We start from the raw sequence: 144,179 nt of genomic DNA, 5'->3' as shown, positions 1-144,179 counted from the left end.
ATAGAGTTTTCTTTATTTTCATGACTATTGCAATTGTAGATTCACACTGAATGCATCAAAACTATGAATTAACACATGTGGAATTATATATGGAATTATATACATAACAAAAAAGTGTGAAACAACTGAAAATATGTCATATTCTAGGTTCTTCAAAGTAGCCACCTTTTGCTTTGATTACTGGTTTTGCACACTCTTGGCATTCTCTTGATGAGCTTCAAGAGGTAGTCACCTGAAATGGTCTTCCAACAGTCTTGAAGGAGTTCCCAGAGAGATGCTTAGCACTTGTTGGCCCTTTTGCCTTCTGTCCACGGTCCAGCTCACCCCTAAACCATCTCGATTGTGTTCAGGTCTGGTGACTGTGGAGGCCAGGTCATCTGGCGCAGCACCCCATCACTCTACTTCTTGGTCAAATAGCCCTTGATGCCTTCAATGCCTACATTTCACTTGCTAATAATGTCCGTTATGCCTCCGGTGACATGCTTGATTAATGTGAACAAAACCTGGAGATTTTGGAGAGAAAATTGGGTATAAATTACTCATAGTTCATTTGATTTTGACATGAACAGAGGTAGATCTCTATACTAATGCATTCGCTGTACAAAATGATGCGTCTTCCATCACTACTTTTCTTGGCAACGAGGTACATGTTTTTATTGCTATTACATAATGAATCTTGTGTTTTCAATCAATCAGTCAATCACCTTTATTTATATAGTGCTTCAAACAAAATACATTGCGTCAAAGCACTGAACAACATTCATTTGGAAAACAGTGTCTCAATAATGCAAAATGATAGTTAAAGGCAGTTCATCATTGAATTCAGTGATGTCATATCTGTTCAGTTAAATAGTGTCTGTGCATTTATTTGCAATCAAGTCAATATTATCGCTGTAGATGAAGTGACCCCAACTAAGCAAGCCAGAGGCGACAGCGGCAAGGAACCAAAACTCCATCGGTGACAGAATGGAGAAAAAAACCTTGGGAGAAACCAGGCTCAGTTGGACGGCCAGTTCTCCTCTGACCAGACGAAACCAGTAGTTCAATTCCAGGCTGCAGCAAAGTCAGATTGTGCAGAAGAATCATCTGTTTCCTGTGGTCTTGTCCTGGTGGTCCTCTGAGACAAGGTCTTTACAGGGGATCTGTATCTGGGGCTCTAGTTGTCGTGGTCTCCGCTGTCTTTCTGGGCAGTAGAGGTCCTTTCTAGGTGCTGATCCACCAACTGGCCTGGATATGTACTGGATCCGGGCGACTGCAGTGACCCTCTGATCTGGATACAGACTGGATCTGGTGGCCACGGTGACCTCGGAACAAGAGAGAAACAGACAATTATTAGCGTAGATGCCATTCTTCTAATGATGTAGCAAGTACATAGGGTGTTATGTGAAGTGTTTCCGGTTCCGGTTTACCTAATTAATGCAGCCTAAAAATCCTTTAACGGATTTGGATATTAAAAGCGTATTAGCATGTTATGTGTATGCCAGGTTAAAGAGATGGGTCTTTAATCTAGATTTAAACTGCAAGAGTGTGTCTGCCTCCCGAACAATGTTAGGTAGGTTATTCCAGAGTTTAGGCGCCAAATAGGAAAAGGATCTGCCACCCGCAGTTGATTTGATATTCTAGGTATTATCAAATTGCCCGAGTTTTGAGAACGTAGCGGACGTAGAGGAGTATAATGTAAAAGGAGCTCATTCAAATACTGAGGTGCTAAACCATTCAGGGCTTTATAACAGATATGGGGACTTGTGACTTGGTGACTTGGACTCGAGTCGACTCGAGTCGCTATTTTTAGGACTTGAGACTTGACTCGGACTTGGAAGTTAAAGACTCGGGACTTGACTTGACTTGAGAGACGATGACTTGAATGACTTGAGTGTTAATCACACCATGTTTTCAGTTTAAATATAAAATATATTAATTATTTTTAAAAATAAAGGTGAATACTCCGCTGGAGCGCAGGCTGAGAATAGCGTCGTGACTGGATCAGGACACTATCATCAGTCATGTCCTCTCTACCTTACGCACACCACGCCCACTTAGATCAGATATCACATCACATCAACATGTCAGCCTGAGGGTTACCGATGGTCATCGCTTTTGTCTTCAACAATTCGCGCCTAAAAACGCGTAGAAAACGCTGGGTGCGCCGCTTTCTGCTTCTTTCCAAAGCGCTCGGGCAGTTGCGCCCCTGAGGCGTCTGCCGTTGCTAAGCAACCATGACGAGCTCTCTCCGTGACGTGCTCTCTCTCCATGGAGACGCGGAAATTTCAGCAAAGGATAAAAGGATTTGCAGCTCTAAAAATCGCTTGCAGTAGCTCTGCTACTAAATTTATTTCAAAATGGCAATCCATATACAGCTATGATCAGCTGTTCCTTCATCTTGGCTGAGCTTTCAACGTTGTTACGGGAAAGGATGAAGCTGATTGGTTAGTTCTTGTCACATGACCTGCGGTGCGCTTGCGGCATTCTGAAAAGTTTATATGTTTTTAACTCGATGCGGTGCGGACGCGCCTGGAAAAAACGAGCGCGCCGCACCGCGTCCGCGTCGCGACCGCGTTGCTTCCATTATGAGCGCGCATACCGCGCGCCTACATTGGAAATAACGAACTTGCGCGCGCAAAAGACGTGCTATGTGACACCCCTTACGATCCGCTAGCAGGCCGTCAAAAAAACGTGTTCCAAAAAACGCTAGGGCTGGGCTAAGGGGGCTTAAGCCTCGAATATTTTGTTACCTTGTCTTTCTCATAGAGCAAAACAATTAATCAGAAAAACAAATGTGAATAAGACTACAGCTGCCGCGATTACCTAATCAAGTGCATATTACAGTTATATATATATATATATACAGTGGGGCTCGAAAGTTTGGGAGTATCTTGCACCTTTTCTAGTATCTTGGACAGAAAAGGAAGATTCGAGCTTAAAGATTTTTCTGAAGAACGCTGCTCAGTTTAACTGTTCAGAACAAACGAGGGACTCATGCACAACCATCACAAAACAGAAAGACAGTCGAGGATCATCAGGTAACAGAACACAGTATTAAGAACCAAGGGTTCCCAAACTTTTGAGTGGGGTTATTTTAATAATTTCAGCATTTTTTTTTTGTCTTGTGGACTAAATGTTAATATCTTTTATGTACAATATCTTACTCAGGACAGTACTAAATAAAATACAACATGCATTTAGTATTATCTCTCTTATTTTTTGAAAATTACTCGCATTTTCACAGATTCTGCAAAGGGTGCCCGAACTTTCGAGAAATGTAACAAAGTTTAATGTTGTATGTAAACTGTGTTTGAGAGAGAGAGGTGTTCAGAGAGGAGTCTGTTGGATGTTAAGCTGTTATTTGTTTTATGGACTCAATGTTGAAAATGTAAAACATTTCAAACACTGTTGGCAGAAATGAAAAATAAATAATTTTATGAAGTTACAATTTTGTTTGATTCCATGATGTATGTTACTGAACATGAGTATTTACAATGCAAATCCAAATTATTTTAATTTACTGACAGTTACTTATATCTTGTCTTTTAACTTTATTAAAATCAGATTCTGCAGGTAAAATTACAATAATAAGGTGACTTGACTTGGACTTGACTTGACCTACTACAGGACTCGACTTGACTTGACTTGCCCAAGAAAAAAATACTTGGGACTTACTTGAGACTTGAAGGTTAAGACTTGAGACTTACTTGAGACTTGCACATGTGTGACTTGGTCCCATCTCTGCTTTATAAGTAATAAGCAATATTTTAAAATCTATACGATGTCTGATAGGGAGCCAGTACAGTGTGGACAGGACCGGGCTAATATGGCCATACTTCCTGGTTCTAGTTAGAACTCTTGCTGCTGCATTTTGGACTAGTTGTAGTTTGTTTACTAAGCGTGCAGAACAACCACCCAATAAAGCATTACAATAGTCTAACCTTGCGTCATAAATGCATGGATTAACATTTCTACATTTGATATTGAGAGCATAGGCCATAATTTAGATATATTTTTGAGATGGAAAAATGCAGTTTTACAAATGCTAGAAATGTAGAAAGGAAAGATTGCGATCAAGTAGCACACCACAGTTCCTAACTGATGACGAAGAATTGACAGAGCAACCATCAAGTCTTAGACAGTGTTCTAGGTTATTACAAGCTGAGTTTTTAGGCCCTATAATTAACACCTCTGTTTTTTTCTGAATTTAGCAATAAGAAATTACTCGTCATCCAATTTTTTATTTCGACTATGCATTCCATTAGTTTTTCAAATTGGTGTGTTTCACCGGGCTGCGAGGAAATATAGAGCTGAGTATCATCAGCATAACAGTGAAAGCTAACACCATGTTTCCTGATGATATCTCCCAAGGGTAACATATAAAGCGTGAAGAGTAGCGGCCCTAGTACTGAGCCTTGAGGTACTCCATACTGCACTTGTGATCGATATGATACATCTTCATTCACTGCTATGAACTGATGGCGGTCATACTGTATAAGTACGATTTAAACCATGATAATGCACTTCCACTGATGCCAACAAAGTGTTCAAGTCTATGCAAAAGAATGCTGTGGTTAATTGTGTCAAACGCAGCACTAAGATCCAATAAAACTAATAGAGAGATACACCCACAATCAGATGATAAGAGCAGATCATTTGTAACTCTAAGGAGAGCAGTCTCAGTACTATGATACGGTCTAAATCCTGACTGGAAATCCTCACATATACCATTTTTCTCTAAGAAGGAATATAATTGTGAGGATACCACCTTTTCTAGTATCTTGGACAGAAAAGGAAGATTCGAGATTGGTCTATAACTAACAAGTTCTTTGGGGTCAAGTTGTGCTTTTTTATGAGAGGCTTAATAACAGCCAGTTTGAAGGTTTTGGGGACATATCCTAATGACAATGAGGAATTAATAATAGTCAGAAGAGGACCTATGACTTCTGGAAGCACCTCTTTTAGGAGGTTAGATGGTATAGGGTCTAACATACATGTTGTTGGTTTAGATGATTTAACAAGTTTATACAATTATTCCTCTCCTATAGTAGAGAATGAGTGGAACTGTTCCTCAGGGGGTCTATAGTGCACTGTCTGATGTGATACTGTAGCTGACGGCTGAATGCTTGCAATTTTATCTCTAATAGTATCGATTTTAGAAGTAAAGTAGTTCATAAAGTCATTACTGTTGTGGTGTTGGGAAATGTCAACACTTGTTGAGGCTTTATTTTTCGTTAATTTAGCCACTGTATTGAATAAATACCTGGGGTTATGTTTGTTTTCTTCTAAAAGAGAAGAAAAGTAATCAGATCTAGCAGTTTTTAATGCTTTTCTGTAGGATATGCTACTTTCCCGCCAAGCAATACGAAATACCTCTGGTTTTGTTTTCCTCCAGCTGCGCTCCATTTTTCGGGCTGCTCTCTTTAGGGTGCAAGTATGCTCATTATACCATGGTGTCAAACTATGGTATAATGAGTATGGTTTTCAGGGTAGATTGTTTATGTAGGCCATAAATACCCAAACTTATCTGCAGAAATATTTGAGCAGCGCTCATGATCATGAAATATTGGAGACTGGATGGTTGTAAAACTTTTGGATTTAAAGACACACATACAATTATTATACACTCCATTTATTTGATATATATATATATATATATATATATATATATATATATATATATATATATATATATATATATATATATATATATATATATGCACTCACCTAAAGGATTATTAGGAAAAACTGTTCAGTTTCTCATTAATGCAATTGTCTAATCAACCAATCACATGGCAGTGGCTTCAATGCACTTAGGGGTGTGGTCCTGGTCAAGACAATCTCCTGAACTCCAAACTGAATGTTAGAATGGGAAAGAAAGTTGGCTACTTCCAGCAGGATAATGCACCATGTCACAAAGCTCAAATAATTTCAAATTGGTTTCTTGAACATGACAATGAGTTCACTGTACTAAAATGGCCCCCACAGTCACCAGATCTCAACCCAATAGAGCATATTTTGGGATGTGGTGGAACGGGAGCTCCATGCCCTGGATGTGTATCCCACAAATCTCCATCAACTGCAAGATGCTATCCTATCAATATGGGCCAACATTTCTATTACAAAAACGCAATGGTGACTGTTGAAAGTAAAATCCGAATTCCCAAAATTTTGGGGGATTCAGAATTATTATTATTTTTTTTTCAAAAAGAGGCCATGTCCGGGAAAAAGAGTAAATATGGTCACTCTAACGTCATGGCAATGTACAACACAATGTACATAACGCGAGAAAATCCATAGCACGCCAATGCATGTAACTAATGTAAATCAAGCAAGCTTATATGCATTGGCCACAAATTGTTGGCAAAATAACACATTAGCGGATCAGAGGGAATAATATGGATGTTTTTTTTTTTTGTTTGTTTTTTTCTCTCATTGTTTGAATAGTCAGCCTACAAAAATCAACCTACAAATGTCTCACTTACAGTTATCCACGTTAGGCAGGGACAGGAGAAAGTATTTTAACATTAGAAAACGTTTACATTTAGGAATGCGTATACAGAACTGAAACAACTGATTCTACAATGCATTTATTTTAAAAGACAACACCATTATGAAGTCAAGAAGAGTTCAGGCTATGCCTTCTATCCCTCCCTCTGTTTGTCTACCTCCCTTGTGTTTAATATCACTCCATCACTGTGGGCATATATCACCAGTCCAGTCAGGCCATGAGCTGTGATGCGCAGCTCTCCTCATCAGGGCATGAATTTCTGGAGCTGGATTTAATCAAGTCTCAATATCATCATAGCACTGAATGTGATGTTCAGTTTGGTTGTGTTTTACACCTGGCACATGCTACAGTATCAATGTGATGTGAAGCAGATTCTATCCTGATGAATTAATTCCATGGTACATCTTTTGTAGACTGCTGCCTCCATTCACGTCATGCACATCTGTCATAATATAAAACAATAAACATCAGTCAGAAGAAATACCCTATATTTGCAGTCAATTTTTGTCAGTTCCCATGAGCTCCAGTCAGATGGATGTTTTATTGGTTGTGGGAAGCCTTTAGGGAATATTTAACAAACAGTCATAAAAATTACCAATAAACATGCTTGACTAGTCTCCCAATGGGCCAGTGCCATTCCTGGCATGAGGGGAAATACTTGAGGGGACTATGTTGTAAAGCTTTTCTGATTTCAAAACAAGAGGAGAAAATAAAACATCTGAAATAATACTTTATGACCACGCTTTCATTTTTAGATGGATGGTCGGAGACATTATTCGCCTAGCTGTAGGATAATATAAAGTGTCAATTTTACTGTTTGTTCCGGGCTCATTTTGAGCATGTTACACAGACTGCCGGTGCCACTGTTCCATGCCCTCCCCTGAAATAATTTGCAAGTCAGTAATGTTTTGACACACCATGCCCTCTGTCTCAATTTGTTGCTGTTGTAGCCAACATTTGCGTTTCTGCTTTAGCTGTCAGAATTTATTATCTGCCATGCTAAAAATATTACAGAGTTGTCCTGAGAACAGGTGTCAGAGGGGCAGAGAATGGCCAAGAAGAAAGAAAGAAAAATAAATAAATAAATGAAAGCCTGGCACGGCACCAACTAACCAGGCAAAATTAATAACCTCATTCCCAAAGTACCCCTATATTTTATTCAACTGAAAGGAAGCAAGGGCTCAATAAAGAACTCTCTGTCCACAGGCTTGCTACTTACCTTGATGTAAATCAAGTTTTCGGGATTATTTGAAGGCGAGACAGAATTCTCAATGTACTGAAATAAACATCATATGGGCTCAATGGAAAAAAGTGCCTCTATCTACATTTTTACTAAATTCCAAATATATATATATATATATATATATATATATATATATATATATATATATATATATATATATATATATATATATATATATTAATTTTCCATAAAGATTATAATGGTTACTGATCAATAAAGATGTTTTGCTCAATTCCTTGCAATAATACTATGTTATGACCTCAAAACACATTTATCAAAGTGCATGATTTGTAAACTAAAACATTTTTATGTTTATGCATGACATAATCAGATTTGATTTTTTCTGAAGTACAGAAAAATGTTTCTGAAATATGTAAGCTTACTAGGTAGCTCACCTGGTACAAATTGCACTTGCTATGCAGAGTGCTTGGGTATGAGTTCCATGAAACAAACTAGAAACAAACTAAATTGGAAGGGATGCATTAGCAAATGCTTTCTCATCTCACATTTCCTTTTGTTAAAATTGTTGGTTAGTGATAGCGTAGGGTTTCATTTATTATTTTGAGATGCGATAGACCATTTAAGGGATAGTTCACTAAAAAAATTTAATTTTATGTTTATCTGCTTACCCTCAGGGCATCCAAGATGTAGGTGGCTTTGTTTCTTCAGTGGAACAGAAACAGAGATTTAGAAAACAAACCGTTGCACTCTGTTAGTCATACAATGCAAGAGGGTGGGAATCACATCTAAAACATACAATAAAACTAATAGAAATAAAATATAAACCCTGTGGCTCGTGACTATTCTATGATGTGTAAACACACAAAATGATCGGTCTCTGCAAGAAACAGAACAGTATGTATATGTTTTTTTTTTTTTTTGTTTTTTTTTTTTTTTTACCTCTAATACACTGCAATACACAAACTGTCTGAAATTTATGATCGCCTCCTCACAACACAGCCTGCACGTGAGGTGTCTTCTTAATGGTTTACGGCAGAGTGCAGATTTATAAGTGCATTACCATCACTTATCTCTCAAATTGACAATTGACACCATCTACAAATCTCAATTAGGAGTGTCAGTGTTCCACTTGAGAGATAGGTGGCGGTAATGCACTTATAAGCCTGCCATAAAATCTTGTATTATTGATGTTTGTTTTTGGTGTTTTTACTGCGTTTGAGCTCTGTCACTATATTCTTTTTCTATATTTTTTATCTTAAAAATAAATTTTATAAACCATCGTTTCTGTTTTCTATAACGTGTGAATATATCCTCTATCTTATTCTACAACAAAAACAATCAGAGCGCCTCATTATCACTAGATTTATTTTGATCTCCCGGGTCTGCTATTAGCTTATAGCCCATTAGCATAAGCAGCGTGGTTGCTGCTAACTGCGCTTGCATTGCTAATACTCTACTCACACTGTTACTATCCCCTTCTTTGGTCATTCAAGGGGGAGTAACAAATGTTGTAAAAATAAATAAATGTGAGAAAACTCCTTTCCGTCTATCCCAGCTCTAAATTCTTCTCATCTTTTATATCCAGACGGCTGCATAACACCTTTTGATTTACACTTTGTAAAAAAAAGAAAACTGAAGAAAAAGTATGCTTACTAAAAGGTTTCTTTTATTAAAAAAAAATTAAAAAAGTTTATCCAAATATGTTTATTAAGCAACAAATATCAACAAACAAACCAAACAATTTTAAATAACCAGATCATCAGGAGAGGGCCAGGCCAAAATAAAAAACAAAACAAGGGCTTCCTAAAGTTTAAACCCAGATAATTTACCTAATAAAAGAAAATAAAAATAAAGACAGTCGTCGTACCTCTCTCCCTTACTAGCAAAAAATAAACAGGAGAAAAGTTTAGGGATGGATATTCCAAATAAATTGGTGCCCGTCTCCCTGCACGGTTTAAACATTTAAATTCACACAGTCTAAATGGTTGTTGTACTCAGACAACAGGTTTCACCACAGAATATAAGTTCTCTTTTCAACAGCAGTTCACACAACAATGTTTGGGATAGCTGGAGAGGGATTCCTGTCAATCACGGTCTCTTTGCTGCTTTAGGGGCCGTTCATGCGTGGAAAAGGCTAGGCGCGCCGTTTTCTCCTTCTTTCCAAAGCGCTCAGGTGTCTGCCTTTGCTAAGCAACCATGACGTGCTCTCTCCATGAAGACGCGGATATTTCAGCAAAGGATAAATGGATTTGCAGCTCTAAAAATCGCTTGCAGCAGCTCTGCTTCTAAATTTTTTTCAAATTGGCAATCCATATACAACTATGATCAGTAGTTCCTCCATCTTAGCTGAGCTTTCAATGTTGTTACGGGAAAGGATGAAGCTGATTGGTTAGTTCTTGTCACATGACCCGCGGAGCGCTTGTGGCATTCTGAAAAGTTGAGATGTTTTTAACTCGATGCGGTGCGGGATGTAACAACACACATTACCATTGCATTACTCACTGTTACTTGCTTTAATGTTGGATGGATGTCTACCTTTGATTGCAGCTCAAGCTGGAGGCAGTGGAGAAGCAGATTCGTGACCTGGAGGTGAGCCAGGCCCAGCTGAGAGAGCGGAGATCCGCACTGGAATCCTCCCAGGCTGACGCTCACAAGTCCGGGCTAAGTATACAGTGCGCTGCTAACAGTCCCACCACGTCTTCTCCGTGTGTTTCTCTGCATAGGCCCGGTGCACCCAGGACGTGATCTTCCCAGATGTCTTTCACTCCGGGACACCACGGACCCTGGGTACATCCACAGTGGAGGACACGAGCCAGGCCTCGGGGGACGACTTCTCCCCCTCCGGTCTTCGAGATCTACACCCGGAACCGCTTCGCTCCCCTCCACGAGATGGGATGCAACGCTGTGATCATCGGAGAGACTCTATCGTCTGATGTCCGTGCTACGTTTAGCGGAAGGTAAAGTGCACACTCATTGTTTCCCTTGTGCTGGTGTTCTCGAGGTTTCTGAGCAGATACCCACGATCCTGAAGGCCCACGAGAGCCCCAGAGCAGTCGTGCATCATGTCGGGGTTAACGACACCATGCTGTGGCAGACAGAGATGCTGAAGAGGGACTTCAGGAGCCTGATCAAGACGATTCGCAACACGACGCCCGCGGCAATGGTCATCATGTCAGGACCACTGCTCATGTATCGATGAGGACACGAAAGGTTCAGTAGACTTGTTGCTTTAAATGAATGGTTGTATTCATGGTGCAAAGAACAGAACTGTTATTTGTTAATAATTGGAATCTTTTCTGGGAGCGTCCTAGGCTGTTTCGCGCTAATGGCCTGCACCCTAGCAGAGTCGGAGCGGAGTTGCTCTCTAACAACATCTCCAGGACACTTTGCTCCATGTAAGTAAGCCAATTCTCAACGTTTCTTTATTTCCGTTTTGTCGCCCGTCTATGGCGTCATATAAACTTTGACCCCTCTAGTTTATCTAACTTCCTGCGGAACCGCCAAATATAAAGGTGAACAGAAGCAAAGAGGAGACGAAGAAGAAAAAGTAGTAGCTAGCCTTGATTGAGACTATTATATTTTATATTCGTATTTAAACCTCAATCAATAACTTAGTTATGGATCATGATTATGCTTTGCCTGCACGTTCTGTGAAGTGCAAACGTAAGGGTGAAATAAATGACCCGAGATGGTTTAGGGATGAGAAGCAACAAGAGACGGGTAAATATTGGAGTTGCATTTCCAAGATAGAGAGAGCTTCGTGACAAGCTGAAACTACAGAGAGATGCCGAACTCGCTTGCATTCTGAAAAACAGGTTTGTATCCATTCAGCTAACTGTATCTATCCGTATATTTTGTGAAACAATGATGTCTTGTGTAAAACGCAGACGGACTAGCTCTAATGTACAGTATAGTATAATGCAAATCTACATTTGTTCTATATCTAGCTGGATAAAGTAGCTTCAAATATAGTTCACTATCTTGTTCAATATCATAGTAAAAACGTAATTATAATTATTAACAAAAGGCTACCGTGTTTTTTTTTTTTTTTTTACATATATTACTACTAGCTAGATGGAGTATTGATTTGATAGGGGTCTCATAATTCATATATCTCTCCGTTTGAAAAGATGTTTTATGTTATTATTTTGATTGAGTGACCCCTGGTGGCCAAAAATCCCCTACTGTACGTTTAAAAAAAAAAAAGTGAAGTAAAAAATTTTTAAGTTTGGGCTCATAAATATTAGATCACTCACACCCTGTCACAGTGTCCAAGAGGGTCTGGCTGCAGACTTGCACTTGCACTCTCAGACTTGCATTCTCAGACTTGCACTCTCAGACACTTGCACTTCCGTTAGTGACGTCACTTCCAGTCTTTATTTTTTATTTTTTTACGTTTTGTTTGAATTTCCCAACATTTTATAACAGTAGCCAGGTGGCGAAGACAAGAAAAAAATAAACTAAATTACAATGTCACTTGCAATCGCTACTTTCACTCTCTGCTACCTGTGACACTTGCAATCGACACAAATCGTGCTTGTTGCCAATGGAGACAAGAAGCTGTGGTGGTGAATAAACACATAAGCATTTTTCCATATAGAATAAACTGTCTACAACTCGTTTATATCACTGTCTTTGTCCATTAAGCTACATTATGTGTTTTATTTATAATGATTTTCTATAGGAGGAAAACGTTTAATGTACAATTTAACGCACTGCGTTCTGTACTCGTCTGCCTGCCTTTACGGAGCTGATCCTTTTAAAATCACTTAATGCATTTCATAATGCACGTTCATATTTGCTGGTCTGTATATACTTTGAGTCAACAACAAGACATATAGGCTATGCATATTTGCTGGTCTGTATATACTTTGAGTCGACAACAAGACATATAGGCTATGCCTACTGAATTGTCTTTATTATCTTAGTCTGTTATTAGGCCACATTAAGTGCTCGCATTGTGTTCATAGCCATCTGCTTGCCTTATTGTACATTAAATAATAACTATATATTTGGTCTTTTAATTGAACTTAACGTATCCTAATACATTATGCCATATTAGGTGTTTGTTTTTTTTCTACAGGAGGAAAACGCTTAACGAAAAACTTTGTGTATAGTAGTAGGCCTACTAATTTAGTTTTAATCGTTTAGTCAATCACCACCACAGCTTCTTGTCTCCATTGGCAACATGCACGATTTGTGTTGATTGGAAGAGACGTCACAGGTAACAGAGAGTGCAAGTAGAGATTGCAAGCTACATTTTAATTTTGTTTATTTTTTCTTGTCTTGCCACCTGGCTACTGTTGTAAAATGTTGAGAGATTCAAAACATAAACGTATAAATAAATAGAAAAAATAAATATAAAAAAAAATAAATAAAGACTGCAAGTGATGTCGTTAGCGGAAGCACAAGTGTCGTAGAGTGCAAGTCTGAGAATGCAAGTAGCGATTGCAAGTGACATTGTAATTTAGTTTCTTTTTTCTTGTCTTCACCACCTGGCTACTGTTGTAAAATGTTGAAAGATTCAAACAAAAAGTTATCAATAAATAGAAAAAAAATAATAATAATAAAGACTGCAAGTGACGTCGCTAGCGGAAGCACAAGTTTCTGGGAGTGCAAGCCTGAGAATGCAAGTCTGAGAGTGCAAGTGCAAGTCTGCAGCCAGACCCTTCTCACCCTGGGTTTCAACTAGGTGTCCTCCGTTCCCACGGTGTCTGTCATCTTATCACTTTCTGTTCCCTTATTTGGTCACCTTCCTCCTTGTTTTAGTTAATTGATTGTTCCCCACCTGTCTCCAGTTTCCCCATTATCCTTCTGTGTATTTATACCCGGTCTGTCTGAGTCTGTGTCACGGAGTCCTTGTCTTATGTGTGATACTTTCCAGAGTCTGTGCTTCCCGTGTGTTCTTGTTTTGTTTTTATGTTTATTGGATTTTCTGTTTTTTGACCCTGCCTGGACTGTTTACCCTTTTGGATTGCCCTTAAATAAACCTCTTACCTGCATTTGGATCTCACCCGTGTTTCTTGTATCACAGAACGTGACAAAAGGACTCCGTCACGCAGAGATCCAGCGGTATGTCGGTTAACGCTTCTTCCCCAGCCACCGAGCAGGAGAGAAGCGATCGGTTTGAGGGAACCCACCTGGTCGTGTTTCGCGGGAACAGGGGAGGTCGCCGAGGAGGAGGTGGGCGAGAGGAAGCTCAGCATCATTCTCCACCATGGCCCCCCTTCGACTCGGGGCTCACGTGGGAGGGACCAGAGCCACTGTCTCACCAGGGCAGAAGAAGAAGGCCAGCAACACTGCCCATGATGGCCGCAGGTCCAGCGCCACAGCACAAGATGGCCGCCAACCCAGCGCCGCTGAGGTGCATGGCTGCCAACCCCGCACCACGAGGCAAGTTGGAAGCCAGCCTCACACCACAGTGCAAGATGGCTGCCAGCTCAGCACCAACGCCCAAGATGGCCGCTGACACCTTTCTCGATTACTTCGAGATGTTATCTAAGATCTTAGAGATTCCCAAGACGGTTCATGTCATGGCTGCTGAGCCAGCACCTCAGCACAAGATGGCCGCCAGCCCAGCGCCACAGCACAAGATGGCCACCAGCTCAGAGCCACAGCACAAGATGGCTGCCAGCTCAGAGCCACAGCACAAGATGGCAACCAGTCCAGCGCCACAGCACAAGATGGCCACCAGCTCAGAGCCACAGCACAAGATGGCCGCCAGCTCAGAGCCACAGCACAAGATGGCCACCAGTCCAGCGCCACAGCACAAGATGGCCACCAGCTTAGAGCCACAGCACAAGATGGCCGCCAGCCCAGTGCCACAGCACAAGATGGCCGACTCAACGCCTGAGTCTCCAGACAAGGTGCCACCGACTCGCCATCATAGAGGGCGGAGGAGGAGGAGACAGGCGTCTACCGTTCCTTAAAGCCCGGAGAATGTTCCCGAGCGGGTCGCTGCCATCCAGGAGGACGTACCAGAGGTGCCCGAGGCCTTTCCTGATGCGGTGCCCGATGCCGCTCCTGATGCTGTTCCGGAGGCCGAGGCGGTGCCCGATGCTGTTCCGGAGGCCAAGGCAGTGCACAATGCCAAGGCAGTGTCCGTTGCTGTTCTGGAAGCCGAGGCGGTGCCCGATGCTGTTCCGGAGGCCGAGGCAGTGCCCAATGCTGTTACGGAGGCCGAGGTGGTGCCCCATGCCGAGGCAGTGTCCGTTGCTGTTCTGGAGGCCGAGGCGGTGCCCGATGCCGAGTCAGTGTCCGTTGCTGTTCCTTAGGCCGAGGCGGTGCCCGATGCTGTTCCGGAGGCCGATGTGGTGCCCGATGCTGTTCAGGAGGCCGAAGTGGTGCCCGATGCCGAGGCAGTGTCCATTGCTGTTCTGGAGGCCGAGGCGGTGCCCGATGCTTTTCCAGAGGTTGAGGCGGTGCCCGAGGCCGTTCCTGAGGCCGTTCCAGAGGCGGTGCCCGAGGCCGTTCCAGAGGCGGTGCCCGAAGCCGAGGCGTCTCACGTCTCCACAGGCAGTCCAAAGTCAAGTCAGGTGCCCATTGACTTTCCAGAGTTGAGTCAGTTCCCAGTTGACCCTCTTGAGCCGAGTCAGGTGTTCATGGACCCTCCTGAGTCAGGGTTAGTTACCGTTGACCATCCAGAGTCAGGGCTAGTTCCTGTTGTCCTTCCAGAGTCAAGTCAGGTTCCAGTTGACCCTCCAGAGTCGAGTCAGGTTCCAGTTGACCCTCCAGAGTCGAGTCAGGTCCCAATGAACTCTCCAGAGTCGAGTCAGGTCCCAGTGAACTCTCCAGAGTCGAGTTAGGTGTTCGCGGACCCTTCAGACTCAGGGCTAGTCACCGATGACCTTCCAGACTCAGGGCTAGTCACGATGACTTTCCAGAGTCAGGGCTAGGTACCATGGACTTTCCGGAGACAAGGCTGGTCACAGTTGACCTTTCAGAGTCAAGTCAAGTCACTGGTGATCTTCAAGGACTGTGTCAAGTCACCAATGATCTTCGTGAACCGAGTCATCTTCTGGAGTCCAGTAAGAACACCAGAGGATTACCTCCCCCTAAGCCTCCACCTGTCCTCCTCCCTCCTGGTCTCCTTGTGTTGTGTTACATTCTGGTACCTGTTCCCCATGTTTTTCTTTTCTGGCCCTCAGTCCCTCCCCCTTATCCTCCACCTGACCGCCTCCCTACTGGTCTCTGTTTTGTGTTTATCGTGGAGCGTCTGGGAGCCGCTCCGTAGAGGGGGGGTACTGTCACAGTGTCTGGGTTGTGTTGCCTGGGTTTCCACTAGGTGTCCTCCGTTCCCACGGTGTCTGTCACCTTATCACTTCCTGTCCCCTTATTTGGTCACCTTCCTCCTTGTTTTAGTCAATTGATTGTTCCCCACCTGTCTCCAGTTTCCCCATTATCCTTCTGTGTATTTATACCCGGTCTGTCTGAGTCTGTGTCACGGAGTCCTTGTCTTATGTGTGATACCTTCCAGAGTCTGCGCTTCCCATGTGTTCTTGTTTTGTTTTTATGTTTATTGGATTTTCTGTTTTTTGACCCTGCCTGGACTGTTTACCCTTTTGGATTGCCCTTAAATAAACCTCTTACCTGCATTTGGATCTCTCCCGTGTTTCTTGTATCACCGAATGTGACACACCCAAAGCAGTTATTGTAAATTAAATGATCACAGATAATAGTTTTGATTTACTCTGCTTGACTAAAACCTGGCTAAAACCAAATTATTATATTGGTCTAAATTAGTCTACTCCACCAAACTACTGTTTTAAGCATGAGCCTAGTCAGACGGGTCGTGGCGGAGGTGTTGCGACAATATATAGTGATATTCTCAATGTTACCCTGAAAACAGGATACAGGTTTAACTCTTTTGAAATACTTCTGCTTAATGTTACACTGTCAGACATGCAAAAGAAATCTAATGTATCTCTTGCTCTGGCTACTGTGTAAAGACCACTAGGGCCATATACAGAATTCTTACAATAATTTGTAGATTTCTTCTCCAACCTTCTGGTTACAGTTGATAAATTGCTAATCATGGGAGATTTTAATATTCATGTTGATAATACAAATTATGCATTAGGCATTTACTGACCTAATAAACTCTTTTGGAGTCAAGCAAATAGTCACCGGGCCCACCCATCATTTTAATCATACACTAGATGTAATTATATCGCATGGAATCGATCTTACTGATATAGATATCGTACCTCAAAGTGATGATGTTACCGACCATTTCCTTGTCGTGCATGTTGCATGCAACTATATGTCTCAGTGGTACCATCTGGGCAGAACTATTGTTCCAGCCACCAAAGACAGATTCGCAAATAGCCTGCCTGACCTATCTCAATTGCTATTTATACCCAAAAATACACATGAACCAGACGAAATGACTGGCAACATGAGCACTATTTTCTCTAATACATTATAAGCTTTTGCCCACATCAAATTGAAAAAAGGTTGGAGAAAGACGTACTGTGCCATGGTATAACAGTAATACTCACTCTCTCGAGAAAGAAACTTGTAGTCTTGAACACAAAAGGAGAAAAACTAACTCGGAAGTTTTTAGAATTGCATGGAAAATGGTATGTCCAGCTATAGTCAGGCTCTAAAAACTACTAGGGGAGAGCATATCCACAAACTCATAGAAAATAACCAAAACAATCAATAAAAAGTTTTTATTTAGCACAGTGGCTAAATTAATATATAAACAAACGTCACCTGATTCAAATATTCCTTCAACGTTTAATAGTAATGACTTTATGAATTTCTTCACTGATAAAATAGATAACATTAGAAATACAATATTGAATGTAGATTTTACAGCGTTTAACACTTCAGTTTCATCCATCGCACCCAAAGATAAACTGTAAACTGTACTTTATTTGTAAATAATAAACACAGGAAGAGCTAAATAAACTTATCACTGGATCTAAACCAACAACATGTTTAATAGATCCTGTACCCACTAAATTACTGAAAGAGTTGTTACCTCTAGCCGAAGAACCGCTTCTGAATATTATTAACTCTTCGTTATCTTTAGGTCACATTCCAAAACCATTTAAGCTGGCGGTAATTAAGCGTCTTAAGAAACAACAACGAGATCCTAGTGAACTGGCAAATTATAGGTATATTTCAAATCTTCCATTTATGTCTAAAATCTTTGAAAAAGTTGTGTCTGCTCAATTGAGCTCCTTACTGCAAAAAAAATTATGTATGAAGAATTTCAGTCAGGTTTCAGGCCCCACCATAGCACAGAAACTGCACTTGTTAAAATTACAAATTACCTGTTTCTTGTGTCAGATCAAGGCTGCATCTCATTGATCGTTTACTTGATCTTAGTGCTGCGTTCGACACCATAGATCATGACATACTCATATATTACAAACCTAAACAGGTATTCAAGGGCAGGCTCTAAGATGGTTTAGATCCTACCTGTCCGATCGCTACCATTTGTTTATCTAAATGGGGAGTCATCTCATTTATCACCAGTAAAATATGGAGTGCCACAAGGATCCGTCCTAGATTTCCTACATGTATTCATACACAATATACATGTTGCCCCTTGGTAATATTATTAGAAAATATGGGATTTGTTTCCACTGTTATGCTGATGATACTCAGCTATATATCTCAACGAGACCAGATGAAACTTCTAAATTATCTAAGCTAATGGAGTGTGTTAAAAATGTAAAAGATTGGATGACCAATAATTTTCTCCTATTAAATTTGGATAAGACAGATATATTAATTATTGGACCAAAAAACAGTTTGCAACTGGACGGATGCACTCTACACTTCCTCTACAGTGAAAAATATGGGTGTTATATTAGACGGCAACTTGTCTTTTGGAAATCATATTTCCCATGTTACAAAAACTGCATTCTTCTATCTTAGAATTGCCAAGCTACGAAACATGTTACCTGTTTCTGATGCAGAAAATCTAGTCCAGGATAGCAAAGTCCACTAAAGGGGGTAGAGCTTTTTCACATTTGGCTCCCAAACTCTGGAATAGACTTCCTGATAATGTTCGGGGGTCCGACAAACACTCTCTCTGTTTAAATCTAGATTAAAAACGCATCTCTTTCACCAAGCATGTCTCTATTTGTTTCTATGTGTTATCACAGGATTTACATCCCATGGTAACTAGGATTTACACAAGCTCCAGTCTGAATCCAGAACACCTGAGAAGAGATGATGCTGACCCCTCAGAGGACCCCAGATTATGCTACCTTGAATCAACAAACATAACTAACAAATATTGCTACAAGTGTGACTGCATCATATAATAATTTGCTGTTGATAATGTTCATCGTCTGGTTGACCAAGTCTTGTATTCATTTTTCAGAAAAATCCTGTCATGCGCGCACAAACTGACAGTCACCACTTATAAGCTACTACTAAATATTGTAGAAACGTAATTTTCTGTAAAGTTGCTTTGTAATGATTTGTATTGTAAAAAGTGCTATAAAAAATAAACTTGAATTGAATAAAGCAAGAAGACACCGCTCAGTAAGCAAGAAGAAATGATCACCGCATGATGCATGCTGGTTAGAAAAGTGTCAGAGTTACGTCTGCCTTGCTCTGATGTCATGCTGATGTGTGCCAAAAAACTCATGCAACAGCAAGGCGGCTGTGTCGGATTGAGCAGTCGAGCACAGTCGCTCTCCACCGACTGCGCTATTCAAAAACATGATACATTTTCTTTTTATTCTAAGAATTAGATTACCCATTTATTTATTTATATTTACATGCAAACTAAACAAAAACAAGTTGAGAATTAGGATGTGCGTTTATTCTTATTTTATTTTTTTCCCTTAATTAGAATTCTTCCTTGTAATTTTCACTTTATTCTATTGTATTTTTTTGTGAATTTATAAATCAATCCATAAAAAATATACATGCACATATACAGTATTGTTCAAAATAATAGCAGTACAATGTGACTAACCAGAATAATCAAGGTTTTTAGTATATTTTTTATTGCTACGTGGCAAACAAGTTACCAGTAGGTTTAGTAGATTGTCAGAAAACAAACAAGACCCAGCATTCATGATATGCACGCTCTTAAGGCTGTGCAATTGGGCAATTAGTTGAAAGGGGTGTGTTCAAAAAAATAGCAGTGTCTACCTTTGACTGTACAAACTCAAAACTATTTTGTACAAACATTTTTTTTTTTTTCTGGGATTTAGCAATCCTGTGAATCACTAAACTAATATTTAGTTGTATGACCACAGTTTTTTAAAACTGCTTGACATCTGTGTGGCATGGAGGCAGCCAACTTGTGGCACCTCTCAGCTGTTATTCCACTCCATGATTCTTTAACAACATTCCACAATTCATTCACATTTCTTGGTTTTGCTTCAGAAACAGCATTGTTGATATCACCCCACAAGTTCTCAATTGGATTAAGGTCTGGAGATTGGGCTGGCCACTCCATAACATTAATTTTGTTGGTTTGGAACCAAGACTTTGCCCGTTTACTAGTGTGTCTTGGGTCATTGTCTTGTTGAAACAACCATTTCAAGGGCATGTCCTCTTCAGCATAGGGCAACATGACCTCTTCAAGTATTTTAACATATGCAAACTGATCCATGATCCCTGGTATGCGATAAATAGGCCCAACACCATAGTAGGAGAAACATGCCCATATCATGATGCTTGCACCTCCATGCTTCACTGTTGTGTTTGTCTTTGTCTTTGTGACAGTTGCAAGATTGAAAAAATGGAAGGTTATGCTTGCTTACTAAAATAAGTTGTATGCCAATATCCATCAGTGCCGACTCGACATGCCTGCAACAACCCTTAACATTCAAAAACTGTCCAACAATTTGTTTGACAGGTCACATAACAAGATGAGAGGCTTGTTTCAAAAGGAGGGAAAGTTTGATTTATGTCAGAGGGCATAAGACACGAAAAGTTAGGTTACCTATGGTTATTATATATATAGCATGACCATCTTTGTTATTTCTTCAAAATTTGTCACAGATCATAATCTTTAGATTTATTATTTTAGTTGATGCCTTTATGTAAAAATGTGGAACACAACACAATCACTTCATTCTTAAGAGACTGTAACTAGAAGAGTATATAAATAAATGTAAACTACAGCAAGTGCATGACAAAGCAACACTAAAGCAGTTATGGATAAGGGGCAAAAGTGTGTTAAGTTACTGCATTTCTTGAAAACAAGATTTTAAAGAGAAGTTTCACCACTGAAATAAATAAAGTGTGAGAGGAACGTTCCATCCCATCATAATGACATCATTATGTGTGGGGTGTACATTCAGTGGCCGTACACAACCAACAATGCTTTGAAATTGATGCAGGCAGTTACTGGTTGTGGCTGAATGAGCCCCCTTTAAGCTGCTGTGATGATAATTCACAATGTTTCTAGATTATTGTGTAGAGTGATACGATGCATTTTAAATGATTTCTAAAAGCTTCATTGGTCAAAAAATGAACTTTTCAGTGTGAATGAGTACTAGTCAGGTTAATCATTATTATACTAAACAGATTGTAAGAGAAGACTCATTGCTATAAAAGGAGGGAAGAAGCACTTCCAATCATTGTGTTCTTGTTACCAATGGTTACCTCCGAAGAAACACATGCAGCCATCATCACTTTGCATCAAAATGTCCTTACATGCAAGGACATTTCTGCAAAGAATATTGTTCCTGAAAAAAAACAATTTACCGGATCATCAAGAACTTCAAGAAGAGCGGATGGACTGGAATGAAGAAGTCTTCAGGACGTCCCAGAGTGTCCAGCAAGAGACTGGACCACCTCCATCTGAGGAGTCAGCTACATAATCTCTAATTGTATTAATCTCTGTGATCTGAAATCACTTTCTCCCATTAATCTTTAATTGTAAATGAGAAGAGTATTTGAGACTGTGGCGGTCTTTCAGAAGTGTGGGAGAGTGCCTGGGGGGATGTGCTCCAGAGGCTATATTCTCTGTTTGGGCATAACATCTAACAGCCACAATTTATGTCTCATTATGACCTCCTACTGTACCTATTTAAAAAACCTGTCGAGACCAGATCAGCAGGACTTGCATTTCTTAACTCAATACATTCTTGTGAGGAAACGTCAAAAGGTGCCTACTGTAGTATTTTCAACCCAGGAAAAACAAAAAAAAACAATGTATCCATGATGACATTTCTGCAAAAATATATTATGTTGCCGTTTTATGGCATTTTCAAAGTGAAAAGTCCAGTGAGTGCCACTCAAAGATTGGCCAGTTTTATCCAAAACACATTAATGTGAATCTGGCAATTTTAATATTATGCTGGTTGTCACTAAAAGGTTAAAGGGATAGTTAATCCAAAATTTTAAATTTGATGTTTATCTGCTTACCCCCAGGGCATCCAAGATGTAGGTGATTTTGTTTCTTCAGTAGAACAGAAATGGAGATTTTTAAATCAAATCGTTGTAGTCTGTTAGTCATATAATGCAAGTGGATAGGAAACACGGCTAAAACATACAATACAAAAATGAAAATAAAAATAAAAATAAAAACCCATACACAAACAAAACCAAATTAAACCCTGCGGCTCATGACAATACATTGATGTGTAAACACACAAGACGATTGGTCAGTGCAAGAAGCTGAACAGTATTTATATAGTTTTTTTTTTTTACCTCTGATACACTGAACTCTATGAGCGCCCCCTTAAAATACAAGGCTTGTTTGAGATGTGCCTTGCCTGAAATGTGGGCGAGGGTAGATGGCTGCAGTAAGAGGATGGGTCAAAAAAAGATCTTTGAAGTCGGACACTTCCTTAATCTGGCTGTTTTGTTGCCTGTAAAAGTCAGCAATGGAGGAGAACGCAGACAGAGTGGATGCAATCGAAATACCACTGTTTTGTCATCATGTGCATCAATTCCTTTGTTCTGCTGAACATAAAAGAGGAAATTTAGAAGAATGTTAGCAAACAAGCAGGTTTCTGCCACCATTTCACGTCCATAGTATTTTTCCATACTATATAAGTCAAATCTGTTTTGTAGCAAACAAGCATAATGGCTCAACAGTCCACTTAGATATGTACAGTATTGTTCAAAATAATAGCAGTACAATGTGACTAACCAGAATAATCAAGGTTTTTCGTATTTTTTTTATTGCTACGTGGCAAACAAGTTACCAGTAGGTTCAGTAGATTCTCAGAAAACAAATGAGACCCAGCATTCATGATATGCACGCTCTTAAGGCTGTGCAATTGGGCAATTAGTTGAATTAGTTGAAAGGGGTGTGTTCAAAAAAATAGCAGTGTGGCATTCAATCACTGAGGTCATCAATTTTGTGAAGAAACAGGTGTGAATCAGGTGGCCCCTATTTAAGGATGAAGCCAACACTTGTTGAACATGCATTTGAAAGCTGAGGAAAATGGGTCGTTCAAGACATTGTTCAGAAGAACAGCGTACTTTGATTAAAAAGTTGATTAGAGAGGGGAAAACCTATAAAGAGGTGCAAAAAATGATAGGCTGTTCAGCTAAAATGATCTCCAATGCCTTAAAATGGAGAGCAAAACCAGAGAGACGTGGAAGAAAACGGAAGACAACCATCAAAATGGATAGAAGAATAACCAGAATGGCAAAGGCTCAGCCAATGATCACCTCCAGGATGATCAAAGACAGTCTGGAGTTACCTGTAAGTACTGTGACAGTTAGAAGACGTCTGTGTGAAGCTAATCTATTTTCAAGAATCCCCCGCAAAGTCCCTCTGTTAAAAAAAAGGCATGTGCAGAAGAGGTTACAATTTGCCAAAAAACACATCAACTGGCCTAAAGAGAAATGGAGGAACATTTTGTGGACTGATGAGAGTAAAATTGTTATTTTTGGGTCCAAGGGCCACAGGCAGTTTGTGAGACGACCCCCAAACTCTGAATTCAAGCCACAGTACACAGTGAAGTGTGTACTGCCATAAAAAACACCCTCCCATAAAAAAAAAAAAAAAAAACTTTAACTCACATTTGTTTGTCTCTGTGTGCTTTATATTATTCTTTAATAATATTTATTGTCTTTCTCCCTCATTCTCATGCTATTTTACTTAATCCACAGCATATCAATTTATCCTTTTATCATGTAATTGAGGCTGTCACTGAGGTTGCAGAATGGTTAGCATGTAATCATTACCTTTTTTCGTATCCTTATTAAATTACGGCTAATGTAGAGTTATTACAGTGTTATTTGAATTAACACGGTAATTGTTTCATGCACCCTAATAATCTGAACTGATTTTCTGACTACCTTCACAATCAGATAAAAAAAAAAAAAAAGTTAACACTTTAGAATAGGTAACACTTGTTAACTATTATCTATGACATTTCTCTCAATAAATTCTTAATTTGATGCTTATTAATAGTTCGTAAGGTAGTTGTTAGGTTTAGGTATTGGGTTAGATTAGGGATGTAGAATAAGGTCAAGTAGAATAAGGCATTAATATGTTCTTAATTAGCACTAATGCATGGCTTATATTTTAGTAATATGCATGCTAAGCAACTAAAAGGTGTAAAAACTGTTACCAAAACAGTACCTTGCATATTGTGATGTTTTCTTTGCAGAAAATTAATAATTCAAAGGCATTTACACCAAATGCCACATCCATTAGAAAGAGTCTGCCACTAAATAAATCTAGTATCTGGAGGTGTTGAACTATGTCTGACAATGTAGACTAATGGAAGTTTTAATCATCAAACAATTGGAGTGAACATCAAAGCTAAGCAGGACTCCTTGCTTGACAATAATACTATTCCATTAAGATTATCTCCACTCATAAAAAGTCCTTCCTTTTTAATTTCATGTTCGAACTGAGTCATTATATTGTAATACTCACAGGAACAAGTCTGTAGATTGTGCAATTAACTTTCTAGAACAAAACGCTTTTGGTGTAGTGGTGCATTCCCAGAGGTGTTCCGAGATTCTTGGTTGTGATGTTATAAGGGCTGTTCTAACGTTTTTTGTACCAATTTTATTGGGTGTAGACCACATAAACCACTTATTAATTAGAAGATAGGATTCCCACTGTGGACTTTTCTCAGTGAAAATGTGAGGAGACTGAATCCCCATATGCACTGGAATGTCCTGCTTAAAGCTTTGTGTAAGCACAGCAAGTGATCTCCGCACATGGCTGAATCCTCAGTGTCGGGGTTCACAGGGTAATATTCTCAGGGTGACTGTCATAGAGGATTAGATGTTCAAAACGGTGCCACTGCAGTGTTGCTGAGGTAAATGTTTGTTCTGCAGAGCATGCTTCTCTCTCTCTCTCTCTCTCTCTCTCTCTCTCTCTTTAGATGGAATGCTTATTCACCTTATTTTCCATGGCAACAACGGTGCCGCCATTGCGCTCGTTTTGTCATCTTACTTCCGGCTGAGGGACCGGACGTAACGTAGCTAAGCTAGTGGCTAGATAACAGAACGCAAATGCTCAGTTAGGGGCTGAATAACAATTGTATTTAAAAAAAAAAAAAAAAATTGCACCAACGATGTAGCGAACACATTGTGAAGCGGTCGGGGTGTTGTGGTGCACTTTACAATTTATACCCACCACCTAAAGAAGAGAAGCACCTGAGGAAATGGATGAAGGCGCTAAATTTGAAGCGCCCAACAAGTGCTCTTATGTGTGTTCGTAGCATTTCATGGACGGGAAGGCGACTGACGAACACCGTTAACCCGAGAAATGGCTCGACTACGATGTTCCGTTAAAGAGGTCACGCCGGGGATGAAAAGGTTGTCATATTCGGGTAGGCTAACCTTAACTAGCTATGTGTTTGCTCGCCTAACGTTAGATTTTTGAAGTCCGTTCTATGAATACATATAAGATCAGTAACAGGCAGTTAACGAAGTACAACAAATTTTCCATGATTACCATTGTCCACTTATTTACTTAATATTTATGGTAGTACAAGATATTATAGCACATTACAATAGCTCACATTATTCCTGCTACAGAGATTGCAGGTGATAGCAGGCCAGCTAGCTACATTTCTCATTCAGATACTGACCTACGTTTGAACACTACAGTTAAGTGTTTATACTGTTTTGTTTCTAATGCATCTCTCCCTCTTTTTCACACACACACACCGTTCTAAGTTCGGGTCCCATCATATATTAATACTCATGATATATTGTAAGTACTGATTTAAAAATGTTTACTAATTTCCACAGATGTATCGATGACCGCCAGTGATGCAGTGGACAACTGTGAGGGTGATCAGATCCACATGCCCCTGATCCTGCTGAAAGTCACCTGAAGTTACCTGCTGTAATAGATATTTTTATGGACCTTTACAATGTCACCTGACATTACCTGCTGTAAATAGTTTTTTTTTTATTTATTTATCTTAATTTGATCTTTTTTTTATCTTTAATCTCTGATTTGAAGGAATAAATCATGTCAAGTTTGCAAGTTAATTCCATCTTGGTTTATTACATATGGAACACTGATCAACAAATCACAAATGATTTTATACAACTTATATTAAATTATCCATGTTCTAAAAAACAAATCACAGTCTGTCTCTTATTTAACACAACTGATTTAAAACAACTTATTTTATATAGTTAGTCTTCATCCACATCCTCTACATCCCATCCCAATTACTCAATATCCTATCCTTAACCTAATTATTCTCATTCTTGCTTATTTACAAAGCTGCAAGTATCTTGTGGAAAGCAGCAGGTAGCCTGCCTGAAACTCATCTGACAAGAAGATCAGGAAGCATACACTTAAAATAAAAGGTTTGTAGTCTAGCTACAGTCTTGGCACAGAATTGCTCATTGTATGTGACACGTAACCGAAGTTGCTGTGATGGAACACAGATGAGCAGCTTACAGGTCCTCAGCCCTGTACAGAACATGGCAAACCTAAAATACATTTAAAAGATTTTACAGTTGTCTTATTTCAGAATCATTCATTATTATTACACTTGACACTTGCCTACATTATTCATTGATTAGACTTAATGTACACCTACCAAATCTTACCTTTACCTTACCTTTTGCATATACACTGTGTAGAATTAAGAGGCAAGTTGATTTTCTTATTCATATTTTTTGGTAAAATTTACCAATTCCAAACCACACCAATCTTAACTATTAATTGTGCATTTAATATTTTATAAGTGATATATAATCTTTTTTTCGCTTGTTTTATTTGTAAAAGAAAATCTGCCTAATAATTATGCATACCTGGATAAACAGCGTTTTTCACTTCCAACTTCCAGCCGCCTCCTTTTCTAATGTGTAATTGATAAACGTTCACTTACCTTACTCCACTGTAAGGAAATTATTAAACAAAATACTTAGTCTGATGATGGTCATCAAACACGTTAATATACTTTTAAACATTTATAACTTCGTGTGTTAACATCACACACACACAAACACAAAACTAACCAGCACCATGCTGAGAGGTTAGATTGCTCGACTGGCTGTTTGCACGTTTAATTTTAAAAAAAGACGGAAAAAAACCCTCGCTGTGTAACAGTACACGACCCACTGTCTCACTATGTAAATACTGGTAAGCCTCGGTACATTTTAAAAAAAATATTTTTTTTCTTGCTGCTCCATCAACTCCTTCTGACAGTGCAGTTAAATATATAGGTTAACTCTGGCCACTTCTTTATATCGTCTAACATTACCCACGTTAACAGCGTCGATGGATGGGGCAATTTGAGACCATTTGATCGTCGTAAGACGTTTTCATTGTGCTCCCAATTTATAACATAACGTTCTTTGTCATTTCGCCACAGTTACAGCTAACTATAAACAATCTTACAACTACTAAACTAGTAACCGGACGTGCCATATCGGTTTTGCGGAAGTCGGATGACAAAATGCGGAAATGCGAAGTATTAAAGTGGGCGGGGCGGAATAAGGTGAATACAGGTGCATCTCAATAAATTGGAATGCCGTGGGAAAGTTTCAATAAACAAGTTCAACTCAATTCAACTCAACTTGTGAAACTCATGTATTACATAATTTGAATGCACACAGACTGAAGTAGTTTAAGTATTTGGTTCTTTTAATTGTGAAGATTTTGGCTCACATTTAACAAAAACACACCAGTTCACTATCTCAACAATTTTGAATACTTCATAAAACCAAAAAATAAAATACATTTTAGTGAATTGTTTGCCTTCTGGAAAGTATGTTAATTTACTGTACTTGTACTCAGTACTTGGTATGGGCTCCTTTTGCTTTAATTACTGCCTCAATTTGATGTGGTATGGAGGTGATCAGTTTGTGGCACTTCTGAGGTGGTATGGAAGCCCAGGATACTTTGATAGTGGCCATTATCTCTTCTGCATTTTTTAGTCTCTTGTTTCTCATGATCCTCTTGACAACACCCTATAGAATCTCTATGGGGTTCAGGTCTGGTGAGTTTGCTGGGCAGTCAAGCACACCAACTTTTGGTGCTTTTGGCAGTGTGGGCAGGTGCCAAATCCTGCTGGAAAATGAAGTCAGCATCTTCAAAAAGCTGGTCAGCAGGAGGAAGCATGATGTGCTCCAAAATTTATTGGTAAACGGGTACAGTGACTTTCGGTTTTCATAAAACACAATGGACCATCAACAGCAGATGACATTGCACCCCGAATCATCACAGACTGTGGAAACTTAACACTGGACTTCAAGCAACTTGGGCTATGAGCTTCTCCACCCTTCCTCCCATACTCCAGGACCTTGGTTTCCAAATAAAATACAAAAATTGGTCTCATCTAAAGAAAGGACTTTGGACCACTGGGCAACAGTCCAGTTCTTCTTCTCCTTATCCCAGGTAAGACACTTCTGACGTTGTCTGTTGTTCAGGAGTGGCTTAACAAGAGGATTACGACAACTGTAGCCAAATTCTTTGACACGTCTGTATTCCTTGACCCCAGCCTCAGACAGTTCCTTGTGAAGTTCACTTAAATTCTTGAATCAGTTTTGCTTGACAATACTCATAAAGCTGCGGTTCTCTCAGTTGGTTGTGCATTTTTTTCTGCCACACTTTTTCCTTCCACTTAACTTTCTGTTAACATGCTTGGATACAGCACTCTATGAACAGCTGGCTTCTTTGGTAATTAATGTTTTTGGCTTACCCTCCTTTGTGCAGGGTGTAAATGATTGTCTTCTGGACAATTGTCAGATCGCCAGTCTTCGTCATAATTGTGTAGTCTAGTGAATCAAACCTGTATCTGATATTCCCAGCAACCTGACACAGCTCTATTTATGTGCTTTTGAGTATATTAATTATTGGAGGACAATAATTGTTGCAATTGGGAAATACGATCAGTAAATGTAAGTGGATTTAAATATATAAATAAGTTAAGTGTAATTAATACTTGGGCAATATGAAACCCATGATAATCTGCTGTGTTTTTAAATTTGCATGATTAAGATCTTAGTTGTGTTATTCATTTAGTTTCCAGGTTGTTCATTCTCAAAATGTCAACATATCAAAATTCCGAACACTTCACTTAATTATCTGCAGAGCTTTAAATTCATTAACGTAGAAACCCATTAACTTGGCTTCCAATTAAAATTGACTTTTAGGAGTTTTAATATACTAATCATGGAACTAAACATATGCTGGAAAATGTTTACACATCGCAGGACCCCAAGGCCATGAATTGAAACATGCATATATGTGTTTATGTGTGCCGGCACAGAAAGATGGTGGAATGATGTGAGAAGTCTTGTCGTACACTTGTGAATCATTATTTATGCATTTGACGCGAACTTTGACTATTTAATTTGTTTGCTAGATTAGTGAGCAACCTTTGGAATTCTGGTGAGCAGCTGTTATGAGTGGCTGGAAATGGCTGTATGATTACATTTTTCAAAGTAACACGGAGATGTGAACAGTCAACATATTGTGGCACTTTTATGACATAAGAAGTGATTACAGAGCTTGCAATGCATTGCAATGCACTTGCAATGCAATATTTCTCTGAGGTGGTGATGAGCACAAATTGCTCAACATACCGACTCCATTTAAATTGTGTTTTGTAGATCATTTCAGCCTATTGCGCTATCTATTTTTGTTTTTGTAAACTCTATTAAAAAGTAAGGAAAGATGATTGGGAAAGTGTCAAAACTACCTATTAATGTAACACTTTTATAGCATGTTTAGCATTAAAACTGTAAGGTGCGGTGATACATTTTCATTCTGTTTTAGGCATTTGATCACGGAAGATCAAATATTTAATCACATGTGAAGATTTGACCAACATCACAGATTGCCATAATTATGTATTTTACATGTTTTAAGTCTAATGTGACTGTGCCTAAACTGACAGCCATATTGAATTATGATATTGACTTCATTGCTTAAAATTAACTATTTAAAACCCACCTTTGTGCTGCAAAGTTACAGTGTTGATTCTTGTACACAACTGACTGAAAAGATTTGCTTAGTATCATGACAATGACAAAGCAGCTCTAATGCAGCAGTCTGTTTACATAAAATCATTTTCACTGAGCCAAAGCCAATGAAATCTAATCTTACTTTAAACTAGAACACTAATCTTTCGCTGTGTTGTGCTTTTTGGTGATTTCCTTCAGGTAATACAAATCTAATTTTACTCATCCCCTACAGAAGTTAGGATGGAGAAGGAAAAGAGTTGCTTTAGGTTCAGATGCCATAACTTTAGTTGTTATTTGTGTCGCAGAGATTCTATTATGCTGAATGAAAAGTCACTTTGCAGGAATGGAGAGTCATCCACCTGAAGCTGTTATTATACAGTAGAGACTGCTCTTTAAATAATAGTGTCTCTTTCTTGCTTTGGTTGAGGTGAAATCGATGAACACATTCATTATCTTCTTGTCTTGTGATTGTGTTTTTATTGGAGAGTCCAACAGTGTACTTACTGTATATACGCTGTACAGTATGTGTATTTTTTTCTGTCTAAAACATGCTAAACACAGTGTATAATAGCTAAAAAAAAAAAAAATAATAAATAAATAATAATACAGTTGACAAAAAGATTGAGTCCTAGATTTGGTAATTATAATAAGAGATTATAAAGCAATATTTAAAAGGCTGGACATTTTTGACCATGATCACCAAATTGGTTCAAAGATTTTCAGCACATTTATGCACTTGCAGGACAGTGTGTGGCCACAATTGTGCAATTTTGGAAAAAGTATGAGTGTACATATACAGTAAAACTGAGACATGAAAAGACAGTGAATTATGAATCATGAGAGATTAGAATTCATAGCAGACACAATCTCCAATAACAAAGACAATTGTTTGTGACATAGCCTTACATCTATGTGAAACAGCTGGGAAAATCCCCAAGTAGTTGCCTCTCTAAATGATTTGATGTAAATGCAGAGACAAATGAATAAATCACGGCTTGTTTCCTGCTTGTTTGTCGAGGCTGTTGTCGCCATTTGCAAATGACAGGACTGAGGTGTGTGGAGAATGGTGCCAGCAGTTCACGGCGCACCAGGCCTGTGATTAATTCCACTGACAATGTAGTAACCAATGATCGATTGAGGATGCTTGGGCTGTAAAGACTGTTTCCCCTTCACTTACTTTGCCTTTTTCAGAAGACGTCTGATATTTTGATCACCGGTAAAGGCTCTGTCAGTGGAATTAATCAATGACAGAGAGAAAGAACCACTAGAGAGCAGCTTGACAAACTGAGCAGGATGCAAAATGTGAGCTGGTTTATGTCGATGATCGTTTTCTGAGGTGAAAACCACAAGAATATACTATATATGTAATATCAGTAAACAAAAATCAGGGATATACTGTAATTGTTAGGACTGTGATTCGTGATTGTGAATTTATGGTGCTCACACAACTTGATTTTTCATGTGGGTGAGGATAAAAAAAGAAAGAAAGGAAAAGAAAACAGCTCTTTTTTTTTAGCCTTAACATTCTGAAATTAACATTTGAATTATTGATCAACATTTCGATCAACACCTTAGGTGATTTAACTACTGTACTGTATCTGTGAAGGCAACACTGTGAGTAGCTTGTGTTGTATGCAGTTAATTTATTATTAATATTATTTTGAATACAGAGTTATCAATATCGTTGCAGTGGGGCTTATGGTTTATTAAACTTCTGTATCTGCAAGGTTTAATCCCAAAGGTTTATCTGAACACAGTCCAGAAAACTCCTGATGTCTGCTTGATGTTTGACCGCTAGAGGGAGTCAGTGGAATCGGACCTTTTCTGTATCTCTACCTTAAGAGTCTTCAATGCATGTAGACAAGAAACGTGTCAAGATAAATCTAATGTGCACCAATGAATGCAGACAAGCTGGTGGGTTTATTTAAGTGCATTTACTTTTTTTTTGAAAAGTGCAGTAAATGGGCTGAATGTTTCAAATTATCCTTTTAATTTAATTAGGAGTTGATATTGAACACTGGAGCAGTTGACAGCATCAGTTCAAAGTCGTGTGAAGATAGGCTACTAAAATGCTTTAGTTATCCAGCGTGATCAGAACATTTAGCTGTACAATTGTGGGATTAAACATGATTGAACGTTATTTTAGATAAGTCTACTCGTTTTTATACTTTAAGAGATACATTCTGATGAGCTGTGCCTAAAAGCTTTGAATGGTATCCCTGGTCGCCAGATTGAGTTTCTCAAAGTATGTCATTGTATATATGTCATTTCTTTTCATGCGAATGTGCATATGTTTAAGCCGCGTTTTAAAACTTTTCAGTTTTAGATTAAGTTATTATAAGACCTAATGATTTTTGTTGCGCTGGCTTGAGGTAACCATAACAACAGCGCTTTTTGGGAGATATTTGTGAATTATGGTCATTATACATATATTATGAATTCGGATGCCTTGATATAGCATACAACCTTTAAATTTACATTTAATTATTTGGCACATAATAAGAGTACAATTCCAAATAACTTCAAAGTGGAAATTTTATTATGGACTAAATCATGTTAATTTAACTCAGTCATCTCAAGGCAAAGGTGTCCCAATTTACCCTAATCCACCATAATTTTCTCACTTGGCCAAAAATAAATAAACAAATAAATAAATAAATAATAATAATACAATTTTAAAAAAGAGTGCCTCTTAAATAAATAACAGCCTTTGCGTCTCTGTCATCTGACATCCCATTGCATTCAAATCACGTCGCGTCACAGAAGTGTCAAGACGTGACTAACGTGTGGATGTTTTGTTTGCAGAATGCGTAAAAAATGACATAAAGGTTCACTATTCCCAGGGTAGGGCGCGTGCATTCAATGCCAGGGCTGAGGATCAGCCCAATGAGCGCGGCAGAGGGGAGGCTCTTTCCACCAAACACCTCTCGTCCATCTCTCCTCACTCCTTCACTCAGCGAGCGGGCATGCCGGAGCTCACCGACACCCTGTCAACGCCAAGCCACTATAAACTGAACGGATCCTAATTGTTCACAACCGCATCTGCCAACTTATTCTCCTTATTTTCTTCTTGACCATATTCAATTGACAGCAAATTGACAGAAAGACAAGTGCCAGCAAGTGCGAAACAAGTCAGGTCTTTTTTTATTTTTCTTTTTTATTTATTTTTCCTTCTCTGATATTTGTTTTGTATCTCCTGTGAGTGGCATGGAACGGAGGTCCGGATGAGATACAGTAAGTAAAGACTCATTAACAGTTGCAGGAGGTTTTAACACAGTATTGGCCGTTTGGCTGGAGTCGCGTACATCTTTGCTCGACTGAAATACGTTTCGTTTGATGCTGTTTGCGCTACAGTGATTGATCCGAGTCGCGAGACAGATTGACAGCCTGCATATGAAACTATAAATACGCGTTGTATTTTCTTTGTTTTGCATATAGTTCAGGAATGTCGTGCATGAAATATGTGTGTTCAGTTTACACAAGAACGTGGTCTGTGAACGTCTTGGTTAATCATCTCGGTCAACTCGTCCTGTATTGCTTCTAGTGTATACTTGCCTGCTTTTAAGTATCAAAACCTTGCGTTTCTCACTCATTCTACAGAGCCAGAGAGCGAGCGTGAAAAAGTAAGCGACTTTTTTTTGTGTGCAAGGATTTTAATGCAAGGAGCTGTCCACGTCTGCTCGTGCTGAAATTCGCTAGTGAGTCAAACGGCGGCTTCGCTTGCCGAGACTGTATATGTTGTTATAATGCAAAACAGGTTTCACGATGGAACACTATGGTTTAAAAAGTTACACTATGGAACAAATACTAAGATGTGAATGTTTCCCGTGTGTGGCTTCCTTACTAATCTGCATTGGCAATTACATAAATTTAATGCACAACGTTTTAAGAAAATAAATATGTACTCTTCTGTTGTGTGCTTCATTAAAGGATGAACAGTATGAAATCATCTTCACCATCTTTCTGCTGCTTTTTGATGACTGGGAAAATGAAATATGATGAAATAATAGATAACTGAGTTCTCCAGAGGATGCAGCTTGAAACCATTCTCCTAAATATTCCGATTTAGTAAAATGCAGCTTATGATTGTTGTATGGTCAGACAGAAAGGTTGGGGCGGTTGAGGACTTGCTGCTTGTATTTGAATTACAAGCAAGTGCATGGGAAAATTAGCAAAAATAATAATTTTTGCTGAGTGATTCATAATATGTCAAGGTTAGAATATAAAAATCCAAAATATATGTTTTTTAATCATTCTGCAAACTCTAAATTATACCTTAATATTGTAATATGCCAAGGGCATTGAAAGCAGTTGGTTCAGATTAATGGAATCGACTCATAAAATGAGGAGAGTGTTCTTTTTTCTCTACTCTGTGATGTTAAGGTTTACTGCATTTATAGTCTATGCTGCAGTAATACGTTGAATATACAGTGTTTTATTCATCTTTTTGATCCTCAAAATTGCTGTATGCCATCACTTATGACCGTATCCTTTTTTAGTTCCTGACAGTATTTTTTTTTAAGCTAACATCTCTCTCTTTTATTTTATTTTTATGTTTTATTTTTTAATTAGCTGTGTTTGCAAGAAATGTGGGCACAATAAACACTGCAATCTGAAACCGTAGTTGGCTTGACTGTATAGATCCTAAACATTTTCCAATAGTTGTAGAGAATAAAATCATATTTTTCTGTGATGTGCTATATACTCTTACAGAAGACAGATGTGCTCTGACTTGTTTTCTGATATCATATCCCCTTGATCTTGAGACATCACTCCTCAAGCTTGTCAGTTTTATTTACATGCACTTCTAGTAAGTCTGCATTTATCTCTCCCCTCTAGGTCTCTTACATTGATGAACCAACTAATGGATGTCACATCTCATCGCTGGTCTCCTTTCTCTGCATTCTGGAGACCAAACAGAGTACACCCGTGACCCTCCTCGCAACATGAACTCAAGCTGGGGTGTACGTAGAACAAAAGAGTAACCATTCAGCTGTCTGTCTGCTGGTCGACCCCTGACTTTTGGGGGAAGCAAAAAAAAAAAAAAAAAAAAAAAAAAAAAAAAAAAAAAAAAACCGGCAAAGAGAAAAAATTACCAAGATGCTTAAACGAGGAGAGGATATGCAGCGAGATCTATGGACTTCTCTCCTGCTAGTATGGATTACTTGTGTGCCGTACTCTTCCATGGCTTCATTAAACAATCAGTCACAAAGTTTACAAACGGTATCAGCCATGATCCCACGAAACCGGCCAAGCGAAGGACAAAGAATCCTCAGTCGTGCCAAGAGAGGATGGGTTTGGAATCAAATGTTTGTGTTGGAGGAGTTCTCTGGACCCGATCCAATTCTGGTTGGCAGGGTGAGTAGTCTAATTGTCGGCTGAATATTAAGCTTACTTATCATTTGGAAACATTAATTCCGCTGCCTTGATGCCTTTTTGTTTGACATTTTGTGAAAGAGCAATAATTGCCTTGAAGAAGAGGGCAAGGTTGGCATCGCTGACTCTGCCACAGTTTCCATATTCAACAGTTCAATTAGAGGAAAAATACAGCTTTGGAAGCTAATTTATGCATGATGTATTTAACAAACTCTGGAAAAGTTCTGCAACGAATATAGTATAAAGGGAAACTCAAAATTCATTTTACAGGTGTAGTGTGCAATATGCCCCATGCAAATGTGTTTATGCAGCAAGGTGAGGTGATACGGAGATAATTACAGAATATGTGAGTGACCTGGCACCGGACCTGTGCAGAGAGCTCTGCGTCCTGAGAGGTCTATAGTATGAACAGGCCAAAGCAGCTTGTTCACAGATCACTGCAAGCGTGAACCTCAGGAGCCCAACCTGGCACTATGCTTGTCCAACCGCTAGCAATTATTTTTTTACAACTTATTTGTTTATTTAACAAATTTGTTGCCTTTTTTTTTGCTGTATAGTCATTTTAGTTTTTCTGCACTGACTGAACAACATCCTCACCATCAGCGAGGTGGAAAATGCCATCCTTTGTGTGTCCAAAATTTGGCTGGGTCTTCGCTAATTAAGGCCTCTCACTTGAATTTTCCACTTTTTATGCTTGCTTACTCCCGCCACTCGGTCATGTGAATAAAAGATGTGCTCTCATGTGGCCTTTACACCTGTGTTTTCCCAATATCGACGTGACACAAAAAAAGTCCTTAAGAGCGGCATCCATTTTTCAAGAGCTGCAATTAAACAGCCTTTGTTGGATTCTGCCGTAGCTTTTGATCAACAGAAATGCATAAACAAACACAACAAATGGGCTCCCTGTGATGATCTCCAAGGTAGAAGGGCAAATGAGTACGACGCTTTCAGGCTGACACATTCACAATACTATAGGGCCCTCTGTGCGTGATAAAGACAGCTGGGAGTGCTCAGACGGTGATGTGCTAGTCTGCTCCTCTCTAATGTGTTTTGCTTTATTTAACATCATGAAGTATTTGTGCCAGGGAGCAGAATTATTGTCTGTAGGAGGACAATGCATGGAGAGTGGACGTGAATGGGTGGATGTATGGGGTATGGCCTGTACTCGGCTTCCTTGGTGGGCAAGCATTGATTGAGCTTTGATTTTCTGCATTTTCTGCATTTTTTTTTTTTCATTATTATTATTTTCAGTAAACCACAAGGTTAAGTGCTCATAAGCATGGCTTGCAGAGCTCAGATAAGTTCCTTGTTGCAGCACGATAGGGAACCATACTGCTGGAAGAGATTTAGCTCTGCTTCCCTCTCTCCATCCCTCTCAACCTCTCTTTTAAACCACCTCACTCCATCACCTAAGATCTGTAGTCCCACCTCACTCTGTCTCTGTAATTAAAAAAATGAATCAAATAAAAAATGGGAGGCGTGTGATTCAAATGGGTAATTCAAATCAGGAAGGTGTATTTTTTTTTATTTTTTTGTGCCATCACTGGCTTCCAGGCATGTGGTTGTGGGCTGATTATCGAGGAACCTCAGGCCGAGATTACACTCATTTCATCCTTTAGCTTTTATTACGTGCTGGTCTGATGTTTAATTATATACCCGGCTACTGTCTTGTCAGTGCCCAAACTCCCCTTGAGCACCAGCTGCCAGTCGGAGTAGATGATTAACATACGTGTAGAAGTGGGCATGGCAGGGCTAAGAGAGACAGCAGAGAAAAAGAGAGAGCAACCGAGGAAGGGATAATAAGAGTTAGCTATAGTACATGACAGGAGGCATCTCACAGTTTCACGTGGCTTTGTGGCCTTGGTGGTCTCAGTGGTCTGACTCACTTGGTTGGCAATGCAACTCACCATCACTTTTGTGTGAACATGTTTTTTTTCTTTGACACAGAAAGTTTACGTTTTTTAACGTTTTTTTTTTTTTTTTTTTTTGGAAATAAGATACAATAAGGTAATTTATTACACTGATTGGCATATCAAACTAGCACAACAACTTTATAGCAAATTTATATACAAAACAGTTAAAATGACATAAAATCAAAAAGTAATTATTTTTCCATCAAAAAAAAAAAAAATTTAAATTAAATTAATAAAAACACACAATTAAGAACATTTAAAACTCACGACAACTTGCTCTGAACTCACATTTGGAAAAATATCCTTGTCTTGTGATCAAGAACTTAAACTTTAACCTCTTCATTTAGCAGACGCTTTTATCCAAAGTGACCTACAGTGCATTCAAGCTAACAGTTTTTACCTTACATGTGTTCCGTGGGAATCGAACCCACAACCTTGTGTTGACTCTTGCCATTGTGGTATATTTTGTTCACTATTTAAAAAGGTATTGTAAAAATGTGGTGAATTTTAGTCTGGAGGATAGAATTAGCATAAAGTATCTATTATATTTGCATTTTCTATTCTGAGAGAGTTTTGATTTGGTTATTTGAAACCCACATACAAGACAACTGCTAGATAGAAACCCTATTATGTAATTAGACTATTCAGTCAGAGCCTTACTAAGAAATGGCACTGCATCACTGTATCTTTTATGATACACTCTCAAAAATATTTTCGTCATGAGTTTTGCATCCATTAGCTTTTACCACAAATATATATATATATATATATATATATATATATATATATATATATATATATATATATATATATATATATATATATATATATATATATCCATGAGTGGTGTTTGGACTTGCCGCCAAAATAACCACACTGTCTTCACTTAACTCTAAATCCATTTCTGGCTTATATCTCCAATGTGTGCATAGCACATGGGATTTCTAACTAAGCACTAGTTGTATTCCATTTAGATGCATGCAGTTTTTGTAAAAAACTCATAACAGTGAGTGGGCAGAAAATAAATTGTAGTCTTTGCCCAGAAAAGAGTAATTTGAATGTGTTTACTTAAAGTATTGTCAGTTGTATTACAACATGTCAATTAGATTCTATCTTGCATATGGATTTGCTTCCTTTCTTTTGGCTGGAGCGTGTTGTGATGCCTAATCACAATGGACATCGTTCCTCTGTTTGGAGTGCAGTTCTCTGCACAAATTAATAGCACTGCTGTGTGATGCCTTTTCTTACCATAATGTGCTCTTATCTCTGATGGGATGATGTGTGTTTGGAGCAGAAAGAAAATGGATATTTGATTCATATTTAGCAATCCGAGCTGAAGAACAAGATCACTGGGAGTGTCAGGTTGAATACACGAGAATGACATTGATTGTTTATTCACAAAAGAAAATGGATACGTGTCTGTGGACATTTGTTTGCCTTACAGGGGGCATGACAACACTTGATAAATAATATGTATGAGCAAAGCCATCAGCCAGATTGTGAATGTTTCCTTGTTTCTATTATGGAAACTACTTTAAGAATTACGCTTTGCTCAAGCAAACACCAGTTGATTTGACATATGTCTCTTTTATGCTGATGTCCAGTTTACTGTGAAGCTAATTTCCATTTTAAAGCCAGAACAACTGCTCATTCTATGCTTTTGGGTCATATTTGTTTAAGGGGGAGGGGAGGAAATTAAAGGGATATTTACTAGCACAGATTTGTCCTACATAAAGGCATGACTCCATTTTGGGTTTAAAGCCATATCATTATCTCTCATTTTTTTTCACTCAACACAAATTAAGCAATAATGCATCTATGTAAATAAGCGCGTGAGCTCAGTATTATTCTCCAACACTTCATTAAATGCGAGCCTACAACTTAACCTTGAAATATTCATTATGTTGTTATTAATTACATTACAATATTAAATATGAATAACTTTGCTATCAAATATTAATTAGTAGTGCTCCGTCATTTTGCAATGAAAGCCAGAGTGGATTAGTTTCACTGAGCACAATGACTGGAGCTGAGAAGGGATATAAATCTATTGTCGATCGGGCATTAAAGCTACTGTACACTGCTCTAATTCTGAAATAAAATAGCCGTTTTACAGTCGAGGGACATGCTGGTGTCTAAAAACACTTTAATTGCATTTGGAAGTGTGCCCTATAGCTAAGGGGAAAAGACAAATATTGTGACAGTTTGAATGTTAGAGGCAGTGAATCCCTGAAATGGACAATCGATTCATGTTCTCTGAGCTGCCTGTGATGGGATTTGCTGTTAACAGCCACTTTTCTTTTCTTTTTTTTTTTTTTGCATGACACATTGCTAGGAATCCACTAAAAGTGTCCTTACTATTCTACAGAGGAAGTGTTGTGCTTTCAAACGGTAGTGTAACAAAACCTCCTTTCTTTTTCAAGGAGAGTATTCATTGTGGAAAATAATATCATGATGGTCATTTCAGAAGATTTCTGGATGAAGCTAGGGTTGTTCACAACTAGCACAATTTTTTATATTACTACTATCCTAATGTATCACACAATAAGCCGTTCTGTTGTTCAGTCGCTCCTGGTCACGGTCTGTACTGAGTGGTGCGAGTTTGACCACAGAGCAGTACTTGCCCTGTTCAACCTTCTTGACACTTCATGAATTATCTATATCCCTCCCACTGATCCACTCTGGAGAGTAACAGCTCTAGCTCTCAGTTGTTTTGCTACGTGTTTCTGTTGCTCTGGAAAGCGCTACAGCTTCTCACTTTCAGGTAACTAGACCTGCTTAGCAGTTGGCTAGCCTCAGACTGCATGCCTACGAACCGCCCACAGACCGTGCATTAACTGTCTGATGCATGTTGCATACAAATCTGGAAAGTACTTTATCAGTCTAGTAAATTCTAACTTGATTGGCTTATTTTCCATAATTTGTAAGATCGAGGTCACATTTGCACATCTCTAGATTTGCTTGTTTGAAAATTGGAGAGTTTTGTTCAAGGCAATTTAAAATAGATATTCACACTTCCCAAATTAAATATTGTGGACTTATACAAAGCACTATGTTATCTATTGTCTATTGTATGAATTTAATAAGGTTATCCCTTTCCACACTTTCTTGAGTGTTTTCTCCTTAGGCATTTGTGAAGGTTATTTTTTTTTATTTATTTTTTTTAAGGATGATGTTAAACAAAAATATTTGGTTATCATTGACTTGCATTGTGTAGACAAAAATAACAAACAAACAAAACGAACAACAACTTTCTCAAAATACCTTCTTTTACGTTCCACATTGGAAAGTCACACAGATTAGAAACAACATGAGCATGAGTAAATAATAACAGGGTATTTATTTTTAGGTGAACTGGCCCTTTAAGAATGTAATGTATGAGTGTTTGTAAATGGGTCTATGATTCACATAATTATGTACTTTACAAGATTAATATGAGTGTATCTAGGATCAAGTCCTTCAATTGCATCACATTCTTACGGTGTGGCACACATTCCATAGCTTTTTGCTATCTGGCGATAGGCTTTTTAGCAGATCGAAAGGTCCACCTTCTGATCCCCTCACGATTTACCCCCTTCCAACACACAGTCTGAACTGAGACAGTCTTTAGCATTAATCTGCATTTGCTCAGCTTAGGAGAGGGGGAATGCAGGTTCTAATTGATATCAAGCTGTTGTGTGTGATTGAAGGGTCAGCGAGTGGGCATTAACGAGGGTATTAGTGGACTTATCAGTAACCCAGGTAACGAGATGCTGATGATCACCACTGGCCACTGCATCCATCTGCAGCTCCTCATCTGACCTGTGATTGGGATTGTGCCCCTGGTGATGCAGAAGGAGAGATAAATTAACTTGTTTTTCTTTCTTTGTTTTTTTTTTTTTTTTTTTTTTTTTTTTAATCATTAACATATCTATGTATAGGGCCTTTTAAAGACCGAACAGCAAACAATGTGATCTCATTAGTAAGCGAAGGTACATTTGCAATGAAATTAAAATTTTGGTTCTAAAGAGTAGTAAGTAGTAATTAGAATATTAAATAATAACAAACACAATATACATAAGCATAAATAATATACATATACAACAATCACTGAACAGTTAAGGTTTGTACGATTATTATTATTATTATTATTATTATTATTATTATTATTATTATTATTATATGTTTTTATGAGTATCTTATGCTCACCATATATAATAATAATAACAATAATAATAATAATAATAATAATAATAATAATAATAATAATAATAATAATAATTATTATTATTATTATTATTATTATTATTATTATTATTATTAAATGGTAGGTATTTTCAATGATAGTGTAAATAAAATTTCTTTAGTATTTCCATATTAACATTTCCATTGTCCAATTATACAAATTTGTACAAATGCCTGCAAATACTAGTTAGATCAGGCTGATAATTAGGGGCAATAAGACTGGACAATAATGCAATGAAAATCTTGACACAAATTAATATTGCTTGCATGATCTCAACTGCTTTCATCTGGGTTCAACTTCTGCTCTTTTACTGTTATCAACTTGAATATCATGAAGTGGTGGTGGTAGCACTCCAAGATTATCAATAAGCATCCCAAATTATCCTCCTGCACAAGTCAGTGCCGCTCTCGTTCTCATAGCCTCACCATTAAATTCAGCACCCTTTGTTCCTTTCTTTCTATTCCGTGCCTCCTATTCAGTGTGTTATTTCACCCAAGAACTGTGGGTCATGCAGGCCTTTAAACCTATTATACCATTGCTAGGTGAGCACAGTCTGTTGTCTCTCTCTCTCTCTCTCTCTCTCTCTCTCTGCACAGTGCTGTAATAAAACACCAGGACTCTGCACAGCATCCAGCTGAGCTGTGGGATCACATTAACACCTCTCGGACCAGCCGGATAGCTTGTCTATAGCTCTGTGTTGTTGTCTTTGTCCCCATTAACAAGACCTGTGCATCTGTGTGCATGTGATTGCTACATGTGTGTAGGGAGTCTAAACTTGACAGAAGAGCATTTATTGAGCTAAGCATATTTCCATAACAACACCAGGGTCATGGTGCAACCATAATTACAGACAAAAGCCCTGCTCCATCTGCCTTTCACCAGGTGCTCTTGAATCATTAAATATGTATACTGCCCAGCATTTAAATAAATAACTGCTGGCATTACATTTCTCTCTCCGGTCGCCGTGTCTTACCCCTTGTAGCATCTCTCCTCTAATGTTCACACACACACACAAACATACATGCATATGATATACAGCTCCAGCAGGCGTAATGAGCCAGTGTGGCAAAAAAAAGGTGTGACAACAGCAGTGCACCTTTGCAGTGACTTATAGGGTCTGGTCGCAGTGAGAGTTGTTTGAGGTGTAAATCCCACATGCCTTAGTGGTAACAAGAACACAAACAAACACAGGCACACTTTGTCCCTGCGCTCTGAATCCTCTGCCGAAGTGACACTGGGGCTCGAGATGAGAAATCTGCATGTGGTCCTCATCGGCCCTCCTTGGAATGTTGTGGTAAACCACAATGAACACTGTATAAATGCTTTCAAAATGCGTGGATGAGGGAGGAGCGAGCAAGATCCTGTAGTCATGCCAGTGAGGACGAGGGAGATTACTCTGGCGGAAAAAAGCCAGACGCAACCAGCTGTACACAGAGACAATTTCATTCACACTGTCAGGTAATGGCAGCACAGTACTGAATATCCACAGCCATCTTCTCTGCTCATCTCTGTTCATTAAGTGAAAAGATATCATCTGTACAAAGGCTGCCCACCTCAGTTCTTACAGGCAAGGAAAAAAATCCATACATCGGCAAACCTTTTATAGCTGTCTTTCTCTGTGGGCCAGATAGTCGTATGCCTTTTGAGCCTTTGCTCTAACCTCAGAGGCCGTGGTGGATTCTATCTCATTTCTGGTTTTTGATTAAATTTGAGCATGCTCATGTTTGAACAAAACCGCTTAGGTCAAGTATTATAGCCTTCTTTCGAGGAGATGAGGGACACTGATCATGCTCTGGCCTTGGACAGTACGGTAGAGATGGCATATACACCTGGGTACTTCACAGACCTGATGTTACCTCTTTTTTTGCCAGCAGTCTCTGGGTTTTGGCATTTGAGAGAACTTGTGGAGGTGCTGCATGTAGCTGCTACTGTAAATGAAGGCTTTTGGCAGAGAGCCTTGAACTCTGTGTGGACTAATCACTGGAATTAAGCAGTTAACCTTTACTGTGTCGAATGGGCTCGATCTTTCAAGCGTGTTATATGGCCCTTTCACTCAGCGCTGCAGGAGCCTCTGTATCACACTTTACATACTGTAGTCAACTCACTATGCACACTCTGACTGATACCAATGCTTATTTAGTTTATTTGGTCTTTTATATTTATTTCTCTATTTACCGTGAGTTTTTGTTACTGGAATGACCATTTTTAATCGCTGTAGTAGATACTCTGGTCTGTGTTATTCTTGTCAGTGCAAAATGTAATATGTTTGTTGATGTCTCATTGTTTGATAACAAAAATTCATGGTGTTAATGATTTTAATTTAACTATTTGATTAGGGATGTAACAATTAACTGCGATCCAGTCGAAAATGTATTAAAAAATGTGACGATTCAAATCAGCTGAGATGCCAAACAAATCGCGATACAGTTGGAGTAGTAATTTATATGTATGTGTCTCTGAGGGGAACTGACTATCTTTAGAAAAGTTTACGTGGTATTTTCTCTTCATCTTGCCTTTTCATCTTTTCATCTTGCCTGTTAATTTCTTGCCATCTTGCCTGCATTTGAAAGCAATGTTCATAACCACAGTACTGCTTTTTTTACAGCGGTAAACGTGGAAACACTGTATCACTGCTGTTCTTACTGTAAGTGCCACCTGAGGTCAGAGAGTGAATCTGGGTCTCATTCAGCTCGTCTACTGTTTCGTTCAGATATGTTTTATGTAGTAGTTTCACAAAACTAAAGTCAGACCATTCTGTTTTTGCTTCAAATTTCGAACTTATACAGTCTAATTCAGATTTAAAACTACTCAGACTGCATGTGTGCTGCATCTTTTTTGGATCCTGATTAAAATCCAGTGGTTGCCTCTAGGGATGCATCGATCTTATACTCAGGTTCGGTATCCGCTCCAATACTGGCATTTTCTGTCGGATCAGGTATGGGTCAGACGTGAGCGATCCAAATCCGATATTGTTCATCTACAATTCTGTGTTATTGTTGGGCCCCACAAAAGGCACAAAAACACTATGAAGCACCAAAAAGTTTTTATGTTCTATATTTAAAGTGTTCTGAAACTGTTCCATAATGCAATGTGATATACAGATGAATATTTAAGTCATTCAATTTAAGTTAACACTCTCTTCTTTCCGCTGCAGCTGTCTGTCATCATCCATTCAGCAATCAAACTGCGTGTTGCTTTCGGTTACTACAGTCAAAACAATGATACTCTCTTCAAGAGTGCACCATAACTAAGGATTAAAACTGTTAAAAGAAAAGGTATGGTATGTCTTCAATCTCATTTTGTTAACCAAAAATAAAATAAACAATCTTGAGAAAATTGAATCGTGAAATCATAACCTTAAATCGAATCTAATTGAATCTTGAGTTGAGTGAATCGTGGAATGAGCTGAATGGAACTATGCATCTACGACTTTAAGATAATGCAAATGTGCAGCTGAGTTTAAGTTAAATGCTAATCATAATATGTAACTGATATAATGAATACATTATTGCATATGATTATATTTTCCCAAACGATTTAAATTATCACAAAAATGTACACTATCATTCAGCATATTTTATATTTAAATTGTATTTTATTGTATTTTTCTTTTATTTATTTTTTCAGATTTTGAATGACATGTTCACCAAGGCTACCTTTATTTAATTGAAAACTTAAATATTGTAAATATGTAATATTTTGGATATAATAATTAAAAAAAAGTGTAGCAGTTTACTATTTTAATATATGTTAAAATTTTATTTATTCCTGTGATGGCTAACATGTTAGAATTTTCAACCGACATGAATTAAGTTTTCAATATGTCACGATCCTTCAGAAATCATTCTAATATGCAGAATTTGTATTCACATTTTGTAATACAATATTTATTATTATTATTATTATTATTATTATTATTATTATTATTAACAATGCCGAAAACATTTTACTTTTTTGTAAACAATATTTTTGTAGAAACAGTGATTTTATTGTATTATTATGTCCTTGATAAATAACAGTATCCGTTTAACTTCAGTGTACTCAGAAGCTTTTGTTTTTCAGGGCTAATTTATACAGATTAGATTTAGTTTGTTGATGCATCTTTTAAATGTTTAGTCATAAGAAAAAAAAAGGCAAGTTAGATCTGTTACAGCTCATTATTGTCTGCCAAAATGTTGCTTTAATCTATTAAATTTATATTCATTTTGTCAGAATAAAACAGACTGTAATTAATGAGTAACACTTGACACTATTTTAGTAACTAAATTTTAAGAGGCTTTTTCATTAAGAGTAAAGAGTTATGAATAAAAACAATAACACTGGTTATAGCTATGCTTTAATTCTGGTTGATCTGAACAGAACTGGCTTATACTCAGGTTCATACTCAGTGAAATTGGCTGACGAATTTGCTTACTTGCTGAGAGATGTGATGCAAGAGCACATGGTTTAGTTTAAGCTCTGGCAGCTAGGCTAATTTTTCCATCATTTTGGATTGCAATTATTCAATCCTCATTACTTAAACACTTGATTATAATTATTTAAATCTTCTAATTGCTCACTGGTTTAGTCATTGTTGGCTGCTAAGTCATCATCCAGTGAGTCAGTGAATGTTTGGCAGGGCTAAGCAGCTCAATTCTGCAGATGGCACCCTGCATCAGGGGAACTGCAGGCAGAAGGGCTTATCCTAGGCTCCCTCAACCCGTGAAAGCCTAGGAGCCAAACTTGGAGCATAGAGTAATCTTGTCAAGAATGGATGTCGCTATTGTGCTTTTTGATGTGTAGTTGGTGGCGTGGTTAACTAAAAGCAAACGTGGGCAGGGGAGGTGTAGACAATAGGAGCGGGTGGGAGGAAAGACCTATTTTGAGATCTTTAAAAACACCATTCACTGCTGCCTTCTGCCCGAGCACCAAAATAACAACAAAAGAGGAAGTAAAACCCCTGCTTCTGGTGAATTCTAGCATTTTGACACTTCCTGTTGTTGGTGTCTGTTGCTTGTTGGCAGCCATTTTGAAAAAAAAAAAAAAAAAAAGTAACCACTGTGAATCGATTACCCCGGTTATCTCAGTGATACACCTGCGAGATTGTCTGGGAGCCAGCGAAGTGTGACACTGACCTTTATTGCAAATTAGCTATTTTTGTTTTCTGCTACTGCTTGAGAAAGTAAAAAAAAAAGGAATAACCCTGAAAGAACAAATTATTTTAATTTACCATTTATTTTAATTGGAGCATTTAATGTCTATCTATCTATCTATCTATCTATCTATCTATCTATCTATCTATCTATCTATCTATCTATCTGTCTGTCTGTCTGTCTGTCTGTCTGTCTGTCTGTCTGTCTGTCTGTCTGTCTGTCTGTATATCATCTCTGTTTATGTCTGTCTGTCTGTCTGTCTCTGTCTGTCTCTGTGTGTCTGTCTGTCTGTCTCTCTGTCTGTCTGTCTGTCTGTCTGTCATCTCTGTTTATGTCTGTCTGTCTTTCTGTCTGTCTGTCCATCCGTCCGTCCATCTGTCTATCTTTCTATCTATCATCTATTACACAATTCACTTTTCGGGCGAAAATGATTCTTTTAACAACCTTATTAATTATTTATCTTTGTTAATCCTTGTTATTAAATATAAATCATGAACGATTAGAAGGGTCCTATAAAATGATTGGTTAAAAAGATTAGTAAAAAAAAAAAAAAAAAAACATTCAGCTCTTAAAATTCCTTTAATACATACACACACACATATATGCCACCGATGTATATTCTAGGCACATTTTACCATAAAATAGTGTCATAATGTTGCATAGAAACAGGCCGTGCACACACATACACACACACACACATACGCACACGCACACATACACTTGTTTGTTTTTGTGAAAAGTGGGGACATCCCATAGGCGTAATGGTTTTTATATTGTGCAAACTGTATATTCTATGGCCCTACACCTAAACCTAACCCTCACAGGAAAATGTGTGCATTTTTACTTTATCAAAAAAAAAAGAAAAAAAAAACTCATTCTGTATGGTTTGTAAGCGTTTTGAAAAATGGGGACATGGGTGATGTCCTCATAAGTCACCCTCTCCTTGTAATACCTGTGTCATACCCATGTCATTATACAGAGTTGTGTCCTGATATGTCAAAACATGCACACACACATACACATAAGCACTCGCTCACCCACATATCAGTTGAAATGACTTTTCTCACATCTCCATCTCGACAATGTCCCAACATGAGCCATTCTAGTCCAGCCATCCTAAAAAATGTCCAACAAATCATATCCAACAAAACATAGGAAATCTTGTCACAGGCCCTGTTGTAATACTACAAGGTTTTAACATGCTAATGCAGTGGGTGGATTTTGCAGACAACATTTCATCTAATTTCAATTCCTCCTTTTCTCTTCATGGCATTGAGGGGTTGTATGAAATATTCAAGCCGTTATAATATGAGATCCAGATGAATCATGAATCCTTAATGGCTATCAGGCCTGCGTAGTCCGGCCTCTGGAATTACACTCAAAGAATGATGACCTTTTTTGTACTGGGCCAGTTGCCTGTCTCTTTGTATATATATTATTGTATATATATATGAGTATTGCAGTGCGAGAAACAGAATAAGAGCCTCATGTAGGCGTGAGCTTACACCTGCATGGTACAGAGATAAAGGAAAAAGAGTCAGAGTAAGTGAGAAAAGGATTGGAGATACACTACTCCATATGTATTGGCTTGTATCTTAAAGTTCATTAGCTTGTTACAAATATCTGCATTTTCAAAAGAAAATTGGGTGTCTGTTGTGTGTCCTTGCTACAGGAAATTCATATGTGTTCAGAGTGAACATTGTTTCTTTGTCTACCTTTCTTTCTTTTTTTTTTCTTTTTTTATGGCACGCTCTCAGGCAAACACAAACAGATATATAAATTTGACATGCAATCACACCGGAACATGAACACATAAGCAGTGACAGACGGTGCGCTGGAAATTCTTGGCCAATAACAGATCCGTGATGTCATGCCAAACATTACAGGTATGCATGTTACAAATGCAAGGTCACTGTCATGCAGCCGCTGTATATTTTTATCTGCGTGAAGGTAGCTGAAAACATGTCAGGTAGCTTTTCTCATGCTCACCTACAGTGGCTTTATGGCTCAATATTTTTGCAAATCCTGAAATGAAGCAATCTTCCCTCTTTGACCAGGCTAGCCAATTGCACTCCTGGGGATCGATGCAATCTCACATTGCCATGTTTCAGCCCATTTGTCTGTGTTTCCATGATACTTTTATAAACATTCCAGGGCATGCTACTTCAGTTCAAGAATGCATTCTGGTTTCAGTGTGTTGTTGTTTTTCCTCCAGACTGCAGTGAAACGGTAATGCAACTTTTGCTTATCACTCGATTTGGACATGTGCCATGTCTGCTGCCAGAAATCTATCACAGAGACGGCCCGCCCATGTGCATGACCTTTTCCTTTTGTTAACGTGTAGTGTTTTCATAAATACCGTGCTGATATCGCAGACTTGATAATTACTGTGCTCCTGCACACCCGGCCTCTTTATTAGTTTCCTGACAATGGGCTGTCTCGTCAGCTACACCATTGCAGGGCCAAGAAAATATACTCCCCCTGCCTCTGTCGTTCGTGACCTGAAATGAATCAGATGATCACTGACACCCCCTGACATCTGAATATCGGTAATAAAGCTAGGAACACTTGATTTAAAATCAGTCACAGAGCTTAGTTTGAAAAACATCATCTTTTTTTAACAGACATTGTGTCTTACTCACTTACCATGCAAACTCACATATTTGTGTGTAAAACGTATGTGTGGGGGAATGTTTCTGTGCATAAATTATTATTCATCAGTGAGTTCACAATTCAATTTGTTCTAAATTTTAGGATTACATTTGGAAGCATCTGAAACTACATTCTTACAAAGAAATCGTTGGTTTTATTCAGCAAGAATGCAAATGTTAAACTGATAAAAAAAAGTGGCAGAAAAGGCATTAATAGTGAACTTCATATTTTTAAAAAGAAAAGAAAAGAAAATGGCCATAGAAAGGTCCTACTTTATATTACAGTAGGTGTCTCTAAATACTGTAGTTAATGGTTGCACTTTATTGTGCAGTATATGTACTTGCAGTGTACTTATCTAAGAACTTCTGGTATTACATGGTTACTACATAGGGTTAGGTTTGGGGTAGATTCAGAGTTATTACCTAGTTATAACATAGTTATTGTAATTACGAGAATGAGTATATAGTATGTACATGAGGAACATGACTTTAAAATAAGGTGCTACCTAGTTATAATAATAAAATAATGAATTGTTAGGTATAATGTACCTATTGCGTTCATGCTTCATTGCAAAACACTTGTGGTGTGATATAAGCAAGGTTAGAGTCAGGTTTGGTGGTCTGGTTAACTTTAAGATCCAGATTTATAAACATTTGAATGAGGGAAAACATACATATGCACCTGTTGAATCCATCCAAAAGTTTAACTTAAACTTAAACTTTGAACATAAAATATGTAATTATTAATGAATGACATACATTTACGTCCACATAATTTCATCACGAAGAATTAAATTAGATCTGAAGATTCAGACTTCCTTATTTACTTTTCATTCAAAAATGTACAGTTTTCAATAACACTAATTTTTTTTTAGAAGAAGAATTTAAAAGTATGTCATATAATGAATGAAGGAGAGACATTTTAAAAACATTTAGTTTGCATTGAAATGTGCTTCTCTATAATTCTTTGTATTTAGCGAACACCACTGCAGCATCACTCTATCTCTCCTTGCCTAGTCTTGAATACATAATAAGGCGAAAATAATGGTGAAATGACAAGAAGGAAAAGCAGATTGCAGTGGTGATGCTAAGGCTGTTGGAAGAGCCTGTACATGCTGTATGTTATTTTTTGGGACCCCTTACCAGTAGTTTTGTCCTTGCCAATACAAATCACACTCTGCAGGTCAGGCTCTGAGGAATAGGTCACTTAGGTTTGATCTGAAAGTACTGAGGCTAGGAAAGCACACACGCAGATAGTGACGGGGGGGCTGGGGATACTGGGGGGGGGGGGGGGGGTTAATATTATTTTACTGTTCCTCTCAATATATTATATTGCCATACTTTATAATGGAAAGCTAAATTGTATTGTATCATATGTGTGAGTGGCAGCAGTTCTCATTGATAAGGGCACATCCTGTGTGTGGGAGTACAATCTGGACCTGGAGAGGGTGGTTGGCGATGGGAAATAACTACGTACAAGTGAGAGGGGCTAGACTGGAAGTGTCTGTTAGGGAACATAATTACTACTAATGACCATTAGGAGTTCAGTTTTCAACCTCCAGGGATTGGTGAAAGGGCTTTCGCCTTATCAGTTGATTAGTGCAAATCGTGGAGGCCGGATCTAGCATGTTAAGTAAACGGGACTGAGAAGTGTAGCATTATCTGGGGAAGACTAATGGAGCAGCGCAGAGTTCATCCTGAGCTAATGTGAGCCGCATATACGGGACCACTTACAGAAATCAGATAATAATATCAAAAAATGAGCCACCTCCCCATCCCACCCCAAACACCACACACATCAATTTCCTCAAGCTGCTTTTCCAATAGTCTTACTTATTTACATATTTAAATGAACCCATTATATATATATTTATTTATATATATTTTGTGGCGAGTGGGGCGGGGCCGAGAGGCGAGGGAACGAGGAGTGAGGCCAGGTGTAGTGATTGAAGATGAGCTGCACCTGCGCCCCACCCCTCGTTCCCATGCCTCTCGGCCCCGCCCCACTCGCCACATATATATATATATATATATATATATATATATATATATATATATATATATATATATATATATGGATCTTTCTTTTTGAATTTGGCCTCTTGTGAAGGAAATTACAGTCAAAGCAATAAGTAGCTGATGGAGCAATATTCCTGAATTTGATCGAATGAGATGAAGACAGGGCCACATGTGTTCAGATTAATCCATAATTGGACAAGAGCTGGGAGGTATAAGACAATATCAAACACGCTTGGACATGTTCTCTCGCCTCTGATATGCTAATGGTGTAGGTTTAGCATAAACCATATAATCTTATTTACTTGGTAAAACTCACATTCAATTTCAGGATGGGAGATGGAGATTGAGAGATGAATGTTGGTGGATGACGAATAAGCTTGAATGTCACATGCACCGCAGGTAATTTATGAGACATTTACTGATGATTCAATATATGTACTCATTAATGCTTCTTCATGATTTATTACTTCTTAAGAAAAGACATAAGGCAATAATCAGTTATTGCCATATAAACCAAGCTGTGAGATCCTGTTGAACAAACATTGTAAATTAGTCAAGAATCCTTGTTAAACAAATGTCTCAGATTGGCTCATAGATATACACAAACCCCATAATTACTCATGGAAAAGACGAATTGAAGCAGACCCATATGATACATGTGCGAATAATAAACCAGCAGATGTATTGTAAATATGTAGCCGTATACTGAATGAAAAGACAGCAGGCGGATTATTGCACTACATTTCTATGTCTGTGCTCTCAACCATGCATTGTATACAAACATGCCAGAAAATGTTCAATTGAATGCCTCTGTAGTATACTTCAGATATGTCAGGAGTGCTATTTGGAATAAGTCTTTTGCAATACAGTCTCATTTTTATAAAGTAATACAGACGGTGTTTTGAGTTATGAGGATATATATACAGCATTTATCACTGACTTTGGCCCTTCTGGACTAGGAAATCATGTATATTAAGCTCAAATCATAAATGGAAAGCATAAAGGAAGGGAACACAAATTGGGCGTGGTATAAAGATAGCATAGGATCTGAGAAAGTAAAGGAATAGTTCACCTAAAAATTGCAATTTGCTGAAAATGTATTCACCCTCAGACCATCCAAAATGTAAATGAGTTTGCAGTTTGAAGAATCACAAAGGTACTGGGTTACTCCGCCGCGGTACCCCCGAAGCAATCTAAAATAGTCCGGAATATAAACACTCATTATAGGTGTACCCTAGTGATTCAGGACAAGCTAAAAACACGGTTTGGAAAATGGATTCATGGTGTACTCGCTTATTATATACATTTTTCTACATTTTGAACACAAACAAAGTTACGGACAGCAGCTCTGATTGGTTATTTTTTACCGGGAGCGATGAAGTTTCTGCAAATGGCAATAGGACCACTGGGAGGAGCCAGATGAGCTTGATTTTTTTCACAGATTATCTGTCTCATATTCTACTGTCAGGACATAATGACAGGTTTAATAAATATGTAAAAAAAATATATTTTTTTTTACAAAAGTTCCCTACACCACCTTTTATGGTGCATGAACAATGTCGGGGTCTCCAACCCTGCTCCTGCAGAGCTACCGTCCTGCAGATTTTAGCTCCAACCCAAATCAAAGGTGTTTTGGAGCAGAGTTGTGCCTGAAGTCTGCAGGACAGGAGCAGGGCTGGAGTTCCCTGATGCATAATGTTTTTTTCAGACAAGGTATGGGGTCATGTCGATTATTATGATGTTTTTATCAGCTGTTTATACTCTCATTCTGACGACACCCATTCACTGCCATTTGAAGGGAGAGTTCACTCAAATGAAAATGATAAATGTCATAATTTACTCACCCTCATGCTTTTCCAAGCATTCTGTATTCTGTGGAAGACAGGAAGTTATAAGTGAGGGTAAGTAAATGATACCATTATTTCCATTATAAGATGAAGTATTCCTTTAATATGATTCTATGTCTCACTGTCCTGTAGGCCCCTTCTCCCTACAAATGGCCCTCGCTGATTTCATTTGGAAACCCACCCTTACTTGATATTTCCTTTGACACAATTTCAAGGGGAAAATAATATATTTCATCAGAATATGAATTTCCCTCTCTCTCTTCAATTTTTTTAAAACATTTTTTTTTTTTTTAATCTTCCCGATTTGGCAAGATCCCCCACATGTGCAAAGAAAATAAGAGGGGAAGAAAGAAATGAAAAAGAAATAAAAGTTGTGTTGCAGCATTTTTGCCCGTGCAGTGGAATCCCTTAAAGGGATTTCATTTTTCTTCATCTCTCTGGGACCACAGGACCTTTAAACAGAGCTACGTGCTGAAAGAACACAATTATAATTCTGATAGTCTTGTACAGTAAATGTAAACAGATAACAGCCTGCCACTCTGAACTCCACTGTCTCTCAAAAGGCAAGTAATGAGGTGCAATAGACGTAATCCTCCTGAGCAGTGCCTTTTTACCTCAGTGCTTCTTCTTTTTTTTCTTTTTTTTTTTTTTTTTTTCTTTTTTTTTTGCAAATTGAAAAGTATTGGCTGGACTACGACTGCGAGGCAGAAAGATGGACTTAAAAAATTTATGGGAGCACTGAGATTTTCCCGTAAGCATTAAAGTGATTTGTAAACAGTATAATATAAGACTACTTACAAATGGTAGTGTCATTTTTTTTTTCCCATCATACTAACAAAAAGGAAATATCATCCTTTCCTTACAGTAGAGCTGTGCTTTGTCACCAGCTTAATTTGAGGGTTTTTTTTTTTAAGTGCCAGGCACAAAGGTGGAGTTAAACAAACGCAGTCTCCAAGATATATTTACTACCACATAATGGTCGCAAACTTTGATGTATTGTGTTAAATTGGCAAATCTGGAACTCTCCAGGCAGGAATAATCTTTTTTTCTTTTCTTTTTTCACAGGATTTTTTTGGGTTACATATTGCCTTGGGGGCAACGTTTGTCTTGTTGTATGTGCATTTCAAAATTTGTAGTGAACAGAAACACTTGTGATATGCTTATCATACTATTTTAGGCACCAATTTTAAATGCATTATTGATCTTTTGCATTATTAATAGCATACAGTATTGGGATTTTTGCTCCTTCACCTTTTTTTTCTCTCGCAAGCTACTTCCCAACTTCAAAATGCAATTTGTTAGAGTGCATTTTTAACAGACTTGAGTCTTTTTTCTATGAGCTCTCGGACTGATGTATCTCAATGGTTTGGCATCAGGCTTATGCATTAACAGATTGTCCTTTCCCCTACTTTTTTCATTCAGGCCTTAAACCACGGCATTGTTCATTTTAAAGTCACAATGAATAAAAAAAAATAATAATACTTATTTATTTATATTTTTATAAAATATTGTTATACATAAATTAAAATACTTTGTGTCTTCATCTCACAGCCACATCTCTTCTTTGACTGATGACGTGTGCATTGGGATGAAGGCTATACTATGATTTATTTTCTCCAGCAATCTGTCACTTACAAGACATTGCAGCAATTAGAAAATGAGAACCACCCAATCAATTATTGATGTACAAAATCAAGTCCCATCCTGCATAGGTTCATGTTTCTGCCGGTGAGTGCCCAACCCCTGTAACACCCCCCATCATATAAGGGAGAAAAGATAGTTGCATTTTTATGTTACATTCCCACTTTTAAGCCCAGCTTGCTAAAAAAAAAAAAAAAAAAAAACACATTAATCAGTATCCTACAGAGCCTTGCACTCACTCCATGTATTTTTTTTGAATGACATGACATATATGTTTTGACTGAAAGCTTAGAGTCGACACCTTCCCCTTCATAGATGTCACATTGTCTGTGTATTACTAAAGGAATGGAGGATTGCAAGATGGTGAGAATTATAGAAAAGTTAACTCCAGAAATGTCAGACATGTGACTTCCCTTCACAGCTCCTTTGCTAATTTATGTTTGGTGGGGGCTGGCCATCTCTGGTCATCACATTTACTGCTTTCCCAGGCTGGCCCCCACTAAATGACTTACTCCATGAGATTGAATTTGTATGCTAAAGGTCAGAGTAGTAGTTCGTGACTGCATATGGGTAAAGAAATAAATTCTGGAACTGAATTGGATAAACTTGCTGTGCCCCAAGGGGTGTAAATACTGTTCTAAATAAATACTATAGGCTATATGCATATGTATATCTATATATGTGATATAAATACTGTTCAGTTATCTATATATATATATATTAGGGCTGGTCATTTAACGCATTAATTAGATTCATTAATATAATAGAAAAATATATCTATTATATATAATAGATATATAATAGAAAAAAAAATTATGCATTAAAATCATTAACACATTTAACGCACTTGCCCAGCCCCAGATCTATGAGGATCATCTGCCATTTCATGCAATCGACTGATGACTAATATGAGGAAGATCAACAACTTACTGCATGATGGAGCCTAGAAAACGTCCCTAAAATTCAAGATATGAGGCAAAACGCCCGTCTCATATTTACATCACATAGTTAAGAAATATCATAGGAGCAGTAGTGCAATATCAGACTTGTGCAAATGTGATACTCATCTTATACAACAGTTCATTATGAAGTTAATATTGTGTTACATTTCACAATGTTGTCTGTTTTGCTCAATTATGCCAACCAAAATATAAAGACAAATCAGAACTGTTCATCCCCGAGCAACCCACAGTTGTATTTCATTTCCTAATCCACATTTTGAACGAATTTGGTGAACTATTTGGTGCATTGAACCATTGGCATATGCGTTGGATTTGAAGCGGCTTTGCACCGCGTGGGCGATTCAAAAGAACAAGGAGTCGTCTGCTCTCTTACCTCTTGCGGTAATTTGATGTCACACACTGGTAGGTCTGATGGTGATGATCTGCTTCAAGTCAAACAAGCCTAATGATTCAATGAACCATTTGTAAAGAACCATTTACTTCACTACTGAATGAATCAGCCATTTGAATGAATCAAACGAATGTATAAATTGCTTGGTGACTTAATCATTAAGACATTTACCACCACCTACTGGGAGATTAAGTTTATTATTTAAAGAATAATTTCATTAAAGAAATAATTGTATATTTTCATAGTAATAATTAGCCTAACTACGTCAGACTTCGTACTTCCGCTCAATTTCAGTTCGCTTCTGTACTCTAAGATAGTCTAAGATAGCAAACAATCTCCCAGTTTTCCTCCTACTAGCGACAGGTTTTGGGAAAAGTTTAATTTATCAACTGTTACCGATTGTCAGTGAGAAACTGCGGAGGCCAAAGTCCGGCAAGGCGATAATTGTGATTGTGTCCCCCTTGGTTGCTCTCATGCAGGATCAGATTAAGGAGGCAGCAAAACTCACTCTATGGTTTTGTTTTCGCAGCATTCCTGTGTTTACAGTGGAAGTGTGAGGCAGCTGAGCCGGCGCATAAAACACGTCATAACCAAACGTTATGTGATTAGCTTACGGGTAACCAATGATTTTAAACTTCAGACAAGCACCCCCCACGAGAAAGTAAATGCTTGTCAATTATGCCCTTCCAGACTCTGTTTACAAAGCAAAGTGAAGTAGCAGAGTTTGGTTTTACCAGGCATAATAATAATAATGCAATTTAGAAAATAATTAAAGTTAGAGTTCACCCAACCAAAAATGACAATTCTGTCATCATTTATTCACATGGTCACCTACATCTTAGATGCAAATTACCCCAGTTTTTGAGTATTTTTTTTTTTTTTTTTTTTTTTTTAAGTTTTTTAAGTCTATGAGGGGATGCCTGTAGATAATTGGTACATACACATTTTACTAGCAGTTTGTGTGAGTGTGTGGTCTAGGAGCAAGCAGCAGTTTTCATGCAAAACACAGGTGAACTACTGTACATGTAATTCCAAGTGACCCGTTCATGCTTTATAGGTGTCCAAGATTATCCTCAATTCATCTCTGAAAATATAATGTGTTCTAACATTTACCCTTGCAGTTTTTCTCCCTGTTTTCAATAATTTCCATTTGAACTAAGAAAAGTTAAATATCTTCTAGATAATGATACTTTTAATAATTTTAATGCCTGAACATGCTTCACAAAACTACAACTCATATGCTTGCCGAAGTCCATTGATACTAATCTTACTGTGAGAGTTGCCCTTGTTTTTCAAACAGATTATCAAAGACAGCCACTTTGCTTCAGTACATGTCACTTTTTTCTTCTTTTTCTTCTTGTGTTGTTTTGCTGAAAAAAAAAAAAAGATTATAGGTTTGAGACCATTTAAGTGTTAAGGTGGTTTGAGCTCTATTTAGTCAACCAATTTTTAAGAGAGCTATCTTTGCTAGGCTATTTTAATAATGCTTGGTGGCTGTGGATGTAAGTGTGCTGGGTTACAGTGACAGTAATCAAAAAGAATCTCAGTGTGAATGGCAGAATCAAAGCGAATGTGTACAGAGGGGAATTTGCTGACATCCTGTTTTTCTGTAATTAAATATTTGAAGGAAAATACATGTGAGACGTAAAGAGAGAGGGAGAAAAATATGTAGAAACAGATCTGCATCATCCCTTGGGTGCATTATTTTTCTTAGTGAGAGAGAGGACAAATGATGAGGGATGGGGAGTAAAAAAAAAAAAAAAGTCTCATGATATTGCTGATTTGCATCTTTTCATCTTTTCTCAGCCTGACAGTAGATCAGTACCATAGAGGAGCCAATACAAAGCTGTTTGCTATTTCTTTTACGGGGCTATTACTCTCTCATTCTCACTTTCTTAGTAGTTTTTTTTTTTATATATATGTTCTCAGGTCACCAGATTATTGCCCTCTTTCTGTGGATGGAAACATCTTTCCTCATGTTGTGACTAAATTGTTATTGGAACCTGTAAGAGCAAAGGCAGGACCACAGGGTGAAAGTGAGATTGATGAGTGTTTGTGCACTTTCCTCAAGACCCCTTCAAATCTGGCAAGAACAAAGGCAGGCAAGTTTGACAGCCGGCATCCATCTCCCAGTCAGGGGCGATGGGAAAGGGGTATGCATACTGGGAGACCCCCTACCGCCCTCCTTCCAGTTGTCCTCTATTGGCAGGAAGGGTCCCATGTGTTCAAGTGGCCTTCACTGTTAGAACCTTTGATAAGAGCAGGCATATCTATCTATCTATCTATCTATCTATCTATCTGTCTATCTATCTATCTATCTATCTATCTATCTATCTATCTATCTATCTATCTATCTATCTATCTATCTATCTATCTATCTATCTATCTATCTATCTATCTATCTATCCATCCATCCATCCATCCATCCATCCATCCATCCATCCATCCATCCATTTCTACTTCCTTACATTTGAATTTGAATTGCAATTCCAATCAACTTAATTTCAAATTCAGGAATTAAATTGTATAATTGAAAGGAAATTATCTATTTAATTCAGAATGCAGCACAACTGTTCTGATAGTCAATACCACTTGGAATCTAAGAAATGTAAGAAAAGCCATTGAAAATAAGTATTCACAGTCAAATTCAAAACAGGAACTTTTAGTCACAAATTTATACATAGTCTACATTTTCAGAAGAACGGCAAATTCACCCAAGGTATTTATTTATTTATTTATTTATTTTATTTTTCTTAATGGTCAGTCTGGCTTGTGTTCGATGTTGCTGGGCCTAAAAGCAGGATGGCAGTGAATTCTGCTCACAGCGGTGAGTGCATGACACATTGTTAGTGTGTTCAGTCAGAGCCCATTCACCAGTGCCGCTAGTCTCACTATGCAAATGTTCTGATGTAAATTACAGGTAAGGGGAAAAAGCCTCTGTCAGCTGACAGAATAGTGATGGGCATTTCAGACGGAGAATAAAAATGGATGCGTGTTCATTTCGGAGGGTCCATTTTTATTTATTAATTTATTGTCTTCTCTCCATCAACAAGCACTTTATTTTGTCACCAGTTGCAGCTGAACCTCTGAGCTTCAGTTGTTACGTCTGGTTCTTGTCCCTTTTCACAAATTATGCTGATGTTAAACCTCTTCAGATGTTAAATCTCTTCATTTTTCTTGGATTTGGTACATTCTTAATCATTTTTTTTTTTTTTATTATTATTTTTTTTACAAACTTTAAAAACAGAAATTAATGATGGGTTCAGAAGTAATTCAAAAGACAGATACGTCCTCTACACTTGTCTTCCCAAAGAGAATTGATGAAAGTATAATAGATATCTGCTGTTTGAATTTATTTGCTAGGTAAACTGCTCTTTTTGCCCTAAGCACACACCGAAACAAAAATGCTAGAAATACAGGTAGTAAAACAGTGCAGAAAAATATGTATTACATTGTATTATTTTATCATTGTATTATATGTAATACAATGATATTTTGGGACCAGTGAAATTTGTAAGGTGCTTTCATCACTTAGTGTGGCTTTCATGAAATGTACAGTACACCTTTTAGGGGCTAAACAAGAAAGAATTCTCACCCTTTGTATTGTTGTGCATGAAACACTACCCCTCGTCTCTTGTCTGCTGCTTTTCTAAACTCGAGACTTTGTAGCCGCATAGTCACTTACAAGCAAGTCTGCTCACAACAGATACACACACACACATTCTGTTTGCAGTCTTCAGTCTGTGAGACAAAGGAACTGCTTGTTGCCACGTCTATTCTGCCATGATGTGACATGTTAAAACAGAGTTCTCTGTAATTCCACATTAGAACAGACAGTGAGCATAGATAGTGCTGCCTGAGCACTGGACCCCCCTCTGTCCCTGAAGCCTTTTGTGGGGACAGCCAATAGACACTTCAAAGAAAAGAACATGATAATTGCAGCTCCTATCAGTCCATTGGTCTCTGCCAAGGAGAGATGGATGAGTTATCTGCATGTTTAATGGCACTGTAGCACCTTCATGGCCTTAGGGATCCACTTGGAAATAAAAATGAACATGACATAGTGGCATATCATTTTCAGTTCAATGTGATAAAGATCATCAATATATATATATATATATATATATATATATATATATATATATATATATATATATAGATAGATAGATAGATAGATAGATAGATAGATAGATAGATATAGATATATTACCAATTAGCGTGTTAAAATGTGCACTTGTATTGTTATTAGTAGTAGTAGTAGTCGTTGTTCCATTGTTAGTGTTTTTTAGGTTGGCAGATCTTTGTATATCAGATTAGTTTTAGTACACCAGAAGTTCAGAGTCACGGCCAGTCTTAAACAGGACCAGACCTGCGTGCTGATCGTGATTGTGTTACTTGTTTGAAATCAATGCATATTTAACAGGAGAATGGGTAATCATATCCTGTAGCAGCCCACAGTCCATTCAGCCACTCAGAAAACAAGGCAGCGGGAAAAAAACAGACTACAATATGAAATTAGATTCTCAATCTGTATTATCTGGACACAGATAAAGCTCTTTTGTAACAGTTATTTTATTTATTTATTTATTTTTTCCTAGTTATGTAGTTGGATCTGCTTCATGAAAATCTATCTGTTTTTTTATTTGATTACATTTGCTTTGTATAGCAATAACAATTGCCCTGTTTGGTTCCTTCTCAGCACAGTAGGAATAAATCAGGAGCACAGGAAGGCTAATCATGTACCTGGGAATGTTACTGAGAAAGCCATTCCATTCAAAGATGTGTGTTATTCATTAATCAGGCATGCATCAAATATTTACTCTGATTGTTTTGCATTAGTGCATTTATTATTTTCATTATAGATCACATACTATTTGTGTGTGTGTGTGTGTGTGTGTGTGTGTGTGTGTGTGTATATATATATATATATATATATATATATATATATATATATATATATATATATATATATATATATGAAACATGATTATTTATATAAGTTAGTGTTATTTATGAATTGTAAAGATGCTTCTGATAAGGAGGAGGGGAAGTAAATTAATGTTATTAGTGTCTGTTAAAATATAAATGGCATAACTTTTAAAAGCCCCTGAATACATTACAGGAATTTGCTCTCAGGCAGAAACTGTAGTGACCTTGAAGGCCCGTCATAGCACATGGTTTAATCCACAGTTCACTTAGTGCAAAGAAGAGCCCTACATTTGAACAATCTCTAATAGACCGTTGAGATGGTCGTTGGGTTAAGGCTCCTCTGACATTTTTGAAACGTGTGACATGACATCTCTGTAGGTGATGTGAATCTTCTCTTCTCTACTCACGTCCTCTCTGCCATTTGCCCTGACAAGAGGCAAAATCATTAATTTGCTGTGACGGGCTTAATGCTGCACTTTAGTGTGTAGTCGTCAGGCAGAGAGGGATGGAGCGGTCCTCATTACGGAGCCGCTGATTGTTCCTCTGGCTACTATAAAGGTTCATCTCTAGCAGCCACTGACAATTTTCTCCTGAACAGACAATAAAAGCTGTACTTCACAGCAGTGGAACAGACAGAGACGGGTGTAAAAACCCACTGTTGTTCCTATTCGGCTCCAGTCAGACAGCTCTGAATGCTAATCCACCCCAGTGTGCCGGCAGATTTAAGACTGCCCGGGATTTTACATTTCTGTCTGCAGTTATTCTTCAGCTTTTTGTTTCTCAGTGTCTTGTACTCAATGTTTTCAATCAACTTTATAATGAGTTCAAATTAATATTATGATTTTGTTGTTTTCTTTGACCTCGTTTTTTTTTTTACCTTTAGTGGAGTGATCATAGACTTGTTCTTCATTTATATAAGAGTATTGGCCTTAATACTGGTAAAAAAAATAATAATAATAATAAAAAAGTAAAATTGTGTGTTAAGAGAGTTGGGGAAAATGCGATGCTGTCAGATGTTAGAGCACCGGAGTTGTCCTGGGAACCGGGATAATGACAGACTGCCCCCTCTCCGCATTCGTACTTTCAGTCGTTTGCTTGCACACTGAGATTAAGCGATCACTCGTCAGAATGAAAATGGTGTGAGCGCAAGCCTGAAATGTTTTCTGTTCACATAGGGCATAGGGATGAACAAATGGAGGAAGTGAAGTTGTGCAGCTGTGACATTTTGTTTATATACTATATGAATTCATAATAATAAATCATTTGTTTTCTCTATTACATGAAGAAAGAATATGAAAGAGGAAAAAAAAAAACGTTTTCCATCAGAAAAAGCACTTCATTAATTTGGGCTCATTCGGGGGAATTTATTTTTGTATTTTGTTTTTTGTAGAGCAAAGACTGTTGTGAAGCTGATGTGTTAATGAGATAGATCTTTCATGTGGAATGATAGGACAATTAGGAGAACAAAAGTGCAAGGTGTGACAATTTAAGTGTGTGTGCTTTGTCAGTGTCTGGACACGGCACCGCTGAGACAACATATGCATAAAACCATGGTTATTAAGCAATTGCATTTTTTTTATTATGTCCGCATTTCAAAGCTCACGCTGTCCTTGTTACTGCAGTAAAGGTGTGCTGAATTCTGAATTCTCGTTCCAGAATATATACAGTACATTACCGCCTCAAGAAATGGAACTGAAGTTACTGTACATGATGTCACAACATAACTGATGGGAGTTATGTGAGGAAGAAAAGTCCAAAAATGCAGTTTCAGACATTTTTTAAGTTCTGTCAGCAACAATAATGATAATAATAATAATAATACTAATAATCAAATAAATAAACACCCTCATGTTATTCTAAAGCCATTTGTATTCTTATTATTATTCTTATGTATAATGATGGTAATAATAGTAATAATAATATGATATTTGAGAGATGGTTCTAGTATTCTGATGTGGTTCTCAAGAAACATTTCTTCTTATCAGTTTTCAAAATAGGTGTGCTTCCTAATATTTTGTGATCAGTAGCTGAATAGTGACTTGATTTATTAAACTATTGTTCCAGTTTGTTCAGTCTTCCAACTTTCTACCCATTTTCCCTCCGAGAAGCAGTCAAGGATAGTCATGCCTTCATTTATTTATTTTTCACACACAACCCAATTGCCCTCTCAGTCTGGAACTGTGGCCTGGGGACTGGTTTCAAGTTGGTTACAGGGCCCTGAGGCAGGTTTGAGCAAAACACTTTGACCTCCACCATCTGCTAGTGATGTATGAAGAGTTGAACGGCAGATAGATGGGATTCACAACCAAAGCATCACCTGGAAATCCAGCACTTAGCTTGCCCTTTCCATTTTTTTTTTTTTTTTGGTATGTGAGATTGAAACATTCAGCCATTACAGTAAAACACCAGAATTTCAAAGAGACTATGCAGCTCTGCACTTGACGTTGGGCTTTAATTCTTGTATGTGATTGATTGCAGCTCGGTCCGGTGTGGACGGCATTGATCTGGTCGTGCTTGAGTGGTATTAGCTGCAACTGGAAGTAGTCTCAATTCACCCTCCTCTGTTTTTCTTTTTAGCTCCATACGGATTTGGACATGGGGAATAAGAACATCAAGTATGTACTGGCAGGGGAAGGGGCGGGCACCATCTTCGCAATCAATGAAAGGACGGGGGACATTCACGCCATGAAAAGGCTAGACAGGGAGGAGAAGGCTGAGTACACGCTCACGGCGCAGGTCATCGACAGAGACTCCAACCAACCTCTGGAACCACCATCAGAGTTCATCATCAAAGTGCAAGACATCAATGACAACCCCCCACAGTTCATTGAGGGGCCTTACAAAGGTTCAGTGCCAGAGATGTCCCAAGTGGGTGAGTGATCTCCTTTCTCCATCTCCATCATCTTTGGTTGTCTCAGCTGAACAATGACAAAAGGCCTTTATCTCACAATGAAGTGAGGCAGACAAAAGCTTTGACAAAATATACAAGTGATAGACATGTCATGATCTAAAAATAGACTGAGAAATAGGAGATGACAGGAATTTCTCATTATTATGTCTGGAGACTGATACAACAAGTAATGCATTCTAATGAATGTCTCCTTACCCTAAGACTTTAAATAGAGCTCATAGTAAGTTGACAAAGCCTGCTTGAGATTTCTCCATACAAACCCGTGCCTGACCTTGAGGTGGATCTTGAATATGAGTAAGTCGGTGAAAAGTATCTCTGAAAATTTTATAAAGATAACCCTCATGACATCAAAGCCCTGTTGTGCTGCAATGTAGTGATTTGGAGTGAAAAACCCTTTTTCTGGAAAGTATCTATATTTTTCAACTCTTGTGCTGGGGGATAGCTGGATAAAACGTCTAAACTCATGTCTTGTTTTGTTTGATGGTTTGTTTGGCGGTTGATGGTTTATAAACAACATGACTGTAATGTAATGCAGAGAAGATAACTATATTAATTAATATAGATTAAAGATGAGAGTACTCTGAGTTACAGGAAGTTCAATTAATGAAATGATTGATGTTAATTTGAGCAGTAAAACAGCATTAAATCTGCCCTGTGCATAAAGTGTTTTTCAATTTCTGATCTAATGCTCACTTTTGAAGAGCAGAATGCAGCCGGGGGAATGATGCTCTTCTCCAGGTACATTATAACTAATTCATGTGTAACACAGAGCTTCATTGTTTCCTTTAAATCCTCGGGTTCTTCAAATGGGCTTTTTCTCCTCAGTGTTTGTTCTTAGCCATATTTTCTGTGCTCTTACAGAATAGGAGCTGCATGTGAGAGTCTTTCTCTCTCTACTGCTTTCAGACTAATGCACTCAATTGAAGTCCTCAGTGTAGTTTTCCGAGGGGTTTGACAGTGAAGTGTGGGATGCAGCAGATGGTGGGGTGAAGAGCGCAGTGGTGGAGGAGGGCAGGAAGGAGAATACTGCTAAAGATGCCTGACGTTGACTTCTTTTGCGATTGTTCTTTCCTTTTGTCACTGCTGATCAATTAAACATTAGTTGATGTTATCTTGTTTGCTTGAAAGGCATTCTCAATGACTTGTTTTGGTCTTATAAAGTATTTATGTTGTGGGAGACACTCATAAAGAGAATCAAAAGCTCTTTGGCTGGGAGAGAAGAAAAAACAAACCAAACAGTCAAACAAGGATGCCTCTTTTATTTCCTGTCTCATGTACACAAATCACAGAAGTTTACCTATCATGCTGATGTTGCATGTTTTGTTTTCTAATAATGGCCTGCCAATAAGTTTTGTGAGCAAGTTTTTCTTGGTGGGGGGATGGTTCTTGAAGTACAGTTGAAGAACCAAACCAATCGGTATTTATTTATTTGTGTTGTAGCTAACAGTAGGTTGTCGATGATGGAATCGTAGGTAGTGCAGGTATACAAACTTGAACTGCTAGTTTATTACTTTGATCAACACTAGACATTTTTAAGCAGGCACATGTATTAAACTCACTAATTAAGTATTTGGATATAACTGTGGTATATTTTTCAGTCGATTTTTCGATACATGTCTATTCACAATATTTGGTTTCAGTACTCAATACTCATTTTTCCACAGTATCAATACAACAATTCCAGCTGTGTTTTTTTTCACTTTCTCTTCTGTCTGACAGCAAGTTTGACACATACGGTAGTGTGGCACTGTGATCATTTACGCACATACAGATGCGAACTCCATTCTCTGCATGTGCTGTAAGCTGAGCGTGATTTTGGGAATGCAATGTGTGTGAGTTATGCTATTTTTTCCACATTCACATTATTTCCAACATTTTTGTAAACTGTAGTTCACAGTGTTTCACTAGATTTGTAATGAGATTTGATATGCCTGTTATCACAGACTTAAACGCTTTCCCACGACCAAAAATAAAAATCTTGCAAGTAAAGAAGTAAAGATGTAAGTATAGTACATTTAGCAGACACTTTTATCCAAAGCGACTTACAATTTTTTTTTTTTTTTCAGAATGTGTGTTCCCTTGGAATTGAACCCACAACCTTTTGCACCACAAACGCAATGCTCTACCCCAATTATAATTATGAATTATTCTTTAAAGTTCAGTTGTATATTTAAGTATTAGAATTAGTATGTAATAGTGATTTTATAATAATAATAATAATAATAATAACAACAATAATAATAATAAACCCATTTGAAGAGAAAGACCAACCAATGGTAATGTCTGGTAGTTGTACAAGCTGTTGCTTCTTGAAGTTGTTTTAATTTGGCTAATGACTGAATTCTGAATTGGTGTATTGTAAAAACCAAGAAAAGCATCCCACAAATTAGAGCATCAAATCCATGACAGACCAAAGAATAAATGATTTGAAAGGCCATGTGAGGTGAGACAAATCCCTCACCTTCTCAATTTTAATTCAAGCTCATGGATGCAAGTTTTCCCCCTAGAACGTAAGTATATTGTTGAGATTATCTCATATTTCATATGTATATTGATGAGATTATCTCATATTTCGTATGTATATTCATGAGATTATCTCATATTTCAATATCATTTTAAATAATTTAATAGTGTTATCTGCTCACATCAGTCTGTCCACAAATGACAGTGATAAATGATTTGCATGGACTGGATGAATCTCATCGGATTACAGGGTCTGTTTTTTTTTTTTTTTTGCTTTTTCACTACCGGGGTCTCTGACTCTAAGGCCAATACAAGCAGGTGAAATCCTCCATCAGATCTTCAAACCACATGCTGGCATTACATAGCTCCCTGCCTTCTGCTGCTGACAAGAGGATTGTTACATTGTTGAAATTAGCAAGTCTACTTGAAGAGTCTATTGGGGTAATTAACGTCGAGCCGTCCATACCACCCCCCTGCCACGGAAGAAGGTGTGAATGACAATAATTGCTACTAGGAAAAATAAAGCAGGGACAGTTGTTTTTGTCATCTGAAAGTCGATCGTGGGAGGCCTTGGCGATGGGGGCTTCGTTATAGAGTCGGTTAATAAAGTCAGGAAGAGACAGATGGCAGATGGCTCATCCACCCTGCTTGCTGTGTGCCCGCTCTCTCCTGGCTAAATGAACCCATGTACGGAGACACAAGTGCACAGGAATGTGTCAGGATCAGCTAAATTGGAGTGCTGATATAAAATTGAAGTGACATTAATAGATTACCCAGAGTTCATTTGCATTTTCAGAGTTATTATGAGCTCCAGTAACAGAGCTAACAGGCGAGGGGTCTGTTCTTCTAATAACATTTCTGATTATGCACTCCATATTCATGGCAGGTAAAAAATAAATAAGGTCTTGTCAGGGGGATTTTTGACAATGATTTGGAAGCTATTTTCTGAGACGTATTTATGGAAATAGATAACACATATCCAGCATACCGCTCACACATTTTAAGACATCAGCCCATGTACATTTAAAGTCTGCACACTGCCTTAAATATTCTAATGCTTATTGGAATAATTTTGAATGGGTCTATTTTACATTTATCTTAGAGTCAAAATAATAGTAATAGTGATAGTGATAAGAAATATCATCAACCAAAGTACACTACTGTTTAGAAGTGGTTTTAGGAAAATATTTAATGTTTAATTAATTTAATAAGTTTACAGTGAGGAACTTACCATGGACGTATTTTATTATTATTATTATTATCATTATTATTATTATTATTATTGCTGTTGTTGTTGTTGTTGTTGTTATTTTTATTATAAGACATAAATGCAGAAATGTGAAGTTTATAATGAAAAAGAAAAGAAAAAAAAATATTTGCCTTATTGACTTCCATTATATGTACAGATTTTAACGGGTATAGCTCATTATTTAAACATACAGTATACATTTTGAATTATGTTCACACTGCATCTGTCAAATTATTGCCTTTCAGAGCAGACGTCCTCAGCTGCTAACCTGCCAGCAAGCAGATATTATGTCTGGCTCAAAAGTTTCTAGATATGCTAAAATATATCCAAGAATTATAGCTCTAGCAATAGTAGTATAGAGCTTTGAAGTAAAGTGGTCGTAAAGAGTGTGCTTACATGCTGTTGAACACACAACTTCTGCATGAAAAGGTTTGCTATCAGAAATTGCTGTCAGGCTTATTTTATTAAAACTGCATCCAAGTTTGCCCTGCTTTGACAGTTTAAACATTCTACAGATAAAGTCATCCACTTTTGGTAGATTCTCTCCAACAGTGTACACTGTAAAAAAATAAATGTGACATTTAAAGTAAATTACCAGCAGCTGTGGTTGCCAAAACTTCATTGTTAAAAATATAGTAGAAATATGTTAAGCTTATTAAAACAAAACAAAAAGAAAAAAACTATTTCATTAAGTGATGTAATGTTAATAAACCAGTATACTGAAGTATTAATATCTGAACCACTGTAATGCTGACAAACACCAAAACATGTACTAAATAAAAAAAACCTATACTAAATATACACTAAACACTATCATGGTAACACACGTGATACAACATTAGATGTAAGATAAAACACTACTGTACACTGATAAGGTAAAACTAAGAAGAAACATGTTTATTTCAACGGAAAAACATAAAATATGATGTGTCATGAAAGGGATTCTGGGAGTGTCAATTTACAGTTTTTAACTGTAAATTTTACAATTACTTTTTCTTTTTCACTTCCAAAAACTGAAATTTTATCAGTATTTTACTGCAAAATTACATTACATGTAATTACAGTTATTCGCCCTATATAGCATAGAAACTTACTTTTAACCAGTTTTTTTAATCAGGTTTTTACTGTAATTGTAACTTTTTTTTTATTTATTTATTTTGTTTTTTTTTTACAATTTAGGGCAGCTCGAGTTGCAATCTAATTACACAGTACATGCTTTACAATCAGTATCAGATCTTAACATTAGACACTGCTTTCACATGAAATGATCAGAGCCATAGTCTAGAAAGACTTTTCACATCCTCATTAGTGGTTGAAACATGGTGCATATTTCTCTGGTAGATTCCAAGGGTTTACGGTTATATAGCATGTCATCTGGTGTGTGGCACTGGCAGATAAAGGAGGAAGTAGGGGGTGCTGGGCCTTTAACGTGGTGTGCAGCTGGGCCACTGCGAAAGCACATCTGCTGGTCAGACTCCACGCTGAGGTTTGCCTTTGGCCTTAGCTAGGATTGAGGGTCAGGGAGTTAACCCACTGCAGCCAAACTATATCCAGCTAACTTAAAAAAAGATTGGATTGGGGGTTAGTAGTCTGCAGAAATGTGTACTGCTTCTACTTTGAAACTCTATGTGTATTTCCATGAGGTCAGACTGTGACTATGCCTTCAATATTACCAAATTAACTTCACTACATTAGGTTTGACCAGTGGCATCCGATGACTTCTTTAACAAGTTATGCTATCTAATTTGTTAGAGACGCTTGACTAGGGCATTTATAATAATGCTAATATTTATTAGCCAGTCCCTGAACTCATACTCTCAAATGGCTTGAATATGCAGAGCATTCACAGCTTATATGGACTCAACACCCCTGGGTCTTGGTCAAATCAATCAGGAAGAAATAGCTTTATCGTTACAAATATGATGATGATGATGATGATGATGATGTGTGGATGTGTGTGTGTGTGCGTGTGTTGTAAATATATTATGTTATCATAATTATTTGTCTGTGAAACCATCTCTTCTTCTTTTTCTCTTATTTTGTAGTATGTTGAGAAACAAAGCATGGACGAGCTGGACTTCTTTTTGCATGTAAAGCCTGACCGTCTCTCTCCACTTTTAGATTTTATATTAATGACATTTATATCCACAGAGGTTTTGCAACAGGTGGGAGTGAAATGAATTATCAGTTGAAATGGCCTTAGTGAATAAGATGTAAGCAATTATTGCTGTGAATTTACTACTGTAGTACTGGTTTCAGCAGGATTTCTTTGAAACCACCTCTTTTGCTCCATGGACATCAGTGCCATAAAATGTGAATCACCAAGAAAGAGCTTACAAAATGACCCTACTCCACTCCACTGACTCTGCCTCTTATCCTTCTGTAGTCATGTTCAATTGCTCATGAAAAGAGATGAAAATGCAATGGACAGTTTAATACATTTCCATCAACTCTCCTTTTGAATTACTCATTCTTTATTATTATTTATTTGTTTCCTTTTAAGCATGCATACCTTATTTTACTAGAGCTTTTACTTTGATATACAGCATTTACAGTTTATACTTGTAATAATATTTTAACCTTCAGACAAAAATGGCACACTTTTTGTTTCCAAGGTTAAAATGAATTCAGCTAATAGCATTTAACTTTCTGTCAATGAAGGAATGCTTGCACTTCTCTCTAGTACAGGAATACTGCATTGGTTTTAGTCTGTTACCTCAAAATATATATGTAAGGACACAGGAAACTTTCAGTTGAAATGGCCTTAGTGAATAAGATGTAAGCAATTCTTGCTGTGAATGTACTACTGTAGTACTGGTTTCAGCAGGATTTCTTTGAAACCACCTCTTTTGCTCCATGGACATCAGTGCCATAAAACGTGAATCACCAAGAAAGAGCTTACAAAATGAACCTACTCCACTCCACTCCACTGACTCTGTCTCTTATCCTACTGTAGTCATGTTCAATTGCTCATGAAAAGAGATGAAAATGCAATAGACAGTTTAATACATTTCCATCAACCTTCCTTTTGAATTACTAATTCTTTATTATTATTTATTTGTTTCCTTTTACATACCTACATACCTTATTTTACTAAAGCTTTTACTTTGATATACAGCATTTACAGTTTATACTTGTAATAATATTTTAACCTTCAGAAAAAAATGGCACACTTTTTGTTTCCAAGGTTAAAATGAATTCAGCTCATAGCATTTAACTGTCTGTCAATCAAGGAATGTTTGCACTTCTCTCTAGTACAGGAATAGGGCATTGGTTTTAGTCTGTTAACTCTGAATATATATGTGAGCTGAGGACACAGAAAAAATAAATAAATAAATAAACACACATGCACAGGAAATGATGCCATGCATCTTGTTCGGCATAAAATCAAATTCAATGATCATGTTGGAGCTCAAAATATATGAATAGACATGAATAGAATAGACAATATATATATATTTTTTTCTAATAGTTATTCCTTTCACATAGGACGACAGGGATGGAAATAGACAACAAGCGATGAAAGAGACAGGAGAGAGTGTTTTTGCAGTTGGGTGATGAGGAGAGCCCATAAATAGCCCAGGCCAGCGCTAATGGGCCCAGGGGGATATTGTGTTGGCTTAAAGAGTGACACTGATGCCATATGACAGGGTAATCAGCACTGAGGTGGACACTGACATTATCTGTCTCTCATGATAAGGGAAAGCATGGAGGTGAAGCTAACCTCACATCACTCAGACCTATCTGCCTCATCTTAAACGTGAGCTGAGTGATAGACCATCTTATTTTTTTATTTTTTTTATTTTTTTATGGTCTCGGAGGTGCGACAGATTGCTGACTTTCAAATCACTAAAAAGCTGTCACTCATTTCAGTCTGCGATCTCACAACATTCCATTAAAATCTATTAATTTGTCTGCACTGCATAATGAATCTCTTACTTACATTGTGTCATTGTTTTTAATGAGAGAGGATTCACAAGAGTGAGCACAACTCATCGCTAAACAAAATCTCCGGTGTTGTGAACAGTGAGTGGATTCTAACTTAAACACCTTTCATTGGCTATTGTTTTCAAGAGATCAACAAACATGTCTGATTGGCTGAAAAGTTATATCTCAATTCTGATTGGTTGATTGGAATGTTGTTCCAGGATCAACAAGGATGTTGATCCAGGAACATGTTGTACTTGGTGAAATCACGCTCGCCACCTGGAAGTTTCTAGTAGGCCTTAGTCTAGTAAGACCTTAATTAGGTGATTCAGGTGTGTTTAATTAGGGTTGGAGCTAAACTCTGTGGGACCTCCAGGACTGTGTTTGGTTACCCCTGCAATCATCAACTGAAGGTGATCTTGCTTTTGTTTCAAGATGCTTATATTTAAAATTTACTTTGATGTTTTTTACCCATGTTTTAGTTGCTGTAAACATTAAATGATGTTCTCGTTAACAAGGTTCTGGAGGAAAGTGTCTGATAGCCTAATCAACACAGGTGGACAACAATCTAGTAATAAATCCCACAGTATAAATATTGCTGACTTACCTCTAGCCATTGACGGTTAATCAGCATCCCTTCTCCACCCCATCGCCTCACTTCGAGTTCACTTTATAATTAGATGGGGAAGCACGCCAAATATGCATACCATACCTAAGCTAATTATATGTAAGCATGAACTCGTGAACTGGCGGATGCCCTGCAGTGTAACTGCGACCCCCAGTTGAAGACTGTTGTGTTACCTGATGTTTTTTGTAAAACATTTTGAAATTTACTATCAATTTCTGAGTGATTGTTTCTACACTTTGAATTTGATGCACGCATGTAAACACAAAAATCCACACGAGATTTGATTTTCTTGCATCCAGTCTGAGCCATTTCCAAATGTGGTTTTAAACCAGATATATATTCGACATCACACACACACCATAAGCAAACACCCAGAGCAGGGGGAAACAATGTATGCTGCAGTACCCAGGGAGCAGTTGGGGGTTCAGTGCCTTGCTCAAGGGAACCTCAGTCATTGTATTGCCAGTCTGAGACTTAAACCTACAACCTAAGTGTTAGGAGTCAAACTCACTAACCACTAGGCCACGACTTCCTCCATAGTGGTTATCGTCATTTTCCGTCATTTATACATTCAGTGAGTTTTGGGCAGAAAATATGTAAACACATATATCGGATACCAGTCGTGTATAAGTTGAATGTAAACAGATGGGACAAAAAAAATCAGATATGGTCAAAAGATCAGAACTATGCATTAAGACATGCAGTGTAAATGCAGGCTAATGTTATAATGAATCATGTATTATTTAGATTATCTGTGTTATATTATAATATTATACATATTCATTATTTAATTCGATATAACACGAGCAGCATTCAGTAGAGGACAGCTGAGATTTCGGTGAATGCTTGAGTGTTCTAATCTACACTCTTGCCTTTGGCACTGCTTATTTATATCTGATATGATGCCTGGCCGCTTTCTCACAGACGGCCCTCTGTTCAAAATCTCCTTCATCTATTAATTATGCAAGAGACACAGTGTGGATATTTAATGTTGCGTCAAGGCTTTCTCTTTCACTCCTCACCCTAGGACCTCATTTCATTGTGCTTCTATTTCTACTTTTCTCTGTGTTTTACTCTTAATTTCCATCATCTTCCTAGTACCACAATGAATCCACTGTATCCTCTGTCTGTTTCTGTCTCTATTCACATTATTAGACAGCAGCCTAGCAGCAGCATGCACGTCCCATAGGCATTCAGCGTTGCCCTCCCAAATTAAAAGCGCTGATTGCATCCTGTGGGCAATGTGTTTTTATTTGCTCTTTATAGTGCTTTTATTAGTCTATATTCTAATGAGCAGCAGTATTCAGAGTAATTGCATAACCATGGAGAAGCATGTGATCAAGCCCTCTCGTAGTGCTGTTACATACAGTATATGCTTTTCAAGCGAAAGGACACCAAACGCCCAAACACCTTTGTGTTGCTTGGGATAACCGGGATGATGTGTGCAGAAAAAAGGCATTTGAGGAAAGGACTTCATGAAAGGTCTTCTTGCAGGGTGGGGGGGCTTGCATGGTGATTGGGGCGGGGGCATAAATGTTAGGGAAACACATCCATCACGCTGCGCAGATCTAAGCTTAGACGAGCGTCCAATCGTGGCTCAAAATAAAAGGCTGGGCATAAAAGTCTGCACTGCAAGGTCATTTGAAAAAGAAAACGATAAGATGGAGAGATCAAACAGTAAATCTCTGATGCAAGGAGTCTTCGTGTTTCTCACAGGGGACCGGCCTATTAAAGCAGGCCTCTGCTCCAGTGAACATCTCCTCCATGTATGAGAAGTGCTATCATCTCCCCCCCTACTGTCCCAAATAGTTTCATTCGAACATTTACTAACAAGTTTTGGTGGTTTAACCAGCTGAATCATTTGGTTTCGTTAAATAATTCAGATTTTTATGGGTCTATCACAATCTTTGACATCACTTATGTTTGGCTCTAACAAGAGCAGCGGTGTCACATCAGGTTGTCTGGCTAATTAAAAGCAGCTATGATGTAGAGAAACCTTTTTTTTTTAAATGCCACACTTGATCAGATACTTAAGAAACCCCATTTATTTTCTTTCTGCTTTTCCTTTCTTTTATTTCAACAAATCCCTCTAGGTATATGCGTGTGCAGGTGTGTATACTGGTGTGTATGAGAGTATGCGTGTTCCTTTTGATGGATTGCTTGTCAGAAGGCACTAGGAGCGCTTCCTATGGCTGACTGAAACATTTTCTCACCAGTCACGTTTGCTGGGTTTGGTCTTACCTTTCAGAAGCTCTCAGCAAATGTGTTAACCCTTCTCGCCCAGTCTATTTTGTCTGAGGCGATAGGTCTGGTTTGTCTGATCCCCTTTTGGCTCGTACTTCCAGTCATGGTGTAGCTGAAGCCATCATTGCATCATTGCATTGCATCCTCACTGTTCTGTGTGCACAGTGATAGTTATATGTCAACTTTGATGGTCCCATCATGCTTACAGGAAGTCATGCACAGCGTTAGCTCATTCCTCAACTTCACACCAGACAAAGACACGTACAAACTTCCACCTGTTCAGTGCAGCCGTTTATCGCCTACCATTTCCTCTTCTTCCCACTTTTTCTGATGAGGGGGAGCAGACTTGGCTGGCATGCTATGTGATGATCACAATCACTTCGATGTGTCATTTATTCTCCTGAGTGCTTCAATACTTATCTCACTCCAGACACAGCCAAAAATGGAGCTGGAATACATCCAGTACGCCAAGCCTACTGGAAGGACAGAAATATTCCCTTTGACCACATTTATGGCATGGCTTATGGTATTTTCACTTTCCAAAAAAACTAAGTAAATAAATTAATTGAAAAAAGGATAAGACATTTAAAAAAAGCCATTTAAAATGTGTTTTCTGTTTTAATATATTTAAAAATGTAATTTATTCCTCTAATGTAAAGCTGAATTTTCAGCAGCCATTATTTCAGTGTCACATGATACTTCAGAAATCATATAATATCAATATAATATGCTGATAGTAAAAAAAAAAAATAATAATAATAATAATGTATTTACTGTCACTTTGATCAGTTTAATGCATTCTTGCTGAATAAAAGTATTGCTGCATAGTGCAGCAATATCATAAATGTGGTCAAGGTATACAGAGACATATACAGTAGTTATTAGAAAAGAAAAAAAAAATGAAGTGTATTCACTTTTTAGAATGTGAATTTTATGGTTTCCTTTCTGTCATTTACTTTTTGAAACACAGTCAGAATAAAACAGAAGAGAGCAGGCAGATCTTTTGTGGTGATATTTCATGGATTGACAAATGTTTGATTGATGCCACTGGAAAAGGAGATCAAAGTGGCAAAGAGGAATTATTCTGAAAAAATAAGGACTCAGTTCACTTCCAACGACTCCGCATCAGTGTGGAAAAGTCTAAAGAAGATCACCAATTACAAGACACCACCCCCCAGCACCGTAGAGAATCAACGACTGGCAGACGATCTGAACGAGTTTTACTGCAGGTTTGAAAGAACACCCATCACCTGCCCTGAACGCCTCCCCCAACAACCATTCACACCCTTCACAACTCCTGCAACCAGCCCTGAATGCCTCTCCAAACTACCGTTCACACCATTAACAGCTCCTGCAACCCATCCTGAACACCTCTCCAATCAAGCACTCTCACCATTCTCACCTCCTGCATCCCCCCTCTCCCCCACACCTGCAATTCAGATCAGCGAGGATGCGGTGCGCCAGGTCTTCCGGAAGCAGAAAAGGAAAAAAGCACCAGGCCCAGATTGTGTTACACCAGCCTGTCTGAAATCCTGTGCTGACCAGCTGGCCCCCATCTTCACACAGATCTTCAACAGATCGCTGGAGCTGTGCGAAGTCCCTTCATGCCTCAAACGTTCCACCATCATCCCCATCCCTAAGAAACCCAAAATTACAGGACTAAATGACTACAGGCCTGTGGCTCTAACGTCTGTAGTCATGAAGTCATTTGAAAAACTGGTGCTGGGCCACCTGAAGGACATCACTGGGCCCTTGCTGGATCCTCTTCAGTTTGCCTACAGAGCAAACAGGTCTGTGGACGATGCAGTAAACATTGGACTGCATTATGTTCTGCAACACCTAGACAGACCGGGGACTTATGTGAGGATCCTGTTTGTGGACTTCAGCTCGGCCTTCAACACGATCATCCCAAACCTCCTCCTGCCCAAACTAAATCAGCTCTCCGTGCCCACCTCCGTCTGTCAGTGGATCAACAGCTTCCTGACAGACAGGCAGCAGCTAGTGAGGCTGGGAAAATACACATCCAGCACCTGTACAATCAGCACCGGAGCTCCCCAGGGCTGTGTTCTCTCCCCACTGCTCTTCTCCCTGTACACTAATGATTGCACGTCTAAGGACCCCTCTGTCAAGCTCCTGAAGTTTGCAGATGACACCACACTCATCGGCCTCATTCAGGACGGTGACGAGTCTGCTTACAGACAGGAGGTAAAAGAGCTGGCTGTCTGGTGCAGTCTCAACAACCTGGAGCTTAACACCCTCAAAACAGTGGAGATGATTGTGGACTTCAGGAGAGACCCCCCTGCACTCCCCCCACTCACCATCATGAACAGCACTGTGACTGCAGTGGAGTCATTCAGGTTCCTGGGCACCTCTATCTCTCAGGACCTGAAGTGGGACATTCACATTGACTCCATTGTGAAAAAGGCCCAGCAGAGGTTGTACTTTCTCCGCCAGCTGAGGAAGTTTAACCTGCCACAGGAGCTGCTGAAACAGTTCTACTCCACCATCATTGAATCCATCCTCTGCACTTCAGTAACTGTCTGGTTCAGCTCAGCTTCTAAATCTGACCTCAGAAGACTACAGAGGGTAGTCCGGACTGCTGAGCGAATCATCGGTACAACCCTCTCTTCTATTCAAGAACTGTACTTATCCAGAGTGAGAAAAAGGGCTGTCAAAATCACTCTGGACCCCTCACATCCAGCACACTCCCTCTTTGAACTGTTGCCATCTGGTCGACGCTACAGAGCACTGAGCACTAGAACGACCAGACACAGGACCAGTTTCTTCCCTCAGGCAATCCATCTTATGAACAGCTGACAATAATGGCGAACACACTACACTTTATATTTATATACACACACACTTTATTTATCTAACACACATACTTAGTATACACTTAAATTTTGCACACAATATATATGTACATACATAACTTCATTTTGTAATATACTTGCCTACAATTGTCATTTGTATATTGTTATTCACTCTCTACTTATTTGTATTTTTTATTCTTTATTATGTGTTTTATGTTCTGTCGCTGTCATTCTGTTGTACTGCGGAGCTTCTGTCACAAAAACAAATTCCTCGTATGTGTACATACCTGGCAATAAAGCTCATTCTGATTCTGATTCTGATTCTGATTCTGTTCTGAAATATCCCACCTTTCACTTGTTATACATTTCCATTGCGACTAGTCAAACTTATTATTTTTTTTATTTTATTTTTTTTGACTTGTTTATTACTAACAGTGCATGGATCATGAAAGAAAAAATAAACCCTCACATTGTCCTCTTGACTTATTGTTCCTTTCAGTGTAACATATAGCTTTTGTATATATAACATATAACTCTTGTTTCAGTTAGTTAGGGACAGTTAAGTATGGGAAGTGTAGCAATTTGTCTAGAATTTACTTGACAGCATCATCCACAAATCCTGCACACATTTCCTAAGAACTAATTAAAATGAATCAATGACATGCCACTTCAAAAATGGCGGCATATGTCAAAGCCATCAGCAGCAAGCAAAGGACACTCTTAATTGTGTTGTTCCTGTGGTTCTTGTAAACAGCTCGTCAAGGACGCCACTCAAGCATCCATGTTACACAAGTGCTTTTTTTTTTTTTTCTCTGCCTCAAATGCCTTTCACAAACACATACTTTACAACCCTTGCCGCCCTGCTGCCACATTAACTCACCCCAGGCTGGTAGCATGTTGTGTTAAGTGTTGGTTGTCTTGCTGTCTCATCAGAGGCTATTAATTGTGACACCAAAGCGATGGTCACTTATACTACATCAGCCTGAGGCCCCTTTTCCTTGTGGGAGCAGATATCAAAACATTGACACCCAAAGGAGAGTCTCTCATGTCTTCCTCTCTGGCCATTTAAGCAAATGGTCATTCACTTAGCTGCCATATGATACACAGTATGCAGTATTTCACCTTCACAAAATCCAGTGTTTTGAGAGTGAATGTGAATAAACAGTCGGTATGAGGACAGATCAGGTGGACGCAGTGCTAGATAAGACTGTTTTATTATTTAAAGTCTCTCTCACTAAGCCTCTCAGCAACATCCATGTCCCTTGATAAACAACTAAGAGGAAACACCTTTTTCAATTATACTTCCAGCTGTAAATCACGCAGGAATGGGTGGCGGCCGAAAAATTGCACCCTTCCATATGACAGGTGGGGGAGCACACACCTTGATATCCTTCTCCTGCTGATAGCTTTTAGCATTTGTCGTAAACGTCGACCTGTATCGACAACAAGACGAGCATTGCTGTTATGAGTGTAATTTGGCCTCATTCCAGCATGTTTCAACGGACTCTAGTGGACATTTTGACTGGCCTCCCCTTCGGTGATTCACTGTTCTAAGCCGGCCTATTATCCCTGCAGGTTGGTTTAAGCCGCAATTTAAAGAGAATGATGGCTCTTTGATGAGAGCCTTCAAGGCTGGTAAGACATGTCTGACCAATGCATTTCAATCAGGAGGGTCAACTTGACATTCAATTTCTGGTCAAACTGACTCTTTGGTTCTTTATAACCTTTTCCCAGAATTATGTGCTTTTACAATGGTATTTTAAAATCAGAATAATTGAATGGTAATTAACAGTGCTCCAAACTAACACTAGTGCCCCATGTTCTACAGATGGTTGTACTGGTAGGGGGGCCATTAAAATGAAAAATTAAAAGAAACCAGTAATAACAGTCATGTTGTTATTTATTTGCAAGTGAAATCAACAATATTATTGCATATTATTTGTTGCTTAGTAACATTATGCTTTTGACTATATTTTTTTAGAATGACAATGACACCAGACAATTCTGAAGCCATTTTTGCTCTGAAAGTTACAATTGCGTTGCTATTCCAGATGCCATGGATTCAGCAGATGACATGAGAAAATAGCTTTCAGCAGGTAGCTGAGTGGTACCATGATGGGATACCGATTTTTCTTGCCTCGACTCCTGCCTAGCTCAGCTGCACATCCAAAACAAGCCCATTTAAGCCACAGAACCACTTATTATCCCAGATCTCGTTGCCTGACATTACTTTGAAATGATAGAAACTGTGAAGAGTTTCTGTGGATATGGGAAAAGCATGGCATGAAACATATGCCATTTAAAATTTTAAGGGACTATGAGGACTCTGTGTTTATTGATCAGATAGATATTGGCCAGAGGTCCCTATGTTGGTGTGTGACTGCATTCTAAGTACTCAAGTCAAAGACAAGAAACCTCTAAAGACCAACATGGGCTCTTGCCAGCTTCATTGCATTCAGTTCCTGTACTGATAGTATCAGTCTCAGACAGCACGCCTCTGGACCTCCAACAGTCATTCCCTGACTGTATGATGCTCACAAATCTGGCAAGCTCTTATCTGATTGGCTGAATTTTCTGGAGTAAGGACAAACAGGTGTCTGTTGTTTATTTCCGCCTAGAAACAAAATCATGTTTACCAGGTACTAAGTTACAACGAGTGTTGGAGGATAAAGTTATCACTGAATCTGCAAGGGTGTCAGGTTTTGTTTAGTTAACTGGATATCCAAACATAGCCTGTACATTCTGCTTTGTTTTCTGAATTACAACTGTTAAATAGTCTGTATTGTGTGATGGACAGAGTAGGCTATACAGAACATCTATTTTTATATAATTTTGCCAGTGCTTTCTGAATAATAGTTTGTGTATGTGCTTGTACTTGTACTAAGTTGTACTGGTTCGAAATGACAAAAGTGAAAAGGTGATAAGGTAATAACAACAGACTATCCCTTGTTCAGTGTTTTGAATAATTTCCTCAGTATATGCTATCTGAATAATATCTAATATTATTTAGCAAAGTTAGCATTAGCAACACAGCTACAGTAGTGCTTGGCATATCTTATTTAGTTGCAGTAAACTCCTAATCATTTAATATTCAGTCACTGCTAAAGCCCAGATAATGCTATACTGTATGCATGCTTTGAGCCATTTCATGTAGAGACCATGACATTTGAAGACATTCACTCAACAGAATGAAATGACCTGACAAGTATAATATCATTTCCTACTTCGAATTGATTCACACCATTCGGTAACTGCTGGCACAGAGTGTGATCGTGTTCAAGTTTCTGTGGACATGCCAGCGGATAATGATGCCACCGCAGACACAACCACAGAGAAGCACAGCATGGCCCAGGGCTATAGGAGCAAAAGCACTGAGATGTAAACAGCTTGCAAGTGGCCTGGCCCGGGGACATGCAGCCTGCTCAGGGTAATGCTTTCCCCCATATTCCTCAGTGGATTCATGAATATACATTACATCCCAGTCAAGCAAGGCAGTGTGGCTTGTCTCTGAGTCCGTGGTGCATGGACACCTATCTAACAAAGACAATCATGGACTCCCAAATCTCTGCCATGATACAGCTGACAATACCACTCTTAAGTGTTCATCCACCACCCACGCAAAGCTCAGTTCATAAGGAGGTTTAGTATTGATTTTCTTTCACTGCATCCATGTATGCAGTAAGTACAAAGAGCAGTTTCCCTTTATTTTTTTCATTAAGCCCAATGCCCTGGTGCAGTGTTTGAAGCATGTGGTTGACATTTCTCAAGACACAAATACGATTTTTATGGCTGTTCTGTTTGAGATCCCCGAACAACTCCCATGGCTGGAAAGGCAATGAAGCACCCTCGATTTCCCAAATGTGATGGAAGAAATGTCATAATATTTAGATTAATGTGCTGCGGAATTGCATCTAGCAAGCAAGGTATCATTTCCGACTTGGTCAATGCGATCACAATTCGTTATAGGTTTGTCAAGGACCCTTATAAAGTTCCATACTACTTTATATATATATATATATATATATATATACTGTATATATATATATATTACTTTTATCTAGTATGGCACCAGTAGATAGAATATAATGTTTTTAAAACAAGTTTCAGCAAGTGTCCACCACCCAAGAGTGTCACCAACCAGTCCCCATGAGTGTCGGATTTTGTGGTACAATGCATTGCAAGGACAGGCTAATATGTTCTGATTTGGAGCTCAGCCAGTGGAAGGATTCTCTAATCCTTCATTCGATTTATCATAGCAGGAAAGGCAAATTGCACTTCAAGTCTTCACTTTTTTTTTTTTTTTCAGAATGGTTGTCTTCTCTTTGTACGCCTTATTCTATATGCTGCACATCTGCATTCTGTGAAAAAAATAAAAAAAATGTGTATGTGCTTTATGTGTATTTGATTTTTTTTTTATTTTTATTATTATTATTTTTTTTTTTTTACAGAATTTTTTGCTATTAGAGGTAGGAAGATACTGTAAGGAAATCAATTAGGACATCGGACCATAGTTGTCCTGTGTTAACACCATTGCTCTATCCTGGAAAATCAAGTCAATAAACTTAATGCAGCATTCATCCCTTTATATGCATTACAAAGTGAAAACATTCATTACAGAATACCATTATATTGTTTACAGCTGGCCTTCTACTCACAACAAAGCAGAATGTGGGCTGCCCCTACTGCTCTACAGTACTAAAACAGATTAAAGACTGTATGTGCCTGTTCGGAAGGTGCGCTTGATGTTCCTACTTTGAGTTTTTTTAACAGCTGTCCAGTTCAAAGTAGCAAGAGGAAGAGACAACTGCTGCATCAAGCAGCTTTCAGCGCTCCACAAGTCAACAGTAATGTCTCCATTAATCTCTCTGCCTCTAAGGCAGCTTTTAGAGGAAACACTGAGTACATAAAGAGAAATATTCCAGTCCTAGATGAAGATAAAGGGATTGCTTTTATCTAAACATGAATCAGCTGCCTTACGCAAAGGGAGCCATAGAGTACCTCCCCAGGGCTGTACAGGAAAAGAGATCATATACTGTTAGCAGTTTTTGGGACTGCGATAAGAAGACTATTGTGCCACCTACATATGCATGCATTCTGAGAACACAGACACTGACATTCATTGTTAATGTAATTAAAGCGTTTGATAACACAGTACAGTATGTCAAGATCCTGCTGTGAAAGGAAGTAGTGCATGTCAAGTAACAGATATCCTGTGGGGTGAATGTCTCATATTTCCCTGGTCATGTTTCACGCGTATCATCCGCATGCGTACACACTCAAGGACGTAAACGAACAGTCATCAGTCATTGAGAAAACCTCAGACACCTCGGAAAATGTGGGTCTTCACGTGTCTGACACTAACTTTCTGACACACATACATCTCTGTCTAATGGCAGAAGTTTCCATGTGTAGCATGAAAAGTAGTCATTTTAGTTTGAGTGTTTATTTCAGTTATTATCATCCATAACATGAAAATATTTATTATTTTATCAGTATCGGTGGCATAAGTATATGTTTATTATTATTATTATTATTATTATTATTATTATTATTATTATTATTATTGTATTATTATTATTTTTATTTTTTTTGATGTACATAATATGATGAGTGAGCACATCACGAATCCACCTTTTACATTTTTTTTTTTTTTTGGTCTGGTCCTGAATCAGTATGGTATGTCTATAATATGTGTTTATATTACGTTTATATTTAAACCTTTTGGGACACAATCCACTGCGGAATAGCTTAGTACCTACATGACTCGTCATTTCCATAAATAGAAATATCCATTAATCTGCAAGATGCATGCAGTTTTGTTTATTAACCACTAGAGCGCCAATAGTTTAACTTTAATTATTTACTTTTTTGTTATTGTTGTTATTTGTTTGTTTTTCTGTTTAACTGATAAGCATCAGAAGTGGGGCAGGATCCCATTAACAGCCTTCATTAGTTTTACATTATTAAACAGAAAAGTGCAAAAAATAAATAAATAAAGTAAAAAAGATTTATAGCGTCAACATTTCATTTTCACAAACCTTCCAAATCCAGCTGTTTTTCTGTTCTTATGAAGTGTGCATTGTATCCTGCATAAAACATGTGTGCTCTGTGCAAATTGGATGCAGAAAGAATTGACAATCTTTAAGTACTTGATATTTAACTATGCTACACTTTATCCAGGGTTGCTATGACATAGTCATGTAATTGTCATTGTGTATTGTATGTAAAACAAGCAAAACAAGCATTTTTTTTTTTTAGAAAATGTTATTCCCAATGCACATAAATTAAGTGTTTACTTCCTTTTTAATCATGTTTTTACATGTTTATTTATTTATTTATTTATGTAGTAATAATAATAATAATAATAATAATAATAATAATAATAATAATAATAATAATAATAATGATGATGATGACGATGATGATGATGAATATAATGCATGTATATATATATATATATATATATATATATATATATATATATATATATATATATATATATATATATATATATATATATATTTTTTTTTTTTTTTTTTTTTTGCTGCTTTCTCTCAAGAACAGTTGTGGTACCTCATATTCCTCAATGGAGTTGAGTCATGAGGGCTTCACTTGTGTTGCTTCAGGGAGATGTAGGGATGCAACTTCACTTCGGCCTAAATCAAGCCGAAGCCCTCACAGTGAATGTTTTTCATGCTGTTTCTGACAGCTCCAGATACCTGTAGCTGCAGCTCAAGCACGCTTGCTGGTCAGACGCTTACCAAGCTGTCAGAGTGCTGTGGAACATGCTTTACAAACAATTACCACACCATCTGCACTGTCAGTGAGCTGTTTAGCATTAGCGTCTCAGTTTCTCTCCCACTCTCACTCTCTTTTGTGTGTCTCTCTCTTTTTGTGCTACTTATTTTTCCTCTTTCTTCTCAATTCATCCAAGCCATGGGTTACAGAACAGGAGGTTAGGAGAGCAGCACGGATTGTTTGTTTGTCTGTTTTTCTTCGTTTTGATCTTGTTAAGGCCTGGAGCTGTGATGTTTTTTCATCGCGGAAGTCTCTCAGCGTGTGCGAGCGTTTGTGCTCATCTGAACAACAAAATACACTTTTATGAGTTTATTCCAGATACATTTTTACACCATGACCAGAGGTATTATTGAAACATTGATAAGAGTGAAATATTTGTTCTCAAAGCAGTCAAGTTCAGAACGTGGACATAGTGGTGCGGTAAATGGAAATAATAGATTTATTTGTTCATTGCAAGTCATTTTTGTTTATTGAAGATGATTGTTTTCTCTTCTGCTCCACAGGTACATCAGTAACAAGAGTAACTGCAACTGACGCAGACGATCCGGTATATGGAAACAGTGCCAGACTGGTCTACAGCATTCTGGAAGGCCAACCTTATTTCTCCATCGACCAGACCACTGGTGAGTTAATCAATCCACAATGTGTAGATGGTCATGAATCATTCAAATGATTCAACAGCCATATTACATGCTTAGAAATAGGTGTAAGAATGTCTCTTTGTGTACCAAGACAAGTTTTAGTTGTTATATTATTATAATCATTGTTATTATGATCATCATTATTGGAGGTAAGAAATAAATAGTACACAAAGACCAAATAAGAACAAGAACAAGACCAAAAGAATAAGATCACACACAGTACACACACAAATGTTGGTTTTGTTTTGTAATAGCACATAAAGCAATTTTGGCTTCTGATTTAAATGACAGGGCTATCTTTGAATTCCATCTGCATTCTGCTTACTTTTCAACTTTGACTTAGTTTTTTTTTTTTTTTTTTTTTTTTTTTTTTAATTGCATTTCCAGCTGACTTGTTAACAGTGTTTCTGTAAGCAACATGATTAAATAATGGTGAAATTACATTAATAAGCAATGAGATGGAAATGAACAGCAGTACTTTCTTATGAGAACAACTTGTACACTTCATAACCCCATGGATTTCAATCACTCACTGTCAGCTTTGTCTAATAATGCAAATGGTCGAGAGGTGTGAAAGCCCAAATTGAGGTGCCATGTGCATGGTTTTCGTGATTACTGAAAACGTGCAGATGGCTTAATCAAGTGAGCCAGATGTTTTGATGAATGCTGATGAAAAATAAGAGGTAAAAAAAAAAAAAAAAAAAGTAGAAACAATTTGACACATCCAACACATGATAGGAAATGAGACAAACTTGATAAATAAGTAAACATCATGAACCAATTTATCACTTGGTTAATGGCTTGCAAAATAAAATAAAATAAAATAAAATAAAATAAATGAAAGTAATCCTCCAAATACCTATGGAAAGGAATGTTTGTGTTGCCTCGCGTCTGTGATCATCAGGAATTCATTTAAATAGATTATGATAAAACAGGGTAACAACTGAATGATTATTGCAGTAATCAGTTTCAGTGCTGCACCTCATACGGCGCACAAACAGCTGCATCCAGCACTCAGGGTGGCCTGCATTTCTGTATTCCTATTGACAATCAGAGCACTTCACCACTAAAAATGCACCTCCTTAGTTTACTGAAATAATTGTGATCTGTTTGTCTCTATGACAGAACAAGAAACAAAGACATGTAAGTGCAGCAAAAAATATAAATAAATAAAAAAAGTCTAGCAGACAATGTATGCATGCACGCTGTGAATTATTCATGTGTAATGGAACCAGAGCTGGCCCTACAAAACACTTACCTTTCTTCATGTTAGAATGCCTTTGTTTTCTTAGTTCTTTTCTTCTATTATTTGACAATCTCTTTAACGTAGTTGCTTCTTAGCATTTTTTAATATATATATATATATATATATATATATATATATATATATATATATATATATATATATATATATATATACACAAAAACCTGATTGATTTTATAAGATTAAAGGTATTTAAAGATTCACAATCATTCAGATCATTGTAAAAAATAAAAATAAAAAAAATAAGACACCATCCTTGCATATTTATTGAGATGTTGTGTCCGTTCTCCAAGTGAATTCATCAGGATAATGGTGATTTCTCAGGATTTAAGCTTATTGCACACCATGACATCATAAAGCTTGCAAAATTCAGTTTGCAAAGTTAATTTGCAGTGCCAAATAAAAGAAGTACAGGGAATGGGTGGCACACACACTAAGCCGGTCAGGGTATCAAGGACAAGGAAAGAACTAACATATTTAGCAAATGGCAAACCTCAGAATGTTAAATGGCATGTTTGTCTATAGACCATGTAATATCAATATATATATTTTTTTTTTATGTTTTAATGCATTATTTTTTTTGTAATATCAATGGATTATATGTCAGTTACTGTATTTATTGTTATTGTTATAGCAATCATTAGGGTGGCTCTGGCAGGGATGGATCGTGAAATGAGAGAAGAGTATCTTGTTGTCATTCAAGCAAAAGACATGGGAGGTCACATGGGCGGCTTGTCAGGAACCACCACTGTGACAGTCACTCTTACAGATATCAACGATAACCCACCAAAGTTCACAAAGGGTAAGAGAGTCCCTTTTTATTAAATATATGAAAGGACTTATGCTACAGTTTAGAAGTTTGGGGTCAGTAAGAATATTTTTTTTAAGAAATTATTAATTTTATTTGGCAAGGATGCATCAATATATATATACTGTATTTTTTTGGACTATAAGTCGCACTGGACTATCAGTCGCATTAATTTAGAACCATGAACCAAGAAAAAAACATTACCGTCTACAGCTGCGAGAGGGCGCTCTGTGTCTTCAGTGTAGACTACAGGAGCACTGAGCAACATAGAGCGCCCTCTGGTGACAGTAGATGGTAATGTTTTCTCTTGGTTAATTTCTCTTGGTTGATGTCAAATGAATTTTTATAAATAAGTTACACCTGACTATAAGTCGCAGGACCAGCCAAACTATGAAAAAAAGTATGACTTATAGTCCGGAAAATACGGTAATATTGACAATTTAAATTGTTATTGAAAATTTTTGTAACACATCACAATAAGGTTCCACTTATTAACATTACTTAACTCTAGTTAACATAAACTAGCAATGACAAATACTTTCAAAGTATTCAGTAAAGGGGTGATATGATGCAATTTCAAATTTCCCCTTCTCTTTGGAGTGTTACAAGCTCTTGGTGCATAAAGAAGATCTGTAAAGTTGCAAAGACTAAAGTCTCAAATCACTATAGATATTCTTTATAAAAGTTAAGACCCGTCCACACCCCCCTAAAACACCTCATTTAACCACGCATCCACGTCTACATCACTGTGTGGGAAGACACTCTCCAAATGTTTAAAAAAAGAAACAAGACGGAACTTTTATTCTCACTGTAGTATTGTTGTTGCCGCCGCCGCCACCGGCATGTAGTGGAGATGCTCTGTTTCATTGTGAAAACGAAACATCTTTGTTTAACCTTTCAAAAGAGGATGGTATCTGCTTCATCATGCCTACTAAAGCTGGTCCGTGCTGCTCACTGAGAAAAACACATCAACTTTCCACTGTGGATAGCCGGATTGGCTTTCACCATAGATTAAATGAATTCCAGCCTGGGGTCGTCACATGTGTACTTCGTTGAAACTGCCAGCCACGCCGTTCTCAAGCCCACCTCCGCTCACTCAAGCCCACAGTGTGTGACGATGTGTGAATCATTTTATGGAGGACTGTTTCCTGAACCTGCAGAGTAGCCTACAATGGGTCTGTGTTCAAAGGCTGTTCTATAAATTGAGGCAGTTACATCTTTTCAAGGACAGTCTGGCACTTCTCACTCATAGCCTGTAAATACATGATTTATATTTAAAGAATTTGCCACTGATAATTCAAACGTGGGTTTTAAATAGTGTAGAGTAGAGCTTATTACAAATGTAGACATGGTTTTATGTTTGCGTGGTGCAATACGCAATGCGTAAAAACACAGTATAAGTCATTATATCCAGTAATGTCCCCACTGGATGCAACGGATGCCTCATTTGTAATGGGTTTTATTAGTTTTGTCTGGTCGTGCTGGGAGACGCCATCACGGTATGTTAAGAGGTGTAACATTTCCATCACATGCTTGAGGTATTTCGGCCAATCATAATGCCGTGGATAACTGGCCAATCAGTGTACACCTCGCTTTTCAGGATCTAGGTGTTTCAGAAAGACAGGACATAGAAGAGCAAAAATAGTGTACATAATGTTGAAAATTATGTGTTTTTTTTAACCTTAAAAGGGTCATAAGCTGCTGCTAAAAATAACATTATTTTGTGTATTTGGTGTAATGTGTTGCTGCGGTTTAAAGTAAAAAAAAAAAATAAAAAAAAAAAACACTTCTTTCCACAAACTGTATATTATTGTTATTGTATCCAGCGCGTTGTGATTGGCTGAATGCCTCAAGCTTGAGATGGAAATATTACACTTAAGACATGAACATAAAACCCATTATAAACATGATATAAATATGATTTCTAGTCGTGTTTTATTTTGGAAGGCAAAAAAAAGTAGTTCCGCTTTCTCAACGAAACAGCGCCACAAACTGTGGCCTTGAGTGAGCAGAGGCCGTAGGCCTAGAGTGAGCCGCAGTCTAGAGTGAGCTGCGGCCAGCTTGAATGAGCAGAGGTGGGCCAGCTTGAGAACGGTGCGGCAGGCGGATTCTACGTAGGAGCGTACCTTAGTCTTGCAGGAACCTCATGTGATGACCCTCGTCCATGGTGAAAGCTGATTCAGCGATCCACAGTGCAAAGTTGATGTTGAATTTGATGGAACCTTATCGCAAAGTTGTACTCAAATTTCTAAGTTCATTCATCATCATCATCAAAAAAAAGTAATGATTACCACAAAAAATATTAAGCAGCACATTTGTTTTCCACACTGATAATTATATTAAATGTTTATTGAGCTCCAAATCAGCATATTAGAATGATTTCTGAAGGTTCATGTGACACTGAAGACTGAAGAAATGCCTGCTGAAAATTCAGCTTTGCCATTACATGGCATGAAATTACATTTTAACATATATTAAAATATAATTATTATTCATTATAAATAATAATAATAATAATAATAATAATAATAATAATAATAATAATAATACATTGTAATAATTTTTACATTACTGTTTTTTCTACATTTTATGTCCAAAGCCTTGGTGAACATAAGACATTTTCAAAAACAACAACTACAACACAAATACTATTGACCACAAACATAAAATAATAATTATTATTTTTTGTTTAGTATTTAAGTTATTTTGTTGTTTCTTGAGTGCTATTTGTCACCTGATAGACCAGATCTTCCCTGTTCTTATACCTTACTCTAAAGGCTCTTTTGAGTTCACTATTCCTGAGGATCTTGGCATTGGGAAGCCTGGAGGAAGAGTAAAAGCAAATGACAGAGACATCGGGGAAAATGCTAAATCAGCTTACAGCATCATAGGTGGAGACGAGAGGGATGTCTTTGAGATTGTCACTGATGCTCAGACTCAGGAGGGAATCCTCAGACTCAAGAAGGTAAGACAAGAAAAGTAGGCTTAATGTGCCATAGGGACTCTCTAACAATTGTAAACTGTCTTTTACAGGATTGTCACTAGGATGCATGTTGTGGAAAACATGAAAAGTGGTTCATTACCAATGAGAAATGACTGTTAATACTGCAGAGGCAGAACCTCTCAGTATGTATTGCAGGGATTGGAAACCTGTTTGACATGGTGTGCCATTTTCAATGTAATCTCAAACACTGTGCCATATCCTCCAAAGAGAAAGAATTAATCATGCAAATGAAGTAATTATGCAAATTACTGTCCTAGGGTTAAGTGTTTTAACCTTTTTATTATTATTATTATTATTATTATTATTATTATTATTATTATTTATTTATTTATTTATTTATTTATTTATTTATTTTATTTTTGAGTTGGCTACATTATTTCCACTGGTGTTGTTGTGTTTGTTGTTTTTCTAAGAGTTATGTGTCATGTGGTGATAAGTTGGGTGCATCTTTTGTATAATTATATAGTTGTTAGAGTCACAGTTATTGTAGTTTCTGCACAATAGGAAGGTTTGTGTAGGTCTGGTTTGAAAAAAAAAAAATATATATATATATAGCAGTAACTTTCTTTTTAGCAAATATTGTTCTGAAACCAAAAGGCAACAAATACAACAGAACAAACTGTGGCCTATCATCTGATGAAATAGAAAAGAAAATACAGTTTTCTTTTTTTTTTTTACACAGCTGAAAATTCTCACTGAAATTCTCACAAGTCCCTCTACACGTAAAATTGGAACTAAAACTGCAATCCAGGTGTTCTGAGTTTTAAGAACTACTGTAACTCTGAACCCCTTGACTTTTTGTGCTCAATTCTCAGCCCTTGCGTAGAAGTGTATATATGCAAATGGAATTACCATTATATGCTAATGAAGAGCCATTCACATTGGATGAGAGGACAATGAAGCTCTTTTTATCTAACAGAAACATCTACAGTGTGACTGTGCAACAATAATTCTGACCTATGTGACACAGATATGGGAAAATTTACACAATCAATTAGTCCCCCCCCCCCCATATTTAACATATATTTCGTAAAAAGTGTACATAATGACAAAGCTGTGCAAATGATGATGTGAACAACATAATGAGTATGTCAGTTAGTCTTAAGGACTGGCATGATCTTTGTTAATATGAAGAATTATACTGGAATTAAGTCAATTATACCTTAAATAATCTGTATCCTCAACAGTTTGATGCATCATCCTCAACCAGAATTCTCCATTATCAATTTCACATTTCACATATAAATTGGTTTTATTTTATTATGTGCAGCACCCAGAAAAGCAGCATTTAATGGCACTTTTACATTTTACGAAAAGCTTTGATAATTATGGGTTTAACGATACACACAATTTATATTAGTGTGTTGATTCTGAAGTCATGGGGAAGTTGTGGCCTAGTTGTTAGAGAGTTTGACTCCTAACCCTAGGGTTCTGGGTTTGAGTCTCAGGCCGGCAATATCATGGCTTAAGTGCCCTTGAGGAAGGTACCGAACCCTCAATTGCTCCACGGGCACCACAGCATAAATGGCTGCCCACTGCTCCGGGTGTGTGTTCACGGTGTGTGTGTGCACTTTGGATGGGTTAAATGCAGAGCATGAATTCTGAGTATGGGTCACCATACTTGGCTGAATGTCACATCACTTTCACTTTCATATATATACCAAACACGAAGGTCTATCAGAAAAGTTTTGGCATGAATATGTGTACCGTTACACCCCTTTTAGCAATGGCCTCTTGATTATCAGATTTATGACATGAAAGAAAGGGAAGAAAATCTGGAGACAAAGCTAGAAATAAAATAAAAATTACAAAAATGAATACATAAAAAAGTCATTTGGTTTGCCCAAGTCTCTCACAGCTGATTGAGTAATGGCATGCCTGTTTTGTCTCATCTTCTCATCCCATAGCACTTGGCCTGGAATATGTTGTCTGCATTACTATTAGCATGATGGATGACATAACATGAGAAAAACAGGCAATCAGCTGCCCACTCCCTGCCAACCTCTATACCTCCAGCACCGTGCTGGAGTCCAGGAGAGCAGAACAGGCTTGTAAAGCACACAACCCTTATTCTTTCTCCTTTTCTTATTTGTTTTATTATTTATTTATTTTTTTTCAACTACCAAATGCAGCAAGTTGGCCGATGCAGCCCTCACCAACAATTAAAATTTGATGCAACTTCTGCTAAATATTGAATGGTCATGACCAAAGAGCCTTTGTAGGAAGGTTAAACATATTGATCTGAGTGATATGCCACATGCTCAGACAGTCAAGATACTGCTTTGTTGTATAAGGATGCATGCTTTCATCTCCCCCTGCTCCCCTTAGGCTGTGGTGATGGTGGAGAGGGATGCTGTACTTCCCCTGCTGCTGATCTTTGATGCTTCTAGTGGTGCTTTTCCTCTGTGGTACGACTTGGCACATCTCAGTACGTCAAAGGCACGGCCTGGCCCGCTCCAGTGTAGTATCACTTTAGAGTGGGCGGGATTATTCACATGTCGTTATAGCTGCGCCGACTCTACTGCCACGAGCGACACCTGAAACCATCTGGCTGTGCTGATTTAAATTTAGTGGTTCTGTTGTGTTTGTGTCATAAATACAGTAATGCGGGTAGTGACAATTCTCTCTGGCCAATCAGTGATCAGCAGAGTTTACCCATCATATTTTGGGGTGCTTCTCAATATCCCTCCTCGTTTCCTCGATCCTCTGTCCTCCATCCTATGACCCGAAAACCGATCAAGCGCAGCCATCTTGAAGGACATCTCAGTTCTCTAATTGCACTTTGAGGAGGTGAGTATCGAGGAGTGAGGAGGCTTCCTGAGGAGTCATGTGTGAGGATACACCGTTGTTTCCTTTGCGGAAAGTTTTTTCATTGAAAAACCTGAAGAAAGTATACATTCCCCTCCCCCTTCACATTTGTTGTAATAATTTTAATTTATATTTTAACTTTGCAGTTTAAATAAACCATGCATGTCATATACTTAAAACAGGGCATCTTGCTTTATTAATATTTATTAAGAATGTCTTAAATAACAAACTTTAAGAACATACAGTAAGGGCAGATCCCTTTTGCAAACCTGATGGTGCTAAAGGGAGCAAGGATATTTCATTTCACTTGATTCAATTTGTCAATCCTTGCATCTTTTCCTTGCATCCTTCCCTTGCATACTGAAGTGGTAGAGCTAAGATGTGAGGAAAGGAAGCCAGGAAAGGAAACAAGGATGCACAAATAAGAATTGAGAAGCACCCTTGGTATTGGTACGGTGTGGCGAGTGGGGTGGGGTCGAGGGGCGTGGGGACATGGAGGGAGGCCGGCGGAATGATTGGGAAATCAGCGACACCTGCGCCCCACTGCCGGTCTCAAGTCCCACGTAGGAGATGGAAGGATATAAAACTGGAGCGACGATAGTGAAGGACGAGAGAGGACAAGCCCTGGGCCATTATTTTATGTTTTGCTTTTTGTTTTGTGCGCACCAGTCGTCCGTGAGTGGCTGGTGCGGTGTTTGGTGTTTGTTTTTGTCATTAAAGTTTCATTTTGATTGTGTGCCGGTTCCCGCCTCCTTCTTTCCCGATGATTATGGAGATTTGATATCATTACATACGGTTCACTTGGAACCTCAACCGAGTTGGTACTCAAAAAAGTACAAGGTATTAGGTACTGTACCCAGTGGAAACCCCCACAAAAGTGGACCGTACAGAGACGTACCATGCAGTGGAAAAGCGCCATAAATGTTCCTGTAAACATACACACTCAACCATGCTGAGAGTTTTTTTTGGCTAGGTTTTTTCTAACAGGCACATATATGCGTGGTAAAACCACTCACAGCCATGCAGTTCAGTATGCGTTCAGCCTGAATTTGCATCATCTGAAACGATGGAGGTCAAGTGACAGCCATGGTCCTATTCAGGCCTTTTCACACAGCGAGTGCCAAAATAGAGACCCAGAGGCATGCAGAATTGCCAATTTTACTGTAGAGAGTCAAATGGCAAGCATGACTATCACAAGAATGAGGTGTTGGCATGATATTTTTAGATGGAACAGATTTGCAGTGTCTCAGATGAGAGGAGCTTGTTTCAGTCTTGCCAATATGCAAAGCTGCATTTGAATCAAAAATCTGAACTACAGTTAAATGGTAACACTTCTAGCATGTTGTGTGATTAAAGAGAGACTTTCTCCCTTTCTTTATTTCTTTTTTTCCCCTAGCTTTTCAGATTTACTACTTTATTTACTTTATTTTATTTTTTACATTTAAGACATAAAACTCTATGAACTGTCACCAAAATCCAATAGTCTCGAACAGCACTGACCATTTCCAAAGCAAGCAAGCAGAGTTGTAGTCAAGACCAGCTCATTTGAGTCCAAGTCAAGATCGAGCTCAGAGAGGATTGAGTCCGTGTCAAGACAGAGACCAGAGAGATTGGGTCTGAGACAAGACCTAAAGAAATCTTCAAGAGTATGTAAAATGTTTGGTGGAAACAATAAAATTGGCACCATACACAAACAGTATATGAAATATAACATTGCATGAACACTGTATTATATTGACCTGATATTGGTTTAAAAAATAATATCAGTTAAGGGTAGAAAGGCCACATATCACAGAATGTTTTTTTTTTTTTTAGAGTCTTACTGCACACAAACTCTTTGTGGCTCTTATATGCAAACTGAATAATAGATGAGGTATCAGACGTTTTAAAAAGTTAATGTGTTAAATTCATGAGACATCTTGACCTTAGTCCTGCTGCCTCTGCACTAACGTTACACTAACATCTCGCGTCACAAGAAAATCACCAATCATTGAACGTGTGAATCATACATCAATTGAAAGAAATATTAACATACAGTAATAATCATGAAATATTTTGATTGGGACTCGAGTGGACTCGGGAATAAGTCTAATTTCTAATATGTTCAAGTCCCAGTCAACGCCAAGTCAAAATGCACATAAGTCCACGACAAGACCAAGACCATTAAAATAACAAGACAGAGTCTGAGTCTCGAGTACTCAACACTGCAAGCAAGGTGTTAGACTGCAACGTGTTCTGAATTTTACGTCATAGGGAAACTTCTGCTTGTAAAACCTTACTCAAAGCTGCAGTGTTTTTTTTTTTTTTTGCAAACTGTATCAATTTTTTCTCATTTTACAGAGTTTCAGGTGCTACATACATTAGCTCACCTCACCTCTTATCTGACAAGTCTCCAGGTTTGAGTCGTTCCTTCACCATAGACTGTATGAAAGGAGTTACCCTGGCAACAAATCGGGGTGTTTTTTTATATATATTTTTATTTATTTATTTTTTATTGCACTACTGATTAATTAAAATATTCAAGTGAGATTTTTGTTTGCACAAGTTGTCTGGCAGCAGCCAGTGCTCCACACAGAGATCTGATCTCACCATCACCCAGTCTGTCAGCTTAAATCCAGAAGAACTGTGGCAATGTCTCCAAAATGCTTAAAGAAACCTGCAAAGCTACAGTACAGGTACAACTGCAAGTTTTAGGCACTTGTGTAAAAATGATGTCAAAAAATAATGACATGAATAGATTTTATGAATTAACTTCTCTTAACTAAACTAAATCAACAGTTGGTGTGACCACACTATGTGTTAAAAAGATAGATAGAAATAACTGACTAAAAACATTTTTTGTTAGTTGTGTAGTGAATACATTGAAGGAGCTTTTTTTTTTCTTTTTTTTTTCTTCTCTTGTGTTTTCCTGTCTCGACACGATGGTAGTAGCAAGGGAGGGGTGAAAATAAAATGAAATAAAATCCTCCCAAAGGCTTTGTGGACTGCAGCAGACAGAGGTACATGGAATGTTCTCATCCGGGTGCCCTTCTGTCAGCCGCACTGACTTCAAAGTGTGCTGATAGAGGATCTCCAGCTGCTCTCCTCCCCCAGCTGGGGCCGGGGATGCTCTCAGCCTGGCTCCAGTGTCCGCCTGACCTACCCTGTGGGACAGAGGCTTTTTTTTTATTTTTTTATTATTATTATTATTATTATTTGTTTTTTTGATAACATAAGCAATTTTTTCATTCTACCACTTCAACTATTTCTGTCAATAAAATGGCACAGGGGGGATTCGAGACCTTTTTCAAGTTCAAACGAGGTAGAGAGAGATGTGATATGGAGTGCAATGGTATCAGCCGGGAACAGGAAGAGTAAAAAGCATGACATTTTTTGCTGGATGAAAATCATGAAGAGGTACTGCCAATAATACGGCGCTCTATGTCAAGTTATCTTTACTGCAGCATATATGTACACAGGTGGGGTGAACATTGGGCCTTTCCTCATATACTTTAAATCACAAATATTTATCCTGGAGTACAAATAATTCCCAAATTGTATTTTATCTCCTATTTCAATAATATCTTACCATTGGATAATTGCCTTGGAGCAAACATTAACAATGTTATCGTCATGGCATTGTGGGCAAGGATTAATTTTGTTTTCATACAACACAAACATACAAATTGTATTTTTTTCATGATTTCTTAACAATTTGCAATGTCGTCCTTCTGTTTCCATTAGATTAACCTTATTTGCAGCCTCATTTAAATCCCAAACACATGCTGACTCTGCTACAAATTAATAATATCACACGCTCCAGGTGAAAGTGTGGTTATTGCTACTAAATATTGTTTTTGTTCGCCCTGCTCACAGCAGCTTAAATCTTAGCCACTGCAAGGTGGAAGGAACCTGGTGCAATTACAATCAGACCTGCAAGCCCAGCAAACTGAGTCCGCTAAAACCAGGAAAGCGTTTGTCTTTGTTTCTGTGCCCATTAATAATAAGCATCTACATTTTTCTCTCTGTTTTCCAGCCTCTGGACTTTGAGTCAAAAAAATCCTACAACCTAACAGTGGTTGCGACCAACATACGTGCCGATTCGATTACGGGTGGGCCCTACATGGACCAAACCATGGTCAAAATCATCATTGAGGATGCAGATGAACCCCCTGTCTTCACACAGTCTACTTATCTCTTCAACGTGCATGAAAACGCTGCAATCAACACAATAATAGGAGCGGTAGCGGCAAGAGACCAGGACGCCACACACAGCCAAGTCAGGTAAAGGCAATAATTTCTAGCCCACGTGACCTTGTCAGAAAAGGTCTAGTGCTCTTTTGTACTCCTTGGCGAAATTAGGCCAAAAAAAAAAAGTTCATTAAACAAAAATCAAACTCAAGCTTCTACATCAATCTAATAACCAAGCGTTCTTTCACTACTGCATCCCACCACCCATTAAATGCTGCTAATTTGCCTGAGGTGCATTTGCATTCAGACTAAATTGAGCTCTCACTTCCACAGAATTGGTTGAACTGGGAAAGAGAGAGAGAAAGAAAGAGAAAGGACAATGACACGATAAGATTTCTTCCCTTTCTCCCACTGATGTATTTCACTTCCTACTTGAAAAAATTACAAGGGCACCTTCAGTATAGGTTATACAGCCAATTTCTCTCAGTCCAACCTAGCATTCCATTAATTCTCCAGTGACTTGCGATGTTTCAGGGACAGCATGCAACACGTTGTGTAATTACACCTGGGAGCAGGGGAGAAATCAGAGATTGGGTTTCAGTGCTGCAATGGACTCTCTGATAAGTTAAAGTTCTCATGTGTGTGAAATATTTATTCAAGGGCTGCACAGTACATCAAAATATCAAAATGGCTTAGTGGGATTATTACATTGCTTAGGTTGTGTTTTAATTAAATGTATGCACTGCTTGCTTCAAAGTGCGGCACTGCACTGTAACAAATGAGTTTAATTTTAACAGTAAAATATTGTAAAAATGCTACGCTAAAAAAAAAAAAAAGAGAAAAAAATGTAAACTGGTATTCCCAGAATTCCCTGCGTGTTGTTTAAATAATTATTTTTCTTAATAATTATGTCATGTTTGTTTTCAGTTATACAGTTGGGTTTATGTTACATCTTCTGTTGTTTAATGTTAAAAGAACCATGTGTGTTAGCATGATGGTGTTTAGTGTTTGCATGAATGAAGCTGTGCACCCTCTATATATTAGAATATATTAGATACTGTAATTCAGCTTGTGGAAAAGCTACTTGTAATGAACTGATTCTTCAAATTACTGTCTCTTTTACGGCCTGCATTATTATGGTGGTTGTCAGTTTAAGTTAAAGATACAAACAGATTTTAGTAGCAATGTTTTACAATGGATGGTGATTCAAAGAGGCTTTCACCCCAATACCCACCTACCCACAACCCCACCCCCAGCCCCAAATCCTTCAGCCCTAAAAGGATGGTTATCATTAAAAAGTCTTAAATTGACTTTTTTGTTCATGTTTGATTTTAATCATTCTTATTTTACATATTGTACAGATGCACTCCTCTACAAGTCCTACTCAAGTTCATATGAAATCAGAAATCCAATGTCCATGTCATCAAATGTTGATGTCTCTCTTTTACACAAGAGATGTTTGTTCTACATTGTAGTGTACTTGTTTACAGTAGGTCACTTTGTAAGTCATAGTTATTTTCTTTGGCTTTTGCTTCAAAATAGTAGGTATTATAATTTCAGAATGATTTAAACGTGACATCTGTGCTTAGTGATTGAAGATTAAGACTGTTTTATTACCAATAAAATCTGTGGCATTTGCTGTTCCAAAAGTGGAATGTTATAGTTTTTCTTCTTCTTCGTCTTCTTCTTCTTCTTCTTCTTCTTCTTCTTCTTCTTTCTAATATCCTTCCTGGCTTAGAATGCATTTTGCTTGATATCATTCCCATTGTGCACCCGTTGGTCTGACATGCAGCAAAGTTTTCGTATTGATATGTTGCATTACTTCTATAGTGAGGGCATTGAGTTAATTGCATTAGGCTAAACATGACAAGGTCATTTTAAGCATTAAGAGATGAATTACCTTTTCTAATGTGATCAAGTGATTTTTGGTCGTTTGACTTTTTTTTGCTGAATTTATAGCCATAAAGTGGTAAAGTTGCATGTCTTCCCAAGCGGAGCAGAAGGGTTGAAGTCATTTTAATAGTAAAAGCCACTTTGTAAATAAGAAACCAGAAAAAAAGATGACTGACTTTATCTGACAAATAGCCCATGCTGAATTTCATAGAGAAATAAGATAACCAGACCAGACCTCAAATGACTACATTTCTGCTTGAATACAGCTAATTGGGCACATGGATGTGGTTTTCACATCAATAGGAGAAGTAATCAAGGTGAAATGGTCAAGAATAAAAGTAATAATATGGCATTTAAAGGACTGTGGTAAAATTAAAATGTCAGTTTTAATCGCAGCTCAGCATGGAAACAGTAATTCACGGAAACATTGTTCCATATCAGTCTGACCTCTCAGAATTCTACCTTCAGCCTCCTCATCTCTCTCTTTCTTTTTCTTTCTCTCTCTCTCTCTCTGTGCACAAATGTGAGTGTTGTGGGAAGAGTTGAGCATGTTCGTTAGAGGGAATGTGAAAAACGCAGTACTTATACAAATAATCACCCTTTACTTAAATATAAGAACACAGAAAACCGCTGTAAACCGCTGGTGTCAGCGTTAAGGCACAATAATGCGTAAATATTGCGATTATCGCTAATATCGGTATATCGCAACACCACTATCGGGAATCCATGGCAACTTTCTTTGGCCAAGACCTGCCGATGAGGCCAGTTCTTATTGGCATTTTAATGAAAATCTTTTGCAAGATGTACGTTTTTGTGAAACCTTTAAGCGTTTTTGGGAAACATGGAGAAAAAAAAAAAAATACAATATAAAAATAATTTGGTGGGAAATAGTTAAAGCATATATAAGGGAATTTTGTCAACAATACATTTGTTATTCAACTTTGTGTTTAAAACGGGCTTTGGAGTGTCTTGAAAGTGATCGAGTGATCCCACAGAGATGTGCAGATTGGTAGTGGACTTTTATTCTAAGTTATATTAAAATCTTCTCCGTTTAATTGATGAAAAAAAAAAAAAAAAAAAAAAAAAAAAATATATATATATATATATATATATATATATATATATATATATATATATATATATATATATATATATATATATATACTGACAGCACTGTTCAATGCTGAAAGCCTGGGAAATTTTAGGTAAATAAAAAAATAAAAAAAATTCAAAGATGTGCAAGGTCTTTGGATTAGATACAAAGCACTGTTGTTCAATCCCGTTGTGGATTTGGACATTTAACAAACCAGTGGCAATGCAGATTGCTTTAAGGAAAGCTTGAATTGCAAATATTTTTTTTTTTGTAAAAACAAATGAGTGGATGTCTGCTGAGATGCTGGCCACTAAGCTGGGTGTGAGGTCAATTCATTTGACACAGTGACTGTTGAATGATCTTCTTGCATGTTTACCTATGATTTTCAAAATGATTTGGAAACAAACTAAGATATGGACATCTTTTTCCCTTTCCTCATCTCTGCAGCACAGACTTTCAAATGTCTGATGGATCTGCTGTATTTTATCATAGAATACTGTCCATGTTTGTGTATTTGGAGCATTCTGTTATGAAGTGCAGTTCTGTTTCCATCTGATTCAGTTCACAGTGTGAACACAATCTTTGCTCCGGTGGCAGCCATGTTTTACTGTGTCTGTTTGTCTCTATCATCACCTTGTGTCTGCTGAGTCTGTATCTGGTAAATGTGCTTCTCAGTTTCTTATCTGACACTGTGTACAGCTACTCTGCCATACTGTTCTCTCTCTTTAGGGCCAAATAGCTTGCACTTTACTCAGTTGTGGTGTTTTAAATTTGCCAGTAATTCTGTTTGATTTGTGCTCTCTCTCTCTCTCTCTCTCTCTCTCTCTCTCTCTTTCTCTCTCTCTCTCTCTCTATCCCTCTCTCTATCCCTCTCTCTGTCCCCTATAAGATTTCAGAATGTATCTTGTTATTGTGAAACTGACGTGCATCAAATGGTGCCAAGCTTTGTCCAAGTTCACATTAGCCCTGTTAGGAGTATTGTCTATCTATCAAAAGAAGTGTGGGTGTAATCAGTGGGGATCTTCTAACCTTCTCTGACAGAAATCTCTTCTGGCTCCAAATCTTGTTGTGGCACCTGATATCTAGCATATGCTAATACATGGTGTCTGCTCTTGAAGGCAGTAGTGTTATACTGATGTACGCTTTACTTACATAGAGTTGGCAGAGTCATTTGATTTGGTTACTGCACATTTACAGGGTACAGCCTACTGGAAAACATTTGGAACAGTAGAATAAATTGTGGTTCTGTGAAATTCCTCTTAATTACTCTTTTACCTAAAAAATAAATAATAATAATTTATAATTCCCATTTACGTAATTTGTGACCCTGGACCACAAAATCAATCTTAAGTATTCATTTTTCAAAAGTTAGATGTATACATCATCTGAAAGCTGAATAAATACACTTTTTAATTGATGTATATTTTATTAGAATAGGACAATATTTGGTCGAGATAAAACTTTTTGAAAATCTGGAATCTGAGGGTGCAAAACAAATTAAAATATTGAGAAAATTACCTTTAAAGTTGTCCGAATGAAGTACTTAGCAATAATTCCTTACATTTATATAGAGCTTTTCTAGGTACTCAAAGTGCTTTACATTGTCAGGAGGTATCTCCTCATCCACCACCAGTGTGCAGCATCCACCTGGATGATGCGATGGCAGCCATATTGCGCCAGAACGCCCACCACTCGCCAGCTTACTGGTGGAGAGGAGACAGAGTGATGAAGCCAATCAGCAGATATGGGGATTGTTAGGAGGCCATGATGTTCAGTGGCCAATGGGCAAATTTAGCCAGGATGCTAAGGTCACACCTCTACTCTTTTCGGATTATTAGGAACACCTGTTCGATTTCTCATTAATGCAATTATCTAATCAACCAATCACATGGTAGTTGCTTCAATGCATTTAGGGGCAAGGTCCTGGTCAAGACAATCTCTGAACTCCAAACTGAATGTCAGAATGGGAAAGAAAGATGATTTAAGCAATTTTGAGCGTGGCATGGTTGTTGGTGCCAGACGGGCCGGTCTGAGTATTTCACAATCTGCTCAGTTGCTGGGATTTTCATGCACAACCATTTCTAGGGTTTACAATGAATGGTGTGAAAAGGGAAAAACATCCAGTATGCGGCAGTCCTGTGGGCGAAAATACCTTGTTGATGCCAGAGGTCAGAGGAGAATGGGCTGACTGATTCAAGTTGATAGAAGAGCAACTTTGACTGAAATATCCACTCGTTACAACTGAGGTATGCAGCAAAGCATTTGTGAAGCCACAACATGCACAACCTTGAGGCGGATGGGCTACAACAGCAGAAGACCTCACCGGGTACCACTCATCTCCACTACAAATATGAAAAAGAGGCTACAATTTGCACAAGCTCACCAACATTGGACAGCTGAAGACTGGAAAAATGTTGCCTGGTCTGATGAGTCTCGATTTCTATTGAGACATTCCGATGGTAGAGTCAGAATTTGGTGTAAACAAAATGAGAACATGGATCCATCATGCCTTGTTACCAATGTGCAGGCTGGTGGTGGTGGTGGTGTAATGGTGTGGGGGATGTTTTCTTGGCACACTTTAGGCCCCTTAGTGCCAATTGGGCATCATTTAAATTCCACGGCCTACCTGAGCATTGTTTCTGACAATGTCCATCCCTTAATGACCACCATGTACCCATCCTCTGATGGCTACTTCCTGCAGAATAATGCACCATGTCACAAAGCTCGAATCATTTCAAATTGGTTTCTTGAACATGACAATAAGTCATGTACTAAACTGTACTGTACTAAAACTGTACTAAAATGGCCCCCACAGTCACCAGATCTCAAACCAATAGAGCATCTTTGGGATATGGTGGAAGGGGAGCTTCGTTCCCTGGATGTGTATCCCACAAATCTCCATCATCTGCAGGATGCTATCCTATCAATATGGGCCAACATTTCTAAAGAATGCTTTCAGCACTTTGTTGAATCAATGCCAATTAGAATTAAGGCAGCTCTGAAGGCAAAAGGGGGTCAGACACAGTATTAGTATGGTGTTCCTAATAATCCTTTAGGTAAGTGTGTATATATAAATATATATATATATATATATATATATATATATATATATATATATGATTTTTTTTTTTTTTTACACCCTTAAAAAAATCCCATGGGATAATTAATTCTTTTAAATTAAGTCTTTTTTTTTTCACATCATTTCCCGTTGTAACTTTGTCAGTTTGATTGACACATAGCAGAACATTTCAGGGTCTGTCTCTTGGTGGTACATGGAGCTGTCAGAGCCTGACTGAAATCCACCCTGCCTCCCGGAGACTGTTCCCAGGTGGGAATGCTGTCTGGCTGCCTGCACAGCAGTAGAGCACTCCTCCTGGACTTCCACCCTCAGTCTCAGGATCTCTACCATGTCTCAACGTTTTTCTCGCATTCACTATCCAATTAACTTTCTTTCTTTCTTTCTCACGTTCACTATCCAATTAACTTTCTTTCTTTCTTTCACACGTTCACTATCCAATTAACTTTTCTTTCTTTCTTTCTTCCATTTATAATTGAATTTATAAACCAATCTTCATCCACTGGGGCCTTCTAAAATGTTATACATCACACTCGTGTTTTAGAGAATGCCCAAGTAGACTTAACCCTAATAACTCAAGGATTAGTCAATTCAATAATTCAATAGATTAGATATATATACCTCATATACTAAAGAATTTTATTCTCTCTCTCTCTCTCTCTCTCTCTCTCTCTCTCTCTCTCTCTCTCTCTCTCTATCTCTGTTTTTTCATCTACAGGTATTTTATTGATAGGCACACAGATTTAGAGAGGCAGTTTAACATTAATGTTGATGACGGGAAGATCACATTAGCTAAACCTCTGGATAGAGAAACGGATATGTGGCACAATATCACCGTGACAGCCACTGAAGTTCGTAAGTACAATTTTCCTTTCTTCCTCCTGACTGAAACATTAAATGTTTTATGTTTCAAAATGATTTTATAACAATATCATAGAGACCATTACAGTAACATGCAAAGAGATCATTAAAATCTGTGTAGAGGCACTTTAGACCAATAAAAATGTCACATCGAAGTTAACATCTTTGTAATTACGTAACATAGTTTACAATGGAGAAACAAATGTGTGTATTGATTCAACATGTTAAAAGGCTCTAAGATAAAAAGGTCAAAACCTGAACCATAACAGCTTGTGTAATATAAGCTTTACCTTACAGGAACCTCAGGAGCTAATTTACCATCAACAGATTTTAAGGTGGTAAAATTTTCTCTCAGACAGAGATTTAACTGAAATATCAGCTCAGCAGTCAATTAATGGACATATAACTTCTACTCACAGCAGAGCTGTTTGCTGTACATAGCAGATAAAAGAACATCTGTTGACTGGATAAAGAACTTATTAAACACAAGCCGTGGACCAGAAATAAACACTGCACAAGCCATCCATAAACCTTGAGATTCATTTTGATTGGCATGTACAGCTACATTATTCAGATACTGGAGCCAAAAATCTTTCCCTGGAGGAGGGAAAAATACTGATGTTGTCATATACAATTAAAATAAGATGTCTTTGAGCTCAAAGACCAGAATAAACAGAATTATTTAAGGGCTCCTCACATAGCAACATTGCATGTGAAGTTTACCATGCTATTTTTTTTTTTTTTTTTGCATAGTGTTTTAACATGATGACCAACAAATCTGGAATCGTATTTTATTTATTTATTTATTTATCTATCTTGGTGATGCCTCTGGTGAAGCAGTATTGAAGTAAATATCTGTACGGCATGGCTATAAATATTAGTCTGTACTAGTAGATTATATTGAAACATCTGGTCAAGGCTGGTCATATATATATATATATATATATATATATATGAGCCTTTTTTTTTTTTTTTTTTGATCAGGGAGAGAAATAAATTGACAGGTCAAATGCATTTCAAATGCTGTTTGCAGTTTGCCCTGAATTACCCGTAATTTGTTAAGGTACCTTGTCATTTGCTAAAGCCAAACGAAGAGATAATTGCTTTAAAAGTCAGTGGTTGCAACCCTAATTAAATACAATCATTTACATGTGTCCTCAAAAGGGACTGTGAATTACTGCCAATGAATAATTCCAATGAAAAGTTAATCTAATTAAATTGCCCTTTATTTTCTTCCACCGTTTTATTAATATTCATTTTTAACCTTCATGTATAAAACATGCACCTGTACAGGGGATTTCAAAAGCACTTTGAATGTTTTTATTAATATTTTTTATCGTAATCCTGTTTTGCATATTTGATCATGTCTGAAGCTCAGACTGAAGCTGAATCTCATCTGTTTCTCAATCAACCCAAAGGATGGGAGGGGGAAAAAAAGGAAAGGAACAGAGAAACAAATAGAAGACCGAAAATAACTGGGTCATTGTATTTACCTGGGATTTGCAATAGCTCTCTTCTATATTTGGCTTATCTACTTCTGTTTTCAGTGTTTTAAAGCTGGTCTCTTCTCATATCAGGAAACCACAGCCAGATTTCAAGAGCCACAGTGGCAATCAAAGTGTTGGACATAAATGACAACGCCCCTGAGTTCGCCACTGAGTACGAAGCCTTCCTTTGTGAAAACGGCAAACCTGGACAGGTACGAGGGCATCAATCAAGCCCGCCAGCAGCATCTCCATCTCACAGCTCCTTTGTAACGATCAGCCATGGTAAATTATAGCCTATTGATTTAAGAGAGAGAAGTAAGAGACACCTGGGTGGCCTTTTCTAGCTACTCACTCTCTCTCTTCCGTTGCAGAAAATGAAAACAATCAGATCCATTCAGGCCCGGTCAGAGTCTGCATCTCTCTAGCCGACATGCAGTGTCTGTGACTAACAGTATCAGTATGTACTTCCTCATCCTCTGCCCTATAACGCAGACACCGTAAGAACATTCTCTATCCATGTTGGGAAAAGAATGGCTGGGCCCTGGTTTTTCAGCGAGCCGTAAATCGTAAAGAAAAAGAACATATCTTGAAAGGGGGTGGCAGATATTCAGATGGACATGGCACAGAAAAGTGGGCTGCCAAAGCCTGTGCCCCTTAGATTAGGGTCTCTACTTTTATGAGTGAATGGGACAGATTTTTCATCCCATGTTGGCTGCTGTCAGTGTCTGGCCCCGTATGATGTCAAAAATAGAGTAATGGATGACTGGTCCCTCTCTTTGTGTCTGTGTCCACAGGTGATCCAAACCATCAGCGCTGTGGACAAAGACAATCCTTCCCAGGGACACACCTTCCACTACCGCCTGGAGATACTCAACAATCCCAATTTCACCATCAAAAACAATTTAGGTAAATTCATCTACACAAACGTTTTCCCAACACCTCCCAATTATGTTTTAATTGCAAAGCAGCCACCGGTACTGTGATGCACACATTTTAGGATTGTGAAATGATTAAGATTTTTTGGAAAGAGATTCCCAAAATACAAAAGATTATTGGAAACTGTGTTCCATGTATATGAGTGTATATCTTTTGAGCCGTACAGTTGGTATCTTTTTGGTGCGCTTGGTATTATTTTTGGTACTTAATTCATATGATGTTCTTAAAAACAAAATTATTTTGTATATTTGGTGTCATGAAAGGTTTATGCGGTTTAAAGTTAATAAAACACATTATTTTCTACATAATGTACATTATTGTTTCATCTCTATGCCCCGCCTTTCTGAAACATGTAATTTTTGACAAAGCTCATCGGTCTGAAAAGCAAGGTGTGCTCTGATTGGATTGGATTGGACTGTCCAGTGCGTTGTGATTGGCTGAATGCCTCAAGTGTGATGGAAATGTTATGCCCCTCACCATACTGGAATGGCATGTCCAGATCAGAACATAGTCGTGACAGGACAAAAACAATAACACACTTAACCAACTATAAATTTGTTGCATCCAGTGGGGACATAATTACTGATTATAATGACTTATACTGTCTTTTTACACATAACCTTGCATATTGCACTGAGCAAACATAAAAGCATGTCTAAATTTGTGATAGGACAAACAACAATCACTACTCTACACTGCTCAAAATTGTGTTTGAATCATCAGTGGCAAATTCTTTAAATATAAAAAAAAAAACAAAAAGCCATGGGCTAGAGTGAGGAACGCTCTGGCTAGAGTGAAAGCCGATCTGGCGATCCACAGTGCAAAGTTGATGAATTTTTTCAGCGACCAGCATGGTTCAACTCTAGGCATGACAAAGCAGATATCTTCCTATTTTGAAAGGCCAAACACTGTAGTTTTGCTTTCACAATGAAACAAACGGTGAATCCACGACATTGCGGCAATGGCATTATGCAGATCTTCCCACACAGTGATGTAAATATGGGGCATGTTAAACAGAGTAATTTTGGAAGGGTGTGGACTAGTCTTAACTTTGAATATCTCTTTGGATTTGAGACTTTAGTCTTTGCAACTTTACAGATCTTCTCTATGCACCAAGAGCTTATTTCACTCCAAAGAGAAAGGAAACATTTAAATCGCATTATATGACCCAGCATTTTTAGTATTTTATTATTATTATTTATTTATTTTTTTTTGTTCCTACTTGGATTCTGTTATATATGTGCTACCTTGAGATCCTGGTACCATTGTTTTGTTATTGAATATCAAAGAAAAAAATGATTTAGGTAAGACTAACATATGACAATGGAACACAGCAGGCAAATGAGAATTAAATGAACATTGAGAGAACGAGAGAACAAGAGACAGAGAGAGAGAGAGAGAGAGAGAGAGAGAGAGAGAGAGAGAGATAAAGAGACATCTGTATGCACAAACATAGTGTGTCAAGCGCAGTCCGAGAGGCATGCATTTGAATAGGGAAATCTGCCAGAATTAGTGTACCCAAAAGTTAGCAGATGCACAATTGTCTGGACATCAGCTATTTTGTACTCCCCAGTGCATTTTGAAAGAAAGCAAATGAACAGAATCCAAGCCGAAGTTTAGTGATGCAGCTTGATGTAGGGTGACTTACTCAAAGCTGAGGCTGTGCAGCAGATGGTTCTAAATTTGTTTGCTAAATACACTGATTTTTCTTTCTTTTTTTATAACCTATCCAACCTTTTTTAATTGCACTCCTGCTGTTCTCGCTTCACTGAAAATCCTAATATTGCACTATGCTTTTAAAGACTTGAGGGAGAACTGTATTTATGTAGTTCCATTTGGCATGTGGTCTTATGGCTGACCGTTGAAGGAGCTGTTGTTTTGTCTAATCACCAAAAGACGAAACATGGTATCTTTGAACCAGACGGATCAGACGTTACATCATAAGAGCTCTGCCTTCCAAGGAACAGTCAAAATTAGTTTTTACATGGAAGTAGGTAAGAGTGTGAAAAGGAAAGAAATTGTGGATCCCCCTATAGTCTCTGTAAAAGCTATTTTTGAATGGAAAACAAATAATAAAATAATAACATTATTATTATTATTATTATTATTATTATTATTATTATTAAATACAACATATTATTTGAGCATGTACTGTAAGAAAATAATATGTCAGTCTCCATGGTTAATATTTAATTTCACAAAGTTAATTTGTTTAAAACAATGTGTTACTTGCTATTTCTTTGCAATTATGATGATGTTTTTATCATTATTAATTTCTTTATTTTTATTCTCTATTATAATTATAATTGTTATTATTATTATAGACAATTTTTATACCTAAGACTATACTTCCTCACTGTTTATAAAAAATAAACCATAATATCAGTTATGAAAAAAGGAATTGCTGAGAACAGTTGGTTCTTTCATTCTCATTTTAAGTGTATTTAGGAAACACTGAAAAATGTTCCTGAAGTCCACAATGAGCTTATTTGGCTTACTGTAGGCAGTCTCATCATTGTCTCTGATGAGGCCAATCACCTTGGTGTCATCTGCAAACTTAATGATGGAGTTGGATCCATGCACAGGCTTGTAGTCGTGGGTGTAAAGGGAATAGAGGAATGGGATCAGCATACAGCCCTGTGGTATGCCGTTGTTGAGTGTGATGGTGGTGGAGCAGGTGTTGCCTGACCTAACATGATGAGGTCTGTTGGTCAGAAAGTCCATAATCCAGTTACAGAGGGAGGTATTAATCTCCAGGTCTCCAAGTTCTGTGGTCAGTTTGGAGGGAATGACAGTGTTTAATGCTGAGCTGAAGTCAACAAACTAAAGGGGGGGTGAAATGCTCATTTTCACTCAATATCCTGTTAATCTTGAGTACCTATAGAGTAGTACTGCATCCTTCATAACTCCAAAAAGTCTTTAGTTTTATTATATTCATAAGAGAAAGATAGTCTGTAAGGATTTTTCCCGGAAAAACAATACCGGCTGGAGGCGTGACGTGTGGGCGGAGCTAAAGAATCACGAGCGCCAGTAGGCTTTTGCGTTGAGAGCGTTTGGAAGCTGTGACACCGTGAGGACAAAACCAACCAAAACAAACCATGGCTAACAGTCAGATTCAGCGTATATTTATGATCCAGAATCAGATCCAGAGGCTGAAATTTAACAAGAGCAGCATCAGCAACAACGTCTCTATGTGGTATGTACTGAAACTGTATATATTTGCTTAGCGGTTTTGGAAAATGAGTTCCACTTTGTCGTCTTTTTTTTTTTTTTTTTTTAACCTGTACATGTGGAAAGTGCAGTTTGATGACAACATCGCATGTTGTTTACTTGATGTGCTTATGTGCCGATAGCTAAGTTAACAACACAGAGATATTTGAAGCAGTTTTACTCGTGCAGTTTGATGACAACATTGCATGTTGTTTACTTGATGTGCTTACATGCCGATAGCTAAGTTAATAACACAGAGATATTTGAAGCAGTTTTACTCACCGCATGCGGTTCCAACACACGATCGTGACCCTTTTTCGTTGGGACTGCATTATCCTTAAGAAATAAACGATGTGCAAATCCGGCATCAAACTGGACCTTGTTTGTAAAACAAGCATCTTCGAAATGCAGGGAACAAACACAAACACTTGCACAACTCCGTTGATGCTCTGTCTGTTGTGCTCTCAGTGCTCTGCTATACGGGAGCGCGCGTATGGAGTGAGTTTTGGTTCTTTATTACATGCGAGAAAATAAAAGATCTGAGAGAAAAAAAAAAGTTTGAGAGAAAAAGTTATCACACTGATAGCAAAAAAAACATTTCATGAGAGAAAAAAGAATATTTGAGAGAAAAAGTTTTCATGCCAATAGCAAAAAATAATAATATTTGAGACTAAAAAAAAGTTTTGAGATAAAGTATTTTGTCATAGAACATAAAAAAATATACATTTGAAATTTTTAAAATTATTTCTGAGAAAAAAAATCTCTCTCAAAATACTTTGAAAAAAAACTCTCAAATATATATGTTTTGCTATCAGTGTGAAAATATTTTCTCTAAAAAAAAAAAAGTGTTTCTCTCGAAACGCTTTTCTTTGCTCTTGATGCAATTTCTTGCTCTCGTGTCAGGATTTTGCTTTCACTGTGAGAATTGTGTCATGGGCGGGGCCACGTTCCTATTGGCCAGTCGGGTGAGCATCGTCTTGTCTTGGGAGTCGAACTGAATCATTACACCATTGTTCGGTTCACCTGCATAGATGCCGGCCGCCTCTGCCTTATGGATAGTTAAGTTGAGCAGTGAGCACGGACACTCCAATGTTTGGGTAAGATGATGACACACAGCTGGCTGAGCAAGTTCAGTATCACTGAAGATTAAACATTAAAAAATAGCACTCATATTCATGAATGAACGTGTATTATATTATTTGCTTGCTAATCGCTAGTAAAGCTAACCAGCCATCATGCTAGGTAAACTTGCAAACTCACCTGGTTTATACTATGTTTAAATCAAATGCCAAATTAATGTTTTGATTTAGATAGTTTCACGCCTTATTTAGTGAGTAGTGAGCTAGTTTCTACCTTTGCACTTGCTAGCCTCAAAGCACCTGAAGAGTAACTGCTTGTTCTTACAACCTCCCGCACAACTTTCAACTAACGCTAGTATGCATGGAAGGTGGCAACCCTACAACTAGCTAACGTTAGACAGTGATTGACATACCGTTTGAAAGATTTAAAAGAAAAAATAATTACCATGACAGTACAGGCACAAACATATTTGTGGGTTGCTAATGTAAGAGTTAGTCCTAGACCTGCAATTTACCTTGTCAGCTCTAGACCTCAGCTAGATGGTAAAAAATATTTAGAATAAGCCCCGTGTAGCTGAGTTTGCGAGCTATACATGCAGTGTAGCTAAACATGTGCAACAACCATACAAAGACTATTTTAAACAAAACTAGGTTGGACACTTTCAAACGGTATATCAATCACTGCTCACTACTCACTAAATAAGGCGTGAAACTATCTAAATCAAAACATTAATTTGGCATTTGATTTAAACATAGTATAAACCAGGTGAGTTTGCAAGTTTACCTAGCATGATGGCTGGTTAGCTTTACTAGCAATTAGCAAGCAAATAATATAATACACATTCATTCATGAATATGAGTGCTATTTTTAATGTTTAATCTTCAGTGATACTGAACTTGCTCAGCCAGCTGTGTGTCATCATCTTACCCAAACATTGGAGTGTCTGTGCTGAACTTAACTATCCATAAGGCAGAGGCGGACTCTATGCAGGTGAACCGAACAGTGGTGTAATGATTCAGTTCGACTCCCAAGACAAGACGATGCTCACCCGACTGGCCAATAGGAACGTGGCCCCGCCCATGACACAATTCTCACAGTGAAAGCAAAATCCTGACACGAGAGCAAGAAATTGCATCAAGAACAAAGAAAAGCGTTTCGAGAGAAACACTTTTTTTTTTTTTGAGAAAATATTTTCACACTGATAGCAAAACATATATAATAGAGTTTTTTTTCAAAGTATTTTGAGAGAGATTTTTTTCTCAGAAGTAATTTTTAAAATTTCAAATGTATATTTTTTTATGTTCTATGAGAAAATACTTTCTCTCAAAACTTTTTTTAGTCTCAAATATTATTATTTTTTGCTATTGGCATGAAAACTTTTTCTCTCAAATATTCTTTTTTCTCTCATGAAATGTTTTTTTGCTATCAGTGTGATAACTTTTTCTCTCAAACTTTTTTTTTTTCTCTCAGATCTTTTATTTTCTCGCATGTAATAAAGACACATTTCTAACTCCACACTCTAAAAATGGCTGGGTTAAAAATAACCCAATTGGCAACCCAGCACTGGGTAAATATTGGACAGAACACGTGCTGGGTTAAAGTAACCCAGCATGCTGGTTTACACATTTTAACCCAGCATGCTGGGTTATTGAGAAAACCCAAGATAGAGTCATTTTTACCATTTGTGGGTTTGCATTTTTATTATTCTGGGTTATTCTTGCTGGGTTATTCTCATAATTTCACTTTTACTTAACAAAGCAATCATGGATTAATAAATAATGAAGAATACAGGTTATTTAGACTGTTAAAAATATTTTTAATGCCATCTGACATTCAAAAACTTGTACCAATGACAAACAACATGGAATTTTCCCTTTTTTGTTTCCAGCAAATGCAAAATAAATAATTAAAATAAAAATCACAGAATTACAGTTGCAATAAATAATAATTTTTTTTCTGAATGACCTGTGTCTAGCTGTTTAACTATTACATTTTGACATATTTAGCTATTTAAATACACAGTGAAATGACATTAACAATTAACATTCTTTAAATTTAAAGATGTCCTTAAATTTATATCAAGTATATAAAGACTCCTATGTAGGTAGATGTGCACTGCTTAGTGTAGTTCAACATATAGTTCACCCAAAAATGAAAATTATGTCATTTATTACTCAACTTCATGTTGTTACAAACCCGTAAGACCTTCGTTCATCTTCAGAAGACAAGTTAAGATATTTTCGATGATATTCGAGAGATTTCAGACCAGGGTGAATAATTAACAATTTTCATTTTTGGGTGTACTATTGTCAAACACTTAAGCTCTGAAGCAAAGATCTACACCTGAGAGCAGTGTAGTCTGCTATAGAGCCTGTCTATGGAAGGACAATTTTCAAAAGGAATTGCAAATTATATTTTCAATTGTGTTTTCCACATGTGACAAATTGTGACATAATCCAAACACAATTGCAAATCTTGAACAAAAACACTGAACAAAAATTACTTGATGCATTCATGAATGCACAGTGACTGCCAAATTTCAAATAGAAAAGCAAAGTCCATTTGCAGCTGTATTTTCCATGTATTATGAGTAATAAGCCTGTCATATTAATCAAATACTGCATCATAGCAGCGTTACAGTATTAAATAGGAAAATAGTGTGTAATAATGCAAAGAGACAAAAGTAAACACTCAGTTTTCAGTTGAAGTCAGTTCATCATTGATTCAGTGATGTATCGTCCCTCTGTACAATCAAGTCAATGATATCGCTTGATATTAATTGTCTCAAACTAAGGAAAACCAAGGAACCAAAACTCCATCGGTGACAGAATGGAGAAAAAAACCTTGTGAGAAACCAGGCTCAGTTGGGGGTCAGTTCTCCTCTGACAAGACGAAACCAGAAGTTCAATTCCAGGCTGCAGCAAAGTCAGATTGTGCAGAAGAATCATCTGTTTCCTGTGGTCTTGTCCTGGTGGTCCTCTGAGACAAGGTATTTACAGGGGATCTGTATCTGGGGCTCTAGTTGTCCTGGTCTCCGCTGTCTTTCTGGGCAGTAGAGGTCCTTTCTAGGTGCTGATCCACCATCTGGTCTGGATACGTACTGGATACGGGTGACTGCAGTGACCCTCTGATCTGGACACAGACTGGATCTCGTGGCTACGGTGACCTCGGAATAAGAGAGAAACAGACTAATGTTAGCATAGATGCAACATAAGAACAAGTACATGAGGTTTTATGAATTACCACGTCTGTTTTTTCACTGTTTCGCACATGTTACCTGAGAAAACACAAATGGAATCACAATTACTGTAGCATCTGAATTTAAAATGCCTCACATTGAAAGCTGTCAATTTTTGTCAGTGGTGGGACCATACTATGGAGAGTGTTTGTATTGGGAGGTGACGTCACTAAAAGACAATTGTGCCAAATGCTTTGAACAATGGAGGTTAAGGCACTACTTAAGGCATCTGCCGCTCCGAGAGATGTGTGATAAAGAACAGACAGTGCAACCCGGATCTCCCTATATTCTTGGCACCTCACACAATAAATAATTCTGTCATTTTTACCCCAAATGCAGCTACTATCCCCTGCTAACAGTTAGTGCCACATGGTACTATTGGTCAATATTCACCATTAACCAAATGCTTTTCACCTGAGGAATAAAATATAAGGTAAGATGCAAATAAGTAAATAAGAGTAGAACTGCAATGTTGTTTTGCTGACGTGCATCAGAGTGCAAACAGTGAGAGATTTGGGGTAAAAACTACAGAATATATCCCAATAAAAAACACGCCCCATAGTATAGTCCCACACTTGACACAAAATGACAGCTTTCTGTGTAAAGCATCTGAAATTCAAATGCTTTTTAATTGCATCTGGACTATGTCACAATGTATGCATCCACATGTGGAAAAATGCAATTAAATATACAATTTGCAATTCCTTTTGAAAATAGTCCAGAATATCCTTACCTGTCCATTGATTATGATAATGCCTAAGAGATCTGCTGGCATTTTTAAATCGCCACAACAATTGGATGGGGTTTTGTGGACTCTGTTCGGTTAAGGAATTCCAGGTTTGTTCAGACCTTTAAAATAAATTAAAAAAAAAAGTTCAATTAACTGTGTGAAGTTAATCATGAAATTGACCAATCATGATTATTTGTGATATTCACCTATGAGTTGGTCTACAGAAGCAGAATATGATATAGTGATTGGCTGAAAGGTGTGCTTTCAAACTGTCTAATCAATGGGATGTTCCAGTCATTATAAATCACAGTTTTATGTTAATATGCTGGCTATATCAAACACACACAGTCACTGGCACAGATAAGGGAGATCACACTGCATGCGCGCACACAGACATTTCTATGACAAGTCACGTAGGTAACTTACTGTGTTACTCCGCAGCTTTAAAACAGTCCATATAACGTTAGTTGATAAACACGAACTTACCTTTAGACGCTTCAATAAGACTGCATTTGACGAGTTTTTCTCTCACAAATGTATCCATGTGCTTTTCTGACAGGAAAAAAACACATTTTGAAATATAATTTGTATGTAAAAATACTTTATAAACCACACAAGCATCAAATCACCTCACTAACGCGGCCCTCGCTGTGCGTGCGCGCACTTTGAAGAGACGCCGATTCTTTTCCGGGAATCACTTTGTTCGAGAATTACTGACCCGGTTTATTTGAACCGGATCGTCGGTTCTTTTAGACCTGCGGTCCGACTATATCGTACGTAATTGTATGATTTACATGTCGATATGGACAACTGCAGGCGTTTACATTAGAGTAGAAAGTCGTATTCGCTTTTTGAACTCATTTCACTCACTTAAATGTTAAATTCGTTTTTCAGTGTCAGAAACAACTTTTTCCTCTATTTTCACAGGTATTTGCATATTTCAGCCATCTGTAACTGTCTGAAACTTAATAAAACTGTATTAATCTGTCGTCTCAGATACCTTAACACGATTATGCGAGTCACGTAACGTAGGTTGGCCGTTTGAGGTAAACTGTTCATCATTTAACGTAAATAATGTTGGCCTGTAGAAGTTTAACAGTATTGTAGCCGCAAAAAGGTTATAATTCTGCCAACTTAAAATAATTATTAATGAAAACATTAAATAAACTTACCTTAAAACAGTTGAAAGCTGTGTCTTTGCCCCGTTGTTCTTCCAAAATGACAGTTGGGGAGCGATTTAAACATCTTCAAGGCGCCTTAAATAACCCAGCGCTGGCCTGAAACAACCCAGCGACGCAACCCAGCAGGTTTAACCCAACACCTGGTAAACTGAAACTACCCAAAAGTGTTTAAAAATAAATAAAATAACCCAACAAAATGACCCAACAGACTCAACCCAGCATTTTGGGTTAAAAAATAACCCAGCAGTATTTAGAGTGCATACGCGCGCTCTTCCGGCAGAAGTACCCTAAGGACCCATTTAAGGAAATTCCGCTCCATCTAACGTCACACAGAGCCGTACTCGAAAAAAACTTTCCGAAACTTGTGACAAACCGGAAGGAGTATTTTTGGAACAGAAATACTCCTTCAAACGTACAACTTAATTTTTGATACTTTGTCCATGTTTAGCATGGGAATCCAACTCTTTAACAGTGTAAAAAACTCAGTCTTTTATCTTATCTGCGTGATTATCCTTCCTGACAACTCATTTTCAAAGATAATGTGCAAATAATGATCTATACAGTATATGCACATCACAGAGACACACATACAGTCTATGATGGTTCCCGCCTGCACACTTCAGGAAGGTTTGGAGCTGAGCTGAGGAGGTTTGTTTGTGATGATAACTGTAATCTACAGTGGCTCGTGACATGGAGAGGACGATGTGAGCTAGGAACTGTCAGGACCACCTCATCTTGACCTAAACGTTAAGCTTCAGTGTATTGTGACCTGAAAAAAATTAAAAAAAATGAGAGAGAGAGATTGAATAACCGAGCGCAACATTATAGCTCACATATTCCACTAGAAGATTATATTAGCCTTTATTTTGTTTTATTGTGACTAGTACTCTATGAGATGCTCAAATGCCTAGAAACATTTAATTTGACTGTAGCTGAGCATAGACACGTGAAATATAGTCAGATAAACAGAAATGAGGACTGCATATCAGAGAATATTGTTTGGTGAAATAATAAACATTAGTTCAGGATAATGTTCTTCACACATAATGACATTGGAAAAAAAAGGAACTTTAATTACATTGATAAATCAGCTGAACACTTTTGCAGATAATTGCTTTGTGATCTCAGGGAAACAGAAAGAAAGCCATATTTACATTTTTCATTAGCATGTTTATGAGCGGAAATTAAATTCCGACCATGTTCAGTTTACAAATATTTGTTCCAGTGAGCTTTGTGATGTCCTTTCATTCCATAGTTTTAAATGACGAACTTTGTGTTCACCCTTGTGAGAACCAATAAATAAATGCATACATTCTGGACATTCTGATGTATAAGCCTGAGATATTATTAAACCTTTCACTCAGAAGCTGAATTTATTGTCTTTTTTTAAATAAAAATTGAAGGGTTTTAGGGAGACTGTATGAGCTCCTTGAGACAATAGAGAGCTTCAACATATGCTTTTGGGATATGAGGGGGCTGATAATAAAGTTACAACTTCTGAATAGAAGCTCCAGTGGAAGCTCCAATACTTTGCTCCACTTCTTTTGTCTGCCTCCCTGAGACACTTCCACTAATCCCATAGCCCTTGCAAAAGATTGACGGCAGAGATTAAGCTATTTATATCCATCTGTTTATTTATCGGTGGAACAGACATTGTCTTGTCATAAATTTAATAGTGTGTTGTTTCCCTACCATTTACTTGCATGAATTGTCTTTGATTTCATACATCACAGCCAAACTTTATCTCTCCCCAGATAACTCAATCAGCGTTCTTGCCAAGCACGATTCCTTTCGGCGACAGAAACAGGATACGTACCTCCTTCCCATCGTCGTGACTGACGACGGCGAGCCTCCAATGAGCAGCACGAACACTCTAACTATCCGGGTGTGCGGCTGCAGCAGGGAAGGCACTGTGCAGTCGTGCAATGTCGAAGCTTTTGTTCTTCCCATTGGTCTTAGCATGGGAGCTCTGATTGCTATTCTAGCTTGTATAATTCTACTTCTCGGTAGGTCATTTCAGCTGCCTCTTTTACTCCTTATTTTATATATATATATATATATATATATATATATATATATATATATATATATATATATATATATATATATATATATATATATATATTTTTTTTTTTTTTTTTTTTTTTTTTTTTTTTTTTATTGAAATCCACTTTGTGATTTGCATGTAAGATTTGAATTGAAAAGGTACTTAGTGAAAACATCTAAATTCAAAACCTCTGAACTGTGCAAGGCAAAAGTAGAGCTCACTAAGTGGATGTTCTTGTGCCTTTCAGTTATTGTGGTCTTGTTTGTGACATTGAGGAGACACAAGAATGAGCCTTTAATCATAAAAGATGATGAGGATGTGAGGGAGAACATCATCCGTTACGATGATGAGGGAGGTGGGGAAGAGGATACGGAGGCCTTCGACATTGCCACCCTGCAGAACCCAGATGGCATCAACGGCTACCTGCCCAGGAAGGACATCAAGCCTGACCTGCAGTTCATGCCCAGACAGGGTCAGCACTCAGGTCCGAATGGAGTAGATGTGGATGAATTCATCAATGTACGGCTTCACGAGGCAGACAACGATCCCACTGCTCCACCATACGACTCCATCCAAATCTACGGCTATGAGGGCAGGGGCTCCATCGCAGGCTCCCTGAGTTCCCTTGAAACAGCCTCCTCGGACTCAGACCAGAACTATGACTACCTTCGAGAATGGGGGCCACGCTTCAGAAGACTGGGTGAGCTCTATTCTGTCTGTGAGAGCGACAAAGAAACTTGACCTCAAAGCGCTACGGACCTTTTGCTTTTGTTCACATAACTTGTGTATTATGCTACGGGGATGCTAGACACTGCTTTTAAAAGGGGTGGGAGTGGAAGTTTTCCTTTTTTTAAACTTAAGAGAGACCTACTAGCATTAGTCATCTACCACAACAGAAATAACCAGTGTCTATAGTAGGAGGTCAATGATTCTTGTGGAGTTTGAGTTTAGATTACTGTCATTGAGTGTCTAGCAGTATTTTGGGTATTTGTTGTTTACTGTGAACATCAGAAGCATCAGAGCCGTGATTCTTGGTAGACGCTTGAAAAGACTGGATGGAAATAGGACTTTTGGACACCTTATAGCCCGCTGTGGCAGGAGAAAAAGGACTGGACTGCAAGAGGCCTCAAAATGACACTGCTCCCGAGCAACAACATCTCTTGCCGTCATTCAGATGAAGGAACATTAAAAAAGATGGTAAACTAAATAGCAATATATTGTCTACATTACTTATGAATGTATGTGTGGTTTAACGCGAGCGCAATGAAAATACATCACACTGGCTTTAGGATCTGCCTGCTGAGATAACATTTGACCCTTTGATACTATGTGGCCAGATTTCTTGAGTAAACTGGAAAAGCCTATAGGCTTGCTTTATACAACCCTTTGTATCCATATGCTTTAAGTGTGGTTCACACTCTGAGATGATAAGACTGTGCAAGACAACAAGAGAATTGTGGAAACAATGAGGCCTTCGTTTTACAAAAGCAAGCATTAAGTCATATGTCCAATGTTTTTTTTTTTTTTTTTTTAGGAAAATTTATGGTGTTTCTTCATTATTGTGTATGTTTTATATAAATATATAAATATTAATCGCCAGTCGTCTGTTTTGTGCTGCAGGTTTGAGTATATTTATACTTTTTATTTATATATTTATTTCAGCCAAATTTTTATTTTTATTAACTTTTTAATATAACATGTCAAGCTTTTCCTCTTAAGCTTTTTTCACTTTTCTGCATCAGTTTTTTTTTTTTTTTTTTTTTTTTTTAAGGCTGAACTGAATTTCTGTATTGAAATTCACATATTGAGATTTGTTAACTACACTGTACTGTGAAATCCACAGAGAATTTGATACTGACCCAGAATGATTAATCAATAGTACTTTGACACTGTGGGTGTGTGTGTGTGTGTGTATATATATATATATATATATATATATATATATATATATATATATATATATATATATACTGTATATACACACATATACATACAGTGCCCTCCACTACAGGTGCATCTCAATAAATTAGATTGTCGAAGAAAAGTTAATTTATTTCCATAATTCAACTCAACTTGTGAAACTCATGTATTAAATAAATTCAGTGCACACAGACTGAAGTAGTACAAGTCTTTGGTTCTTTTCATTTTTATTATTTTGAATCAAATTTAACAAAAACCCAAATTCACAATCTCAACAAATTAGAATATGATGACATGCCAATCAGTTAATCAACTCAAAACACCTGCAAAGTTTTCCGAGCCTTCAAAATGGTCCCTGACATTCATTGACACCCTTCACAAGGAGTGTAAATCACAAAAATTACATGCCAATAAGCCGGCTGTTCACAGAGTGCTGTATCCAAGCATGTTAACAGAAGGTTGAGTGGAACGAAAAAGTGTGGAAGAAAAAGATGCACAACCATCCAAGAGAACTGCAGCTATATGAGGCTTGTCAAGCAAACTGGATTAAAGAATTTTAGAGAACTTCAAAAGGAATGCACTAAGGCTGGGGTTATGAAAAGTCATGAAAAGCCACCACACACAGAAATTTAAGGAATTTGGCTACAGTTGTCGTATTCCTCTTGCTTGAAGTCCAGTGTTAAGTTTCCACAGTCTGTGATGATTTGGGGTGTAATGTCATCTGCCAGTGTTGGTTCATTGTGTCTTTTGAAAACCAAAGCCACTGTACCCATTAACCAAGAAATCTTGGAGCAGTTCATGCTTTCTTCTTCTGACCAGCTTTTTGAATAAGCTGATTTCATTTTCCAGCTGAATTTGGCACCTGCCCACACTGTCAAAAGCATCAAAAGTTGGTTAAATGACCATGATGTTGTTGTGCTTGACTGGCCAGCAAACTCACCAGACCTGAACCCCATAGGGAATCTATGGGCTTTTGTCAAGAGGAAAATGAGAAACAAGAGACCAAAAAATGCAGATGAGCTGAAGGCCACCGTCAAAGAAACCTGGGCTTCCATACCACCTCAGCAGTGCCACAAACTGGTCACCTCCATGCCACGCTAAATTGAGGCACTAATTACAACAAAAGGAGCTCCCTACCGAGTATTGAGCACATGTACAGTAAATTATCATACTTTCCAGAAGGCCAACAATTCACTAAATATTTTATTTTTATTTTTTTATTGATTTTATGAAGTATTCTAATTTGTTGAGATATTGAATTGGTTGTTTTTTGTTAAATGTGAGCCAAAATCATATAAAAATAAAATAACCAAAGAGTTAAACTACTTCAGTCTGTGAGCATTGAATTTATTAAATACACGAGTTTCACAATTTGAGTTAATTTACTGATTGTGAAATAAATGCTTTGTGCATTTCATGTTTTCCACAATTATTGGCACACAATTATTGCAACATCCTTTTCCAAAGATAGCAGCTCTGAGTTTTTTTTTTTTTTTCTATATTGCCTGATGAGTTTGGAGAACCCCTGATAAGAGATCAGAAACCATTCCTTCATGCACAATCTCTTCAGATACTCCAGATTCAATGCTCCATGTTGGTGCTTGTTCTCTTCTGTTCACCCCAATCATTTTCTATAGGGTCCAGGTCAGAGGACTGGGATGGCCATGTCAGAAGTTTCTTTTTATGCCCAGTGACCTATTTTTGTGTTGATTTTAATGTTTGTTTTGGATTATCATCCTGATGGAAGATCCAACCACAGCCCATTATAAGATTTCTAACGGAAGCAGTCAGGTTTAGATTTTGTATATTTTGGTATCTGATTGAATACATTATGCTATGTATCTGAACATGACGTCCAGGACCTCCAGCAGTGAAAGTGGCCCACAACATTAAAGATCTAGCAGTATTTTTAACCCTGAACATGGGATACTTTGTATCCCTGTTTGTACTAAACCCATCTGGAGGGTTTGCTACTCAAAAGCTCTTTTTAGTTTCATTTGAACATAGAAGCCAGTGTCTTTTGAAGTTCTAGGCATGTCTGGCAACTGCATATGCAGGAATTTTTTTTTTTTTTTTTGGATGAGCAAGGATCATTTTTCTTGAAAACCTCCCGAACAACATGTGGTGATGCATGGCCTCTATGATTATTATTATTATTATTATTATTTTTTTTATAAGTCTCAACTAATCTCTGCAATTATCCAGCTCTGATCCTTGGAGTGTCCTCACTGTGCATTAGGAAGATATAATCACATGTACTCTTCCAGGCAGATTTATAACATCTTTATTTGATTGGAACCCCTTAATTATTGCTCTGATAGTGGAAATTTCTTACAGCCAACTTTCTATTTTGTATTCTCAATTCTGTTTATTCGATCTATTTACAATTGTATGCTCCAAGTCACTCTGGTGTGCTTAAAAAAAAAAAAAAAAATATCAGTAATATACTTCAGGGATATTTTACTCAAAATCATTTCTAGGGGTGCCAATAATTGTGGACAACATGCATTGTAGAAAAAAAATAATAATTTCATCATGAGTTTTTCTCCCCACTTTCAATTGTTTTACTTTAACAATACGTTAGAATTTTGTTAATTTTCCGAATTAAAGATCAAAAGGATAAACAATGCAGATTTATTTAAACAGCCAACTTTGCTCATATTTACCAAGGTGCCAATAATAGTGGATGTAAGTGTGTGTGTGTACTGTTCAAAGTCTTGGGCCACTAGTATTAAATTAAGTCAGTTATTCCTATGTTTTGCTGTAGTGTGTCGGTAGTAAATATCAGTTTATATTCCCAAACATTATTTTTGCCATTAATTGTAATAATCCAGTGATATTTTTGTTTGCACAAGAAGTCTGGGAAAAGTCAGTGCTTCACACATAGATCTGACATCACCATCTGTCTGATGAATAACATGAAGAAACAGAACAAACTGATACAGACTAAATCCAGAAAAACTGTGGCAATATCTGCAATACAAAAAAATAATAATAATAATAAAAAAAAAAAAAAAAAACCTTCAAAGCTACCTGAAAAAACAATGTGCAACTGCACCTAGGAAACTTAAAACTTTGCACAGTACTGTATATTTGCAGGTTTCTTAAAGCATTTTGGAGACTTTGCCACAGTTCTTCTGGATTTAATCTCAGTTTGCTCTGTTTCTTCATGACAGACTGGATGATGGTGAGATCAGATCTCTGTGTGGTGCACTGGCTGTTGTAAGATTTCTTGTGCAAACAAAACCTCACTAGATTATTACATTTAACGGCAAAAATAATGTTTGGAAATGTAAACTGATATTTACTACTGACACAGTAAAGATAGAAATAACTGACTTAAAACCATTTTTTTGTTGGTGAAAGTAATAGTGGCCTAAGACTTTTGCACAGTACTGTATATTCATATACAGTATACAGTGATATCAGAGATCATTCTAAGCACAATAGCTGAGAAAATCTAGTTCATGTTTATATTTGACCCCTATAATTTCTGAAAATTAAAAATCCACTGAGTAAAGAAATACAGAAACAGACTTGTTATGTGTTGCATTGTATGATATTTGAGCAACAACAAAAACAACAACAAAAGGTGTACATAGAGTCATTGCTGATTCTCTTAGCTTTTATTTGAAGTGATGGGTTTTGTTCCCTATTGCACATGGGGATCTGGCACTGGAGCTACGTACATACTCAGTTTGTATCAATGCGATATATGGCAATTCTCTTGGACAGACAGTATGTATAAAATAGTATTTCATGCAAATCATATTTTCTACTGTGCTTTAATGCTCATACACTTGTATGTTTAATTAGCTATATCTGTATTGTAATCTGAGATATCCATGTATTGTTTCTTACTTTGTGAAATATATTTTTATAAATACTTGTGGGTGTAGCTTTTATTGAGCCAAGCATGTCACAGGTCCTGATCCATGTACCTGAGATACCCTTCTTTATGGCTTCCTTTTTATTTTATTATTATTATTATTATTATTATTTTTTTTTTTGTTAAAATAATTTTCCCATGTGGGGTTATCAGATAATCTATCCGTTTTTGTGAGGATTTATTTATTTTTTTTTAATTTATTTTTTACAGAACACTAAAGCATTGTGTTTGAGTTTGTTGGATTTATATTTTATTGACCATAATGTCATCACTGACCTGCAGCGCTACATGTGCTAGACTGACTTCTTTGGCCATGCTTGCTTGGTTATTTTCAGCATATCACGCCAAGAGCATTGTGTTTTTAAGACACTGTGTCAAGTAAAAAAGCTTAGGGTCTCTGCAGGGTGTTTCTTTCAGTTGCCCTCCGTTTAGCTTTTTTTCAAAGACATTGGCACAAGCTGTGTGAACGGCTTCTCCCATTCTGTCCTGTTTGCTCTTGGTAAGTGTGGTTTGGCAAGGTAAACTGCATTTAGTACATCTATTTTATGAATAATAAACTGTATAAAATTCATATTACATTGACATCCCTACATAAAAAACAAATAAGTAAAAGCTCTATTCTTGAGTTAGAAATATTGTGCTATAAATGTATGCATTTATTTCCTTGTGTGCTCAACCAAACCTCCAATTTCCTTTCCTTAACTGTCAGACTGAGAACATTTGCAAGAGATGCTGATAGATTTTAATTATCTGAACCCCCCAGTGTTTTCCAACAAAGTGGAGGCTTATGAGTCATAATCCTCTCCACCTTTCCTCGTTCCCTTTGAAAGATTTGAATTTATCCTCTAGCCTATCTGATATTAGATTGCTTTCATGAATAACAAAAGCTGTTGATCTTGTCAATTATTGAGCTGGAGTGGATTTATCATTTGTTACACCGAATCAAAAAAAATCCATACAGGATTACTGTGCACAAACTTTTTTTTTTTTTTTTTTTACATTTATTTTACTTCCAGTTACTTTAATGCCCTTGGTTAGAATTATAGCATCAAACTCAATACTGGAATGTTGTTGAGGATGTACAATATCCTCAAGTAGACAACACTGATTTACTAGAAAGAAAGAAAGAAAGAAAGAAAGAAAGAAAGAAAGAAAGAATATATATAGCAGCTATTTGGTACATGAGTTTTTAATCGAAATAAATCAAAAGAACTAAGTGCTTAATGGTTTTAACTCCCGTAGCCTTCATCGTGGAACTGAACCTCAGGCTGTTCAAGGTACACTCTCTCTCTCTCTCTCTCTCTCTCTCTCTCAATTCAATTCAATTCAATTCAATTCAGTTAGCTTTATTTGCATGAAAAGGCACATTCTGCATTGCCAAAACATGCATAAGAAAAGAGAACACATACAACTGTGTAATTTGGAACAATATTGCAATTGAAATAACATTTGAACAAGTAATAATACAATAATGACTTTAAAACATATAGCCATGCAAACATATAGAAACGGTTATGTAACAAGATTATGTATGTATTTAACTAATAAACTGAATAACTGGATTCAAAATTATCTACAGTAATATGTATTGGTTGGTTTGGTTTGTGTTAGCCATATATTTACTGGATATTGGTTTCTTGGCTGTGCCTCAGGAGTTGACTAGTCTGCTATAAATCTTGCAGCTATGTTTGTACATTTAGATTTTTCACCAAGAATGAAGATGAGTTTTTTCAGCTGGAGTGCAATTATTAAATTAGGGAAATATTTTGTTTATTTTGGGGTAATGGTGGTCTCCAATATTTGGGCGTTTGGGCATTGTGTGAGGAGGTGCAGCTCTGTTTCGATCTCTTCCAGAATGCAGGGAGAGCAGATTCTCTCCCCACGGTAGAGCCAGGTCTGTCTGTGCTGGCCTGACTCTACGGCCAGACTGTGTTCGCTGAGACTGTACATAGTCCATGTTTTCCTAAGATTCACATCAGTCACTTTGCTCAGGTAGTTTCCCATGGTGTACTCTCGATTTAGTGTCGAATAACATTCTAATTTGTTTTGGTTTTTAATGGTGTTTGTCCAGTGGGTGATGTACTTGTCTTTCTCTGTGTTGATGATTTGTGTGGGCCAAATGGTTGAGAATGTGTGTGAGTTCTTAGGCTGGCTGATCTATGTCGGTGTGATCTCAGTCAGTTTCAGCACCAGCTGAAGCAGGGGACTCTCCGTGAGCTTCAGTTCTTGATATTTCAGGACTTACAGTAATAACGGTATGTGCTGGGCTCACTCGTCTGTAGGTGTTTCCAGAATTTGATCAGACTTCACTAGATATATGATTCATGTAGGTTAGAAAGTACAGTACGTTAGACACAAGTACAAACTGTCCCACACTCAAGTTTACATTCTGTTTTATTTTCCGTTCCATGTATGAGTACCAGGCTGGTCAATTAAAACTCATTTAATTTAAGTTGCTAATACTGTACGACTTCAGATGTACTATCTGGATATTCATCCTTAGCATTTTCTATGCAGACTAGGTAATAAATTGGAAAATGGCATATGTCCCCATTAAAAGGAAATCTTTATAGAAATCAAGTGGGTTGGTACAAGCCATTACTCTCAACCACAAATCACTGAAGCAGTGGAAATACACAGGCACCATATGACCACCCTGAGACACTTATTAATATCGTTGACAACTTTCAAGCTTCTGATATGCCATAGAGGATTTATCCTCTGATCATACAAACAAATGTCTTTGTGCTATGTGATGATCCAAGTTACTGATTCATGGCAAAAAAATTTCAAAAGTGCCAGTTGTATCATAAAAATTGAGAACAGAAAAAGTTATGGTTCAACATTTATTTCCTTGAGCAAACCTGTCCAGATTTCAGTCATCTTTAGCAAATAATTTACACTTTTCTTTTCTTTTTTTTTTCTTTCTTTTGTGAGTCTGAATAATAATTTTCTCTATATCATACAATTATATTTATAATTACAACTTACTTAAACTTACCACTTACCTAACTGCTTACATTATTATATTTCTAGTACTAATGCATTACCTCCATATTGAAAACTGAGTAATGAATAATAAAACAGGCTATGGTTGGTTGGCTAAATAATTTAATTTTCTAGGTTTATTTATCTGCAACTCGAACCCAAGACAAACCAAAACTTAAAGTCTGTCTACTTTTTCTGATGTGTTTGGTACATTTCTAAAAAGGGCTGCATGTTTGGCAGCTAATTTATTTAGTTTCAGTTCCAGACAAGTGAAAAAAAAAATCTTTCTTGGACTAAAACAGCTTTCTATCTACAGTATGTTCATCTCCATCCTCCCACAGACATGAGGTTCCATTTGGGAGACCTTGGATGTGACTCAGACACACTTCAAGTGTCCTGGTTTGTATGCATCATCTCCTTCATATTTTTTTTACATATTCATGAGATGAATGTTTTTATTTAATTTATTTATTTTTATACACCTCACTTTGTGATAGGAAGTTCACGGTAACTCTTGATGGATCTTGGATATTTATCCAAGGTCAAAATTGAATGACGATTTAAAGTGAAAAAAAAAAAAATAATAATAATAAAAAAATAAATAAAATACAAATTGCGTTACTGGTCTGTAAGGCACTGATGGCATATTCATGCATATTCTTCAGACATGCTGATAGGTTTTATGCGCTGATGATGCTAATTAAAACAACCCTGATGAAAATTAAATGACCATGAGGACAGGCATGGATGGTGGGCAATAAACAACATAACAATGTTTGGAAAAAGATCTTTCACCAGAATTTAATTATTATTTTTTTGTTTACTCCAGATGACTTCTGCACTGAAATATTGCTAGAAGAAGAAAGTTTGCAAACTTTGCAAGTGAACAATACATCACTTTAAGGGCTCATGGCTGTGGTCACTCTGACTAAACACCCATTAACATCAACAGCTCAGCTCTGGATAGCAAGAAATGTCAAGCTGATGAATTATACAGCAGTAGACAAATATTAAAGCACTTTGAGGCTACTGCTCCTGCTGAGAATCATATAGAAGGCAAAACCTCTTTTGCAAGTTCCATATGTAGAAAATGAATGAGTTCTGGTCAGAGGCCCTTCACCACAGTATAACTACCCCATTTCAAGAGCTCAAGCGCTGTTAAGGATAAGACGAGGGCACACAATAAACCGATAGCCATTTCACGTCTTTGCTTTTGTGGAAGTTGGGTCAGCTTAGTGTCAACTAAGTCTCCTTGCAGACATAAAAAGAAAAAAGAAAAGAGAACAACATTCCGGGACCAGCCACAGCTGATCAAATTAGGTATTGACCAAATGCCAAGAACTGAGTGCTAGATGCTCTGTTGAACCAGAGCCCAGTTAGTCTTTACAAGAATCCTTGTCTGCATGGTATGAAATAACATTAGTACGAATTATAGCACAGTAATACATGTACTTCCAGTATAAAGCACTTACCAGCTATTTAGGTTATTTATATTACATATAATAAATAAGAGCATATGTAGCCGTTCACTAACTCTAGAGAACTAACCAGCTGACTTCATGTTATAGCTGACTTCCACTCTAGTGACTGAACTGAAAAAAGGCTTGACGCTCACTTTCCAAAATTATTCCATTGTCCACAGGATAGATTTCCAAACTGAAATAATATTTATTACAAAAAAGAATGTTTATACAAAATCAAAAAATCAAACTCTCATATAAATAAAGGATTGAAAAGATATAAAGTGGATTGAATCAATCTGTTTTCTATGGAGTCAGGCCGTGAGGTCAAAGACTGTTACTTCCGGTTCTGGCCACGCCTTCAGGTGAAGTCACAGGTCCTTTATTCCCACCTTCTGCTCCAATCCCTAGGTGGTGCCAACTCACATAACATTGGGTGCAATAGTTAATTATTTAACAAACAAAAATAAACCTTATTTTAGCTCCTACATATCCGGCCCCTAAATGTTTCAAACTTAACATTGAACATTTACATACATTTATACAAGGAGCTATTAATAATCTAAGTAATCTAATTAAAAAAAAATATATATATATATACACTTTCCATTCATCTGATCTCTATTGATCATCTTCTTCCAACAGCAAGCACAGCTTTGTGATGGGCCGCTCCATAATGCTGGTCTTTGTCTGCAGTTTGACTGACCGGACCATCCCTTTTGAGTCAGGTTTTGTTTCTAGTATTCTTGCAAGTGGCCATGAGGATCGTGGAGAGGTAGGATCAACCACCACCACAATATCTCCAACTTTGAGATTAGTTCTTGCTTTACACCACTTCTGTCTCTCTTGCATTAGTGTTAAATACTCCTGTGTCCATCTCCTCCAGAACAAATCCGCCAAGTATTGCACTTGTTTCCACCGGCGCCTGGTGTATGAGTCAGATTTGGAAAACTCACCTGGAGGCAGAACAGGCTGAGAGTTATGCAAGAGAATGTGGTTAGGTGTAAGAGCCTCCAGGTTGAAAGGGTCAGAGGATACAGTGGTGATTGGGCGGTTGTTAAGAATTGCCTCAACTTCACAAAACAATGTCTGGAGACCTTCATCGTCTACAACTTGTTGGTGTAAAAGGGAATTTAAGACCCATCTTGCAGACCTGATTAGTCTCTCCCACACGCCACCGTGATGAGACGCCCCTGGTGGGTTGAAACTCCAGTCAATCCCCCTTTGGAGCATGGCCCTTTGAATCTTACTGCTGTTCAGATTGGTAATGGCCTCTTTGAGCTCTCTGCATGCACCAACGAGGTTGGTACCATTGTCAGACCAGATATGTTTTACCTGGCCCCTCCTACATATTAATCTTCTTATAGCATGGATACAGGAGTCAGTGTCCAGGGAGCTGGCCATTTCAAGATGAATGGCTCTGCACGACATACATGTAAAGAGTACGCCATATCTTTTGACAAAAATTCTTCCTCTTTTTGTTTCTATTGGGCCAAAATAGTCCATTCCAACATTTGTGAACGGTGGAAGATCTGGTAGAGTTCTTTCTTTTGGCAAATTAGCCATCTTTTGTTCCTCAGTTTTGCCTTTCAAGCGTCTGCATGTCACACACTTAGAAATAATTTTTCTTGCTGCTGTGTTGCCATTGATGATCCAATACTTCTTACGCAACTGGGCAAGAATATAATTTCTTCCACAGTGACCATACCTTTCATGAATGTGGCGTAGTAACAAATTGGAGGTGTGGGAGTGTTTCGGAAGAATGATGGGATGCTTCATGCTTTCTGACATCGTCGCTCTTGACAGTCGTCCTCCAACTCTCAATAATCCATCTTTTATCATTGGATCTAGTTTGTAGAGAGTACTCTTTTTTTGAACATTGTGTGGAGTCATTTTTAGCTTTTCAAAATCATTTGGAAAAGCTTGTCTTTGAGTGTAGGATACAATTTCCTTTTCTGCTCTCCCAAGGTCTTCCATAGACAAGAACTGACCACTAAGTGTTGATCTGAAGGTACGCAGCTGGGAAGCCAGTTTTTGATGTCTAGAACGAGTGCAGACATTGGTGGAAAGTTCCTTCCTTTTAGAAGCGAGTGCTAACAGGCTGTCTCCAAGCTTTTGGTACCAAGCAACAGCTTTAAGCAATCTGGTCCAATCTGAGAAGTAAGAAAGAAGCTTTTGGGTAGGATTCTGTTCATTTTTAGTGACCGTGTTGCACACAATGGTAAAACCTTTGACCTCTGGGTCATCTTGTCTAAGGGACACTTGTTTACACCCTTTAGTTAGCCAACTGTGATCTGGTTGCCAGAGGAATTTAGGGCCACATATCCATCTTTTGCTTTCCAGAAACATTGGTACACTCAGCCCCCTGGATGCATCATCTGCCGGATTGTCCTTACTGGACACGTACCTCCATTGTTGGGTGCAGGTATTTTCTCTAACAAATGATACTCTGTTGGCAACATAAGTGTGAAATCTTGCACTGTCATTGGCTATGTATTTCAACACTGCCTCACTATCTGTCCAGAACAGTGACCTTTTCAATGGCAGCTGCAGTTCTGACCGGAGCATCTTGTCAACTTTGACAGACAACACAGCAGCTGCCAACTCAAGTCGTGGTATCGTCAACTGCTTTAAAGGGGAAACTCTTGCTTTTCCAATCATGAAAGATACATGGATGTTACCTTGCTCATTGGTCATTCTGATGTAGCTTACAGTTCCATATCCAAGTTCGCTGGCATCAGAAAAATGATGCAACTGAAAGGACTGTGGCTTACCAAATCCATTGGGTTTCTTACAGCGTGGCACACTGAAGGCTGCCAACTTGGGGAGGTCATGAATCCAACATAGCCATTGTCTTAATTGAGACGTGGGTATTGGCTTATCCCATCCATAGCCTTCTTTGCACAATTGCTGTAAAAATTGTTTGGCTGGAAGAGTGAGGGGTGCCAAAAGTCCAAGAGGATCAAAGACAGAGCTCACCATTGAGAGAATACCTCTACGGGTATGGGGTTTTTCATTGAGTATGATGGTAAATCTAAAGGTGTCATCTTCCACGTTCCATTGAAGTCCCAAGGCATGGTCAACTGGTAGTTTGTCCTTATCTAAATCTAAGGACCTAATGTTGTCCCCTCTTTTCTCCTCCTCAATGGCCGACAAGACGGTTCTACTATTACTCACCCATTTGGTGAGTTGAAAACCTCCCAAGCTGCACAAATCCACCAAGTCTGATCTCAGTTGCACTGCTTCCTGTGCTGTGGGCAGAGACACTAGGCAATCATCAACATAAAAATTATGCATTACTGTGTTGGTTACTAAAGGTCTAAAACAGCTGTTGTCTTCTGCTGTTCTCCGTAAGGCAAAGCTAGCACAGCTTGGAGAAGAGACTGCTCCAAAAAGGTGCACCAACATGCGATGATCTATAGGACTTTGCTTAATGTCCCCTTCTGGCCACCACAGGAAGCGTAAACAGTTCACATCTGATTTTGAGACTCTTACCTGGTGGAACATAGACTTTATGTCCGCCATCATTGCAATGGGTTCTTGACTAAATCTAAGCAGGACTCCAACCATTGAATTGGTAAGATCAGGCCCTTGCAACAGTTCCGTGTTCAGGGACACACCTTGATATGTTGCACCACAGTCAAACACGACTCTAATTGTATTCTTTTTTGGGTGGTAGACTGCGTGATGTGGAATATACCAGGTTCTTCCCTCCACTTGATCCACCTCTTCCTGCGGGACCACCTCAGCATATCCTTTATCTATCATGTCACTGACAAAGGATGTATATTCTTTATGGAATGAATCACTTTTCTTAAATTTCCTTTTCAGACTCAGAAGACGTTGCATGGCCATGTGACGGTTGTTGGGCATTATCACATCCTTTTTCCGAAATGGTAAGTTGAGTGTGTAGTGTCCATCCAATAGTGAGATTGACTCATTTGCAATTTTAAGGAAACTTTTGTCATCAAATGACATTTCACGTTTTTCATCTGAGGCCTTTTCATTGAAGTCATGATTGTACTGACTAATCAGAAGCTTTTCCAAATTTGCTACAGATATTCTGTTTATGTCAGCAGATGGAGAGTCACAACTTATGCTGGATTTCCCTCCTCTTAAGGGTCCATTAACTACCCAACCAACTAAAGTCTTGACTGCATAAGGGCCCCCACCTTGACTGTTTACAATCTCCCATGGCTCTATAACCTTTGAGGCATTGGTTCCTATAAGTAGCTCAATGTTGCCATTAATCTCAGGGATATCAACCTTTTGCAGGTATGGCCATCTAACAAGATCTTTTTTGGTGGGTATGTTTTCCATGGTGACTGGCATTTCCTTCTGTGTGAATACATCAGGCAATTGTATGAAATTGGTTTTATCCAATCCAGAGATCTCTAATCCTGTGATTACATAAGTTGGCATGGACTTCTCGTGACTCATTGTCTTCAACAGGATATTAGTTCTTTTACCTTTGACGTTCAACTGAGACATCAGACGTTCGGTACAAAAGGTAGCGGAACTTCCAGGGTCAATGAAAGCATAGACTGAGACGATTTTGTCACCTTTAGCAGCTTTGACTCTTACTGGAACCACTGAAAGGACATTATCCTGTATACCGGCCCCAATATTCCCACCAGCTGGCTGCGTAACGGCAGAGGAGTTCACGGTTTCTTTAGTGTCAATTTTCTTTTCATGCTTTACTTTTTGCTCTGTTTGCTCAATGTGAAGGACGCTTGGGTGCTGTTTAGAACATGATGTACAGGTGAGCCTCTTCCTACAGTATTTGCTGATGTGACCTTGATGTAGGCACCCAAAACAGATTCCTTTTCCTTTGATGAATTCTATCTTTTCCCTGTGCTTCTTTTTCTCGAATAGCTTGCACTGCTCCAACGTGTGATTGCTGCTGCTACACAAATGACATAAGACTTGCAAATGGTTGTCAGAGGATTGCTGAGTAGAATGGAAAGCAGGTGCAGAAACACTAGTTGCAAAGGCACTTCCACCAGACTTCGGCTTGACTTTAGTGGGGAACTTGTCTTTAGTTTTGATTAGGGGTTTATCTTGAATATCCCCGAATATTGGGTCTGAAGCCACTCTCACTTGCTTTTCAACAAATAGGACAAGATCTTTAAATTGAGGCCTACTGTTATGGGTTTCTTGAAATTCCCAAACTTTTGATCGCCATCTTTCCCTCAGCTTGTAAGGAAGTTTCAAGACCAAGACTTTCATGTTGGATGACAAGTTAATTTCATGTGAGTAACTCATGTCCTCCATTGCATTACAACAGCTCCTCAAAAATATTGCGAAAGCTTGCAGAGATTTAGAATCCTCAGGTCTAATCGTAGGCCATTCTAATGCTTTCTTCATATACGCAGAACACATGCTGAATTCATCTCCAAAGTTTTTCTGTAGCAAATCTCTTGCTCTTTCATAACCTTTACCTGGGGTCATGTGAAGACAACTCCTTACCAGATCTCTGGGAAAGCCACTGGTATATTGATCAAGAAAGTACAGTCGGTCAGCACTGCTATCCGTTTTTAGCTCAATGCCATATTCAAAGGCTCTTATGAATGGTCTGTACTTCAAAATATCACCATCAAAGATTGGGATATCTCTCTGAGGAAGACTTGAAAGCTGATGCTGCTTCACTAGAAGGGATGTTATGTCATTTTGGCGTTGAAGGATGTTTACCAAGCTGCTCAGATGTACACCAGAACTCGCAACAGACTCTGAAGACTGGTCAGATGCACTGGCTGTGGCTAGGTTTGACTGTGCATGGAGATTACCTGGACCAGGTGGTTGAACCTCCTTGGCTTTCTTCCTGACTGCATTGTGGCCATTTGAACGCTGTGGGATAGGACTGGGTTGAATATCCTTGGGACGAACACTTGGGGTTTGCACAACAGAAAGAGCTTTAGCGACCTTATCCAAAGAAAGGAATTCACACTCTGAAGCATAACTCTTTGAAGACATCTCAGCAAGATAGGATTCCATTGGCACGTTCACGTCGTGAGGATTAGATGTTAAGCCTGTTGCTGCTGAGGCTCCGTTATATTTACCAGCGGACTTCAAAACTGCGAGTTTGGCTGATGAGGCATCTAGCTGTGCTTTCAGCTCCAAAACTTCAAGTTTTTTCTTTAATGCTTGCCTCTCTTTGTTAAGTGCTTCTTCTCTATCCTCCAAGTCATGTTTTTCTCTGAGTGCAGCCACCTTTGCTAAAACTGCAGCTCTCTCTGCTTCCACCTGTAGACTTGCAGATGCAACTGAAAATGCTCTTGATTTGGATTCACGACTGGAAATTTGAGATATGCTGTCTTTAGGGGCAACTTCAATCTCCTGAGGTTCGACAGCCTTAGATACTCCAGACAGCCACTCAGAAACAGAAGAGAGAAAAGTGTTAATGTCTGCCATTTTAGGTTTAAACCATTCTGCTTCATCTTGCCTTGCTTCCTCTTCTGACAACAACTCCTGATAGGTTTCATGTAGAGATTTAAAATCATCCAATAGACTCACAAATTTATTCAAATTTTCTTTCACTTCTTGCTCACACGAAGCATCTTCCATAAGTTCAAGCATTATATTTTTCCTTTTCGTTAAGTGGGCAAGCTTTCCTTTTCTAGCATTTCGTAGCTTAGGCGCATGACCACTAATCTCTACATCCATAACAGTGCTTGATAAGTCACCCTTGACTTTCTCTTCATCAAACTCATTAGCAGTGTCTTCCATACTTGTCACTTGTTTGCTAGTTCAGCACATGGAATCAATATGCATGGATTTGCTATGTTGCCCGGCCCAGCAGCAAACTGATATAAAATCATCCAATGATCCACTTTTCCTATAGTAGACTTCCAACAATTTGCACGGTTTTACAATCAAATCACTCCATAAGCAGATTTCCATTACATATGAATTTCTGTTCTGTTTCCTCTTCTATCATTTCAATGACTTGATTCAAGAAATGCATAAAGCCGTACATACCATGCGGTCCAAACAAACAGTCAGTCCATGTGTTCATTGATTTCCATGCACTTCACTTCTTCAGTTACAAGCACATTTTTTGAGATATCTTCAGCTTGTAGGAAGGAGTCTTTGACTTTTTGTAGCAGATAAATAGTCCACTCTAGTGGCTGAACTGAAAAAAGGCTTGACGCTCACTTTCCAAAATTATTCCATTGTCCACAGGATAGATTTCCAAACTGAAATAATATTTATTACAAAAAAGAATGTTTATACAAAATCAAAAAATCAAACTCTCATATAAATAAAGGATTGAAAAGATATAAAGTGGATTGAATCAATCTGTTTTCTATGGAGTCAGGCCGTGAGGTCAAAGACTGTTACTTCCGGTTCTGGCCACGCCTTCAGGTGAAGTCACAGGTCCTTTATTGCCACCTTCTGCTCCAATCCCTAGGTGGTGCCAACTCACATAACATTGGGTGCAATAGTTAATTATTTAACAAACAAAAATAAACCTTATTTTAGCTCCTACACCACCTTTTCATACCAAATAAATACATAAAAAGTCATAAAACACAGTGGGTGTAGAAAATAATCACCCCCTTTAAAAACCCCATTTTGCTGCTTTGCACTCTGAAATGAAGACGGTCACAGTTTTTGTTTTATCCTGTTGTATTTACTCAATGCAACTTATAACATCCAAGTGAAAGACATAACACCAACATGTCAAAAAAAAATAAAAATAATAATAATAATAATTGGATCACTGAGTTGGAAATAATCGATTACCCCCTTATGCCAGTATTTTGTTCAACCTCCTTTTGCTTGAATTACAGCCTTTAGTCTGCTGGGATATGTCTCTGTCTTAACTAACTTTGTACATCTAGACTTTGCAATGTTTGCCCACTCTTCTTTACAGAACTGCTCAAGTTCAGTTCAGTTTGATGTTGTCCGTTTGTGGATTATAGTCTTCAAGATTGCAGTTTGGTGTAGGGGCCAGATAATTCAATTTTAGTCTCATCTGCCTCAGAATGTTCAAAGGGGATTTTGGCAAAGCTCAGTCATGACTGCATGTGACCTTTCTAGAAGTGGCTTTTTCTTGCAACCTTCTCATACAAGCTACGTTTATGGAGAATTTGTGATATTGTTGTCACATGCACACAACTGCTTGGTTGCCTCTCTGACCAGTTTCCTCCTGATTCTTTCATTCAGTTTGGAGCAATGTCCTGATCCAGAGAGGTTTTGATCCCGGAAATGTTTTGACAGTGCCTTGCCACTCATAGTTGATCGTTGGCTTCAGTTGCACTACCAAGGACTAAAATGCTCAAGGAAAGCTCTTTTCATGCTGAGCTAAGCAAAATGACCACAGCTGATCACAGATAAAAGTCAGATGGCTTTGTGTGCCATCGAGAAGGTGATTAGCTTCACCTGATTGAGTTTACAAGTTGTGTTTAGGAGGGGGATGTTCCTTTTTCCAATTCAGTGATTTATTCTTATTTTTATTTTATTTTTAAAAATCTGACATGTTGGTGTCATATCTTTCACTTGGATGTTATTGATTGATTATTGCTAATATACAGGGTTGCATCACAGTTTTTTACAAAAATATTAAGCAGAACATTTTTTACATTGTTTTACATTTTGATGATAATAATAAGAACCAAATCAGCATATTAGAAAGATTTCTGATGGATTGTGACACTGAAGGCTGCAGTAATGGCTTTGTCATCAAAATAACAAATTACATTTTAAAGTGTATTAAATAGAAAACAGCTATTTAAACTGCAATAATATTTCAAAATTACTGTTTTCACTGTATTCAATCGAATAAATGCAGCCTTGATGAGCATAATAGATTTCTTTTTAGAAACAAAGGTAAGTGTAAAGAGTGCATATTGAACTTGTTTGCATGTTGTTTATATGACAGCAAACAGTATTACTTACTAGATCAAATAAATACATAAACCAATAAATTAACATTAGGCTATGTTTTATAATCCATCTCCAAATGTGCAAGCGTTTTTTTGCTTTGTTTTTTTTTGTTTTTTTCTGCAATGATTCATTAAAGTAAGCTGTGAGAGATGGTTAGATGCCCCCCTCTCTTTCTTTGCATTCTCTTTGATAGTACCATCCATTTTTCATGATCAGTATAATGGCAATGTGTAAAATACTAATCCATCTGAGAGACAGTGGATGGACACCAGGAGGAGCAGACAGGGTGAAATGAAACAGACTATTGTGCTACTCTACTCGACAAATGCAAACCTTTCAAAAAAGCAGATCTAGAATTGAACAAGTGGCGCTTTGCTGTGTTAGGCCTTGTTATGAATGTATTTGTGTTACAAAATTTTTTTTTAAAAAAATAAAAAATAAACACTTACTCTGAAAATACAAGTATTAGACATATGCACTGGACCAGAATGATGACACTAAAAACAACTGAATAACTTACTGAAATGTTTGCAATCTTGGGCTGAAATAGGGACGAATTAGAGATTTGGTTACTGTAGAAAAAGTCGGCTTGCTTATTAACTCAGCCATCAAAGGCAAACACAAATCCTAGTGGATTACACTATTTTTATATAAATGGGGCACATTAAACTGCACGTCTGGACAATAAGGGTATTTTTGCATTTGTTTATTCAGAGAGGTTAACAAAAGACCTCCGCCTGATTGGTCTCATACACTCCACGATAGTGAAAAGACAAGAACAAGTGGATCAGTACTGTGCTAGATCTGTCCGAACACATCTGCACGCCAGTGTGTCTTGTTAATTAGGCAGAGATACTTTAATACTTTAATCAGAAAAATGTAAACTGAAGGAAAAGTGAAGCATTCTAATTGACCCTCAGATGTAAAAGGCAGGCACTGATTGAAAAGTATACTCTAAACTAATTAAACCTGAGAGAGCATGTCAAAGGGCAAAGCAGACACAATTAACTACCCAGCGTTCTCATGTGTACTGCTGCAAACGCTGCCATGTGCAGGACTGAAATAGCATATATGGAAGTCTCTGAGCATTCATCTGCTGCAAACATTGTTTTTCCCTACGCTCAGTGTCAGGGAGCACCCTATGATTACTCTAGAGGTGAACCTTGATTAAATCTCACAATGCCACAGGACTCCATTTGTGATTAAAATCGGGGCTCTCAGTTGGAATGATGAATACATTGATATTAACAGTTCAGCTAAATGACACCTCAAAGTGCAAACTTAACGAGCACAAGCCACATGGATCATATGAAATTACTTAGATGAAGAGTTTGAAATCAGGACCTTGACACTGTGCTTGGCACAGCTCCACAATTAAACTTGTCTAAACTTGTTAAATTGAATAAATATATGAGGAGATGCATTGAGGACCAAAACCAGAGTAGTCTTGAGTAAAAAAATAAAAAAATAAATAGTTTGACAGCAATGTGACAGTACAATGTCTCACTGGGCTGCTTTAATGCTGGATGGTGATTCTGTAAAAGCATGTGTTTTGCATTTGATATCTTAGAAGATATAATCATGCCATGAGGGAATTTTGCAAGCAACCAAGACCTCTTCCCTCAACAGAAGTGCAGTCTTAAACTACAAGTCTAATTGAATGTCTACAAAAAGGCTTCTCAAACTACAGACCTACATTCAGTTTCTGCAATCACACAACCTAGTTACATTTGTTATTTGTTAGGGGTGTCAAAATGTCAACTATGGTTTAAACATTAAAACTTGAGAGAATATTCTTGGGAAACTAGAACTTTTTCAAAGCTATGGATTATAATTCTGTAAGAAGGTTATACGGTACTCAGAGGAGACATTTAATGCTATTTTACAAATGCTATATTTTTTTTTTTACAAATGTATATAAATGTCATTTTTATAAGAAGAAGAAGAAGAATAATAAATGCAGCTGAATTTGTTTAATCTATTAGGGGTCTGTTAAGGAAAATGTATTTATATGATTCCTCAGTGTTCATTTACAATTAAGAATGCAGTTGGCATCACTTTAATGTATGTGCCACACATTTTAGCTCTGGGATTTGGAGCAATATGATATGTGACAACAGAAGAGACAATGCATACTAACTCTGAGGAAAACAATGTCAACAAACGGCTTTGAGATGCAACACTAAAAGTCGTTTATGTAAATAAAAGAACCCTGTTCTGGTAAATGACACAGCTGCTTAAAAAAAAATAAAAAAATAAAAACCTTAGGGAAAATGTCATGTAAATGATGAGAAATAGAACTACTTTAACTACAGGGAGAGTGGAAATAGAACGAGAGGACTGAACAATAACAACTAGCTTTTTAACTAAAGGATTATTTAAGTAAGTTATAAACATGTTTAAACATATAAACAGGTTTATTTACAACTCCTTTTCTTTGCATTTACCTTACAGCATTCAGGAAAATTTCCAAACATATTCTAAAATAAATTATATGATTGCATGGTAAACCTTCTCATATCTTGTTTATAACGTGTGCTCATATTTTTACCCAAAAACCATTATGTACAGGGAAGACAGCACCAGCTAAATTGATATAGTACAAACTAATCCTTGGTGAACGTCCAGTGTGCAATGCATTGATGCCATCATATGAGAGACTGCATTGCAGTATGTTTGGAAATGTTTGTTGCTTCTCTTTTGACTTACATGTGATGAGGACTAGTTTAAATTTGTAAGAAACACCACAAAATTTACTTTCAGAGATACACAGAAACAAAATAATTATTGAAACTGAGGTCAAAACTATTTATTGAAATCATAGCTAAAAGAAGTTCAATCAATAGTGTTTATATATATATATATATATATATATATATATGGGAAACGGGTCAATTTAGCTCAAAGGGAATAATTTAAGATTTTTGAACAGAATCACTGTTTCATGGCTGATCACTGAGACGCCCTGAAATTCACCAAACGAGCCATTTAACATCAAATCTGCGATGGATAGTAATATTCAAAGTATAGTGAAAATACTATCAATTAGCACAGTAACAAGATCAGCAGTTTAAGACATTAACTTGAAAGCACAAAACACAAGATACTTCTCTTTTCAAAATGAATAAGGCTCTATTAGATATATCTAAAACATATAAACTAATCTAACATCAAACAGTGTAGATCAGTCTGGAGGTACATTGCCTGTGTTCTCTTTGTTGTCGTTGAAAGGGGGTTTCCCGATTTCGCTGATTTGCTGGAAGTTCAGAAGTCGCTGAAGTGACGTCTTGGGAAGCCCGTGGTTGGGCGTTGGCTGACGATGCAGAGTCGTGTGGGCTGGTTGAAGTTGAACGGGCACTCGAGGTCAGACTCGGAGACACGATGTTACAAAACTTAACTCAGAACACAAAACTCTCAAACGGAAAAGAAAAGAAGTAAAGTTTGACGAGACTAGGTGGTGTTTCTTCTCATCGTGGCTAAGTAGTAGCAGGCGTGCAGGCCGAAGCACACTGGGACCGTGCTCAAGGAATGTTTAAAGTTATGACTAAAAGCATAGCTAAAAGCTAAAGCTAAGAAGCAAAGCTACAAGCTAAAATCTAAGAGCAAACTAAAATCATACATGACTAATAGCAGAAGCAAAGCTAAAAGCTAAAAGTAAACATGACTAATAGCAAAAGCAAAGCTAAAAGCTAGAAGCAAACTAAAAGCAAACATGACTAATAGCAAAAACAAAGCTAAAAGTTAAATTTTATGGTGTCCTGAGTATTTAAACTGGCCTGTTGGCCACACCTCAAATGTTGTCTTGACCAATCAAATTGTGTCTTTTGCTCGGGGTATCATAAATCATATGTTATCTTATCAAGCACGTGGTCTGAATTTTCCCGCTCTTGCGGGGTATAATTTTGGACATGATTCCTATAACAAGAATATGATACATTTGACAAATAACTGATGGTCACATACATTTCAAGCAAGTAGATTCAAACACAAACATACCAAACACGATTTTGAATCCTTAAGCTATCCCATAGTTATTAAAAGACATACACAATAAGTGATTATAAACATGAAAGTCAAATGTGTGGGTTACATACAAATGAATATGGAGTGAAGCAATGGACTGATATTCATTTAGAAGTCTTTTTGAGTTCATTAAAAAGACAGTTTCTGTTTCATTCTCTGACAATGATTTCTGTGGAGACCAGAGGTTAAAAGGCCCCCCTTAGGAATTTCAGCCTGGTCCTGCAAGGTGGGGGGGAAGTGTTTATCACTCTCATGGGTTTACATGTGATGTTTGGCGTTGCATCTCAATTACCCCAAATTTGAATTGCCCCAAACTCTTCTCCGAATTGAAATTGTCAATAATTGTTCTAATGGTGTTAATGTCGAACGCTGTTCTGTGAAAGTGTTGGTTAACTTGTTTCTGCCTTGTAGCACTAGGACTGATTTATGACCTTCCGTTGCCTTCCTGAGGAATTTGGCTCATGTTTCAACCAAAGTCCTGATCGACTATTTAATTTGTCTGGTTCGGGTCAGATCCGCAACATTTATATGTATATCAGCTGCATCCATGTTAGCACGTCATGTTTGATGTGTTAATTTCTAGGGCTTGGGCGTCGTGACGTCATTGCTTGGCGTGGCTGCCATGTTGATGGCCTCCTTTACTGCTACTCGGACTACTGCGCAGTGATTAGACGTACTACCTCTCATCCGTGTGTCTTAATTTGATTAATTAAAAATCTATTTCTATTTCTATTTCTATTCCACCACTTTCCTGCTTGGAGGCGTGACCACGGAGACCATAACATCTGAATATTCATTTATATAGCTTAAGTCAACATTGAACATTGAAAATAAGGGAAATTTCCCTGGTTACTCATCCAAAATAATAGGACAATTTCAATATTCATCTTTCTGTTGCTATCCCAGCAGAAATCTGTACTACAAAACTGCTGCTTTAACTAACTTTAAGCGATTTGTGAAGCTAGATCTAACGTGACTTTGCTTACAGATTGGCGTGAAATCTTGCTCTCACAACAACCACGCTGTAATCTTAAAAAGCCCAACATCACGCTAATGTTGCTTTCAATTAAGCAAAACGATGCTTTGAAAACATCTGTTCGCTGGAAGGGTAAGGAGTAGCAACAGCACAGAGACTTGACAATTCTGATGGAGGGGCTAACGGGACATTTTACAGGAAAATACTAAAACGGGAAGACAGCAGGATTTTAACATCTTTTTTATTTCTCCCAACTCTGCTTTTTCTCGTTCAACTTGCTGTATGTTTACATTCGCGAGGCCATCAACATGGCCGCCACGTCCCAGAATGCAAAGCGGCGCCCAAGCCCTGTAGGCATACACAAAGGTTTGAAGACTCGTTCTCACCCCCTACAGTGCAATTCGGTAAGGTATATATCCGCTCTGGAAGTCATCATAGCTCATCTCCTGGATGAACACATTGAAGAATATGTTTCTGCGTTAACATCCTGAACGGTACCTTGTGAAGGGCCCGGTTCAGGACACGCAGATCCAGGATTGGTCGTAACCCACCACCGAAGTACGGGCTGTAAAACCCTAACCTCATATCAGCTTTAGGGACCGGCTCTATCGCATCCTTTGCCAGCAGAACAGCGTTTTCTGCTCGCAAGATGGGAGCATCTTTGTCCAGCACAGAGGTGAACTGTATGCCCCTGAACTAGGGAGGACGTCGGGTGAACTAAATCTCATAGCCGATTTTGATGGTTCTTGTGAGCCAGCAAGACAGTCTGGGGAGTGCTAGCCAGGCCCCCAAAGACCGATCAAGCAAAACTAGGGTAACCACTGACGTACCCGCGGTGGGGCAGCGAGGCGGATCACAGGGACCCGACACGGAAGGCAAAGAGTCCCGAAGTGACGTCTGAGTGAGTGATGCGACTCTTTCCTGGCTCCGCGATTGGGCAGAGGGCACGTGAGAAGGCAGAGCATCCTCAAACCGGGCCCTGCTACCCACTGGCGAAAGGAGAGGGGGACGGGAGTGTGGAGGTTGTGCCTCGTGCCCCTCCATCCTGGCCCTCTTGAGACCCAGAGAAACAGGAAACTGCCTTCACCATCTCCTGAAGAGCAGGAACCTGAGGCACCAGGGCTCCCGTTGGGTCAGGGCAGAAATCAGGAGGGCGCCCTCTGCGACGAGCAGGCGGAGGGGCTACGGCCGGGTGCTGGGTGACAGTAGCAGCAGGCCACCGGGGCAGGATGTGTATGATTGCCTCCGTCTGCTTCTGTGCTGTGGAGAACTGTTGGGCGAAGCTCTACACCAAAGAGGCCAGCCTGGGAGATCAGAGAGTCCAAGAAGAAGTGCTTGTCGGACTCCTTCATTTCTGCCAGTTTAAGCCAAAGGTGGTGTTCTTGGACCACTTAATCGGACATTGTCTGACCCAGGGACTGCACAGTGAATTTTGTCGCCCGTAAGGCAAGGTCTGTCGCAGTTCTCAGTTCCTGCATCACACCCGGGTCAGAACTACACGTGCAGCTGCTGTAATGTCTTGGCCTGGTAGACCTGCAGTAGGGCCATGGCGTACAGGGCAGAGGTGGCCTGTCCAGCAGCTCCATAATCCTTGGCTGTCAGTGCGGACGAGAACTTACAGGTCCTGGATGGGACACATAGATTACCCCGGCAGACGGCAGTGCTTCGCGGGCAAAGCTGCATCGCAATAGCATGCTCAACTGGGGGATTTCCACATACCCCATAGTCTCCCTGCCATCAAGGGTAGTGAGGACGGAGGAGGCACTAGATCTGTTTCGGGCTGAAAAAGGTGCCCTCCAGTGAGGACAGATGAGGTACTGGATCTGTTTCGGGCAGAAAAAGGTGCCCTCCAGTGAGGACAAAGGAGGCACTGGATCTGTTTCGGGCAGAAAAAGGTGCCATCCAGGACCTAGTGATCTCCTCATGCACTTCAGCGTGCACCACCCCCCAAGAACCAATCATCCAGCCTTGAACATTCGGGAGATGGAGGAGCCTTCCATGGCAACCCGATGCTCTCGGCAGCATGGGCAGGCATAGTAGTCAGCCCTGGTTCTGACTCGGGCAACGCCACTCTCACAGAAGGAGGCAACGCAGCCGAATCCTCATCTCCAAAGCCTAGTTCATCCCCCGATGCAGTGATCAACATCAGGTCATCTGCTTGTAGGCCGGATGAAGTGCTGGGTCCTGCCCTGTCCGAGGCACCAGCATCTGCATCGCGGTACACCAGGGGGCATAATGTACCGGAGGAGTGAGGGGCCCATGGACACTCGCTCGGTGGGAAAGCCCTCACTGTAATCCTCAAATGACCCTGGCCATGAGCCGAAGTAGCCCTCTTCTTGAAGGAGGA

General features: G+C 38.0%; 1 protein-coding gene and 1 long non-coding RNA gene across 4 annotated transcripts; one reads left to right on the top strand and one right to left on the bottom strand.

Annotated features, from left to right (window-relative positions):
* The first annotated feature begins 32,864 nt into the window (after positions 1–32,864).
* LOC113051697 (cadherin-8-like) lies at positions 32,865–119,361 on the top strand. Of its 2 annotated transcripts, XM_026215662.1 has the most exons (12): positions 32,865–33,275; positions 34,881–35,399; positions 63,705–63,999; positions 84,664–84,783; positions 86,700–86,867; positions 89,651–89,838; positions 96,701–96,948; positions 103,636–103,772; positions 105,356–105,477; positions 106,060–106,171; positions 117,395–117,646; positions 117,935–119,361. In XM_026215662.1, the coding sequence occupies exons 2-12, from the start codon at positions 35,142–35,144 to the stop codon at positions 118,426–118,428; spliced, it is 2,394 nt and encodes a 797-aa protein (XP_026071447.1). In that variant the 5' UTR covers positions 32,865–33,275; positions 34,881–35,141; the 3' UTR covers positions 118,429–119,361. The 2 variants fall into 2 exon arrangements, with proteins under 2 accessions (XP_026071447.1, XP_026071448.1); XM_026215663.1 differs by lacking the exons at positions 106,060–106,171; positions 117,395–117,646; positions 117,935–119,361 and adding an exon at positions 105,637–105,989 and having other exon boundaries at positions 105,356–105,547.
* Positions 113,602–115,130, bottom strand: LOC113051698 (uncharacterized). Of its 2 annotated transcripts, none has more exons than XR_003276939.1 (4): positions 115,089–115,130; positions 114,946–115,011; positions 114,463–114,578; positions 113,602–113,647 (listed from the first exon to the last, which is right to left on the bottom strand). It is a non-coding gene; the product is annotated as an uncharacterized LOC113051698 (long non-coding RNA). The 2 variants fall into 2 exon arrangements; XR_003276938.1 differs by having other exon boundaries at positions 113,611–113,657.
* Positions 119,362–144,179: the final 24,818 nt, after the last annotated feature.

Source organism: Carassius auratus, chromosome 32 (genome assembly GCF_003368295.1).
Source record: "Carassius auratus strain Wakin chromosome 32, ASM336829v1, whole genome shotgun sequence".
Classification (NCBI taxonomy): Eukaryota; Metazoa; Chordata; class Actinopteri; order Cypriniformes; family Cyprinidae; genus Carassius; species Carassius auratus.
This window is presented reverse-complemented; position numbering and strand designations above follow the sequence as displayed.

What these genes read in the sequence shown, in the direction of transcription:
- LOC113051697 (XM_026215662.1), top strand. Translation starts at nt 35,142, where the DNA reads ATGCTTAAACGAGGAGAGGATATGCAGCGAGATCTATGGACTTCTCTC. An exon ending in ATCCAATTCTGGTTGGCAGG is followed by an intron (nt 35,400 to 63,704) that starts GTGAGTAGTCTA and finishes TTTTCTTTTTAG; the next exon opens with CTCCATACGGATTTGGACAT. An exon ending in GCCAGAGATGTCCCAAGTGG is followed by an intron (nt 64,000 to 84,663) that starts GTGAGTGATCTC and finishes TCTGCTCCACAG; the next exon opens with GTACATCAGTAACAAGAGTA.